Genomic DNA, 144,179 nt, shown 5'->3' on the forward strand with positions numbered 1-144,179 from the left:
GAACTCTAACTAGTACACATAATTTCTGAAGATAAGTGTGATGTAATTCTTACCCTTGTTCCTCTGTAGATAAGGTTGATTCATTCCTCTGGCTTCGTTCAAGGTTTTCTTTTTCTTGTTAATTTTCTGGAGTCTGAATATTATATGTGTGGGTGTAGATTTGTTTTTGCTATTTATTCTGCTTGGTTTTATTTGAGCTTCCTGGGTCTGCGGTTTGGTGTCTGTCATTAATTTTGGCAAATTCACAGCAATTATTTTAACTATTTCTTCTGTTCCTTTCTCTCTTTCTTCTCCTGTTTTGCCCATTATGTATATGTTACATTTTTTTGGTAATTGTCCCACAATTCTTGGATATTCTATTCATTTCTTTTTTTTTCCTCTTTGCTTTTCAGTTTGTGAAGTTTCTATTGACATATCTTCAAGCTCACTGATTCTTTCCTCAGCTGTCTCCAGCTTATTGATGATCATTTATCATTTCTGTTACAGTGTTATTAATTTCTAAAATTTCCTTTTTTTTAATGCTTATTTTTGAGAGAAAGAGAAAGAGAGGGCACAAGGGAGTGAGGGGCAGAGAGAGGGGGACAGAGTATCCAAAGCAGGTTCTGTGCTGACAGGATTGAGCCTGATCTGGATCCTGAACTCATGAACCATGAAATCATGACCTTAGCCAAAGTTGGACGCTCAACCCATTGAGCCACCCAGGCACCCTGCATTTCCTTGTTTGTAAATTAGAATATTTATATACCTTTTAACCTTCATATTTTCAAAATAGACACTTCCAATAGTTTTCTTACCTCCAAACACAATGTCACGGTTGTTTGCATTCCAAATCTAAACAAGAGATAAAACACAATCCTAGTATAAAATGTACAGTGTTTACATGGATTCTACTGAGCTTTGGAAGTGCCAAGCCTGATAACAGACTGCTGTCATTCTGGCTCATATCCTTAAGTACCTGATTTTTCTTCAAATGTCAGGGTGAATTGTCATAATTGACTTCATGAAATCGAGGGTTACATCTATCATTGGAAATAATTAGCAGGGGCGCCTGGGTGGCTCAGTCGGTTAAGCGGTCGACTTCGGCTCAGATCATGATCTCGTGGTCCGTGAGTTCGAGCCCCGCATCGGGCTCTGTGCTGACAGCTCAGAGCCTGGAGCCTGTTTCAGATTCTGTGTCTCTCTCTCTCTCTGATCCTCCCCGTTCATGCTCTCTCTCTGTCTCAAAAATAAATAAACGTTAAAAAAAAAAGGAAATAATTAGCAGAAGATAAAGTACTGAGTCATGTTATATACTTACAAAAGTCATTACAGATCTAAATCCCATTTACAAAGATGGCTTGAAAAAAAAACTTGTCTATCAGGAGAAGAGGAATGGAAGAGGTTTTTGCATCTCGAGTTCTTCTTTTTTGGTTTCTGTTAAAGATAGGCTTTGCCTGTGCTGCTTTTATCCCCCATCACATCTTCAAATTCATGGAAGATTCTAATTCCAGTTGATCATGTTACAGCAATTGAAATAGCTACTCTGTGGGAAGCAAGTTTTCCTGGGAGAATTGGAGAAAATTTTGCTTTGTTGCTTGAGTTTTTACTTTAAGGGAAAAAAAAAAACATATACAATTGACTTGGGTTTCATCTCTAGTGTTTCAATTAGATTCTTTATTAGATTTTCTTTCTTTAAAATTTTTTTTAATGTTTATTTATTTTTGAGACAATGAGAGAGACAGAGTGCAAGCAGCAGAGGGGCAGACAGAGGGAGACACAGAATCTGAAGCGAGCTCCAGATTCTGAGCCGTCAGCCCAGAGCAGGACACGGGGCTCAAATTCACGAACCGTGAGATCATGACCTGAGCCGAAGTTGGACGCTTAACCAGCTGAGCCATTCAGGCGCCCCTCTTTCTTAGATTTTCTATGTCTCTGCTTACATTGCCATCTCTTCTTGTTGGTCTTCCAATTTTTTCATTAGAGTCCTTAATAATTTGAAGTACTGTAATTCCAATATCTCTGTCATGTTTGAATTTGATTCTGATGCTTGCTCTAGGTCTTCAGTCTGTGTCTTTATTTCTTTTAATGTACCTTGTAAATTTATTTTTGGAAGCTGGACATGTTGTACTAGGTAAAAGAAAATGAATTAAATAGGCCTTTTGTGTGAAAATTTAATATTCTGGATAGTGGCTATGTTGTTTTTACTGTTTGATTTACATAGAAGCTATTTTTACACCTAGCTGTAGGTGTCAGAGGTTAAAATTTCCTCTAATGTGCTTGTTTTTGTCTCTTATGTTGTCTTTCGGTTTCCCTTGATATTCCTCCTTAAATAAGGTATGAGTCATGCAGTTCTTTCAGTTGTGATCTACTGTTCTAGAGAAGCCTTACTGATGTGGTAGTATGTTGTGGGGAGAAGGAAAGTATTCTATAATCCTGTGATTGCATCTCAGTCCTTAGTGATCTTGTGCTCCTGGACTGTGACATACACCTGTGTTTCTCTGCTTTTTCCTGACTTTTTTTTCCTAGCCTTATTGAGATATAGTTGATATACAACATTGTGTAAGTTTAAGGTGCATAATGTGATGAGTTGATATATGTATATATTGCAAAATATTTACTATAATAAGGTTAGTGAACACATCCTTCATCTTACATAATTACCATTTTATAGTTGTTATTATTGTTTTGGTGAGAACGTTAAAGCTGTACTCTGATGGTAACTTTCAAATATATAATATAGTATTCTTGACTATAGCCATCATGCTATACTTTAGATTCCTGGAACTTACTTACCTCGTAACTGAGTTTATGTCCTTTGACCAATATTTCCCCTTTCCCTCACCCCTCAGCCCTGGCAACCACTCTTCTACTCTGTTTCTATTAGTTTGATGTCTTTATATTCTACATATAAGAGAGATTCTTCAGTATTTGTCTTTCCCTGTCTGACTTATTTCTCTTATTATAATGCCCTCAAGTTTTGTCCATGTTTTTGCATGTAGTGGAATTTCCTGTTTTTGTGACACACACACACACACACACACACACACACACACACACACACAGATGGACACTTAGGTTGTTTCCATGTCTTGGCTATTGTCACTAATACTGAAGTGAACGTGGGAGTGAAGATATCTTTTTTTAAATTTTAAATTTTTTAAAAAAGATGTTTATTTATTTTTGAGAGGCAGAGAGACAGAGAATGAGCAGGGGAGAGAGGGAGACACAGAATCCAAAGCAGGCTCCAGGCTCTGAACTGTCAGCACAGAGCCTGATATAGGGACTATAAGCTGTGAGATCATGACCTAAGCCAAAGTCAGACACTTAACCAACTGAGCCACCCAGATGCCCCAAGATATCTTTTTAAATGTTTATTCATTTGTGTGTGTGTGAGAGAGAGACAGAGCATGGACAGGGAGAGGCAGAGAGAGGGAGAGACAGAGAAACAGAAGCAGGCTCCAGGCTCCACGCTGTCAGCACAGAACATGATGTGGGGCTTGAACTCAAGCACTACAAGATTGTGACCTGTGCTGAAATTGGACGCTTAATTGACTGAGCCATGCGGGCATCTCAAAGATATCTTTGTTAAATACTGATGTAATCTCCTTCAGAAATATACCCAGGAATGCTTGCTGGATTATATTGTAGGTTTCTTTTTAATTTTTTTTGAGCAAACTCCATACTGTTTAAATATTGGCTGAATTAATTTACATTCTTACCCTGAGTTCCCATTTCTTCACATCTGTGCTGGCATTTGTTGTTTCTTGTGTTTATGTGTTGTCTTTGTTTGTTTTTTGGATACTAGCTATTCTAACAGGTATAAGATGATACCTCGTTGTGGATTTGATTTGCATTTCCCTGATTATTAGCAATGTCAAGCACGTTTTCATGTATGTATTCACTATTTGCATGTCTTCTTTGGGAAAATACCTGTTCAAGTCATCTTCCCATTTTAAACTGTTTTCGTAATTATTATTGTTATTTTTTTATTTCACGTTTTTATTCAAATTCTAGTTAGTTACCATATATGGTAAAATTGGTTTCAGGGGTAGAATTTAGTGATTTATCACTTACATCTAACACCCAGTGCTCATCATAAGTGCCTTTCTTAATACCCATCATCCATTTAGCCCATTGCCTGCCCACCTTTCTCCATCAACCTTCAGTTTGTTCTCTATAGTTAAGAGTCTCTGGGATACCTGGTTGGCTCAGTTGGTTAGGCATCCAATTCTTGATTTTGACTCAGGTCATGATCTCATGGTTTGTGGAATTGAGCCCGCATCAGGCTCCATGCTTCAGTACGGAGCCTGCTTGGCATTCTCTCTCTCTCTCTTTCTGCCCCTCCCCTGCTCTCTTGCTCTATCTCTCATAACAAATAAACAAACTTTAAAAAAGAGTCTCTTCTGGTTTGTTAGTTTTGGAATTATTGAGTTGTATGAGTTACTTATATATTTTGGATATTAACTCCTTATAAGATATGAGGTTTATGGGGCACCTGGATGACTCAGTTGGTTGAGCGTCTCACTTCGACTCAGGTCATGATCTCCTGGTTAGGTGTGTAAGTTCGAACGCTGCATTGGGCTCTGTACTGACAGCTCAGGGCCTGGAGCCCACTTCAGATTCTGTGTCTCCCTCTCTCTCTGCCCCTCTCCCATTCATGCTCTGTCTCTCCAAAATGAATAAATGTTTAAAAAAATTTTTTAATAAAAAAGATATAAGGTTTACAAATATTTTCTCCCATTCTGTAGATTGCCTTTCTGTTTTTCTTTTTGATTGTTTCTTTTGTTGTGCAGAAAGATTTTCTTTTGTTATAACTCCTCTTACTGATTTTTGCTCTTGTTGCTTGTGATTTTGTTCTCATATCCAAAAAATCATTACCAAAACCAATGTCAGGGAGCTTTCCTCCATGTTTTCCTGTAGGAGTTTTATGATTTCATATCTGACATTTCAATCCTTAATCAACTTTGAGTTAATATTTTGTGAGTAGTAGAAGATAGGGGTCAAATTTTACTTTTTTACATTTTGATGTCCACTTTTTCCGGTACTATTTATTGAATAGATTATCCTTTCCCCATTGGTCATTCTTGTAAAAAACTTAAATCCAGAATAGTTGACATACATTGTTTTATTAGTTTCTGGTATACAATTTAATTATTTGACAATTCTGTATATTACTCACTGCTCATTGTGATAAGTGTACTTTTAATCCCCTTCACCTATTTCACCAGTCCCCCACCTCCCCTCTGGTAAACATCAGTTTACTCTATAGTTAAGAGTCTTTTTTTTTTTTTTTTTTGGTCTCTTTTCCCTTGTTCATTTATTTTGTTTCTTAAATTCCAATATGAGTGAAATTATATGGTATTTGTTTTTCTCTGACTGACTTATTTCACTTATTGTTATGCTCTCTAGATTCATCCATGTTGTTGCTAATAACATTTCTTTTTTTTTTTTCATTTAATTCTTTTTATGGCTGAGTAATATTCCATTGTATATACATACTACATCTCCTTTATCCATTTTTTTATCAGTGGACATTTGGGCTGCTTCCATACTATTGTAAATAATGCTGCTATAAACATAGGGATACACATATATTTTTGAATTAGTGTTTTTATTTTCTTTAGGTAAATTTGCAGTAGTGTAATTACTGGATCATAGGATAGTTCTAGTTTTAATTTTTTTGAGGAACCTCCATACTGTTTTCCCTAATAGCTTCACCAGTTTGCATTCCCACCAACAGTGCATGAGGGTTCCTTTTTCTCCATATCCTTGCCAATAGTTGCTGTTTTTTGTGTTTTTGATTTTAGCCATTCTAACAGGCATGAGGTGATATCTCATTGTGGTTTTGATCTCCATGTCTCTGCCAATGTGTGATGTTGACTATCTTCTCATGTGTCTGTTAGCCATCTGGATGTCTTCTTTGGAGAAATGTCTGTCCATATCTTCTGCCCGTTTTTATTTTATTTTATTTTATTTTTTTCTTCTGCCCGTTTTTAAATTGGATTGTTCACTTTTGGGTATGGGTGTTGAGTTTGATAAGTTCTTTATGTATTTTGCACGCTAACCCTTTATCAAATATGTCATTTGCAAGTATCTTCTCCCATTCCATAGGTTGTTTTCTAGTTGTGTTGATTGTTTCTTTCGCTGTGCAGACGCTTTTTATTTATTTATTTTTAATTAAAACAATGTTTTAATGTTTATTTGGGGGGGGGGTCAGAGAGACAGAGACAGAGAGAGAGAGAGAGAGAGGGAGAGAGGGAGAGAGAGAGAGAGAAGCAGGTTCCAGGCTCCAAGCTGTCAGCCCAGAGTCTGACATGGGGCTTGAACTCATGGACTGCAGGATCATGACCTGAGCTGAAGTTAGACGTCCAACCAACTAAGTCACCCAGGTGCCCGCAGAAGCTTTGTATTTTGATGCAGTCCCAAGAGTTTAGTTTTGCTTTTATTTCCCTTGCCTCAGGAGACATATCTAGAAAGAAGTTGCTATGGCCCATGTCAAAGAAGATAACTGCTGGTGGTTTCCTCTAAGATTTTGATGGTTCCAAGTCTCACATTTAGGTCTCTAATCCATTTTGAAATAGTTTTGTGTTTGGTGTAAGAAAGCGGTATGGTTTCATACTTTTGCATGTTGCTGTCCAGTTTTCCCAACACCGTTTGTTGAAGAGACTGTCTTTTTTCCATTGGATATTCTTTCCTGCTTTGTGGAAGAATAGTTGTCTGTATAGGTGTGGATCCATATCTGGGTTTTCTAGTCTGCTCTAATTATCTATGTGTCTATTTTTGTGCCAGTACCATGCTGTTGTGATCACTATAGCCTTGTATATAGCTTGAAGTCCAGAGTTGTGATGCCTCCAGCTTTGCTTTTCTTTTCATCATTGCTTTGGCTATTTGGAGTCTTTTATGGTTCCATATAAATTTTAGGATCGTTTGTTCTAGCTCTGTGAAAAATGCTGTTGGTATTTTGATAGGGATTGCATTAAATGTGTAGATTTCTTTGGGTAACACAGACATTTTAGCAGTATTTTTCTTCCAACCCATGAGCAAGGAATGTCTTTCCATTTTTTGGTGTCATCTTCAATTTCTTTTATCAGTGTTTTATACTTTTCAGAGTACAGGTCTTTCACCTCTTCGGTTCAACAACACAAACAACAGGTGTTGGTGAGGATATGGAGAAAGGGGATCCCTCTTGCACTGTTGGTGGGAATGAAAACTGGTGCAGCCTCTCTGGAAAGCAGTACAGAGGTTCCTCAAAAAGTTAAAAATAGGACTATCCTGTTATCCACCAATTGCACTACTAAGTATTTACCCAGAGAATACAAAAATAATTCAAAGGGATACATGCACACTTAGCTTTATAGCAGCATTATCTACAATAGCCAAAGTGTGGAAACAGCCCAAGTGCCCACTGATTGATGAATGGATAAAGATGTGGCATATATACACAATTGGAATATTACTCAGCCATAAAAAAAGAATGAAATCTTGACATTTGCAATGATATGGATAGAGCTAGATAATATTATAGTAAGTGAAATAATCAAGTTAGAGAAAGACAAATGCCATGTGATTTCACTCATGTGGAATTTAAGAATCAAAACAAATGAGCAAAGGGGGATAAAATAGAGAGTGGCAAACTAAGAAATAGATTCTTTTTTTATTAGTTTTTTTTTAATGTTTTATTTATTTTTGAGGCAGAAAGAGACAGAGCATGAGCAGGGGAGGGGCAGAGAGAGAGGGAGACATAGAATCTGAAGCAGGCTCCAGGCTCTGAGCTGTCAGCACAGAGCCTGACGCGGGGCTCAAACTCACAAACTGCAAGATCATGACCTGAGACGAAGTCGGAGACTTAACCGATTGAGCCACTCAGGCGCCCCAGAAATAGATTCTTAACTATAGAGAACAAACTGATGGTTATCGAGGAGAAGTGGGTGGGGGAATTTGTTAAATGGGTGATGGAGATTAAGGAGTGTACTTGTGGTGAGCAGTGAGTGTTATATGGAAATGTTGAATTACTACATTGTACACCTGAAACTAATATTACACTGTATGTTAACTAAATAAGACTTAAATAAAAACTTAAAAATACAGTGATACCTTAAGGATAAGAAAAAAGTTAAAAAAAGTTCTTCAATGTACTATATGACATACTTTACTATTTATACTTAGGAATTAGACAAGAATGACTAAACTGATTTTCTCTGTGACTTCTACTGTGGACTCAAAACAATTTAATCCATTTTAAAGTTATTTAGTCCATTTTTAAGTCATTTGAAAACAGTGTAATCATCTGTGGGGCTTAGGCCTGGAATCAACCATGGCCTTTCCTGGCTGATAGACAACAAAAAGAAAAAAAGTATCTCATTCTCTTGAAACAGAAAGGAAAAAATGTGTGTGTGTGTGTGTGTGTGTGTGTGTGTAAATGTATACACTATATATATACATGTGTATACATATATATACATATATGTATGTGTGTGTGTGTGTGTGTGTGTGTGTGTGTACACACTATTCTAAGACAAAATTATTTTGTTTTTAGACAATCCCATATCATGTAATTGAATAAAACTCTTGAAATACCCTTTGGGTAAGACTATTGCAATGAATTACTTTAAAATACATATGGCAGGGGCGCCTGGGTGGCGCAGTCGGTTAAGCGTCTGACTTCAGCCAGGTCACGATCTCGCGGTCCGTGAGTTCGAGCCCCGCGTCAGGCTCTGGGGCTGACGGCTCGGAGCCTGGAGCCTGCTTCGGATTCTGTGTCTCCCTCTCTCTCTGCCCCTCCCCCGTTCATGCTCTGTCTCTCTCTGTCCCAAAAATAAATAAAAAACGTTGAAAAAAAAAATTAAAAAAAAAATACATATGGCAACAAAAGTCTAAAGATTAAAGTAGAGATATTTGACTATGTCTAGTCAACAGATAAACAACATTATGTTATGGAATAGTGCTTCTTTTTTTTAGCTGGCATTATAATTGTCAAAATTAACTGAAATTTTCAAGCATCAATATTTTAAAATAAATTTTCCTGTCACCCTTAATTTGTGACCAGAAGATCACCTTGCATCATTATCAAAATATGAATATTTAAATAGAGGATATTCACATATTAGCCCACTACATTTTTATCCCTGTAAAACACAAGAACTGGGATAGGCAGAGTAATGCCTCTTCCCAAACATGTTCACATTCTACACCTGGAACTATCACTATGTTTTCTTACATGGCAAAAAGTTTTTGCAGATGTGATGTTAAGATGAGGACATTGTTCTGGATTATCTGAGTGTGCCCAGTGTAATCACAGGGTTCGTAAGGAAACAGGAGGGTCAGAGATAGAGTCAGGGATTCTATTATGGAAGCAGATCAGAGCAATGCAGGACCAGAGGCTAAGATCTGGGTGGCCTGTAGAAGCTGGAAAAGGCAAGGGAATTGATTTTTCCCTGAGAGCCTCCAGAATAAAAACAACCCTGCTAACATCTTGACTTTAGTGAAACCTATTTCAGACTTATTATCTCTACAACTGTAAGATAATAAATTTGTGTTGTGTTGCTAAGGCCTGTGTGATAACTGTTCCACCCTGTGATCAGTATTGGACCTGGATAGTGGTCTACTATATAGTTCAGCTTTTAAACCCTGTGGTTTGCTGTTTAGAGCGACATCTAAACAGCTTAGAGGTGAGCCCATGAGTTTATACACAAATTTATGGAGTCACTCTTCTGATCCCCCTTGTTCTCCATGACTCTCTGGGGCCTCTATTTCTGGTCCTTCCTTCTGAAAGCTGAGGTTTCAGTTTCTCTTTCCATGATGTTGTCTGTCTGTAGGACCAAGAAAACAGTTGACAGGTTTTTAGAAAGTAACAGAGATTTATTTCCAGTTTCAAGATATACTATAAAGCTGTAATAATCAAAGCAATATGATAATTGTGCAAAAATTTGACACAGATCAGTGGGACAGAATAGACAGCACAGAAATAAACCTACATTTATATAGTTAATCTACAGCAAAGGAGGAAAGAATATGCAATGGACAAAAGACAGTCTCTTCAATAAACAGTCTGGGCAGTAACACGCAAAAGAATAAAACTAGGCTGCTTTCTTATACCATATACAAAAATAAACTTAAAATTGATTAGAGTATGGGATGCCTGGGTGGCTCAGTTGGTTAACCATCTGACTTTGGCTCAGGTCATGATCTCATGGTTTGTGAGTTTGAGCCCCACCTCAGGCTCTGCACTGCTAGATAGACAACAGCCAATTTTCTGACAGTTTGACTGTCTGACAGTGCAGAGTCTGCTTGGGATTCTCTCTTTCTCTCTCTCTGCCCCTCCCCCATCAAAATAAATAAATAAACTTTAAAAAATGGATTGAACACCTAAATGTGGGACTTGAAATCATAAAACTCCTAGAAGAAAACATAGGCAGTAATTACATATTTTCTTTTGATTTTCCATTTTAGTCAGTTGTCTGTATCACTACTGTCAATCCTCTCTTTTTGTTGTTGCTTTCCTTTGTTTTCCAGATAATGGTTGCTTTTTTTTTAGACATTGCAACTATAATCTCCTTAACTGTTGTCTGCTAGCTTTGCCATAGTTTCTTCATTGAATAATATCCTTCATTATTATGTGTTGTAGGACTCATTCCTTAGGTCCTATTTTCTACTTTTTCTGAACTAATCCCTTTGTCAATATCATTTAGTCTCATAATTTTAAATGTTGTTTACATGGCAACAATTTTCAAGTTTATAACTCCACTCTACATATTTCAAAGTACAGACTCCTACATCCAACTATATAGTAAACATCTCCACTGGAAGTGACAGATATACATCTCTAACTTCATAGATTACACAGTTGATTTTTCTCTCACAAATCTGCTCTTCTCACAGTCTTCCATATTTGAACTGAAGGCAATTCTGTTACCTTCGTTGCTGAGGCAATAAACTGTTGAGTCATTTCTGGCATTTCTGTTGAGTCATTTCTTTCAAATCTCAGGCCAAAACGAATATATACATTTCATGATAATAATATTTTATCTATCTACTATCTATCTATCTATCTATCTATCTATATTGAGAGAGAGAGAGAACATCTTTTATATGCTAGTCATCTCTCTAGGCAATAGGTATACATCACTGAACAAAATAGACAAAAAAGCCAAACTCTTGAGGGACAAGAAGGAGAGGCAAACAATAAATAAGAAAATGGTGAGTTATGTTTAATAAAGTGATAATAATTTATGTTTTGGCATAACAAAGTAGAACAGATTAAGATGATCAAGAATGTATGGGGTATAGAAGTACATGTCACAATACTAAATAGCTAAATAGGATAAATAATTGCAGATCTTATTACAAAGTTAATTTTAAGCAAAAATTTGAAGTAGCTGAAAGAGTTGGCCAAGTGTTCTTTTTTTTTTTTTTTTTTTGCGGGGGTGGGGGGGGTTGGTGGGAAACATTACAGGCAGAGGGGAAAAGGGGGAAATCTAGAGGGAAAGCCATAAGGAAGATATGTTCTTGGTGTGTTCAAGGAACAGCAAGAACACTGGTGTCATTAGAGCAGAAAAGTGAATGGTCATTAGTGCAGTAGTAAATGAGAACAGGATGTTAATGGGAGAACCAGACAATTTGAGCTTGGTTATAGTAAGGCTTTGTTTTGTACTCTGAGTGAAATGGGATCTAGGATTTTCTTTTCAGGACGGGAGTGATATAGCTAATGTCAGTCTGGCTGCCGTGTTAAAAATATAATGCTGAGAAGAAAGAGTAAAAGCAGAAAGATATGATAAGAGACTATATCAGTAATTCCAATGAGAAATTATGATGACTTTGACCATGTTGGTAGCACTTGGGAAAATAAAATAGTGAGATTCTTAGTATTTTTTTCAAATCTATGGAACTTGCAAGAATCAGACAATGAACATTCATTTATCCTTCATTTAAGTTTGTTAATTGTTAACACTTGCCACATTCTCTCTCTCGCTTGTTCTCTCTTGATTAAATATATATGTATTTATTATTTAAATATAAAATAACTATGGGGCGCCTGGATGGCGCAGTCGGTTAAGCGTCCGACTTCAGCCAGGTCACGATCTCGCAGTCCGTGAGTTCGAGCCCCGCGTCAGGCTCTGGGCTGATGGCTCGGAGCCTGGAGCCTGTTTCCGATTCTGTGTCTCCCTCTCTCTCTGCCCCTCCCCCGTTCATGCTCTGTCTCTCTCTGTCCCAAAAATAAATAAAAAACGTTGAAAAAAAAATTTAAATATAAAATAACTAAATATATATTTATTATTTAATATATTTAATATAAATAATTAAATATATCTTTATTATTTAAATATATAATATTTATAAATATATAAATATATGTAAATATATTCAAATGTTAATCTCCTTCAGAAACCCCCTCACAGATATACCTAGAATAATGTTTAACCAAATATGTGAGCACTCCATGGCCCAGTCAAATTGACACACAATGAGACTGTTAATTTTATAACAGAATTCATAATAGAAACCCTGAATAAGTAATGTCATAAATCTAACCTTTTCAAAATTGAGAAAATTTTCTCCAAAATGGTATAATCATAAAGAATGTGGAATGACCTTCAGTAATGAATATCAATTTACTCAACATAAGAAAACTCATACTGGTGGAAAATACATTGAAAGTAAGGAATAGGAGAAGATGTTTAAATTTAATTCAGTCCTTACCAATATAGAGAATAAAGATAGTAGAAAATTTATAAATGTAAAGAATGTGAGAATGTCGTTATTTCTGTGGATAATTTAGTCATTACCAGAAAGTTCATACTGGTGAGAAATCCTGTGAGTATAAAGAATGTAGGAAGGTCGTTAGAGCTGAGTTCTTTTTGCAAACCAGCAAATTCAAACTGCTGATAAGGGTTATGAATAATAGCCATGTGGGAAAGCCTTTACTGTGAGTGGAAAAGTTACTTAACATCCAGAATTTACACTAATGTGAAACCTGATGAATGTAAGATATGTGGAATGATGTTTCTACTTAATTCAGTCCTTACTAAATGTTAGAGAATTCATACTGGTGAGATTTTTTTTTATGAATAGGAGAAACAAAATAAAGCTGTCACTGTATATGGACAATTTATTCAATGAAAGAATTCTTATAGGTGATAAATCATAGGAATATAAAGAATGTGGGAAGATCTTTAGACCTGACTGAGTTCTTTTTTCAATCCAGAGAACTCATACTGGTGATACATTTTATGAATGTAAGGACTGAGGAAAGACTTTACTGTGTGTGGATAAGTTACTCAACATCAGATAATGTAAACAGATGAGAAATCACAGGAATATGAAGAATGTGGGAAGGTCTTTAGACCTAATTCAGTTTTTTCTTCCTGTCAGAGAATTCATACTGATTATAATCTTTATGAATGTAAGAAATGTGGGATAGCTTTTATTGTGTATGGAGAAGTTACTCAATTCAGAGAATTCATACTGGTAAGATAACTGGTTAGTGTAAGAAATGTGGAAAGATATTTAGACTTTATTTAGTTTTTATTATAATATAGAGGATTCATACTGCTGAAAACCTTTATGAATGTAAGAAATTTAATAAAGTTTTTACTGTGTAGACAACTAACTCAACATCAGATTATTAATATTGGTGAAAAAAACAACAACCCTATGAATGTAATAAAAGTGGGAAAACCAGGGGCACCTGGGTGGCTCAGTCGGTTGAGCGTCCGACTTCAGCTCAGGTCACGATCTCGCGGTCCATGAGTTCGAGCCCCGCGTCGGGCTCTGGGCTGAGGCTCAGAGCCTGGAGCCTGCTTCCGATTCTGTGTTTCCCTCTCTCTCTGCCCCTCCCCCGTTCATGCTCTGTCTCTGTCTGTCTCAAAAATAAATAAATGTTAAAAAAAAGTGGGAAAACCATTATTATGCAAAAACGGGTTACCTAAGAATAGAGTATTAATATTGGTAAAAGGTTCTTTGAATTCAAGGAATGTGGGAAAGCTTTTAGCTATAATCCAAAACTTAATATGTGTTGGTTAATTTATACTGGGATGAATTATGAATGTAGGGAATGTAAGAAAGCCTATGGTCAAGGAAGGCACCCTAACCTGCAAAGGAGAATTCATACTGTGAAAACCACATAAATATAAAATATTGTGGAGAGGCCTTAAGTCATGGCTATAAAATTATTCAACTTCAGAGGATTCATATTGAGAAAATTTCTGAATGCAAGATACGTGATAAGAGCTATCCAATGCCATGCTTTCTTTAATTGGTATGAGGAGTCTTCCACCTTGAAATTGAGCTTTAAATTTGCCTCACTAAGTAATTCCTTAGCTAAAACAAATTAAAAGTACGAGAAACTTAGAACTGCCTCATTTGTAGATCCACAAAAACCTGTTCTACTCCTTTACTGATCTCCTCTTCTTCCCCTACCCCTCTCCACCTCCAGGACCATGTTTAACTTTCATCGATCTTTTTAAATGTTTTTATTTATTTTTGAGAGAGAGAGACAGAGCAAGTGGGGGAGAGGCAGAGAGAGAGAGAGAGAGAGAGAGAGAGAGAGAGAGAGAGTGAGAGAGAGAGAGAGAGAGACAGAGAGAGAAAAGGAGACACAGAATCCAAAGCAAGCTCCAGGCAAGCAGGGCTTGAACTCACGAGCTGTGAGATCATGACCTGAGCAAAAGCTGGACACTTACCCGACTGAGCCACCCAGGTGCCCCTAGCTTTCATTGATTTCTTAAATTTACTCCTCCTCCTCCTTTTTCTTAACTTCAAAGACCACCTTAATGCATCTTAAATTGATACTTCCTTTTGGGGAATACCTCAGCATGTAGTTATGTTTATATCTCTGTGCTATTGTTTGGACCTTCCATATCCCAAAATGAAAAGAGAAAAGTGTCTTTCAAGATGATAATTAAAAAAAATATTATAAAGTTTTTTTTTCCTTTTGAAAGAGAGAGAGTGAGCATGAGCAGGGGAATGAGGCAGATGGAGAGGGAGAATCCCAAGCAGGTTCCATACTCAGTGTGGAGTCTGAGGTGGGGCTCCATCTCATGACTTCAGCTGAAATCAAGACTTGGTTGCTCAACTGACTGAGCCACCCAGACATCCAAAGCTTTTGTCTTTTATTCAGGTAGAACATTACATTAATTGATTTTCAGATGACAAAACAACTTTGCATTACCAGGATAAATCACCATTAGTCATGATGCATGATCCTTTTTAAACATTCCTGGATTTACTGTACTAGTATTTTGTTGAGTATTTTTGTGTCTGTAGTCATAAGAGACAGTTGTTGGTAGGGCTTTTTCCTCATGGTGTCTTTGTCTTATTTTGGTATCAATGGCCTCATAGAATGAGTGAAGATGTGTTCCATCCTTTATGTTTTAGACCAGGTTTGTGAATAATTCGTATTCTTTTTTTTTTTTTTTACTTTTTTGTTGTTTTTATTATGTACTACATTGATAGACTGCATAACCTAGAAAGGGTAGATGAGCATATAACCACGTTATTTTTCATCAATCAGGAAAAGGCTTCCTTAATTGATACCCTCCAAACCCTTTGAAAAATGGCAACCATTTTTTCTTTGCCCCCATTAGTGAACCTGTGGATGTGCACAATGGCTATGTGGGGGATGACCAAGCACATGGCCATGATGCAGATCCCGGGCAGAATCTTGAACCAAATTGCGCCATGGTTTCCAGGGCCAAACACTTCCTTCCTGGATCCCTAAAGGTGACTCAGCCTTGTCCCCTTCCCTGTAGGCTTTATTAATTCTTCTTTAGATGACTATCTGGTTCTGGGCTTTTCTTGTGGGTGGTTTTTAAATTATTATTACTAATCTAATATCTTCATTTAAAATTTTTTTTTTCAACGTTTTTTTTTTTTTTTTTTTTTTTTTTTTTTTTTTTATTTTTGGGACAGAGAGAGACAGAGCATGAACGGGGGAGGGGCAGAGAGAGAGGGAGACACAGAATCAGAAACAGGCTCCAGGCTCCGAGCCATCAGCCCAGAGCCTGACGCGGGGCTCGAACTCACGGACTGCGAGATCGTGACCTGGCTGAAGTCGGACGCTTAACCGACTGCGCCACCCAGGCGCCCCTCATTTAAAATTTTTTAATGTTTATTTTTGAAAGAGAGAGACCATGTGTGAGTGGGGGAGGGGCAGAGAGAGAGGGAGACACTGAATCTGCAGTAGGCTCCAGGCTCTGGCTGTCAGCCCAGAACCTAATGTGGGGCTTGAACTCAAGAACCGCGAGATCATGGTCTGAGCTGAAGTCAGATGCTCAACTGACTGAGCCATTCAGGTGCCCCAATATCTTCATTTGTTGTAAGTTAATTCAGATTTTTATATTTATTCTTGACTTTTGATAGGTTGTGTCTTTCTAGGAATTTTCCCATTTCATCTCCATTACCTATTTTGTTGGCCTACCATTGTTCATAGTATAACCTATCATTCTTTTTCCTTTTTTTATTTCTACATTTCATTTCTGATTTCAGTAATTTGATTAGTCTCTCTTCTTTTTCTTGGTCATTCAAGCTAAAGGTTTGTCAATGTTATTGATCTTTTCAAAGAGCTAGCATTTGGTTTCATTGATATTTATTATTTTTTTATTCTCTTGTTCAACAATATCTACTCTAATCTTTTATTATTTCTTTCCTTCTGATTGCTTCTGTTTGCACTTCTTTTTTTCTTTCATTGTCTTAAGGTGGAATTTTCATTTATTGATTTAAGATCTTGCCTCTTTTTGAGTCAAAGAATTTATGGTTATAATTACCAATAAGTACTTGTCTTCCCTAAGTTATGGTATATTATGCTATATTTTTATTTACTTCAGACTACTTTCTTATTTTTCTTGAGATTTCTTCTGTTACCCATTGATTATTTAGTAGTGTATTGTTTACTTTTTACACATCTTTTGCATTTCCCAAATTTCTTTCTGTTATTAATTTTACATTTCCATGAAAGAGGAACATCCTTTTATGAGTTCATTCCTTTTAAATAGATTGAGGCTTAATTTATAGACCAGCATATGGTCTCACCGAGAGAATGTTCTACGTGTACTTGAAAAGAGCTTATTCTGATGTTGTTGGGTGGAGTTGTTTGTAGAATTCTGTTAGATCGAGTTTGTATAGACTGCTCTTCGAGTCTTCTATTTCCCTGTTGATCTTCTGCATAGTTGTTTTATACCATATTGATAGTGGAGTATTGAAGTCTTTGTCCATTGCTGAATTGTTTATTTCTCCCCTCAATTATGTCAGCCTTTGCTTCATATATGCATGGCCTCTGTTGTTAGGTGGATATATGCTTATAATTCATAACATAATTTTTATAATAGAAAACATAATTCTTTAGTTTTAGTAACATTTTTGCTTTAAAGTCTATTTTATCTGATATAAGTATAGCCACTGTAATTTCTTCTTGGTTACTGTTTGCTTGATTTATCTTTCCCCTACTCTTTCAATCTATTTGTATCTTTGAGTCTAAAGTATATCTCCTGTAGGCAGCATACGATTTGGATCATGTTTTTAAAAATCAATTCTGCTAATTGCTGAATGGAGAATTTGAATGGAGAATTTAACCCATTTACTTTTAGAATAATGGTATGCTGACAAGGAAACATTTATCTCTACCACTTTGCTATTTATTTTGTATATATCATATAGTTTTTTAAATTTTGGTTTCTCATTTACTCCATTACCACTTTCGTTTGTGTTTAGTTGATTCTTGTAGTCGTATGTATTAATTGCCTTCTCATTTCCTTTTTTGTTTTTCTATAGGTATTATCTCTGAGAGTATGAGATTATCTATAATATTCTGAAGTGGTGACAATCTCATTTTGATTGATATCAAGTTAACCTCAATTACTTACAAGAGCTCTTCTTCTGTGTGCCTCTATCTCCCCTGCTTTATATTTTGATATACACATTTCATTTTTATATATTGTGTGCTTAATAAGATATATTAAAATTATTTTTATGCATTTGTCTTTTAAATTATGTAGAAAACAAAAGGTGGACTTACTAACCAAAATAACAATAATATTGACTTTTATATATGGTCATTATTTCCATTAGCTGGATCTTCATTCAAATTCAACGTTTACTGCCTACCATCCTTTGATTTCAATCTGAAATACTGTATTTGGCATTTCTTGTAGTCCATGTTTAGTGGTAATGAACTCCCCTGGTTTTATCTTGGAATGTCTTCCATTCCCCCTCAATTTTGAAGGACAGTTTTGCCAGATACAGAATTCTTGGGAGACAGAGTTTTCTTTCAAAATTGTAAATATATTATCCCACTATTTTCTGGTTTCCAGGATTTCTGGTAAGAAGTCAGGTGATAATTTTATTGAGCATCACATGCTGAGTAGCTTCTTTTTGCTCCATTCAAGATTCTTTCTTTGTCTTTGAACAGTTTGACTATACTGTACCTTAGTGTGTGTTTCTTTTGGTTTCCATTTGGAGTTCGTTGAGTTTCTTGGATTTGTAGATACATGTCTTCCATCAAATCTGAGATATTTTTGCCTATTATTTTTTCTTTTAAAATTTATTTTGAATTTTAATTTCAGTATAGTTAACCTATAGTGTTATATTAATTTCAGGTGTATAATACAGTGATTCAACAATTGGACATATTACTAAGTGCTCATCAGTATAAATGTACTCTTAATCCCCTTCACCTATTTCACCCATCTCCCCACCCACCTCCCCTCTGGTAACCACCTGTTGTTGTCTATAGTCAAGATTCTGTTTTATGGTTTGTCTGTTTTTTTCCCCTTTGTTTCTCTTTTTAAAGTTTATTTATTTATTTTGAGAGAGGCATAGACAGCATGAGTAGGGAAAGGGGCAGAAAGAGAAGGAGAGATAGAGAGAACCCCAAGCAGGCTCCACACTGCCATCACAGAGCCCACATGGGGCTTGAACCCATGAAACTGTGAGATTATGTATGACCTGAACCTAAACCAAGAGTCAGATGCTTAACTGACCAAACCACCCAGGTGCCCCTGTTTTGTTTCATAAATTCCACATACAAATGAAATCATATGGTATTTGTCTTTCTCTGACTTATTTCACTTACCATTATACTCTTTAGCTCCATTAATGTTGTTGCAAATGATAAGATTTCCTTTTTTATGGCTAAAAAATATTCCTATATTATAAATATAATATAAATATTCCTATATTATAAATATAATATTCCTATATATTGTAAATATAATATTTGTGTATATGAATATATACGTATATATTTGAATATATTTGTATATATTCATATATAATATTCATATATGTTCATATAATATTCATGTATTCAAATATAATGTTCATATATATTCATAAATATATTCATATAATATTCATATATAAATATACTATTCATATACTATTCATATAAATATTGAATTCCTTGATTAATTTTTTATAGAAATATTTATTTTTACTGCTTTTGTGTTTCCTACCTTTCTACTGTCACTTTTGGTCTCTCCATCAGGATGTTTGTTTTCTTCTCCAGATTAGGGAAATTTTCAGCTATTATTTCTTCAAATAAATTTTTTCCCTTCTCTCTCTCTTCTTCTGGTACTCCTATAATGCAAGTATTGTTACATTTGATGGAGTCACTGAGTTCCCTAAGTCCATTCTCATTTTGCATAATTGTTCTTTCTCTCTTTGTTCAGCTTCATTACTTTGTCTTCTAGATCATTATTTCTTTCCTCTACTTCTTCCATCCTGCTTTTCTTTGTATCAAGTGTGTTTCTAATCTCATTTATTGTACTCTTCATCTCTGATTCTTTTTTTTTTTAACTTTTTGAAAATCTCTGTGGTAATGTTCTCACTAATGTCTTCCATTTTCCCTCAAGTCCAGTGAGTATCATTATGATTGTTGCTTTAAATTCTCCATTGGGCATGTTACTTTTATCTTCCTCACTTAGATCTCTGACTGTGGCCTTGTCTTGTTCTTTCATTTGGGATAAATCCCTGTCTTCTCATTTCATCTAAGTCTCTGTCTGCTTCTCTGTTTAAATGTTTTATTTATTTATTTATTTTATGAGACAGAGCATGAGCAGGGAAGAAGCATTGAGAAAGGGGACAGAATCCCAAGCAGGTGCCACACTTCCAGTACAGAGCCCGATGTGGGGCTCAAACTCATCAATCGTGAGGCCATGACCTAAACCAAAATCAAGGGTCAGCCAGTTAATCAACCGAGCCACCCAGGGCGCCCCTGCTGCTTTGTTTAGAAAAGCCAGTTACATCTCTTCCTGAAAGTAATGGCCTTATGAAGAAATCATGTATTGCCCAGGCCTGATGCTTTAGGGAGTGTCAACAGTGTGTACAGCATGCACTCTGCTTTTCTGTTCTGGCTGCTCTATCCTTCAGGCCAGTTGTTTGCAGAGCCTCACTTTGCCTGCTGTGGGCAGTGTTTGGTCTCTGTACTAAATGTGATGAATTTTAACTAGGTGTGCTCTGGTCTGCTTGTGAATGAGATCTGTCACTACTTCCACCAGAACTGAGGCCCTGCAAAACTCTCTGGTCAGGAGGCATGGTGTGGGCAGGGGTTTGTGCTAATCTTCTGGAGGAGAGGCCTGCCATGCTTGGACTGAGGTAAGTGTGACTGATAAGGGCAATTCCACCAAAGTACAGGGGGTACGTCTTAATGTAGGCAAGTCAGGCAGCCAGTTTCTGAACTGTGCTCCTTCCCACAGGTGGCTCTCTGTTTATTCTGAGGGGAAGGGGAGGGAAATGGCCCCAGCCATCTCCTTTGTTCTCAGAGCCATGTCCCTGTGAATGCTGTCTTTCAGGGATATGCTCCATAAGAGCAAATAATCTGCCCAATGTGTGTCTCAGGCACTCTTCAGATCACTGTTTTCATGATGTATACTCCCAGGTTGTTTTTCTGCCTTTTCTCCAAGAGCCTCCAGGCTCTGCAGCCAAACCCACTGACCTTTAAAACACCAGGCTTTAAGCTCCACTAGTTGTAAGAACTCATGAAATGCGGCCCCTCAGATTTTCAAAGCCATTGGCTATGGGAAACATTCTCTTTTCTCTGTTCCCCTCTCTCTTACCCTTCTCCACAACCATGGCTCCCTCCCTTCTACAGCAGCCAGAATCTGTATCTCCCTTAAACCATGCCTCCACATTTCCTACTCTCTTCAACATGGCCATTTCTCTCTCTCTCTAGTTGTGGAGTTTGTTCTGTAAGTCTTCATGTCAATTTCTAGGGCATTTAAGATGACTTGATAGTTACCTAGTTGTATTCATGGGATGAGGAGAGCCTAGGGTCCTTCTACCCCACCACCATCTTCCTGTTAGTCTTTCCCTTTACCTTCAATCTGTATGTGTCTTTAGATCTGAAACGAGTCCCTGGGAGGCAGCATATAGATGGATCTTGCTTTCTTAAAGTTTATTTATTTATTTTGAGAGAGAGAAAGAAAGAGAGAGAGAAATCATGGGGGTGGGGAGCAGAGACAGAGGGGGAGAGGGAGAATTCTAAGCAGGTTCGGCACTGTCAACGCAGAGCCCTACATGGGGCTGGAACTCATGGATGTGAAATCATGACCTAAGCTGAAATCAAGAGTCAGATACTTAAACAACTGAGCTACCCTGGTGTCCCTTGTTTTTTTAAAAAATGGTTGTTTATTTTTGAGAAGGGGGGGAGGGGTCAGAGAGAGAGAGAGAGAGACAGAAGATCTGAAGCAGGCTCTGTGCTGAGAGCAGAGAGCCCGATACAGGGCTTGAACCCACAAACCTATGAGATCATGACCTGAGCTGAAGTTGGACTCTTAACTGACTGAACCACCCAGGCACCACTGTTTTTGTTTTTTTTTTCTGTCACCATGTGTCTTTTGATTGGAGCATTTATCCATACATTCCAAGTAATTATTGATAGGTATGTACCTAGTGCCATTTTGTTACTTGTTGTATGGTTATTTTTGTAGTTCTTCTCTGTTACTTTCTTCTCTTGTTCTCTTCTCTCATGATTAGTTGGCTTTGTTTAGTGATATACTTGGATTCTTTTATTTTTGTATGTCTATTACTGTTTTTTTTTTAATTTGTGGTTACCATTAGGGATGTAGATTACATCTGCATATAGCAGTCCATATTAAGTTGATGCTTGCTTAAGTTTGAACCCATTCTTTACTCCTCTCCCCCACCAAGTTTTAGGTATATGGTGTCATACTTTATAACCTTTTAATTTGTGAGTCTTTTGACTGAGTTTTACAGACATACTTAGTTTTTACTGCTTTTTGTTTCCTTTTTTTCTTACTCTTACTTATGATCTTTCCTTTCCACTCTAAGAGTCCCCTTTAACATTTCTTATAGGGTTGGTTTAGTGGTCCCGAATTCCTTTAAATTTTGTTTGTTTGGGAAACTCTTTATTCCTTCTTCTATTCTGAAAGATAGCCTTGGTGTATAGAGTATCCTTGCCTGCACACATTTTCTTTTCAGCATCTTGAATATATCATGCCACTGCCTTCTGACCTGAAAAGTTTCTGCTGAAGAAATGAGCTTAATTGCATAATAGGGTTTCCCTTAAATGTAACTGCTTTCTTTTCCCTTGCTGCTTCCCTTTATCACTACTTTTTTTGCCATTTTAATTACTGTGTGTCTTGTTGTGGACCTCATTAGGTTGATTTTATGGGGAGATCTTTGTGCCTCCTGAATCTGGATGTCTATTTATTTCCCCAGATTTGAAAAGTTTTTCTCTCTTTTTCTTCTGCAAATGTTATTATGCTTGATCGTGTTACTGAGTTCCCTAAGTCTGTTCTCATTTTGCATAATTTTCTTCCTCTCGTCTGCTCAGCTTTATTATTTTCCATTACTTTGTCCCTCAGGTTGCTGATTGATTTTTCTGCTTCCTCTAGCCTACTATTTATTTCTCCTAGTGTATTTTGAATCTCATTTATTTTGTTCTTTTTCTCTGATTGGTTCTTTTTTATCTCTTTTTTAAGGGTCTCACTGATGTCTTCCATTCTTTTCTCAAGTTCAGTGAGTACTTTTATAATTATTATTTTAAATTCTTGATCAGGCGTATTACCTATCTCTGTTTCACTTAGGTCTCTTGCTGTGATCTTGTCCTCTTCTTTCATTTGGGACATGTTCCTCTGTCTTTTCATTTTGTCTAACTCCCTGTGTTAGTTTCTCTGTTAGGACAGTCAGCTACATCTCTTGCTTGAAAGTAATGGCCTTATGAATAAGAGATCCTGTAGTGCCTTGCATTGTAGTGTTCCCTGTTCACTGGAAACTGGCATTTCAGGCATGTCTCCTATGTGTGTTGTGTATGCCCTGCTTTTGCAGCTGAGCCATTTTTTCTTTCAGTCCATTTGTCTGCAGTGGCTCTCTTTGCCTGTTGTGGGCAGTGTTTTTGTCCCTGTGGTGTTACTGGGCCAGTCTAGGGCCACTTGGACTTGAGTTGAGTCAAACCAGGTGATTGCCAGAGATGCAGTAACACAAAACTGCAAGGTGTTTTCCCTGTTTTGTCCCCTGAGAAATTTTCATTGGTGGGCAGGCCCTTCAATCAGACCGTCTCTCTGTCCCCATCCCACTTCTGGGGCCACAGTTGGCCTGGTGTACGGGTGTATGTGGTTATCTTTCTCTCTCTCTAGTACAGGAGTTACCCTGGAGTGGTGCTGTCCTCTGTCGGGGCTGCTTGCACGCTGTCAGGCCTGCAGTACTACCCTGAGTGAGCTGTGGCCAGGAGCATACTGGGGGGGCCACATCTACAACATACTCAGAGAATGGGGGTGGTAGCAGTGTTAGCAAGTTAGGTAGCAAATGTTAGCCCTACACTGGCTCCTGCTGACATTTTTTCAAGTGATCTTCTTGTCCATTTATATTTGTCTTCAATTTCTGGGTCTCCAGTAATGTAGTATTTGTATTCTTTATGGTATCTCATATGTCCCTTAGGTTCCACTTACTTTTCTAAAATTTTTTTTAAATGGCTATTAATTTTTGAGAGAGAGAGAGAGAGAGAGAGCGCAAGCGCAATCTGGAGGAAGGGAAGACAGAAGGTGACAGAGGATCTGAAGCAGGCTCTGCACTGTCAATGCAGAGCCCAACGCAGGGCCAGAACTCACTGACCATAAGATCATGACCCGAGGTGAAGTTGGACAACTAACCAAATGAGCCACCAAGGCACCCCCTACTTTTCTTTTTTCAATAATTTTTCTTTCTGTTCCTCATATGATAAATTACATTGTCCTGTCTTCAGGTATCTGCTAATTCTTTCTTCTGCCTAATCAAATCTGATGTTCCGCCCCTGTGGTGAATTTTTTTCATTTTAGTTATTGGATTTTTCAGCTCTAGAATTTGTTTGGCTCCTTTTTGTAATTTCTGTCCTTGTGTTAGCATTCTCATTTTGTTCATATATCATTTTCCTGATTTCTTTTACTTCTTTGTCCACATTTTCTCTCAACTCTTTTGGCATATTTAAGACAGTTATTTTAAAGTCTTTGTACATTAAGTGTAATGTCTGAGCTTTCTGAGTCAATTTCTGCCAATTAATTTTGTTCTTTTGAATGTTTTACTGTTTTTTTGTATGCCTTGCCATTTTTTTTTTTGAACATTGGGCATTTAGCTATTATGTGTTAAGTCTAGAAATCAGGTTATACCCCTTTCCCTGTACTTTGATAGTTTTTTAATTCCTAAAGGCTATAGTAGACTTTTTGCTTTGAGACTTTCCCAAACTGTTTTTCAAAAACTATTCCTTGTCGAGTGTGATCACTGAAGTCTCTGTTTTTATAGCTCATGTTTTGTTAATGTTTTGAAAGAGATTCCTTGAATGCTGGGAGCTGAAATGAACAAAGAAAGAAACAAAAAAAATTCATAAGAGGAAAAAAGAGAACAGCCACCTCTCCCAGGATTACCAGATTGGCTCTATGTTGAGGTGCTTCTTCATCACTTAGCTGGTCTTGGCTTGTTCTGTGCCTAGGGATCAACCCAAGATGATAGTTTATGGTCTTCTCAGGACATTTCTGAGCATGCATCTTTCCTGGGTATGCACCTGGCTTTCTAAATTCTCTCATATGAGGAACATTTTTTTGATGTTTTTCAAAAAAAAAGTCGGGTGGGGGGAGCTTGAGAGGCTCAGTTGGTTAAGTAGCCAACTCTTGGTTTCAGCTCAAGTCATGATCTCACGGTTTGTGGGTTTGAGCCCTGTGTAGGGGTCTGTGCTAACAGCATGGATCCTGCTTCGGATTATCTCTCTCTCTCCCTCTCTCTCCCCTCCCCCACTTGCACATGTGCACTCTCCCTCTCAAAATAAATAATAAAAAGATTTTTTTACTCCAGCTTCTCTTTCAGGTCTCAGATGGTCTTTTGTTATGACTCCATGCATAATCTTTTGCCCCAGATGTCTGGGGGTTTCAAGTTTACTTTGTAGTTTTGTGAACCAGTGCCTACCACTTTTCCAACCTGCACTCTGATTTACCTGAAAGAGAAAAGTGCCTTCAGTCCTTTCAGCATCACCTAGGCAGGTTAGAACAGCAAACCCAATAACTTGCAAATAAGTCCTGCTGTGCTCTATCTGGTTCAAGGGAGGCAACTAGAAAGTGGGCTGCCATCTGTTCATGAGTAAGTTTAATGATCCATCAGGGAAGAGGTGAGGCAAAGATGAGTAAAACACAAAGATTTTCTACCATTTTGAAGACGGCTTTTTACTGATGGGGTATTTGCTTGATTGCTCTAAACATTTGAATGTTTTCCAGAGTTCCTATAAGGTTGGCCCAGACAGCTTCTTGTTGTTTACTTATGATGTTTCTGTGGTGGAATGAGAACTTGGAGCTTTCTAGGCTACGTTTTTGCTGATAATACTCCTGATTTTTAAATTAACGTTCACATTTGAAATAATTGTACATTCATATGTACAGTTGTAAGAAATAATAATCCACTCTACCCTTTACCCTCTTCCCCCAATAGTAAGGTCTTGCAAAACTATAGTTCAATAACACATCCATGACATTGACATTGATATAGCCAAGATACAGAACATTTTCATCATCATAAGTATCCCTTTGATTGCCCTTTTATACTCACACCCACTTCTTTGTTAACCCTTGTAATCACTAATCTGTAATCTATTTCTAAAATATTATCATTTCAAGAATGATACATAAATGGAATCAGGCGTTATGTAACCTTTTAGGATTAGTTTTTTTTTCCTTCACTTGGCATAGTTCTCTGGAAAATCATCCATGTTTTGTATGTATCAATGGTTAGCTCCTGTTTATTACTAAATACAATCCCATGATATGGATGTACCATAGTTTGTTTTATTACTCTCACACTGAAGTATATCTGCATTGTTTTCACTTTTCTGGATACTGTGAATAATTCTGCTAACAACATTTTTGTAAAGGTTTTTGTGTGAACATGTTTTCATTTCTCTAGAATAAAAGCCCAGGAGTACAATTATATGTATATGTTTCTTTATTATTTTTTAAACGTTTTCTTTTTTTAAATCTTTAAAAATGTTTATTTCTGAGAGAGAGACTGAGCATGAGTGGGGGAGGGGCAGAGAGGGAGATGCAGAATCTGAGGCAGACTCCAGGCTCTGAGCTGTCAGCATAGAGCCTGTCAGCATAGAAACTTGAATCCACAAACTATGAGATCATGACCTTAGCTGAAGTAGGACGCTTAATCAACTGAGCCACCCAGAGAAACACCCTGTATGTTTCTTTAAAGGAAATCTGCCTAACTGTTCTCTAGACTGGCTGTGGTATTTTTCATTCTCACTAGGTATGTATGAGTGAGCTACTTTCTCTACATTCTTGCTTACATTGATGTCACAATTTTCATTTCAGCCATTCTGATATTTTTTAAAATTTTAAATCCAAGTTAGTTAACATATAATGTAATAATGATTTCAGGAATAGAATTTAGTGATTCATCACTTACATGTAACACCAAGTGCTCATCCCAACAAGTGCCCTCCTCAATGCCCATCACACATTTTGCCCAGCCCCCACAACACCCCTCCAGCAAACCTCAGTTTGTTCTCTGGATTTAAGAGTCTCTAATGGTTTGTCTCACTCTCTGTTTTTATCTTATTTTTGCTTACCTTCCTCTACATTCATCTGTTTTGTTTCTTAAACTCCACATATGAGTGAAATCATATGAAATTTGTCTTTCTCCAATTGACTTATTTCGCTTAGCATAATACACTTTAGTTCCATCCACGTTGTTTCAAATAGCAAAATTTCATTATTTTTTTTAATTTTATTTTTAACGTTTATTTATTTTTGAGACAGAGAGAGACAGAGCATGAACAGGGGAGGGGCAGAGAGAGAGGGAGACACAGAATTGGAAGCAGGCTCCAGGCTCTGAGCCGTCAGCCCAGAGCCTGACGTGGGGCTCGAACTCACGGACTGCGAGATCGTGACCTGAGTTGAAGTCGGACGCTTAACCGACTGAGCCACCCAGGTGCCCCAAAATTTCATTATTTTTGATTGCTGAGTAATATTCCATTGTATATATATACCATATCTTCTTTATTCATTCATTAGTCGATGGACATTTGGGCTCTTTCCATACTTTGGCTCTTGTCGATTGTGCTGCTATCAACATTGGGATGCATGTGTCCCTTCGAATCAGCATTTTTGTGTCCTTAGGATAAATACCTAGTAGTGCAATTGCTGGGTCATAGGGTAGTTCTATTTTTAATTTTTTGAGGAACCTCCATACTATTTTCCAGAGTGGCTGCACCAGTTTTCATTCCCAACAGCAGTGCAAAAGGGTTCCTCTTCTCTGCATCCTTGCCAACATCTGTTGTTCCCTGAGTTGTGAATTTTAGCCATTCTGACAGACGTGAGGTGGTATCTCATCATGGTTTTGATTTGTATTTCCCTGATGATGGGTGATGTTGAATATTTTTTCATGTGTCTGTTAGCCATCTGGATGTCTTCCTTGGAAAAGTATCTATTTATGTCTTTTGCCCATTTCTTCACTAGATTATTTGGTTTTTGGGTGTTGAGTTTGATAAGTTTTTTTAAAATAGATTTTGGATACTAACCTTTTTTTCTGATAGGTCATTTGCAAATATCTTCTCCCATTCTGACAGTTGCCTTTTAGTTTTGCTGATTGTTTCCTGTACTGTGCAGAAGCTATTTATCTTGATGAGGTCCCAATAGTTCATTTTTGCTTTTGTTTCCCTTACCTCTGGAGACATGTCAAGTAAGAAGTTGCTTTAGCCAAGGTCAAAGAGGTTGTTGCCTGTTTTCTCCTTTAGGATTTTGATGGCTTCCTGTCTTATGTTTCATCCCTTTTGAGTTTATTTTTGTGCATGGTATAAGAAAGTGGCCCAGTTCTTCTGCATGTCGCTGTCTAGTTTTCCCAACAGCATTTGCTGAAGAGAATGTCTTTTTTCCATTGGATATTATTTCCTGCTTTGTCAAAGATTAGTTGGCCATACATTTTTGGGTCCATTTCTGGGTTCTCTATCCTGGTCCATTGATCTATGTATATGTCTGTTTTTGTGCCAGTACCATACTGTCTTGATAATTACAACTTTGTAATACAGCTTAAAGTCTCAAATTGTGATGACTCCATCTTTGGTTTTCTTTATGTAGACATAGATATAGATATAGATATAGATATAGATATAGATATAGATATAGATATAGATGTATATATATGGTTTATTTATCTTTGAGAGAGACAGAGACAGCATGAGTGGGGTAGGGACAGAAAGAGAGAGAGGGAGGGAGAGAGAATCCCAGGCAGATTCCATGCTATTAGCACAGAGCCCGATGTGAGGCTCAATCTCGCCAAACTGAGAGATCATGACCTGAGCTGAAACCAAGAGTTGGACGCCTAACCGACTGAGCCAGCCAGGTGCCCTGGTTTTCTTTTTTCAACATTACTTTGGCTATTTGGGGTCTTTTGTGGTTCCATACAAATTTTAGAATTTGTTCTAGCTCTGTGAAGAATGCTGGTGTTATTTTGATAAGGATTGCATTGAATGTGTAGATTTATTTGGGTAGTATCAACATTTTAACAATATTTGTTCTTCCAAGCCATGAGCATGGAATGTTTTTCATTTCTTTGTGTCTTCAATTTCTTTCATAAGCTTTCTATAGTTTTCGGTGTATAGGTCTTTCATGTCTTTGGTTAGGTTTATGGCTTGGTATTTTATGGGTTTTCGTGCATTTGTAAATGGGATCGATTCCTTGATTTCTCTTTCCGCTGCTTCACTATTGGTGTATAGAAATGGAACCAATTTCTGTACATTGATTTTATATCCTGCAACTTTGCTGAATTCATGGATCAGCTTTAGCAGTTTTTTGGTGAGGTCTTTTGGGTTTTCCACATAGAGTATCATGTTGTCTGTGAAGAGTGAAAGTTTGACTTCTCCTGGCCGATTTGGGTGCCTTTTATTTCTTTTTGTTGTCTGATTGCTGAGGCTAGGACTTCCAACACTGTGTTGAATAAAACAGTAGTGAAAGTGGACATCCCTGTCATGTTCCTGACCTTAGGGGTAAAGCTCTCAGTGTTTCCCCATTGAGGATTATATTAGCTGTGGGTCTTTTGTGTATGGTTTTTATGATCTTGAGGTATATTCCTTCTATTCCTCTTTTCTTGAGGGTTTTACCAAGAAAGGATACTTTGTTTTGTCAAATGTTTTTTTTCTTAAAATAAATTTTTAAATATTTACTTGGATTTGAGAGAGAGAGAGAGAGGGAGAGGGAGAGGGAGAGGGAGAGGGAGAGGGAGAGGGAGAGATGGAGATAGATAGAACGGGGAGGGGCAGAGGCATGGAGACAGAATCTGAAGCAGGCTCCAGGCTCTGAGCTGTCAGGACAGAGCCTGACACAGGGCTCGAACTCACAAGTCGCAAGATCATGCCCTGAGCCAAAATCACATGCTTAACCAACTGAGCCACCCAGGCACCCTTCAAATGCTTTTTCTGCATCTGTTGAGAGGATCATGTGGTTCTTATCTATTCTTTTATTAATGTGATGTATCACACTGATTGATTTACAGGTATTGAACCAGCCCTGCATCCCAGGAATAAATCCCACTTGATCGTGGTGAATAATTCTTTTAATGTATTGTTGGATACAGTTTGCTAGTACATTTTGATAGTTTTAATTTGCATTTTCCTAATAGCTACTGGTGTTGGAAATATTTTCACATATTTATTTGCCATCTGTGTACCTTTGGTAAAATATCTTTGCCCAGGTTCTAATTAGGCTGTTTGATTTTCTAGTATTTAGTTTTGTGTGTCCATTATATATTGTAGATACAAGTTCTTTGTCAGATATGTACTTGCAACAATTTCTCCAAAATTTGTAGATTTTCTTTTCCTGCTCTAAATGTGGCATTTCATAGAATAAAAGTTTTTAAATTTTGATAAAGTTCAATTTATCAATTTTTCCTCTTAAAGACTGTGCTTTTGGTGTCAGATCTAAGAATTCTTTGCCTTCCATTAGATGCTACAGATTTTCTTCTCTCTATATATGTATTTTTAAGTTTTAGTGTTTTATATTTTACCTTTATGTTCGCGATCCATTTAGGGTTTTTTGTTTGTTTGTTTTTGTAGTTTTTGATCCACCACATTTTTGTTATTTTATTTGTTTATGTTGAAGTACAGTTGACACACAGTTTTACATTAGTGTCAGGTGTACAGTACAGTGATTTGACAATTATATGTTATCCTATGCTCAGCACAGGTGTAGGTATCATCTGTCACTGTAGAATGCTGTTACAATACAAATTACTGTGTTCCTTATGCTGTACCTTTCATCTCCGCAAGTTGTTCATTCCATAGCTGGAGTCTTGTACCTCCTATTTCCCTCCTGATCCATTTTGAGTTATTTTAGTATAAGATGTGAGACTTAGATCAAGGCAACAGTGGTGGTTTCTTCCTCTTCTTCTTTTCCTCATCTTTCTCCTCCTCCTCCTCCTTTTTCCTCTGCTACTTCTGCTTCTTCTTATTGCCTAACAAAGTCCAATTGCTCCAACACTGTTTATTAAAAAGCTTTCTTTTCTGCATTTAATTGTTTTTCATCGTTGTCAAAATTTAGTTAGTTGGGCACATTTTCATGGATCTATTTTTGGATTCCTTATTTTGGTCTGTTGACCTACAGGTCTATTCATCTGTCAATAACATAGTCTTGGTTTCTCTCTTTACATAATAAGTCTTAAAATAGGATACACTCATTCCTTCTCCTTTTTCCTTGTTTTTGAAAGTTGCCTTAGGTATTCTAGTTCCATTGCCATTCTATATAATCTAATTGATAGCTACAGAAAATGTTTGCTGGGATTTTGGTAAGAATCATGTTGTCTTTATATTAATTCATGGAAAATTTACATCTCCTTATGATATGTTGAGTCATCCAATTCATGAACACAGTCTGTCTCTCCATTTATTTATTCTTCAGTTTTTAAAATCAGTAGTGTTTAGTTTACTGAATACAAGTCGTATACATATTTTGTTACATTTATACCTAAATATATTTTTTGAGTGAATGTGAATGTAAATTATATTTTAAATTTAATTTTGGTGTGTATATTTTCACTGTTAGTATGTGTAGGTACAATTCATTTTGTATGTTTATCTTATTTTTTTGTGATGTTGCCAAGTTCACTTACTCTGGGAGTTTTCATTTATTTATTTATTTTTGATTCCTTGAGATTTTAATGTACACATTTATGTCATCTGTAAATAAGGACAATTTTATTACTTTCTTTCTCATCTGTGTGCCTCTTATTTCCCCCCCCCCCTTTTTTTTTTCTTTATTGCACAGGCTAAATCTTCCAGCAGTAGGCTAAACAAGAGTAGTGAGTTCAGGTCTTTGCTTTGTTCCCAGTCTTAGGGTAAAAACTGGGATTCAATCCTTCACAATTAAGTATAATGTTAGCTATAGGTTTGTTATGGATACTGTTTATCATGCTAAAGAAGTTTCATGGTTTCTGAGAAGTCAGATGTAATTCTTATCTTTTTTTCCTCAAGGGGTAAGGTGTTATTTCCCTCTGGCTTCTTTCAGGACACAGATTTCAGAAAATATGTGACTTTCTGTAGTTTGAAATGGATATGCCTTTATGTAGATTTTTTAAAAGCATTTATAGTCCTAAATTATCTGAGCTGCATAGATATGTGATTTGGTGTCTGCCATTAATTTGAGGGAAATTCTCAGTCATTATTATTTCAAATATTTCTTCTGTTCCTATCTCTTTGTTCTCCTGGTATTCCAATTATGTATATGTTATACCATTTGTAGTTGTTTCACAATCGTTGGATATTCTTTTCTGTTTTTTCATTGTTTTTTTCTCTTACCTTTTTGGTCTTTGATGATTCTATTTATATATCTTCTAACTGAGAGATTCGTACCTTACCCATGTCCAGTCAACTAATGATTCTATCAGAGACATTTGAGATGTAATCAATAATAATAAAATTATTATTTCTGTTACAGTGTTTTTATCTCTAGCATTTCTTTTTCGTTCTTTCTTATTATTTCCATTTCCCTCTTTACATTGCCCACCTGTCCTTAATGCTGTCATCTACTTTATTCATTAGAGCCTTGAGCATATTAATCATAGTTGTAAATTCTTGGTTTGATAATTAAAACACGCCCTTGTCATATATGGTTCTGATATTCATTCTGTCTCTTCGAATTGTGGAGTTGTATTTTGTTTTTGTTTTTGACTTTTGGTATGTCTTGTAATTTTTTCTTGATAGCTGGACAGATGTGCTGGGTAGAAGAGACTGCTATCATGTTCCTGTAATAGTATGGTAGTGAGGAGTGCAGAGAGGGGAGACATTCTACATTTCTGTGATGAGGTTTCAATCTTTTTAACTTTTTGTTTTAATTTACTTTGAGGGGGAATGGGCAGAGAGAGGAGAGAGACTCCCAATCAGGCTCCATGCTACCAGTGTGGAGCCATATGTGGGGCTTGATCTCACAACTGCAAGACCATGACCTGAGCCAAAATCAAGAGTCGGACGCTTGACTGATTGAGTCACCCAAGCGCCCCAGGTTTCAATCTTTTATTGAGCATATGCTTCTGGACTGTGAACTTCCCAAGTTTTCTCACTTCTCCCCACCCCCAGGTGAAACAGGATAGTTACAGTGTACTGGAATTGGGTATTTTCCCTTTCCCTCATGGAAAGCTAGAGCCTTCTGGAGCTGGATATTTTCCTTCCCTCAGAACAGTTAAGCTCTGATAATAACTCAATAGGTTAGCCTCTCATTAATTAGTTTCCCCTCAGGGAGACTCTTTTTAAGAAGAGCAGAATGCTCTGGATATTTCAAAATGGTTCCTTTTTCGCTCCCACTGCCAGAAGCATGAGAGGATTTTTCTCTTTCAGACTCTGTGGGAGTCTGTCCATGTTCCTGGAGGTAAATCTCAAAATATCACGATTCCATGACTGCTTCCCCCTGGAGTTTTCAATTCTCAGACTTCTACATACTAAGTCTCCAGTGATTCATCAATTATAGTTCAGATTTCCCTACTCCAGCACTGATTACCACAGTGTTTTCTCCTCTTGAGTCTCTGTACCAGTAAGTTGTGACTCCCTATATCTCCCTGTGACTCTCTTATCTTTGGGTCATTGATTTTCCCAGTGTTCTCTCATCCACCAAACTTTTACACATCCAACAAGAGTTGTTGGTTTTCCAGTCTGTTCAGCTTTTAACTTGTCAAAATGGAGTGGTGATTTCCAAGCTCCTTACATTCAGAACTAGAAACTGTAAGTCCTTGAAAATATTTTTTATTTTTATAAAGTCTAATTTGCCTATCTTTTGTTTTGTTGCTTATGCCTTTGATATCATATTCAAGAAATCACTGCCAAAACCAGTGTCATGCAGTTTTTGCCCTATATTTTCTTCTAAGAATTTCATAATTTTAGTCTTATATTTAGGTCATGGATCCATTTTGAGTTCATTTTTGTATGTAGTGTTGGGTAAGGTTATAACTTCATTCTTTTGCATCCTGTTTTCCCATCAACATTTGTTGAAAAGACTCTTTTTTCTCCCATTGAACAGACTTGACACCTTTGTTGAAAATAATTTGACCTTATTTATATATGAGGATTTATTTCTGGAATCTCTATTCTATCGGTCTATGTTTGTCTTTAGGCCAGTGTCTTTAGGCCACACCATTTTGATTACAGGAGCTTTGTAATAAGTTTTAAAAGCAGGATGTATGAGTCCTCCAGCTTTGTTCTTGTTCAGGATTGTTTTGGCTGTTTGAAGTCCCTTGAGATTCCATATGAAAATTTTTTTTATTTTTTATTTTTATTTTTTAACATTTATTTATTTTTGAGACAGAGAGAGAGCATGAACAGGGGAGGGTCAGAGAAAGAGGAAGACACAGAATCTGAAACAGGCTCCAGGCTCTGAGCTGTCAGCACAGAGCCCGACGCAGGGCTCGAACCCACAGACCGCGAGATCATGACCTGAGCCGAAGTCAGATGCTTAACTGAGCCACCCAGGCACCCCTCCATATGAATTTTTAAATGAGATTTCCTATTTCAGCAAAAAACATCATAGGGATTTTGATAGAGATTACATTAAACCTATAGATCACTTTGAGTTGTATTGACATCTTAATAAGTCTTTCAATCAATGAACATGAGATCTCTTTGCATTTGCTTATATATTCTTTAATTTCTTTCAGAAATGTTTTTGTTGGGGCACCTGGGTGGCTCATTTGGTTAAGTGTCCAACTTTTGATTTTTGGCTCAGGTCATGATCTCACAGTTTGTGGGTTTGAGCCCCATGCAGTCAGCATGGAGCCTGCTTGGGATTCTCTCTCACCCTCTCTCTTTCTGCCTCTCCCATTTGAGCATGCGTGTGTTCATGTGCTCTCAAAATAAATAATCTTTTTTAAAAAAGTGCTTTTGTTGTTTTCATCATACAAGTCTTTCACCTTGGTTAATTCCTAAGTATTTTATGATATTATGAATGAAATTGTTTTCTTAATTTCCTGTTCAATTGTTCACTTTTAGTGTATAGTGTTGCAGCTGATTTTCATGTGTTGACTTTGTATCTGCCACTTTGTTGAATCATTTATTAATTTCAAGTTTTCTGTGCAATCTTTAGGGTGTTCTATATATGAGATAGCATCTGTGAACAGAGATAATTATACATCTTCTTTCCCATTTTGGATGCCTCATTTTTGGGGAGAGGGCGGTTATTTGCTCTGGCTAGAACTTTCAATACTTTGTTGAATAGAAAAGGTGAAAGCAGGTCTCCTTGCTTTGTTCCTAATCTTAGAGGAACAGCTTTCAGCCTTTCACCACTGAGTATGTTTGCTGTGGGTTTTTCATGTATGGCATTTTATTATGTTGAGGTGGTTTCCTTCTATTCCTAGGATTCTGAGTGTTTTTATCATGAAAGAATGTTGAATTTTGTCACATGCCTTTTCTGCATCTATTGAGATTATCATGCGTTTTTTTCCTTCATTCTCTCAATGTGGCTTATTACATTGATTATGTATACTGAATCATCCTTACACTCCACAAATAAATCCCACATGCTCATGGTGTATAATCCTTTTAATATGCTGCTGAATTCAGTTTTCTAATATTTTTTTGAGGATTTTTTTTTTTGGAGGAATCAGTGCTCATGAGGGAAGTTGATCTGTAGTTTTCCTTTCTTGTAGTGTCTTTGTCTGCCTTTGGTATCAGGGTAATGATGGCCTAATAGAGTAAGAAAGTGTTCCTTCCTCTTTATCTATTTGGAAAAGCTTGAAAAAGATCAGTATTATTTCTTGAGTGTTTGGTAAAATTCACCAATGAAGCCATTGGGCAAGGGCCTTTCTTTGTCAGGAGATTTTTAAAAATTACTGATTCATCTTTTTACTAGTTATAGGTCTATTTGGATGATGTAGCTATTTTCTCTGTGCTTACTGTGGACATTGCATTTAATATCTTACATTATAGTACTCTGAATTTGTACCAGCTTAAACTCAATAATATACAAAAACACTCTGCTATTTTAACAGCTCTCTCTGATAACAAAATTTCCAGTCATTTATGTCCGCATTTATTTTTTCCTTGAATATAATATCATGTAGCCTTTTATTTTCATAGTAACTACCATGATAATGCAGTCCATGGTTAACTATTTTTTAAGTTTCAATTAAGTGTCATCTGATCATTGTAAATGACATTTTTCTTATACTGAGAATATCTTCAAATCCAACAATTTTCATCAAAATAAAGAGGATGAAACATTACCATATGGCTTATGGTTGAGATTATATTTAAAGATCACTGTAATTCCCAACATTAAAACATGATAATTTATAGTTTTCAGTTAAATAGAGATACGTTTTAAAAGTCAAAATAAGCTTTTAACTGTAGAAAACAAAGTATATTTAATTCAACAGTTTTATGTTTGGAATATCTGAATGACAGCAAATTGCAGTTAGCATTATTCTATGTATTCTTCATAGTAATAAAATGCATAAAAGGAAATTTATACCACATTAAACTACCTTGTACATTAAAATATTGACAGTATTGTCTAAATCTATTAGCATTTAAAAAAGTATCAAGTTCTGAATTTGCTTCATTTCAAGAATAAGAGGGTACTGATGTATCTTATATTCCTGTACCTTTGTAATGAGGCAATTACTACATTGGAATTGCTATTAAAATTATAATCTGTTTTTTTTAAAAATAACATCATGTTTCATCTACATTTTAATTATCAAGTAAACAGTGACTTAGGCTTTCTGATTAGGAACTTATATAAATCCTTATTTATATTAATATCCTTAAATATCCATGGTACTTGAAGTAAAAATGTTAAGGCCATCCTTTTTAAAGTAACTTGTGATAGTTTATTCAGATCACATTTATTAGTCAAATTTTGATGTAATTATGGGGTTCTGATTATAAATTGCACTAAAGTTGAAAGAGAAGTTTAATAGGTTTTTCTCAAATAGTTTTTTTCTGAAAACCTAATCTTCACTTTAGATTTACATTTAAAAATTTGACTACAGATTATTATAATATTCTCAGATATGTGTACTTGATATTGATTCAATGTTAATTTTATTCTTATTGACATATGACAATGACTTAATAAGAAAAAAAGGTGCAGCTGAAAATTTGATATAGGAATAAAGATCCAAGGGACAGTAGCTTAATTTGGAATAATGACTTTTAGAGGCGAAAGTTATTAGTTCAGCACTTAGATGTTATATAACAAGAACAAAGGAAAATGTCCCAAATTTCATTATTCTAAGATTTCAAGTATCAAAAAGTGATGTCGCTGTTCATAAACACTGAAAGAATTTTAAATGTATTTCAGAAAAATTTCTAAAAATATCATAAGTAAGTTCCTGGTAATATTATTTTAAAAATTAACACGCACAATATCCTAGAATAAGGTGAACTTTAGTGGCCAAAGTGTTTTATTTTAAAGCTCCAGTATTCATTTACAAATATTTAATAATAAAAACATGAGCTGATAAATTGTTTTAAATGAAAAGATGTAAGGTTATTGGTGCATATTTCTATTTTCCCAAAATCTAATTGTAATATATTTGTGACCACTGCTAAAGGACAGTATTGAATTACATACTCTTAAGTGAGAGTGTACAGTCTTTAAAAGACATAATTGAAAGTGATTGCATTGAATAAATTGCAAATGAATATATAGCCTATTTTGGAAATCAATGAAGAATCTACAATCTACAGCATTAGCCACATGATGTCGCTGTATACCACAAAGTCTTGTCAATGTTAAGGTATAGATCACCAAAAACTAAGGGAGGAAGCTCCATTTTGTTACAGCCTGAGAGAAGACAAAAACAGGAGACATATTATTCAAGATATAAAGTAAAGAAAGCATGATTTTGAAGTGAGAGCGGTACCAAAGGTGTAGTGGTTTTGCGATGCTGTTTCCTAGGCAAGGAGGCAAGGGAGCCCAGCGCCTGCTGCTCTTCGTTTTGCTCCTCGCAGCCTGGAAGACTGGGAATGGTCAGGTCCACTACTCGGTCCCGGAGGAGGCCAAACACGGCACCTTCGTAGGACGCATCGCGCAAGACCTGGGGCTGGAGCTGGCAGAGCTGGTGCCACGCCTGTTCCGGGTGGTGTCCAAAGGCCGTGGGGACCTTCTGGAAGTAAATCTGCAGAATGGCATTTTGTTTGTGAATTCTCGCATCGACCGCGAGGAGCTTTGCGGGCTGAATCTGGAGTGCAGCATCCACCTGGAGGTAATTGTGGACAGACCGCTGCAGGTTTTCCATGTGGAGGTGGAGGTGAAGGACATTAACGATAACCCACCGGTTTTCAGAGGGAGAGAACAAAGGTTATTTATTCCTGAGTCTAGACTGGTGGATTCACGTTTCCCGATAGAGGGTGCTACTGATGCGGACATTGGGACCAATGCTCTAATAACTTACACCCTCAGCCCCAGTGATTATTTCTCTTTGGATGTACAGGCAAGTGATGAACTGAGTAAGTCACTTTCACTTGAATTGAGGAAATCTTTGGATAGAGAAGAAACACCAGAACTTCGTTTATTATTGACGGCCACTGATGGGGGCAAACCAGAGCTGGAAGGTACAGTTCAGCTGCTGATCACAGTGCTGGACGTTAATGATAATGCCCCATTGTTTGCCCAGGCTGTGTATAGAATCCATTTATTAGAGACTACAGCAAATGGAACATTAGTGACTACATTAAACGCCTCTGATGCCGATGAAGGTGTAAATGGCGAAATTGTCTTTTCCTTCGGCAGTGATGTTCCCCTAAACATTCAAAAAAACTTCAAAATTGATTCCAGCTCAGGAGAAATTAGGCTAATTGGTAGACTGGATTATGAAGAAACAAAATCTTATGAAATTCATGTAAAAGCAGTTGATAAAGGAAGTCCTCCAATGTCAAATCACTGCAAGGTTTTAGTGAAAGTGCTAGATGTAAATGATAATGCTCCACAACTGGCAGTCACATCTCTGTCTTTGCCAGTCAGAGAGGACACTCCACTCAGCACCGTCATTGCTTTTGTTTCCGTGTCCGACCGCGACTCCGGTGTCAACGGGCAGGTGACCTGCTCTCTGATGCCTCACATCCCCTTCAAGCTGGTGTCCACCTTCAAGAATTACTATTCGCTGGTGCTGGACAGCGCCCTGGACCGCGAGAGCGTGGCGAACTATGAGCTGCTGGTGACCGCACGGGACGGGGGCTCGCCTTCGCTGTCGGCCACGGCCAGCGTGTCCGTGGAAGTGGCCGACGTGAACGACAACGCGCCGACATTCGCGCAGGCCGAGTACACGGTGTTCGTGAAGGAGAACAACCCTCCCGGCTGCCACATCTTCACGGTGTCCGCGCGGGACGCGGACGCGCAGGAGAACGCGCTGGTGTCCTACTCGCTGGTGGAGCGGCGGGTGGGCGAGCGTGCGCTGTCGAGCTACGTGTCAGTGCACGCGGAGAGCGGCAAGGTGTACGCGCTGCAGCCGCTGGACCACGAGGAGCTGGAGCTGCTGCAGTTCCAAGTGAGCGCGCGCGACGCGGGCGTGCCTCCGCTGGGCAGCAACGTGACGCTGCAGGTGTTCGTGCTGGACGAGAACGACAACGCGCCCGCGCTGCTGCCGCTGCCTGGGGCGGGCGGCGCGGGCGGCGCCGTGAGCGAGCTGGTGTGGCGGTCGGTGGGCGCGGGCCACGTGGTGGCGAAGGTGCGCGCGGTGGACGCCGACTCGGGCTACAACGCGTGGCTGTCGTACGAGCTGCAGCCGGCGGCGGGTGGCGCGCGCAGCCCGTTCCGCGTGGCGCTGTACACGGGCGAGATCAGCACGACGCGCAGCCTGGACGAGGCGGACTCGCCGCGCCAGCGCCTGCTGGTGCTGGTGAGGGACCACGGCGAGCCGGCGCTGACGGCCACGGCCACCGTGCTGCTGTCGCTGGTGGAGAGCGGCCAGGCGCCCAAGGCCTCGTCGCGGGTGTTGGCGGGCGCCGCCGGCGCGGAGACGGCGCTGGTGGATGTCAACGTGTACCTGATCATCGCCATCTGCGCGGTGTCCAGCCTGCTGGTGCTCACGCTGCTGCTGTACGTGGCGCTGCGGTGCTCGGCGCCGCCCAGCGAGGGCGCGTGCGGGCCGGGGAAGCCCACGCTGGTGTGTTCCAGCGCGGTGGGGAGCTGGTCGTACTCGCAGCAGAGGCGGCAGAGGGTGTGCTCTGGGGAGGGTCCGCCCAAGACCGACCTCATGGCTTTCAGCCCCAGCCTACCTCAAGTTCCAGGCTCCGCAGATGAAAGACAACAACCCTCAGAGTCAGAACACTTAGGAAAGGTGAGTCTTTTCCATCGATTCTAGAATTGTTCTATTTCCTTTGTTAATGATTCTATTTTGATTCATATTTGCTTATTTTTTAATCACTATCCTACTGTGCATTATATGGTATGAAATAGAGATGCATCTTGCACTGAGAACAATTTAATTTAAATGATTTCCTTATTTTCACATTTTGTTTTTTTCATAATTAAATCTGTTCATGAATAATAGGACCTTGAAGGATTGAAAAACACTTAAGCTAAATTTGAAAACTTATTACCTGTAAGTAATTTTTTCTCAAAATTAAAAAAGTTAATAATTGGAAAAAATTTAAAGAGTATGAATATATAATGCATATTTCCTATTTACATCATCTATCCATTCTGTCAGAATATATTGGAATAGGACTATATGTATATCTGGATGTTTTCTAAATTATTCTTTCAATCAAGAATTCATTTGTCTTTATCTGTTTATGCAATAGGTAATAAATAAGGTTTTCATTTCCTTGTACTTGAAAGCAGCCTGAATGGATCTTTTATTGCCAGGACCTGCAAAAATACCTATCAGGGGTGCCTGGGTGGCTTGTCAGTTAAGGGTCTGACTTCGGCTCAGATCATGATCTTGTGGTTGGTGGGTTTGAGCCCCACATTGGGCTCTATGCTAATGGAGCCTGGAACCTGCCTCCCTCTCTCTCAGCCCTTCCCCTGCTCATGATCTCTCTGTCTCTCTCAGAAATAAATAAACATTAAAAAAAGTTTTCAAAAATACCTATCAAAGATCATTACAACACATGACATCACTTGGGAATAATTGCTCATGATACATATTTCTTTCAGGGGTCACATAGCTTGTGATTTGGAATAAAGATTTCACACTTGCAAAATCCTTAGAGTTTTAAGGTACAATAGAAAGTTCACTGAGGAAAGAACCCCCTTTCAATTTTGTTAAAATATCTTAACACTATAAAAATATCTTAACATTTACGAAATCACATTGTGGGTGGCCAGGTAGTGGGAGTTTTTTTTACGTAAAAGTGGAGAGTACCCTAACTCAGGTGTTATGTTACTGGGTTGCTCAGTCATCCTTCCCAGTATCACTATCACCAGGCTAATGTGTACAGGCCTCCCACTGTGCAGAGACTGACCACCCGCCTCTGGCACCAAACTGTGCCCATGATAACATTTTCCACAACTGTGAGCTCACTCACTTTCTCCTGGCAGCATCCCTATAACTAATGAAATTGGAGTTTTCCCAAAAAGTAAAGACTGATATTGAATGACTACATTTTAATTGGAAATTCCTGTGTTGGGTAGTTAAAACATAAACTTGAAAAGTAAATGTTACACTTGGAAAAGAATTTAAACACTTTAAAAGAAGATGTGTTGGGGTGAAATAACTGTCTAAAACTGTCTTCTATTTGTTTTTTAGCTATATGCTGTTTTTTTTCCCCATATGTATGTGGATATTGGTGAATTGTAGAAATAACTTCCACTAAGTGATCTGGGTCTTATCCATTTAACAGGCCAGATATTCATTTTCATCTGAGATCTGCTTTTAAAGGAATTGAAAAGTTAGGTGGGGAAATCTTTTAAGGATAGTCTGTTTCTACAGTAAACTTAGTTGCTAAGAGTTGATACGCCTCAAAATTTAGGGAGTGTATATTTCCTGAGAATCAGAAATGTTTATCTGAGGCTTTACGGAGAAAAAGAAATGGTTTGAGCAAATAAGGAGGAACTCCTTTTTTGGGAGGAGTCATCTTACCTAGAGTCTCATATCTACTCACTACTTTCTTGGGACTTGTGTGCAGAGTATGACTGGTCAGGTGGAATCTGTCCTACTAGAAGTCTGGCCCCTACCTTTGTACTACAGACAAATGGTAAGCTTTGAAAACTATATCCAGGTATACCCAGAACTCAGTTTATCACTAAGAGGGAATCACAGTCTATCACTGTACAAATTTTTATTGGTTATTTTTTAATTTTAATTTTTTTCTTACTGATTTTTTATTCCTTATTTACATTTTTAAATTAAATTGCCTAAGGAGATGTCTAAGTGAGAGTAGATATTATTCACTGATACTTTATCCACACATCAGCTCAATATTCTAGAGTCATAGTTCCTTTAGTATTAACTTCATTGCCTATAATCATTATACTCTGTCATTAATTCCCTGTGGCATTCTACTTTGCAATTAGTATACTCTTAAATGTCATGAAATATACAGTATTATAAGTTGTCAGAGGTATTCCATTAATATGTTTTAAAATTTTAATTCTGTATCTTTTTAAAACTACTGCCTTTCAAGATTCTTCAAAACACTTGACATATAGATGCCTATAATTATTTCCTAGATCCATGCTTTTCCAAAATAATTCTTAAATGTTTCATGAACTAGTTCTTGAACATGTGAAATGTTCTTCGTGAACTAGTACAGTAGAATCAATTAGAAATTATGTAAGTTTGATATTAACACATATCATTAATGTAACTTACTTGTTTAGTTACTCGAGATAGTTTAAAATAATCTTTTATCCATTAAAATATTAATTGAACCTACCCTATGACCCAGCAATAGCACTGCTAGGAATTTACCCAAGGGATACAGGAGTACTGATGCATAGGGGCACTTGTACCCCAATGTTCATAGAGCACTCTCAACAATAGCCAAATTATGGAAAGAGCCTAAATGTCCATCAACTGATGAATGGATAAAGAAATTGTGGTTTATATACACAATGGAGTACTACGTGGCAATGAGAAAGAATGAAATAAGGCCCTTTGTAGCAACGTGGATGGAACTGGAGAGTGTGATGCTAAGTGAAATAAGCCATACAGAGAAAGACAGATACCATATGGTTTCACTCTTATGTGGATCCTGAGAAACTTAACAGAAACCCATGGGGGAGGGGAAGGAAAAAAAAAAAAGAGGTTAGAGTGGAAGAGAGCCAAAGCATAAGAGACTCTTAAAAACAGAACAAACTGAGGGTTGATGGGGGGTGGGAGGGAGGAGAGGGTGGGTGATGGGTATTGAGGAGGGCACCTTTTGGGATGAGCACGGGTGTTGTATGGAAACCAATTTGACAATAAACTTCATATATTGGAAAAAAACCAAACATTAATTGATAATTTGTTCTATTCTGAATGTGAATGATAAAATACGAGTTAAGTTGCAATCCTGGCTTGCGTTCATTGAGTACATGGGAAAAAAAAGCTGGTATGAAAACTTTTCCCCTAATACTTAAATCATGTGTTTGATTTTATTTCAAGAGGCTCTGACTATAAGCAAAGCTTTTGACATGCTTTTACCTCTCTAAAGTCAACCTCTGCCCATGAATTTTCTCTGCTCAACCTGCAAATACCCAAAGAATTCATGCCTCTTGCTGAATTCTCAGAAACTTTTAGAATATTATATTGTCTCATCTTACATACGTTGAATGGTGAATTATGTTCCAAAGTTACTTTTCTCTCTCTATTGATTAGTTAAGTCACCAAAACTTTCAAGTCACAACTTTTTAAAAAACTGGAATCCAGAAATTCATCTAGAGCAGAGATCATTAAAAACACAATGATCTCATATTGCAATCATTTTCGGATATACAGGTAAATTGAAATGTATAAGTGGTGTGGAAATTTAAAAAACACATACACTCTTACTTGGTATGACATGAATGTAGCAAATATCTAAATCACACAGTATTTTCATTTGTAAAAAAACAAATTTACAAAAGAACTGCACTGTAAAAAACTGACTTCTGGTATATTTTATAAATAACAGTTAAGACAGACAACAAGGGTATAATTATTGGATAAAGCACACAAGAGTGCATTATAAGCTTTCCATAAATAAATAAATAAATAATGTAAATTAACAATTGCCATCATAATATAGAAGTAAATATGTATGGATAGATGGTTATGCATATACACATACTTTCAATGCCTCGATGTTTTGGTGGTCATGAATATCAAAGGCCTGGTTTTGCTATAAAATGTAGACTTCAAGGCCAAGTGATAAAAGTTACGAGTTTAGACTCACATTGAGATCCCACCCAAACATCACCAATTAATATCACTTTTAAGTTACTTAAGTGATATCTGTTTTCACTTCCTTGTTGGTAAAAAGTGAATTGTATTGATACCTAGCTTGGAAGGTTGTTGTGAGAATACAATGGGATAACCCTATTATAACCCTATGCTTGTCACATGGGGAATATTTCCAATAGATGTCCACTACTGTTATAGCATTAATCACTATTCTATTCTTTTTAACTTTATGTCATGGATTGGAATATTTGGAAGTGATGAATTAGTATAAAAGCTATAAGGATATATATTTTTTTAATATAAAGAATTTGAAAAGTGCTCGGAGGATATTACAATGAAAATAGAAATTTGGGGAAAGTTCAGACCCAAGTAGTAAATTTATTTAATACTTACACGTTTAGCCACATGATGTCGCTGTCCACCACAAGGTGTTTCACCACAAAAGAAATACATCATGCATTACACACTCAGTTGCTGCTTTTCCCCATCCTCTGTGAAATACAGGCATGGTAAGATCATTTAAGAAAAACCGAGGAACCCAAATTATTTTTTAAAGTTTGGATCGATGCAAGAGTGACCCAATATTTGGAAAAGGCTTGCAGTGATGTTTTCATGGAGAGAAAAAGGTTCAGGAGCCCGGCAACTACTGCTTTCGCTTCTGCTCCTCACAGTCTGGGAGGCTGGGAGCGGCCAGGTTCACTACTCAGTCCTGGAGGAGGCCAAACACGGCACCTTCGTGGGGCGGATCGCCCAGGACTTGGGGCTGGAGCTGGTGGAGCTGGTGCCACGTCTGTTCCGGGTGGCGTCCAAAAGCCATGGGGACCTTCTGGAGGTAAATCTGCAGAATGGCATTTTGTTTGTGAATTCTCGCATCGACCGCGAGGAGCTTTGCGGGCGGAACCTGGATTGCAGCATCCATCTGGAGGTGATCGTGGACAGGCCGCTGCAGGTTTTCCATGTGGAAGTGGAGGTGAAGGACATTAACGACAACCAGCCGGTTTTTCCAATGGCAGTAAAAAAATTGTTTATTTCTGAATCCCGGCCGCCTGGTTCTCGGATTCCACTAGAGGGAGCATCAGATGCAGATATTGGAGCGAATTCTTTGTTGACCTACAGTCTTAACTCTAATGATTATTTTACCTTGGATATTAAAAGAAATGATGAGGATATTAAAACTCTTGGACTCGTGTTGAAAAAACTTTTAAATCGAGAGGACATTCCTGAACATCACCTAGTAATAACGGCAGTTGATGGTGGGAAACCAGAGCTCACTGGCACTACTCAACTGAAGATCACCATTCTAGATGTAAACGACAACGCCCCAGAGTTTGAGAGAACTGTCTACAAAGTGAGTTTATTCGAAAATGCTCCAAACGGTACCCTAGCAGTGACTGTTAACGCCTCTGATTTGGATGAAGGAGTAAATAAGGACATTGTATATTCTTTCAATACAGACATGTCATCAGATGCTTTGTCGAAATTCCACTTAGACCCAGTTAATGGATACATCACTGTAAAGGGTAACATAGATTTCGAGGAAACTAAGTTATACGAAATCCAGGTAGAAGCGACAGATAAAGGAAATCCCCCAATGGCAGGTCACTGCACGGTTCTGGTGGAAATTTTGGACACCAATGATAATGTACCTGAGTTGGTTATCAAATCACTGTCATTATCTGTATTAGAAGACGCTCCCCTCGGCACGGTCATCGCCTTGATCAGCGTGTCCGACCGTGACTCCGGAGTCAACGGGCAGGTGACCTGCTCTCTGATGCCTCACATCCCTTTCAAGCTGGTGTCCACCTTCAAGAATTACTATTCGCTGGTGCTGGACAGCGCCCTGGACCGCGAGAGCGTGGCGAACTATGAGCTGCTGGTGACCGCACGGGACGGGGGCTCGCCTTCGCTGTCGGCCACGGCCAGCGTGTCCGTGGAAGTGGCCGACGTGAACGACAACGCGCCGACATTCGCGCAGGCCGAGTACACGGTGTTCGTGAAGGAGAACAACCCTCCCGGCCGCCACATCTTCACGGTGTCCGCGCGGGACGCGGACGCGCAGGAGAACGCGCTGGTGTCCTACTCGCTGGTGGAGCGGCGGGTGGGCGAGCGTGCGCTGTCGAGCTACGTGTCGGTGCACGCGGAGAGCGGCAAGGTGTACGCGCTGCAGCCGCTGGACCACGAGGAGCTGGAGCTGCTGCAGTTCCAAGTGAGCGCGCGCGACGCGGGCGTGCCTCCGCTGGGCAGCAACGTGACGCTGCAGGTGTTCGTGCTGGACGAGAACGACAACGCGCCCGCGCTGCTGCCGCTGCCTGGGGCGGGCGGCGCGGGCGGCGCCGTGAGCGAGCTGGTGTGGCGGTCGGTGGGCGCGGGCCACGTGGTGGCGAAGGTGCGCGCGGTGGACGCCGACTCGGGCTACAACGCGTGGCTGTCGTACGAGCTGCAGCCGGCGGCGGGTGGCGCGCGCAGCCCGTTCCGCGTGGCGCTGTACACGGGCGAGATCAGCACGACGCGCAGCCTGGACGAGGCGGACTCGCCGCGCCAGCGCCTGCTGGTGCTGGTGAGTGACCACGGCGAGCCGGCGCTGACGGCCACGGCCACCGTGCTGCTGTCGCTCGTGGAGAGCGGCCAGGCGCCCAAGGCCTCGTCGCGGGTGTTGGCGGGCGCCGCCGGCGCGGAGGCGGCGCTGGTGGATGTCAACGTGTACCTGATCATCGCCATCTGCGCGGTGTCCAGCCTGCTGGTGCTCACGCTGCTGCTGTACGTGGCGCTGCGGTGCTCGGCGCCGCCCAGCGAGGGCGCGTGCGGGCCGGGGAAGCCCACGCTGGTGTGTTCCAGCGCGGTGGGGAGCTGGTCGTACTCGCAGCAGAGGCGGCAGAGGGTGTGCTCTGGGGAGGGTCCGCCCAAGACCGACCTCATGGCCTTCAGCCCCAGCCTTCCACCCGGTCCCATTGGGGGGAATAGAGAAGAACAGCTGGATGTGGATGTTGATCTTTCTGCCAAAGTGAGTACAGATTTTTAAATCCTTTCAAAAATCGTTTTTTATTCTTCAATGTTTCTGTTCTTTTGGAAACTTATGTTTTTGGTGTTAGAGTTTTCCAGGGTTTTGTGGTTAAAATATTTGAACTCCTTGTGACAAATGTTTTGAACTGAATTAGCAATAAGTACTGAGAACCAAACTTGTAGTGTTGTTGTTGTTGTTGTTAATAGGTGCAGTAGTAGGATTATTTTATTGCTAAAGATAGAAACCAAATATATTTTCTTGGGTGAATTGTATTGTTTAGAATATTTGACTCCAATTGTGTTTTACTAATCCTTGCACAATGCTTCAATAGCTTTTGCCACTTTTTTTTTTGGAATTCCTACTAGATGTTAGTCCAAATGTCACTGGTTCATTTTATGAGTTCACCATAAATGCTCACCACTTCTTTTGGTTAATATATCCTTAGTTTCAAATATTAGTTTACTAAGCCTGTTGTCTGTATGAAGCCTCTTTTACTTATTTATTCATTTGTCTGAAGTCTTAGTTCCTTGTTTTTACTTGAACATGATTCATTTTAGTCCTTGTGCTCACATTTGGTAATACATTGTATTGTGGCTAGTTTCTCAGTTGGGTAAAGAAAACCACACACACACACACACACACACACACACACACACACACACCAGAATAATAATTTTATTGGTTTAGAATTGTATCTTTAGGAGCACCTGGGTGGCTCAGTCGGTTAGTGTCCGACTTCAGCTCAGGTCCTTATCTCACGGTTTGTGAGTTCAAGACCCACATGGGGTCTGTGCTGACAGCTCAGAGCCTGGAGCCTGCTTTGGATTCTGTGTTTCTTTCTCTCTCTGCCCCTCCCCCGCTTGTGCTCTGTCTCTCTCTGTCTCTAAAAAATAAATAAATGTAAACAAAATTAGAATTGTATCTTTGTTCATCTTCAGTTTCTCACTACTTTAATTAGTAAGCATTGAAAAAATCAATAGTAAGTGAACTTTTATACTTCCTTCAGTGTATCTTCGTTTAGAAAACATTGGTTTTGAAAGTATATTATTAATTTTGTTAAGAATTGTTTTCCATCAGATGAGGCTCCTGGGTGGCTCAGTTGGTTGGGCATCTGACTTTGGCTCAGGTCATGATCTCATGGTTTGTGGGTTCAAGCCCTGCTTCGGGCTTTGTACTGACAGCTCAGAGCCTAGAGCCTATTTTGGATTCTGTGTCTCCTTGTCTCTCGCTGCTCCTCCCCTGCTTGTGTGCTCTGTCTCTCTCTAAAATAAATAAACACTTGGGGCGCCTGGGTGGCTCAGTCGGTTGAGCGTCCGACTTCGGCTCAGGTCACGATCTCATGGTCATGGTCCGTGAGTTCGAGCCCCGCGTCGGGCTCTGGGCTGATGGCTCAGAGCCTGGAGCCTGCTTCCGATTCTGTGTCTCCCTCTCTCTCTGACCCTCCCCCGTTCATGCTCTATCTCTGTCTCAAAAATAAATAAACGTTAAAAAAATAAAAAAAAATAAACACAAAAAATTTTTTTAATTGTTTTCTGTCAGAAAACTTTGTTGAGAATGCTACTTTCTATCTAATTTAAAAACTACTCTACTAGCAAAACTTATTAATCATTAACCTATTTTGCAAACACTTAGTAGTAAGGATGCTAATGTCCAAAAACTCCAGTAAGTCAATGTTATTACTTGTGACCTTCCTCTGAATACTAACCTGTCTATTAAGGTGTGTTATATAGTATGTAAACCCTCCAAATAACTGCAACCAAATTAAACAAAATGAAATTATTTTGTAGTCATTTCTCTATTTAGCATTTGATCATTTCTCCAAATAGATGGACTTCCACTCAAGTTTCCTTGCCACTGGAAACTGAACCTTAGCCATATTAGAGATTAGAAAACAAGCAATTATTTCTAAACCATGAAAGACAAAATGAAAATACTAATCTTGCTTGTGGAAGGTGAATGGGTTCCAGTGTATATAATTATATAGAATATATCCACCTGAGTTATAACTACAACTTACTACTTCCTGTATGAGCATCCTTATCAAAACCTAGTTAATACTCAGTGACATTGTGGGCTGAAGCTAACATATACAACAGAAAGATAATCTTTTTTTCCCATTTTCCTTTCAATTTCTCTCACTATCCTTTGTTGACTTCTGTCCATCAAATGTTCACCACAGCATGTCCAACCTGAATTCACATGTTATTTCATTAGGCCTTATTTTCATCCTATTGTAATTATAGGGTCATGCAAAGTTTTTGTCTCCCAGGATGTGGAACATCAGTCTTCAAATCGAGCTGTCCTCTTCAAATTCTTGACTAACAAGATTCTCAGTTAATAAGACATTTTAAAGACTTTTGAGTTTTTCTCTTTAGAAATATATTGCTGCTCTACCAGATTAATACTAATCTTTCTCACATAAATATCCTTTATATTCTTTTGTACTCCTCATCTATGCATTTAATTATTTTCAAAATAAAGTAAATGGACAGGGAGTCTTTTCCATTGTCTTCCAGTGTGTTTCACATGTGTGATCATTTTTTGCAAAACTACAGTTTGGGTCCTCAGACAGAGCAACAATGCTAATTGATGTTTTAATTCAGAAAAGGATAGTTTTGTGTGAGTGTGGCTCTTCATAGAATGGAAGCCTAAAGCCAAAAGCCATTTTCAGTAGATTGATATTTTGTCCTAGACAACCATGAGGGAAAGAGGTTTGTGAATATAATAGGCAAAGAAAGCTTGAAAATAATTATCATTAAAAAAGAAAAGAATTATGTCCTTTTATGTTAAGTTTCCTTATGTTAGGAAAATATATTGTGCTCTAGTTATTGAGAATTCTTCATTGGCTATTAAAACTCAGATGTCTCTAAGATCATGACTGCCAAAAAGCCAAATGAAACTAAGCTAAAATCCAGGTTTTCACTATGCAAATTGAAATATATCTTAATTAGGGCATCATATAAGGAAAATATTTTTGTATCTCTGGAAAATAATAGAGGCTGCTGCTGAGACATCATATTTGCCTAACTAGCTTTGTGACCACCTTAACTTAATGCATTTTATTAGGCAATTGAAGAGAACCAAATCATTCTATTAGGTAAATATTCAGGAAATACCTGGTATGTATTCTGAGCTCTTAAGCTAAGAAGATATAACTATTCTCTTTAAAAGTTTGTATTCTATAAAAGAAGGCTCCAGCTATTTGGATCTTTGTACTTATTACATGACACTCCTGTCATTAGACATACATACCCAAATGCCTAAAAAGGATAAATTAATGTAATAAATGGCCCAAGTGATTCAGTCTGTATGCTATAGTATATAAAAGAGAGTAAAAGTACCTGCTAAATTGGTTTAATCATGAAAGTCTTCATTTCATTGGTCAAGAAAATTTTTAATGGTATAAAATGGGGGAAATTGCTGTATGAGGCATTTGGAAAAGATGGATCGTACTTATGAGGACGAATGATTATGTTTATTTGGTGAAAAGTATTGTTGGAAGCAGGAAATTGTCCACTAGGACTAAAATACATGAGCACAGTACAAGAAAATAGAAATGTATGTACACTAGACACTGGAGAACAGGCAAGTATTTATAAATCATAAGAGACAAATTGAGAATACCAATCTTGATTGTTGGAGGTGAGTGTATTTGTTAATAAAATTATTTGGAATACTTTCCCACACTAATTATATATTACAACATCGTAGTTCCTTCTTAAAGCTCTTTGCACCTTCAGCCCTGAGGTGAATTAATGAAGACTTTCAGTTAAGTGCTGGTAATTTCTGCTTCCTTTTTCAGACATTTTAAAAAGTCCCTTTCAAAGACTTATTCTTGGCATTGGAGGTTTCCTAGTTCAGAGGGTTCTCTGAAGTCTTCAACACCAGAAATATCAAATACAAAGATCAAAAGTGTGTCATCATTAATAACTATTTCCCCCCATTTTCAGGAACACATATAATCCGTCAAGAATTTTCCTAATCAACATTTAACAATTCTGTTTGCAAAATGTGTATTAACTCCAGTTGGGTCTCTATAAATAGTTAAAACCTGTATGAAAAAAGGATTTCCACTGAAGTAAAAGTTGCCCCTGTGGTGAAACTAAGGGTCACATTCAATCAGAGGTACAAAACGTGTAACTTAGTAGCACAAAATGTGTTGCTATTCTCCAACAGCATTAAAGTACGCGGAATGGCAAAAGAGTAAGACTGAGCAGTATCAGAATTTATTACTTACGGTTTGGAGCCACATGATGTCGCTCTGTACCATAAAATTGATCTGCTAGAGAAAAAGAATATCCCTTCTGTTATAAAGAAGCTGCATCCACCATTCAGATAGAAATGGAGGATACATCGGCATAGACTGAACGGTTAGAAGATATTTCTTGATTTTGAAACGAGATCCCTTAATGAAAACAAAGCACTGCGGGCTCGAGATGGAGTTTTCCTGGGCAAGCGGCCAGGAATCCAAGCGTCTGCTGCTCTCACTTCTATTCCTCGCAGCCTGGAGGGCGGGGAGTGGCCAGGTCCACTACTCGGTCCCGGAGGAGGCCAAACACGGCACCTTCGTGGGACGCATCGCTCAGGACTTGGGGTTGGAGCTGGCGGAGCTGGTGCCACGCCTGTTCCGGGTGGCGTCCAAAGGCCAGGGGGACCTTCTGGAGGTAAATCTGCAGAATGGAATTTTGTTTGTGAATTCTCGCATCGACCGCGAGGAGCTTTGCGGGCGGAACCTGGAGTGCAGCATCCATCTGGAGGTGATCGTGGACAGGCCGCTGCAGGTTTTCCATGTGGAGGTGGAGGTGAAGGACATTAATGACAATCCTCCTGTGTTCCCCGGAACACAAAAGAATCTATTTATGGCGGAATCCAGGCCTATTGACACTCGGTTTCCACTAGAGGGCGCATCGGATGCAGATATCCGGGCCAACGCTATGCTGACCTACACACTGAGCCCCAATGAATATTTCTCGCTGGAAAAGCCGTCCGATGACGAGCGGGTAAAACGTCTTGGACTACTACTAAGGAAATCTTTAGACAGGGAAGAAGCTCCAGAAATTATTTTAGTGCTCACAGCCACTGATGGCGGCAAACCTGAGCTGACTGGAACCGTTCAGTTACTCATCAAAGTGCTAGACGCCAACGACAACGCCCCAGCTTTTGACAGAACACTCTATGAGGTGAAAGTACAAGAAAATGTTTCTAATGGAACGTTGGTAATGAAACTAAACGCCTCAGATTTAGATGAAGGCTCTAATGCAGACATTATTTATTCATTCTCAACTGATATTTTACCAAATGTAGAATCCAAGTTTCACATAGATCCAATTACTGGAGAAATTATGGTAAAGGGATATATCGATTTTGAAGAAAGCAAATCCTATGAAATTCTTGTAGAGGGTATTGATAAAGGACAGCCCCCACTCTCTGGCCATTGTACAGTTATGGTGGAAGTCGAGGACACCAACGATAATGTTCCAGTAATGGAATTCAAGTCCCTGTCACTCCCAATCAGAGAAGACGCTCCACTAGGCACGGTCATCGCCTTGATCAGCGTGTCCGACCGTGACTCCGGAATCAACGGGCAGGTGACCTGCTCTCTGATGCCTCACATCCCTTTCAAGCTGGTGTCCACCTTCAAGAATTACTATTCGCTGGTGCTGGACAGCGCCCTGGACCGCGAGAGCGTGGCGAACTATGAGCTGCTGGTGACCGCACGGGACGGGGGCTCGCCTTCGCTGTCGGCCACGGCCAGCGTGTCCGTGGAAGTGGCCGACGTGAACGACAACGCGCCGACATTCGCGCAGGCCGAGTACACGGTGTTCGTGAAGGAGAACAACCCTCCCGGCTGCCACATCTTCACGGTGTCCGCGCGGGACGCGGACGCGCAGGAGAACGCGCTGGTGTCCTACTCGCTGGTGGAGCGGCGGGTGGGCGAGCGTGCGCTGTCGAGCTACGTGTCGGTGCACGCGGAGAGCGGCAAGGTGTACGCGCTGCAGCCGCTGGACCACGAGGAGCTGGAGCTGCTGCAGTTCCAAGTGAGCGCGCGCGACGCGGGCGTGCCTCCGCTGAGCAGCAACGTGACGCTGCAGGTGTTCGTGCTGGACGAGAACGACAACGCGCCCGCGCTGCTGCCGCTGCCTGGGGCGAGCGGCGCGGGCGGCGCCGTGAGCGAGCTGGTGTGGCGGTCGGTGGGCGCGGGCCACGTGGTGGCGAAGGTGCGCGCGGTGGACGCCGACTCGGGCTACAACGCGTGGCTGTCGTACGAGCTGCAGCCGGCGGCGGGTGGCGCGCGCAGCCCGTTCCGCGTGGCGCTGTACACGGGCGAGATCAGCACGACGCGCAGCCTGGACGAGGCGGACTCGCCGCGCCAGCGCCTGCTGGTGCTGGTGAGGGACCACGGCGAGCCGGCGCTGACGGCCACGGCCACCGTGCTGCTGTCGCTGGTGGAGAGCGGCCAGGCGCCCAAGGCCTCGTCGCGGGTGTTGGCGGGCGCCGCCGGCGCGGAGGCGGCGCTGGTGGATGTCAACGTGTACCTGATCATCGCCATCTGCGCGGTGTCCAGCCTGCTGGTGCTCACGCTGCTGCTGTACGTGGCGCTGCGGTGCTCGGCGCCGCCCAGCGAGGGCGCGTGCGGGCCGGGGAAGCCCACGCTGGTGTGTTCCAGCGCGGTGGGGAGCTGGTCGTACTCGCAGCAGAGGCGGCAGAGGGTGTGCTCTGGGGAGGGTCCGCCCAAGACCGACCTCATGGCCTTTAGTCCCAGTGTACCTGACTCTAGGGACAGAGAGGATCTGCAGCCAGCAACTGGAGATTCCCTTTCAAAGGTTAGTTTTAAATATCTTTTAGTTAACCTGAATTATTTAAAGTTTTACTTTCCTTTATTCTATCAATTTCTTCCTAATTAAAAAATGTTTACAGTGAAATTTCTCTGAAATGCTTCTTCACTTGTTTTGTACCCAGTCTAGCTAATATCTTTTAGAATTATAGGACCCCAAGGCAATATATGTTGTCTTCATCATTCAATGCATATTTATATAATTAATGTTATAAATTTTGTGCTTACCGTCTTCACTATTTATTTTCAGTTGTAATCAACACTTGAGAGAACCTTTTCCTTTCATTTGCCTATAATACATTGAAAAGTGCCCAGATATAATAATATAACTCAATCAATTATTTGAAAGCGAAACTTTTATTTCTTCTGTGCTCTGGCACAGAGAACAAACCCAAGCCTCTTGTTAGTTCTCTGGCAACGCTTGTGATGTGTGTGGCTCACAGGCCTTCCCGGGGATTGTGACTCAGGCTTCTGACCAGATGCTGCTTCTGTCTGGCCCCCTGCGCTTAAGGTTACTCTCCGTCCGGGGTCGGTCTGTTGGTATTTTTTTTTAATGTTTCTTTTTAAGCTTTATTTATTTTTGAGAGAGAGAAACAGAGTGTGAGGGGGGAGGAACAGGGAGAGAGGGAGACACAGCCTCCTGTTCTACTTAAGAAGCTACTTAAATTTGGGGCACCATCTGACTTCTGCTTAGGTCCTGATCTCATGGTTCCTCTCTCTCTCTCTCTCTCTCTCTCTCCTCCTCGTGGGATTCTCTCTCTCTGCCCCTCACTCACTTGCATCCTCTTTCTCTCTCAAAAAACAAAGCTACTTAAATGAACCTCCAAAATAACTTTTCCTTATTTCTCCCCAGATGTAGCCAGTTTTAACTCTATAACTGTTACTAGTTTTTACCTGTTTCCTGTGCTTTATCTATTGAGAATTTTTGCATCCATATTCATCAGGGATATTGGCCTGTAGTTCTCTTTTTTTACTGGGTCTCTGTCTGGTTTAGGAATCAAAGTAATACTGGGTTCATAGAATGAGTCTGGAAGTTTTCCTTCCCTTTCTATTTCTTGGAATAGCTTGAGAAGGATAGGTATTATCTCTGCTTTAAACGTCTGGTAGAACTCCCCTGGGAAGCCATCTGGTCCTGGACTCTTATTTGTTGGGAGATTTTTGATAACCAATTCAATTTCTTCGCTGGTTATGGGTCTGTTCAAGCTTTCTATTTCCTCCTGATTGAGTTTTGGAAGAGTGTGGGTGTTTAGGAATTTGTCCATTTCTTCCAGGTTGTCCAATTTGTTGGCATGTAATTTTTCATAGTATTCCCTGATAATTGTTTGTATCTCTGAGGAATTGGTTGTAATAATTCCATTTTCATTCATGATTTTATCTATTTGGGTCATCTCCCTTTTCTTTTTGAGAAGCCTGGCTAGAGGTTTGTCAATTTTGTTTATTTTTTTCAAAAAACCAACTCTTGGTTTCGTTGATCCTGTGCTTTATCTAAATATAATTGCACAAAATGTGTTATGTGTGTGCCTGTGTTTGTGTGTTCTTCATATTTATCATTCATCATTCTCTGGAATCATCCATATTGCTGTGTGTAGTTGGAGTTCATTTAATTTGTTTTCTCTCCAGTAGTTTATGACTATATTATGAGTAATTTTCCCATTGTTGAGCATGTTTCTCCTTTATGTCTGCTTCAAATAATGCTATCATAAATATATTCCAAAATTTTGGGGTGCCTGGGTGGCTCACTCAGTTGAGCGACTGACTCTGGATCTTGGCTCAGGTCATGATTTTACAGTTCATGGGTTTGAGCCCCGCATCCTCACGGAGCCTGCTTGGAATTCTGTCCTCTCTGCCCCTCACCTGCTTGTGCTCGCTCTCTCTCAAAATAAATAAATAAACTTAAAAAATATTTTCAGTGCCCATGTACACAGAATTGAAATTAGAACATAAAATATTTGCATATATTCATCTTTAATATACAAAACAGATTTCCCAAATGTTTTTTATCCATTTACACTGTGCTAACAGTGTATTGCTCTATATCATCTCCCTAATTGGGCATTGTCAGATTGTCTATGTAGTTGCTATTTTGCTGGGTGTGTTTAGTATTTCCATGTTATGTTTCCTGATTTATAAATGAGGTTGAGCACCTGTTTGTATTATTATTGGCCATTTTATATCTTATGTATACAATTGCTGTTTGAGTCTCTGCCTGTTTTTCTATTGTGTTGCATTTTCGCTTGCTTTTTGAAAATTTCGTATATTCTGGATATAACAACTTTCTTGCTTTTTCATTCTTCTCCTCTTCATTATTTTATCTTTTGGTGAATAGAAATTTTAAATTTCAGTTAAGTTCAATTTATCAATCTTTTCATTTTTATTCTATGTCATGTAGATAATTTCTTTGGTATGTTTTGTTTCATTGTTCACATAAGATATACATCCTTTTTTGAATTTTTTTTGTCTTTTGTGACATAGGGGTCAAGATTAATTTTCCCCAATGACATTCAACTGAAACAGCACCATTTCTTAAAAATGAATTCCACGTTTTGATAAAATATCCATTATATGGGTATGATCTTTTTTGTTCTATTTTTTTAATTTTTTTTATGTTTATTTCTTTTTTTTTTTTTTTCAACTTTTTTTTTTTATTTATTTTTGGGACAGAGAGAGACAGAGCATGAACAGGGGAGGGGCAGAGAGAGAGGGAGACACGGAATCGGAAACAGGCTCCAGGCTCCGAGCCATCAGCCCAGAGCCTGACGCGGGGCTCGAACCCACGGACCGCGAGATCGTGACCCGGCTGAAGTCGGACGCTTAACCAACTGCGCCACCCAGGCGCCCCTTTATGTTTATTTCTGAGGCAGAGAGAGACAGAGCATGAACGGGGGAGGGTCAGAGAGAGGGAGACACAGAATCCGAAACAGGTTCCAGGCTCTGAGCTGGCAGCACAGAGCCCGACGCGGGGCTTGAACTCACAAACCGTGAGATCATGACCTGAGCTGAAGTCGGTCGCTCAACCAACTGAGCCACCCAGGTGCCCCTGTTCTAATTTTTTTGACTTAAAAACATTTTCTTACATCAATGCCATGTTACCTCTTCCATTTCCACCTAAATTTGTATATAAATTTCATAAGAACAATTTGGTGAGGTTTTTATTTAGATTGCCTTAAGTCTATTTAGAAATCTGAAGCACGTTGATATCTTTACAAAAATGAGTCAATTCATGAGCATGGTCTATTTATCTAAATAATCTGTATGTTTCTTAATATTTCACAGTTTTCTGTGTAGAGGTCCTTTACATATTTCACTAGATTTATTTTTAGCTATTGACATTGGTAATCATGATAGATATCAGCTCTAAGTTAAATTTTATTCTGTTTAATAATGGCACATGTGGATGTATGGTGTGGTTTGTTTTTGTTTTTGTTTTTTTTAATGCTTATTTTGAGAGAGAGAGAAAGAGTGAGAGTGAGTGTGGGGGAGGGATTGAGAGGGAGGAAAAGAGAGAATCCCAAGAAAACTCCACACTGTCAAGGCAGAGGCCAACATGGAACTTGATGTCTTGAACCCATGAGATCATGACCTGAGCCAAAGTCAGACTCTTAACTGACTGAACCACTCAGGTGCCCCTAGAATAATTTTTAGTAATTAAATTTTTTGTCAAATTTGGTGCAGCAGCATAAATTATTTATAAATCTGTAAAAGACTGCTTCAACTTCATGCGTTATTTTTGGGCAGTGTGGTAGACTTTTGTAAACTTTTACAAATAGCAGAGAAATATAGCTTAATAAAATTTTATTCTGGAGGATTTTTTTAGTGTTTATTTTTGAAGGAGACAGGGACAGAGCATGAGTGGGGGAGGGGCAGAGAGAGAGGAAGACACAGAATACTAAGTGGGCTCCCTGGCTCTGAGCTGTCAGCACAGAGCCTGATGCAGGGCTTGAACTCACCAGCCTTGAGATCATGACCTGAGCCTAAGTCGGACCCTTAACTGACTGAGCCACCCAGGTGCCTCTATTCTGGAGTTTTGTAGGTAATGAATGACATCTAGACTCCAATGCAAAATTAAATTTTCTAGTGTAACATCTTCCTGAATGCTTCCCATTATATTAAGTAGAGATACCTCAAAACTCTATCTGGTTTTCTTAACCTAAATCCATTGTCAAGGAAGGAGTTTTCTTTCTGTATCAAGGTTTAAATATAACTAAAATTTTTAGAGAAACTAGCAAATGAAAGGATCAGTTAATAAGGTAACCTATAATATTTGATTGAAATAATGGTTTGGAAAAAGATCTAAAGAATTTTCTTTACCTGTGGTGTTGTCTATGGAATTAAGAGCAGAGAGTCTATAACTATTGAGAACTTAACCACCCAAAAGAGATGAGTATTGAAAGACAAATGCAAGGCGATAATCCAAAAACTTAGTATTTTTGAACAGATGTGAAGATGGGTGTCAAGAGTCTTGTTTTCCCCTGAAATTTCTATATGAAAAAAATCACAAACTAAAAGAAGCATATGATACTGTTGATGCCATTTTTTCCTTTGTGTATACTTTCAAAATATTTAAATATATACTGAAAATACTCTATAAATTACCATGCATACATAGTTAACATCACACTGTCAGTTTGGCTGTTAAATACTTGACATTTACTTTTTTCAAAAGTAAATCTATTTATAATATATTTTTGGAGTTTCATATCAGTCATGGTTCTATAATAGAAGGTAAATCAACCTTAACATGATATTTTCAACATACTTGTTATCATTGTTTTTGGTTTTTTACTTTTGTATATTAAACTGTTTTCAAATTATCATTATCAGGAACAGATAAGTAATCTTGAAAATCGAAATTTCTTTAGTGTTTGGGTGATCTGAGAACTGAGAGAAAAGCCATGTTAGTAGAGAGAATAAGAACTTTTGAAAAACTAAAAGGAATGGTAAATGTACTGTTAAATATTATATAAGAACTGTATCCAGTAACATTATCCTATATCTTTACTACTTTGAACACTGGGAAGCAAGTGTATTTCAAATGACTTTGTATTTTCTACTAAATTCTTATTTATCTTCTATTTTTTGTATTACACTTTTCCACATTTGTTTTATACTTTGACCCAAAAATAATACTTCAAGTCTCATATATCACTTAAACCAAACCTAAGGAACAAATTTGGGGTTTATGCTTTATATATACAAGGATCAAATAATAGAATTATTGATCCCCTGGACCCTATGTCTTCATAGGTAAGGCGTATTTTTTAATATTTATGGAATTCTAGGGAGTATATATACAAGCAGAAGTTTAAATACTTTTTCAGTGGAAAAAATTGGTGACATTTTCTTTTGGGACATTTCCTTCTGACCATATTTATAAGTAAGTCCAAGTGGTATCATGCAGCAGATGAACTGGATGATTAAAAAGAGATAAAATTAACATAGAGTTAGTCCAGTTAATAATGTGATTTCTATCTTTTAATTTTTACTGGAACCCACACATTTTATGGAGTAGTGTATCCACAAACAATATTAGTAGTTTGATTTGCTGCATAAAAGCAAAGATATGTGCTTTCACAATTTGTATCAACTGTGACTTATCAGGAATGCAAGCTGAAGAAATGCTGCCTAGATGCATCTAATTCAAAAAATGGTGTCAAGATGTTGACCAAGTCATGCTATGATTTTGGCCTCTAGAAAATGCAAATCTCCAAATTATGATTTTTTTTTAGTCAGCAGTTAAAAGTAGGTGATATATAGACAAATTAAAGAAATGGATTTTTAGCAATTTGAATATCAAACTTCCAAAAGGGAACTCAGACAAGAATGCTATTCAAATAGCTTGTTACTTTGAATATAACAACAAGTCAATATTAAATACTGCAAATAGGAATATAAATGTTTCATGAGTAATGTAGAAGTAGTTACAAACATCCCATCAAAATTATAGAAAACACTCAAGAAATTTCACAAGATATATTTAAATATGCAAATAAATGAAAAACTAAAGCTTTTAAAGTTAGTTAGGAATTCTATAAAGAATAGACCAATACAAATTACTCTAGTAAACATTGGTGTGGCATGATTAAAGTAGAATGGATTTTGCAATATTTTAATGAAAACTGATACACTTTATTGTAACATTAATGATACATTTTGATTAGAGAGAAGGAAAATAAAGAATTCCTAAGAGTCATTGAAATTTGGAAATATTTAACGAATGGAAACAAAGCATAACAAAGTAAAAGCTCACCCTTCTGTCCACATGATGGCGCTGGAAACCGCAAGTTTGGTGGTGGTGTTTTTTTTTTTTTTTTCCCCCCGAAAAAGGAATACAGTGAGTTTATTTTCCTTAGGCAGAAAGGAAAAAGGCCACTCCATTTTTTGCTCTGATGCTGAAGCTGAAAAGGTGAGCAAATAAAAAATTATAGCAAATTGGAAATTATGTTTCCAAAAGCTATCGTGTGGTAGTGCAATAGACATTTGAAAATTGCAACGAATTTGCGATGGTATATTCTCAGAGGAGTCCAGGTTCCCGGCGCCTGCTGCTCTTGCTTCTGCTTCTTACAGCCTTGGAGTCAGGGAGTGGCCACGTCCACTACTCAATCCCGGAGGAGGTCAAACACGGCACCTTCGTGGGCCGCATCGCCCAGGACCTGGGGCTCGAGCTAGTGGAGCTAGTGCCACGCCTTTTCCGAGTGTCGTCCAAAGGTTATAGAGACCTTCTGGAAGTAAATCTGCAGAATGGCATTTTGTTTGTGAATTCTCGGATCGACCGGGAGGAGCTGTGTGGGCGGAACGCGGAGTGCAGCATCCACCTGGAGGTGATCGTGGACAGACCACTGCAGGTTTTCCATGTGGAAGTGGAGGTTAAGGACATTAACGACAACCCGCCCAGGTTCTTGCGTCGGGAACAAAGATTATTTATTTTAGAGTCAAGAATAGTAGATTCCCGGTTTCCGCTAGAGGGCGCATCTGATATGGATGTCGGAGCAAACGCAGAATTGAAATACAAATTAAATCCTAATGAATATTTTGACTTGGATGTTAAAACAAACGAAGAAGAAACAAACATTTTAGAGCTAGTATTGAAGAAAGCATTAGATAGAGAAGAAACCCAAGAACATCTTTTATTACTGACTGCAGTTGATGGAGGAAAACCTGAACTAACAGGTACAGTTCAATTATTGATCAGTGTATTGGATGCGAATGATAATGCCCCAAAATTTGATAAATCAGTTTATAATATAAGATTATTAGAAAATGCACCGAATGGGACATTAGTTATTAAACTGAATGCCTCAGATGCAGATGACGGCATTAATAAGGAAATAGTGTACCTTTTTAGTAATCTTGTTCTTGATAACGTCAGATCTAAATTTATAATCGATTCAAATAGTGGGGAAATAACAGTTAAGGGAGAACTGGATTATGAAGACTGTAATTTATATGAAATTAATATTGATGCTGTAGATAGAAGTTCATTCCCATTAACTGGACACTGCAAAGTTATAGTAAAACTTCTGGACGAGAATGATAATACCCCAGAGATAGTCATAACTTCCATATCTCTGCCTGTTCAAGAAGACGCTTCACTGGGGACCGTCATTGCCCTGATCAGTCTGTCCGATCGCGACTCAGGTCCCAACGGCCAGGTGACCTGCTTTCTGACACCCCATGTCCCCTTCAAGCTGGTGTCCACTTTCAAGAATTACTATTCGCTGGTGCTGGACAGCGCCCTGGACCGCGAGAGCGTGGCGAACTATGAGCTGCTGGTGACCGCACGGGACGGGGGCTCGCCTTCGCTGTCGGCCACGGCCAGCGTGTCCGTGGAAGTGGCCGACGTGAACGACAACGCGCCGACATTCGCGCAGGCCGAGTACACGGTGTTCGTGAAGGAGAACAACCCTCCCGGCTGCCACATCTTCACGGTGTCCGCGCGGGACGCGGACGCGCAGGAGAACGCGCTGGTGTCCTACTCGCTGGTGGAGCGGCGGGTGGGCGAGCGTGCGCTGTCGAGCTACGTGTCGGTGCACGCGGAGAGCGGCAAGGTGTACGCGCTGCAGCCGCTGGACCACGAGGAGCTGGAGCTGCTGCAGTTCCAAGTGAGCGCGCGCGACGCGGGCGTGCCTCCGCTGGGCAGCAACGTGACGCTGCAGGTGTTCGTGCTGGACGAGAACGACAACGCGCCCGCGCTGCTGCCGCTGCCTGGGGCGGGCGGCGCGGGCGGCGCCGTGAGCGAGCTGGTGTGGCGGTCGGTGGGCGCGGGCCACGTGGTGGCGAAGGTGCGCGCGGTGGACGCCGACTCGGGCTACAACGCGTGGCTGTCGTACGAGCTGCAGCCGGCGGCGGGTGGCGCGCGCAGCCCGTTCCGCGTGGCGCTGTACACGGGCGAGATCAGCACGACGCGCAGCCTGGACGAGGCGGACTCGCCGCGCCAGCGCCTGCTGGTGCTGGTGAGGGACCACGGCGAGCCGGCGCTGACGGCCACGGCCACCGTGCTGCTGTCGCTGGTGGAGAGCGGCCAGGCGCCCAAGGCCTCGTCGCGGGTGTTGGCGGGCGCCGCCGGCGCGGAGGCGGCGCTGGTGGATGTCAACGTGTACCTGATCATCGCCATCTGCGCGGTGTCCAGCCTGCTGGTGCTCACGCTGCTGCTGTACGTGGCGCTGCGGTGCTCGGCGCCGCCCAGCGAGGGCGCGTGCGGGCCGGGGAAGCCCACGCTGGTGTGTTCCAGCGCGGTGGGGAGCTGGTCGTACTCGCAGCAGAGGCGGCAGAGGGTGTGCTCTGGGGAGGGTCCGCCCAAGACCGACCTCATGGCCTTCAGCCCCAGCCTACCTCAAGGTCCCGGCTCTGCAGACATCGTGAGTCTCAAAAATATTATTCACAAAAATTTTCGTTAAGTCTTTAATATTTAATATTTCCTTCCATCTTTTTATTTTAAATTATGGTTTTATATTTGATTATTGTCTCATCATTTAGATGTAAATTCTGAATTGGTATTAATTCATTTACTTAAAATTGGTTATGGTTAGAATTCATTTTAGTTTGTTGCATATAATCGCTTTGCACTAATAGATTTATTTCAGTAACATACCTCCCCTTTTTTAGGTTTTAAAAGTTGGAGTTAATGGACTAGTGTTCGTTGCACAATAGAAAGTGTTTCCAAAATTAAATTTTTAATAAATATTTTAATTTTCAATCTTTAGGAAATGTAGGAAGATACTTGTATGACATATTTGGTGGAGTTATTTATTTTCAAAGTCTCCTATTATGACAGTTAATTTTTTTTACAGTGAAGTGTTTCTTTTAAAATTATTTATTTTTTAATATTTATTTTATTTTTTGAGAGAGATAGAGCATGAGTGGAGGGGTAGGCAGAGAGAGAGGGAGACACAGAATCCCAAGCAGCCTCCAGGCTCTGAACTGTCTGAACAGAGCCTGGCATGGGGCTCAAACTGGTGACTGTGAGATGGAGACCTGAGCCGAAGTTGGATGCTTAACTGACTGAGCCAGGCACCCCTTAACTTCCTTTTTAAGTAATATTTGTATACTGAATGATTCTTTTCAGGTTTCTCTAAATGGTTGGCTTTCACATACTTATGATGAATTTGATATTTATGATTAATTTTTTAACTTTAGAGGCTTCATTTATTTTTGAATATGAAATATACTTATATGGTTTACAGTGGTTTAAAATGTTTCCCTTCCAACTTCTGTATCAAGTCACTCGGTATACCTCCTTGAATATTTCTAAATTAAAAAAGTTTTAATTCTTTTATTTTAGAGAGAGAGCACAAAAGCGGGGGAGAGGGAGAGAGTGAGAATCTTTAGCAGGCTCCACGCTCAGCACAGAGCCTGACATGGGGCTCAATCCCAGGACCCTGGGATGGCGACCTGAACTGACATCAAGAGTGGGACACTTAGTTGACTGAGCCAACCAGGCACCCCTTAACTTTAATTAGCTAATTCAATTTTTTAATGTTTATTTTTGAGAGAGAGACAGAGCATGAGCAGGGGAGGAGCAGAGAGAGAGGGAGACACAGAATCCAAAGCAGGTCAAGGCTCTGAGTTTGTCAGCACAGAGCCTGATGTGGGGTCTGAACCCACGAACTCTGAGATCATGACCTGAGCCTAAGCCAGACACTTAACCAACTGATCTACCCAGGCGCCCCTAATTAGCTAGTTTTAAAGTTGATATTCAGAGAGACTCTTGACTTACAGCAAAATTTATGAAAAATCTTAACTGCTCTAGAAAACCTTCAATAATAAGACTGAAAGCTAATATATCTTTTCTCAAGGCTAATTTCCTGCAAGCAAAGGAAATTTTCATTTGGATGTTATTATTCATTAGCATATGAACTCTTTGTGTACCCACACTAAAAGCAATAGAAATTCAGCGATAGGGAATATTAGATAGATCTAGGTTAATTAGTTTAAGATGAAGCTTCTCATCTTGGTATTACAGTAGTCTGTGAGGATTTTGCAAGTATATGAGAATTTTGGAGCATGGGTGGTGGTATGTGTCCATTTGACAAATCCTTTTGTGACTCTCATTTTCTCATTTTGAGGAAGAGTTTAATCATCTCCAGCTGATAACATTACAGATGAATTCATGGTAAAATTTACATTTGGGCTTGACTTTGATATCAGGATAACATTTTTATAGGTAAAGAGAGAGGTAATTTTAGAAACACTTTGAACAAAGGTTGCACTGACGAAGAAGACAAGGAGGTGATCTATTTCATCTGCAAAATAGAATTCACATTGGAGAGTAGTCAAAAATAAAACTGGGAATGTTGGTTTTGATCCCATCTCAGGTCGTGTAGAAGTTATTCTAATGTCACGGAATTTCTACCTTTAACTGTACTCATGAAAATAAATATGGTAGTATGTGAAAGAAAAGACAGATGGACTGTTGACAGACTTTGAATAGGGCAAGTAAGGGATGAGGACTGATAAAAAATTCATACAGGCGACATGTACAATGTTCACTGCATTAAATCAAAATGAGAATTTCAAGGGTTTGAATTTGGGGGTTGTTAATGATGTCTCTTCATAATCTTCAAAGTGTAATCAAATTATTTTCTGAGAGTCATCACCATGCATAGGTAAAAATGTCAATGAGAACCATAGAAAGAGGGAAGGAAGGTGTGGGTTTGGGAATAACTTCAATAAAAGTCTTATTTGAAACATTGGAAATGGATGAGGACACTTAAAGGAAAGCATATACAAAGTTAAGATTGAGAGAAAAGGATGAACTCATTTAGGAGTGGCTGAAGGATCAGAGCAGCAAAGAACTATGGGTAGATATTCCACTAGAATTTGCAAGAATCAAGTATGTTAAGGAAAATTTTTTGAAGGGGAGGCCTAATAAAAGCTGCAGGGAAATTTAGAAATGGAAAGAATATGCACTAAAATTTTCATCTTCCATCATTAAATTTTTTTTAATGTTTATTTATTTTTGAGAGAGAGAGAGAGAGAGAGCGCATGAGCAGGGGAGGAGCAGAGAGAGAGGGAGACAGAATCAGAAGCAGGCTCCAGGCTCTGAGCTGTCAGTACAGAGCCCAATGCGGGGCTCAAACTCACGAACTGCAAGATCATGACCTGAGCTGAAGTCTGACACTTAACCCATTGAGCCACCCAGGCGCCCCCATCTTCCATTATTAAGTAAAAGAAACAGTCTTAGGAGTATTTGATATTTACTGAAAAAAGAAATAATGGACTGCAATCTATAAGATTTTTAAAATGTGGATAAAATTTGTTAATTTAAAATTACATTCTTTACCCATAGCAAAATATAATACCATATCCTGTAACAGAAGAATATGCACAAGTTTCTTCTCTACATAAAGAGATTAGGATAGTTTGCACTTCTAATTCCCAGGCTTACTTAAGATCACAAATTTTCTAACCTGGTTGATAACAGTAATTAAATTATTGGGAGAAAGTTGTTTATGAATTATCTGATCCCTTACCCTAGTCTAAATTCATAAAAGAAGTCAGACGAGATGAAAATGGCTCTGAAAATTACAAACATAAGGAGATTTACTATTAAATTAAGGCAAAATAAGATTTTTTTTTAATTTAAAGGACTATAGCGTAGCGAAGTTATGTGAATTCATTTCTTACCCTTTGTAGTCGCATGATGTCGCTGTCTACCATGAAGTTAATCTAGTTGTTACAGTATTCAAAATTCATTCCTCCTGTTACTGCTTGGTTCCACAAGCGCTGAGTGATGGCAGCGCAGAATTGGATTAACAGAGTCGGATCATACAATATTTCATCTTAATGACGAGGCAAGATCTTCTGATGGAAATAAAACAAGTATTTGACATGGTTATTACCCTGGAAGGCCCCCTGGGATCTCGGTGTCTGCTGCTCTCGCTTCTGCTGCTCGTAGCCTGGGAGGAGGGCAGCTGCCAGGTTCAGTACTCGGTCCCGGAGGAGGCTAAACATGGCACCTTCGTAGGCCGCATCGCCCAGGACCTGGGGCTGGAGCTGGCGGAGCTGGTGCCGCGCCTTTTCCGAGTCGAGTCCAAAGGCCGCGGGGATCTTCTCGAGGTAAATCTGCAGAATGGTATTTTGTTTGTGAATTCTCGGATCGACCGCGAGGAGCTGTGTGGGCGAAACGCAGAGTGCAGCATCCACCTGGAGGTGATCGTGGACAGGCCGCTGCAGGTTTTCCATGTGGAAGTGGTGGTGAAGGACATTAATGACAACCCGCCTGTGTTTCGTTTAAAGGAGCAAAGAGTGCTGATTTACGAATCAAGGCTGCCAGATTCTCTGTTTCCACTAGAGGGCGCGTCAGATGCGGATGTTGGCTCAAATTCTCTTTTAACCTATAGACTCAGTTCCAGCGAATACTTCTCCCTAGATGTGAAAACAAACAGTGATGACAATACACAAATTGGGCTCGTATTAAAGAAATCCTTGGACAGAGAGGAAGCTCCCGAACATAACTTATTTCTGACAGCCACCGACGGAGGCAAACCTGAACTCACAGGCACTGTTCAGCTGCTGGTCACTGTGCTGGACGTGAATGACAATGCTCCCGGTTTCGAACAGACTGAATATGAAGTAAGAATATTCGAAAACTCGGCTAACGGAACAATAGTAATCAGACTTAATGCTTCTGATCGGGATGAAGGAGTGAATGGGGAGATTTCATACTCTTTTAATAGTCTCGTTCCAACCATGGTTAGCGACCAGTTTAAAATAGATCCAAATACTGGAGAAATAGTAATTAGAGGGAATTTAGATTTTGAAAAAGTAAATTTATACAAAATTCGTATTGACGCGACGGACAAAGGCCACCCACCCATGGCTGGTCATTGCACCGTTTTATTGAAGGTTTTGGATGAAAATGATAATGTCCCTCAGATTGCATTGACTTCTTTATCCTTACCTGTCCGAGAGGACGCTCAATTAGGTACTGTGATTGCCCTCATTAGCGTGTCAGATCTCGACTCCGGTGCCAACGGCCAGGTGACCTGCTTTCTGACACCCCATGTCCCCTTCAAGCTGGTGTCCACTTTCAAGAATTACTATTCGCTGGTGCTGGACAGCGCCCTGGACCGCGAGAGCGTGGCGAACTATGAGCTGCTGGTGACCGCACGGGACGGGGGCTCGCCTTCGCTGTCGGCCACGGCCAGCGTGTCCGTGGAAGTGGCCGACGTGAACGACAACGCGCCGACATTCGCGCAGGCCGAGTACACGGTGTTCGTGAAGGAGAACAACCCTCCCGGCTGCCACATCTTCACGGTGTCCGCGCGGGACGCGGACGCGCAGGAGAACGCGCTGGTGTCCTACTCGCTGGTGGAGCGGCGGGTGGGCGAGCGTGCGCTGTCGAGCTACGTGTCGGTGCACGCGGAGAGCGGCAAGGTGTACGCGCTGCAGCCGCTGGACCACGAGGAGCTGGAGCTGCTGCAGTTCCAAGTGAGCGCGCGCGACGCGGGCGTGCCTCCGCTGGGCAGCAACGTGACGCTGCAGGTGTTCGTGCTGGACGAGAACGACAACGCGCCCGCGCTGCTGCCGCTGCCTGGGGCGGGCGGCGCGGGCGGCGCCGTGAGCGAGCTGGTGTGGCGGTCGGTGGGCGCGGGCCACGTGGTGGCGAAGGTGCGCGCGGTGGACGCCGACTCGGGCTACAACGCGTGGCTGTCGTACGAGCTGCAGCCGGCGGCGGGTGGCGCGCGCAGCCCGTTCCGCGTGGCGCTGTACACGGGCGAGATCAGCACGACGCGCAGCCTGGACGAGGCGGACTCGCCGCGCCAGCGCCTGCTGGTGCTGGTGAGGGACCACGGCGAGCCGGCGCTGACGGCCACGGCCACCGTGCTGCTGTCGCTGGTGGAGAGCGGCCAGGCGCCCAAGGCCTCGTCGCGGGTGTTGGCGGGCGCCGCCGGCGCGGAGGCGGCGCTGGTGGATGTCAACGTGTACCTGATCATCGCCATCTGCGCGGTGTCCAGCCTGCTGGTGCTCACGCTGCTGCTGTACGTGGCGCTGCGGTGCTCGGCGCCGCCCAGCGAGGGCGCGTGCGGGCCGGGGAAGCCCACGCTGGTGTGTTCCAGCGCGGTGGGGAGCTGGTCGTACTCGCAGCAGAGGCGGCAGAGGGTGTGCTCTGGGGAGGGTCCGCCCAAGACCGACCTCATGGCTTTCAGCCCTGGCCATCCACCCTGTCCATTAGTGGGTGATACGAGCCAACATCAGGATTTAAATGATGATCATTGTGCCAAGGTAAGTCTGAATTTTCATAATTAACATTTAATATATACTTGAAATGTTAAATTGTTTCCCAAGAATTTTTTATGTTTTCCAATTTTTAAAAATTGGAATACATTTACTTAAAATACATCTGTTCATTTTTTGGTTAACTATTGTAATCTATGTGGTTTGTTACTGGTCTTAATTTAAACTGGAACCAGACTTTCTATTTGTGGTGTTTCTTTTAATTGTGATAAACATTTTTTTCTAATTAATTCTGTAGAATTTTCATTTCTTTGTGTTTGATCCAAATAGTGTAGAAAGAGAAATTCAAGGGAATTTGCACTTTGAGCAAGTAAATTCATATAAAATATGCATTCCTCAGGCACTGCAAATCTCTTGAAAAAGTAAATTTTGAAAAATCTCTTAATTTGAATTTTATTTGGTGAGTTGCTTTTCAAGGAGAGCTATTTCTTTAAAAAATTTTTTTAATTTAAATTCCAGTTAGTTAACATACAGAGTTACATTAGTTTCAGGTGTACAACTTAGTGATTCAATATTTTCATACAATACCGGATGCTCATCACAAGTGCACTCCTTAATCCCTATCATCTATTTAACCCTATGGTAAACATCAGTTTGCTCTGTATAGTTAAGGGTCTGTTTCTTGATTTGCTTCTTTCTTTTTTCCCCTTTTCTCTTTGTTTTGTTTCTTAAATTGCACTTATGAATGAAATCATATCGTATTGGTCTTTCTCTGACTTATTTTTCTTAGCATAATACTCTCGCTCCATCCACCTTGTTGCAAATGGCAAGATTTCATTCTTTTTATGGCTGAGTAATATTCCATCGTGAATCTATGTACCACATTTTCTTTATCCATTCATCAGTTGAAGGACACTTGGGCTGTTTCCATACTTTGGCTATTGTAGATAATGCTGCTGTAAACATCAGTGTGCATGTATCCCTTTGAATTATTATTTTTGTATTCTTTGGTAAATACCTAGTAGTGCAATTGCTGGATTATAGGGTAGTTCTATTTTGAACTTTTGGAGGAATCTCCATACTGTTTTGCAGAGTGGCTGCACCAGTTTGCATTCTCACCAGCAGTGTAGGAGGGTTCCCCTTTCTTCACATCCTTGTCAACACCCATGGTTTCTTGTGTTTTTGATTGTAGCTATGTATGCCATGATATCTCATTATAGTTTTATTTGTATTTCCCTGACTGTGAGTGATATTGAGCATCTTTTCTTTTGTCTTTGGTCCATATGGATGTCTATTTTGGAAAAATGTCTATTCATGTCTTCTGCCCATTTTAAATCAGATTATTCATCTTGGGGTGTTGAGTTTTATAAGTACTTCCTATATTTGGATATCAACCCTTTATTAGATATGTCATTTGCAAATATCTTCCCCATTCTGCAGGTTGCCTTTTACTTTGTTGACTGATTCCTTCACTTAGCAGAAGTTTTTATTTTGATGAAGTTCCAATGGTTTATTTTTGCTTTTGTTTCCCTTGCCTCAGTTGACATACCTAGAAAGAAGTTGCTATTGGTCATGTCAAAAAGGTTACTACTTGTGTTCTCCTCTAGGATTTTCATGGTTTCAGGTCTATCATTTAGGTCTTTAATCTACTTTGAATTTATTTTTGTGTATTATTTTGTGTAAGAAAGTGGTCCAATTTGTTCTTTTGCATGTTATCATCCGGTTTTCCCAACACCATTTGTTGAAGAGACTGTCTTTTTTCCCTTGGATATTATTTTCTTCTTTGTCAAAGATTAATTGACCATTTAGTTGTGGGTTCTTTTCTGGGTTTTCTATTCTGTTCTGTTGATCTCTGTGTCTATTTTTGTACCAGTACCATACTGTCTTGATCACTACAGCTTTGGAATATAACTTGAAGTCCAGAGATGTGATGCCTCCAGCTTTGGTTTTATTTTTCAAGGTTGCTTTGGCTCTTCAGGGTCTTTTGTGACCTAAAATGTAAATTTTTGGATTATTTGTTCCTGCTCTATGAAAAATGCTGCTGATATTTTGATAGGGATTGCATTGTATGTGTAGATTGCACTGGGTAGTTTTGACATTTTAACAATATTTGTTCTTTGAATCCATGAGCAGGGAATGTCTTTCCATTTCTTTGTGTCATCGTCAATTTCTTTCACAAGTGTTTTATAGTTTTCACAGTACAGGTATTTTCCCCCTTTGGTTAGGTTTATTCCTAGGCATCTTATTGGTTTTGGTGTAAGTGTGAATGAGATTGATTCCTTAATTTCTCTTTCTGCTATTTCATTATTGGTGTATAGAAATGCAACAGATTTCTGCACGTTAATTTTGTGTCTTGTGACCTTACTGAATTTGTGTATCAGTTCTAACAGTTTTTTGGTGGAGTCTTTCAGGTTTCCTACATAGAGTATCATGTCATCTGCAAATAGTCAAAGTTTGACTTCTTCCTTGCTGATTTGGATGCCTTTTATTTCTTTTTGTTGTCTGGTTGCTGTGGCTGGGACTTCCAGTACTATGTTAAATAACAGTAGCGAGAGTGAACATCCTTATCTTTTTCATGACTGTAGAGGAAAATCTGTCAGTTTTTCCTCACTGAGAATATTAGCTGTGGGTTTTTAACATATGGCCTTTATTATGTTGAGGTATGTTCCCTCTAAACCTACTTTGTTGAGAGTTTTTATCATGAATGGATTTTGTGCTTTGTCAAATGCTTTTTCTGCATCTACTGAAAGGATCATATGGTTCTTATTTATTTTTGGGGTGTATTACATTGATTGATTTATAAATAAATTAAAGTAATATTCTTTATTAATGGGGTATATTACATTGATTGATTTGTAAATATTGAACCACCTTGCAACCTAGGAATAAATCCCACTTGATCATGGTGAATGATTTTTTTTTAATGTATTGTTGGATTCAGCCTCATAGAATAAGTTTGGAAGTTTTCTTTCCCTTTCCGTTTTTTCAAATAGTTTGAGAAGAATAGGTATTAAGAATAGGTATTAACTCTTCTTTTTTTTTAAACTTTTGCATTCCCATCTTTTTTTAAAAATATTTACTTATTTTTGAAAGAGAGAGAGAGACACACACACACAGTGTGAGTAGGGGAGGGGCAGAGAGAGAGGGAGACAGAATCTGAAGAAGGCTCCAGGCTGCAAGCTGTCAGCACAGAGCCCAGTGTGGAACTTGAACTCATGAACTGTGAGATCATGACCTGAGCTGAAGTTGGACACTTAACTGACTGAGCCACCCACTCACCCCTATTAACTCTTCTTTAAATGTTTGGTAGAATTTGCCTTGAAGTCATCTGGCCCTGGACTTTTGTTTCTTGGGAGTTTTTTGATTACTGATTCCATTTCTTTGCCATTTCACAAATAGGTCTGTTCAAGTTTTCTGTTTCTTCCTATTTCAGTTTTGGTAATTATATGTTTCTAGAAGTTTATCCATCTCTTTCAGCTTGTCCAATTTATTGTCATATAGTTTTTCATAATATTCTCTTATAATTGTTTGTATTTATGTGGTGTTGGTTGTTATTTCTCCTCTCTCTTTGTGATTTTTAAAAATTTGGGTCCTTTCTCTTTTCTTTCTGATAAGTCTGCCTAGAAGTTTATGAATTTTATTAATGTTTTCAAAGAACCAGCTTCTGGTTTCATGGATCTGTTCTATTGTTTTTCTCTTTTTTTAAGTTTGTATATCATTTATTTCTGCTCTAATCTCTCCTATTTCCCTCCATCAGTTGGCTTTAGGCTTCATTTATTGTTCTTCCTCTAGCTCCTTTAGGTGTAAGTTCAGGCTGTTTATTTGAGATTTTTTCTTGTTTCTTAAGGTAACCCTGTATTGCTATATACCTTTTTTCTTAGGACAGCTTTTGCTGCATCGCCAAGGTTTTGGACCATCGTTTGTTTCTATGTATTTTTAAAAATCTCTTCTTTGATTTCCTGGTTGACCCATTCAATGTGTATCATCATGATGTTTAACCTCCCTGTATTTGTGGTCTTTCCAAATTTTTCTTGTGGTTGACTTCTAGTTTCATAGTGTTCTGGTTAGAAAAGGTGCATGGTGTGATTTCAGTCTTTTTATATTTGTTGAGGCCTGATTTGTGACCTAATAAGTGATCTATTCTGGAGAATGTTCCATGTGCACTCCAGAAGAATGTGAATTCTACTGCTTTAGGATGGAATGTTCTGAATATAACTGTTAAGTCCATCTGGTCCAATGTGTCATTTGAAGCCATTGTTTCCTTGTTTATTTTCTGTTTAAATGATCTGTCCATTGATGTAAGTGGGGTGGTAAAGTCTACTGTTATTGCATTATTATCAATTAGTTCCCTTATATTTGTTATTAATTGTTTTACATATTTGGGTGCTTTCACGTTGGGTGCATAAATATTTACAATTGTTAGATCTTCTTGGATTGTCTCCTTCATTATGATATAGTACCCTCCTTTAAGGTAAGTGTACTCTTAATCCCCTTTACCTATTTCACCCTTCTTCCCACCCACTTCCCCTCTGGTAACCATCTTCTCTTAGTTAAGAGTCTGTTTTTTTGTTTGTTTGTTTGTCTCATTTTTCCCCTTTATTCATTTGTTTTGTTTCTTAAATTCCACATATGAATGAAATCATATGGTATTTGTATTTCTCTGACTGATTTATTTTACTTAGCATTATACTCTCTAGATCTATCCATATATTTGCAAATGGCAGGATTTCATTCTTTTTATGGCTAAATAATATTCCATTGTATATATATATATACCATCTCTTCTTTAGCCACTCATCTATCAATGGAAATGGGCTGCTTCCATAATTTGGCTGTTGTAAATAATGCTGCAGTAAACAGGGGTGCATATATCCCTTCAACTTAGTGTTTTCATATTCTTTGGGTAGATACTCAGTAGAGTAATAAATGGACCATATGATAATTCTATTTTTAAATTTTTTATGAACTTCCATATTGTGTTCGATAGTGTCCACACCAGTTTGCATCCCTACCAAAAGTGCATGAGGGTTCCATTTTCTCCATATCGTCACCAATACTTGTTGCCTTTTTTTTTTTTTAATTTTAGCCATTCTGATAGGTATGAGGTGATACCTCATTATGGTTTTGACTAGCGTTTCCCTGCTGATGAGTGAATGTTGGACATCTTTTCATGTGTCTTTTGGCCATCTGTATGTTTTCTTTGGAGAAATGTCTATTCATATTTTCTGCCCATTTTTAATTGGATTATTTGGTTTTTGAGTGTTGAGTTGTATAAGTTCTTTATACATTTCGGATACTAACCCTTTATCAGATATGTCATTTGGAAATATCTTCTCCCATTCAGTTGGTTGTCTTTTAGTTTTGTTGCCTGTTTCCTTTGCTGTGCAAAAGCTTTTTATTTTAATGAGGTCCCAATAGTTTATTTTTGCTTTTATTTACCTTGCCTCAGGTGACACATCTAGAAAGATGTTGTTATGGCCAATGTCAGAGAAATTACTGCAAGTGCTCATTTCTATGATTTTTATGATTTCAGCTCTCACATTTAGGTCCTTAATCCATTTTGAGTTTATTTTTGTATATGGTGTAAGAAAGTGGTCCATTTTCATTCTTTTGCATGAGCTGTCTGCTTTTTCCAACATCATTTGTTGAAGAGACTGTATTTTTTTCCATTGCATATTCTTGCTTCCAAGTGTTGTGAGTTTCAGAATTTTAGTGAACATTTATATTTCTTGCTTATTTAAAAGAAAGGTATGTGTAAGTCAAAGAAAGGAGGGTCACAAGGATGATTTGAGCTTTAGAAGCTGTATTATCTGAGTAACTGATTATGTTACCCATGACTGTAACTTTTTTGTAATGTAGTTTGATTTTTTTAACTCTAAATTAGACTGTGATTTGTATGGTCACATAAATTCACCCCTCTAGCCCACACCTAGTTGGACTAATATGTAATGTCCACAGCAGACTTTCAAGAACCATTTATAGTACTTAACTTTAAAGAAATGAGGACGCTTTAAAAATGTGAATGAGTAGGCTTAGCTAAATTATATTCATAGTTGCTGTTTATAGAATTGTTATTAGTATACCTTTTGAGTTTATAGTCAACGTATCATCCTGAAATATTCTTTAACTTATAACTAGCTCCCCTATTCTCCATTTTAAAAGGAAATCTAAGTTAAGACTACGATTTCCAACCAACCAGTCTTAAACATTTTTTATAAACCTATGCCACTATAAATTATATGACTAAATGCTATTAAAGACAATTAATTATGAGAAATGTGGTTTTAAAATTTGTACCTGCTCTTATTTAGTGTTACTACATAAATGGTATGCCTCTGTGGTTTTATTGTCCATTTTTGTGCTAATTAAAAACATGCAGATTGGAAAAATCTCAGGCAGATCAAAATTGGAAAGCAATACAGGTGTAATAATTATTCTACTTGCAATTGGGAACATGGGAATAAAATACTCATGAGAATTTGCTCTATTAAGTAAAACTGAAAATGATAAAACACCCCAAGCTTGATCGAAGGATTGCTCTAAGTATGACAGATGAATACTAACATTATGTGATGAAATAAATTTATGTTATGAAATAATCTCAGTTAAATTGGAGACTGTAAAAACAGGTGGACATTCATAAAATCTGGGACTTAGAAAGAATGGAAAGAATAAAGAGATAAGAACCATGAACTTTTGGAATGGAGTATATAAATTCTGATGAAAAGAGAAATTCAAGATACTTTCTCCATGCAAAATTCACTTAATACAAATGATTTCTCTTCAAAGACCCCACTAACCCTCTATTATTGTGTTTTCTCCAGAAAAGTATATGAATTAGTTGCTTATATTCCTTGCTTCCTACAAACAAATACCTCTTCTAAGTTTTTCTTCCACTCGTAAATACTTGAGATCTTGGGTCCCTAGAGATACCAAGAATTTTCTTAACAGAAATCTAAGAAATGAAGTTGCCTGAACTTTATATAAACAAAATATTTTAAAATTTACTGCTCCTGACATGATTCATTTTATTTTTATTTTAAAACTGGGAAAACGTATTTTCAAGGCATAAGGAGACCACAGTTATGGTCACACTAAATATTCAGAAGTTAAGTCTCTTAATGCTTTCAGCAAACATGAGAAGTGTTGTTCTACGCTTTAACAAAACTGAAGGAAAAAAATCAGGTTAAAATAAAATTTAACATTTATTAATAAAATTGATAATTATAGTTCGTACTTACTATTTGACCACATGATGTCGCTCTTTACCGCGAAATTCTCTCATTCAAGACAAAACGAAGTCCTCCGTTTTCATATTAGAAAGATTCTCCACTGTGTTTTTCTATGCGGATGTTGAACAATGGAGAGCACATCAGGATAGTAACGAAGGGGTAAGATTCCTCCAAATATTGAGATAAGTTACGCCGATTTGAATAATTTTAAAATCCCAATTAATTTGAAATGGTGTACTCGAATCGAGGCGACCGGGGGCACCAGCATCTACTGCTGTTTTTTATAATCCTCACAGCCTGGGAAAGCGGGAGCGGCCAGGTCCACTACTCAGTCCCGGAGGAGGCCAAACACGGCACCTTCGTGGGCCGCATCGCGCAGGACTTGGGGCTGGAGCTGGCGGAGCTGGTGCCGCGCCTTTTCCGAGTGGCTTCCAAAGGCCACGGGGACCTTCTGGAGGTAAACCTGCAGAATGGTATTTTGTTTGTGAATTCTCGGATCGACCGCGAGGAGCTGTGTGGGCGGAGCGCGGAATGCAGTATCCACCTGGAGGTGATCGTGGACAGGCCGCTGCAGGTTTTCCATGTGGAAGTGGAGGTGAAGGACATTAACGACAACCCGCCCGTATTCCCGGAGACAAAAAAGAATCTGTTTATAGCCGAATCCAGGATGCTTGACTCTAGGTTTCCACTAGAGGACGCTTCCGATGCAGATATCGAGGAGAACGCTTTGTTGACTTACAAACTGAGCCCCAACGAGTTTTTCTCTCTGGACGTACCAACCAATGGCGAACAGGAAAAACCTCTTGGTCTTGTATTACGGAAATCTTTAGACAGGGAAGAATCTCCGGAACTTCATTTATTGCTCACAGCCACTGATAGAGGCAAACCTGAGCTGACTGGCACTGTTCAGTTACTCATCAAAGTGCTGGATGCCAATGACAACGCACCAGTTTTCGACAGAACACTCTATGCGGTGAAATTACCAGAAAATGTTCCCAATGGAACATTGGTAATTAAACTTAATGCCTCAGATTTGGATGACGGCATGAATGGGGATATTATTTACTCATTCTCTAGTGACGTTTCCCCAGATATAAAATCTAAATTCTACATGGATGCCATAAATGGAGAAATTATAGCAATAGGACATATAGATTTTGAAGAATGTAAAACCTACAAAATTCGAGTAGAAGCGATCGATAAAGGCTATCTACCACTAGCTGGTCACTGTACAGTTCTTGTGCAAGTTTTGGACGCTAATGATAATGCTCCAGAGTTGGCTGTTACTTCCCTGTCTCTCCCTATCTCAGAGAATGCTCAGCGGGGCACAGTCATCACCTTGATCAGTGTGTCTGACCGAGATTCTGGAGCTAATGGCCAGGTGACCTGCACACTGTCGCCCCATGTCCCCTTCAAGCTGGTGTCCACCTTCAAGAATTACTATTCGCTGGTGCTGGACAGCGCCCTGGACCGTGAGAGCGTGGCGGACTATGCTCTAGTAGTGACAGCACGGGACGGGGGCTCGCCTTCGCTGTCGGCCACGGCCAGCGTGTCCGTGGAAGTGGCCGACGTGAACGACAACGCGCCGACATTCGCGCAGGCCGAGTACACGGTGTTCGTGAAGGAGAACAACCCTCCCGGCTGCCACATCTTCACGGTGTCCGCGCGGGACGCGGACGCGCAGGAGAACGCGCTGGTGTCCTACTCGCTGGTGGAGCGGCGGGTGGGCGAGCGTGCGCTGTCGAGCTACGTGTCGGTGCACGCGGAGAGCGGCAAGGTGTACGCGCTGCAGCCGCTGGACCACGAGGAGCTGGAGCTGCTGCAGTTCCAAGTGAGCGCGCGCGACGCGGGCGTGCCTCCGCTGGGCAGCAACGTGACGCTGCAGGTGTTCGTGCTGGACGAGAACGACAACGCGCCCGCGCTGCTGCCGCTGCCTGGGGCGGGCGGCGCGGGCGGCGCCGTGAGCGAGCTGGTGTGGCGGTCGGTGGGCGCGGGCCACGTGGTGGCGAAGGTGCGCGCGGTGGACGCCGACTCGGGCTACAACGCGTGGCTGTCGTACGAGCTGCAGCCGGCGGCGGGTGGCGCGCGCAGCCCGTTCCGCGTGGCGCTGTACACGGGCGAGATCAGCACGACGCGCAGCCTGGACGAGGCGGACTCGCCGCGCCAGCGCCTGCTGGTGCTGGTGAGGGACCACGGCGAGCCGGCGCTGACGGCCACGGCCACCGTGCTGCTGTCGCTGGTGGAGAGCGGCCAGGCGCCCAAGGCCTCGTCGCGGGTGTTGGCGGGCGCCGCCGGCGCGGAGGCGGCGCTGGTGGATGTCAACGTGTACCTGATCATCGCCATCTGCGCGGTGTCCAGCCTGCTGGTGCTCACGCTGCTGCTGTACGTGGCGCTGCGGTGCTCGGCGCCGCCCAGCGAGGGCGCGTGCGGGCCGGGGAAGCCCACGCTGGTGTGTTCCAGCGCGGTGGGGAGCTGGTCGTACTCGCAGCAGAGGCGGCAGAGGGTGTGCTCTGGGGAGGGTCCGCCCAAGACCGACCTCATGGCTTTTAGTCCCAGCCTTACCCCGTGTCCAGTACCAGATGTGCAAAGGGAAGAACAGTCTAGTGGAGAGGACTACTCAAGGAAGGTGAGTTATTACTTTTTATTTCCATATGTTGCCTTATGAATAATATTTTATTAACCGCTTTCCCCCGTCTTATGTATGTCTCGGATATCTTCATCCTTTATAACATAGCATATTTCTATAATCAAATATTTTAGTAATACCTAATATAATATTTATTTTAAAGTTCATGTTGTATTTTGTCTATTGTACCTTATGCATTTTTTCTTGATACTTCAATTTTTTAAATTATTCAACCTATTTTTAAATATTTATATTTCCAATACAAGTATTTGATGTAGTTTGTAGGTTTTTTTCCCTTAAACCACTGTCTTTTTTTTATGTTACAAGTATTTATGAGATTAGTACTTTATTTAATTTGTACTCATTAGTACTTTAATTTTACTTAACTTTCAAATCTAAATTTTGAAATGACCCTATTATCTTAACAAAGACTGCTCTGGTAAATTCTCTTGATGGTGAAACAATATAACTTATAATGCATACTATATCCTCAGTAGGCAGTGTTTACATTTTGTTTTTAATGGTAAGATATGTAGACTTAAAGTTTGTTCATAAATGTCATAATTGGGGCACCTGGATGGCTCATTCGGTTGAGCATCCTACTTTGACTCAGGTCATGGTCTTAATGTGTTCAAACGCAACATTGGGCTCCCTCCTATGAGCAGGAAGTCTGCTTAGGATCCTCTGTCCTCTTCTCTCTCTGCCCCCCACCCCCTGCCCACTCGCAGGCTCTCTCTGGCAAAAATAAACATTAAACATAAAAATAGTTATTATGTAATAGTTATTGACATAATTTTACGCAGTAGCTTTTTATCATCTACTCCTCTATCAGCATGAAATCTTGCTTATGATATTCAAGTATTAGCTTTTTCATTCTGAGGAAAGAGTCATGATTATGTTTAATAATGGAGAATATTTGAAAATCACTTTAAGGAGCTCAAAAAAGTTACTTTAGTCAAAATTAATATGAAAAATTTGAAGAGAAAATTGAATTGTTTTCTTAGAATGTTTCCTACTGATTTCATATCATATAAGTGCAATTTAGGTTATAACTACTTTAGTCATCTTAAACAGGGTTGTGTTGGAAGAGGTGGACTGAGAAATGCCAGATAATTAACTCGCAGGATGCCAACACTATCCTATTCATTATTACATTCTAAAACATGTTATCTGATCCCTATGATTTAATTTTTGTTTAAGTTCAGTGTTACCAAAATAGTGCAACTAGTTTACGATCTTGACTCTGGTTCTTAGCAATACTTTTTCCTTTCTGTATGCAGACTGAATTTTTACTCTGAATGTGCCTCACAAAAAGCTTCCCATAAATCTTGAAATCTCAGGGCACCTGGGTCACTCAGTTGGTTAAGTATCCCTCTATTGATTTTGGCTTAGGACATGATCTTGTAGTTCATGAGTTCGAGCCCACATTGGCTCCTCACCAACAGTGCGACAGTGAGGAGCCTACTTGGGATTCTCTCTCTCTTTGTCTCTGTCTCTCCCCGCACCTCCCCCCCCCCAAAAAAAAATTAAAAAAAAAAAACCAAAAAACCCTTGAAATCTCTATTCAAGTTTAGGAACACCAGAAGAGACAATTGTGGCAGGAGTTTAAGCATGGCATTGCCTTCAGTGTTAATACTTCCCATGGCCAGTCTCTAACTCTCAGAGATTACAAATGATAAGTTAATGCAAAGTATTTAAACTTGTGTACAGAATTCCTTTCTTTTATATCTGCCTTCTCTTTCAGCCCTTTATAATGTCATTTTATCCCCCTTGCAGAAAGGTCTTATACTAAGGTATCTGTTTATCTGAGCAATTAATGAAACACAGAATTGTGTGTTTACCAATTTAGTCTTATTTATTTTACTTTGCTTTTGGGGGGCATGTTTAAAACACAACTATGCACCAAAAATTTAACATAACTAATTAGCATTTTACCCAGCCACATAATAATTTTAAAGTCTTTGCAAGAGGTAGTGCAAATAGGAGAGGAAACAAGGTGGGATTTTAGGATAAGTTGGGAGATAGTAAAGACACATTATGTTTTTAGTTTGACAATGTCTTCCTCTGTCTCTGTTTTAAGATAACTATTTCAAAAAACTTTATGGATGGTTTCTTTTCATTCTATTTAGAATTATTGAAATTTTGGAATGAAACCAAAAAATTTTCGAAGTCACGAATTGCTTTTAACATACTTGTCAAAAAAGGAATATGTCAATTTCTTTTAAAGTTATAACATCTTAATTTTATAATCATGTTTAATATATTCTTTATTGGATGGCATTAAACTCAGGCTAATCATGAGTACTCTACAGCTCTTCAAGGCATAGTATTTGTTATAGTCTGTGTCAAGATCAGTAACCAACCCATAGCTTTACTGGTATACCATAGTTATTTAGCTATATGATAGCCTTGGAATTTGGGGACTTGAAAACGATCTTTAATGTGTACTTTATGTGTACTTAATTAACCAATTCCTTAAACCAAAAATGGAATGGACCTTCAGTATGGCATCATTCTCAAAGGGACTGGATTATTTAAATTAGCAAACGCAAGGGGATTTATTTCTTAGTCATGTTTTTTTTTCTGAATTTAGTCACTCTCACCCCCCCCATGTGCTAAAATTTTTTGCTCTTCTTTAGGCAAGTATGTTGGTCTTGAGTTTATGGCTTCCACAATTAAAAAATAATTAAAAGTAGTTATAACTATAAATCTTTTGCATAGATCTATAATAATCAAATCGCTATTTTATTTATTTTTTCATTTTTTATCTTTTTTACATTCATTTATTTTTGAGAGACAGAGAGAGACAGAGCACAAGTGGGGGATGGGCAGAGAGAGGAGACACAGAATCCGAAGCAGGCTCCAGGCTCTAAGCTGTCAGCACAGAGCCCGACATGGGGCTTGAACTCACAAACCACGAGATCATGACCTGAGCTGAAGTTGGACGCTCAACCGACTGAGCCACCCAGGCGCCCCTCAAATCACTGTTTTAAAAAGTGTTCCAAAATGAAGACTACAGCTCACTTTCACATAAAACCTAAGATTCCTTTGTGTAGCCATTTACAATATTTTTTTAGTAAGAAAGTTTGGGATTTTCCAAGTGGCTGCTATCTTATCAAAAGGATTTCAAATACTGGATATAGTTGGTTTCTTAACAGCCTTGAGAATGATTAAACTATTTTTCTCTTTTCATACAAGACTGATAAGCTTATTGCAGTAGATAACAGTTCCTATGCAAATTTCAATTTGGTTTTTGTATCTGAGATAAGAATAGGAAAATAAAATTGAGTGAATGAATTAGATTTGGAATGCTTTATATACTCTAGTCTCCTTAAACCATTTTTGGAATAAAATGTGTGTAAACAATCAGACAAATATAGCTTGAATTCCTGATTCAGTGGGTTGGGGGGTAGAAATAAATTATTTTTCAAATAGTAGTGGATATAATGCAAATTTAAGTTGTTCTTCAGGATGGAAACTACAACATTCACCCTTAGCAGATACTATAATTGAAAAAAAAAGCTTTAAAATGAGGCAAAGATAAATATACTTTTTATTTCTAAGGGTCAGTACTTGTTAAATTCATTAACATCAAATAAAATAAATCTTTGGGTAAACTGATAAATAGCTTGCATATCAGCATTGATTTGAAACACCATTATATTGAGGTGGTAACTTAGAGAACTTGCATCTTGAATTATTCTGTGTACAACTGAACTAAATGTTTAGAATAATTTAACATAGTACAAGGATTAAGCAATAGAAATTAGTGTTAGCAACGGAGTAAACTTAATAAAAGTCCATTCTAAAGTAATCAATTTCTAAAAGTCTAAAAAACACGACACTAATAACCAAGAAATGTGGACTTTTCATGCTTATATACATGATAATTATACATGATAATGTATAGTTAGTGCAGTAGTAGTACGTCCTCTTAGATGTCTATATCCAAGATAAAACTCTTCTTAGGATTCTAACTTGTAAGACAAAAACTACCTTTGTAGAGCTAGTGGTCATACACAAGGAATGTATAAATAAAGAATTAAAAGCCTACAAAGTAAAACATGGACCAATATATGAAGGAATTTTGAGAGAAGCAGTATAGTTGAAAGAAATAGTATAAACACAAAGGCACTTCCATTTTGAACCACAGGATGTCGTTGTTCTCCAAGAAGAAGATTATTTTAACAGAAGAAAATTACCATTATTCACGGACCAGAAAGAATCTCCACTGTTCCGGTGTTTTAAAGACTATACACACCCATGTTGTTAAGATCCAGTAGAGATCTCAGGAACAGACTCAAAAGAAAGATCTAAAAGGACTACACATTTCCTCTCATGAAACGTTGATTTACTAACCTGAAACAGAGCAGGATGTTAGCTTCAGGATCAGGTGGCCAGGAAGTCAAGCGCTTGCTGCTCTCGGTTATGCTCCTTGCAGCATCGGAGGCCGAGAGCGGCCAAGTCCATTACTCTGTCCCGGAGGAAGCCAAACACGGCACCTTTGTGGGCCGCATCGCGCAGGACCTGGGGCTGGAGCTGGAAGAGCTGGTGCCGCGCTTTTTCCGAGTGGCGTCCAAAGGTGGCGGGGATCTTCTGGAGGTAAACCTGCAGAATGGTATTTTGTTTGTGAATTCTCGGATCGACCGCGAGGAGCTGTGTGGGCGGAGCGCGGAGTGCAGCATCCACCTGGAGGTGATCGTGGACAGGCCGCTGCAGGTTTTCCATGTGGAGGTGGAGGTGAAGGACATTAACGACAACCCGCCAATGTTCCCAGCGACACAAAAAAATTTGTTTATTTCCGAAACTAGGGCTCTTGACTCTCATTTTTCACTAGAGGGCGCATATGATGCAGATATCGGGGCCAACGCTCTGCTGACTTACAAACTGAGCCCCAACGAATATTTCTCTCTGGAAGTACCCACCAACGAGGAACAGGTAAAACCGCTCGAACTAGTACTAAAAAAATCTTTAGACAGGGAAGTCGCTTCAAAGCTTCTCTTGGTGCTCAAAGCAACCGATGGGGGCAAACCTGAGCTGACAGGTACCACAGAGTTACACATCACAGTGCTGGATGCAAATGACAATGCCCCAGTATTTGACAAAGCAGTCCATCGTGTAAAATTACTGGAGAATTCGAGAAACGGTACCCTGGTTATTAGACTTAATGCCTCGGATTTGGATGAAGGTTCCAACAGTCACATTCTTTATTCATTTGCAACTGATGTCTCCTCTAATACAGAAGCCTCTTTTCACATAGATTCAGATAGTGGAGAAATAAAAGTAAACGGAAAAATAGATTTTGAAGAAACTAAATTATGGAAACTTCAAATAGAAGCAGTTGACAAAGGAAATCCTCCGATGTTTGGTCACTGCACAGTCTTGATAGAAGTCTTGGATATTAACGATAATGCTCCAGAGTTGCTAGTGACTTCACTATCGCTGTCTGTTCCAGAGGATGCTCCACTGGGGACCGTCATCGCCCTAATCAGTGTAACTGACCGTGACGCTGGTGGCAACGGGCAAGTTACGTGCTCACTAACACCCCATGTCCCCTTCAAGCTGGTGTCCACCTTCAAGAATTACTATTCGCTGGTGCTGGACAGCGCCCTGGACCGCGAGAGCGTGGCGGACTATGCTCTAGTAGTGACAGCACGGGACGGGGGCTCGCCTTCGCTGTCGGCCACGGCCAGCGTGTCCGTGGAAGTGGCCGACGTGAACGACAACGCGCCGGCATTCGCGCAGGCCGAGTACACGGTGTTCGTGAAGGAGAACAACCCTCCCGGCTGCCACATCTTCACGGTGTCCGCGCGGGACGCGGACGCGCAGGAGAACGCGCTGGTGTCCTACTCGCTGGTGGAGCGGCGGGTGGGCGAGCGTGCGCTGTCGAGCTACGTGTCGGTGCACGCGGAGAGCGGCAAGGTGTACGCGCTGCAGCCGCTGGACCACGAGGAGCTGGAGCTGCTGCAGTTCCAAGTGAGCGCGCGCGACGCGGGCGTGCCTCCGCTGGGCAGCAACGTGACGCTGCAGGTGTTCGTGCTGGACGAGAACGACAACGCGCCCGCGCTGCTGCCGCTGCCTGGGGCGGGCGGCGCGGGCGGCGCCGTGAGCGAGCTGGTGTGGCGGTCGGTGGGCGCGGGCCACGTGGTGGCGAAGGTGCGCGCGGTGGACGCCGACTCGGGCTACAACGCGTGGCTGTCGTACGAGCTGCAGCCGGCGGCGGGTGGCGCGCGCAGCCCGTTCCGCGTGGCGCTGTACACGGGCGAGATCAGCACGACGCGCAGCCTGGACGAGGCGGACTCGCCGCGCCAGCGCCTGCTGGTGCTGGTGAGGGACCACGGCGAGCCGGCGCTGACGGCCACGGCCACCGTGCTGCTGTCGCTGGTGGAGAGCGGCCAGGCGCCCAAGGCCTCGTCGCGGGTGTTGGCGGGCGCCGCCGGCGCGGAGGCGGCGCTGGTGGATGTCAACGTGTACCTGATCATCGCCATCTGCGCGGTGTCCAGCCTGCTGGTGCTCACGCTGCTGCTGTACGTGGCGCTGCGGTGCTCGGCGCCGCCCAGCGAGGGCGCGTGCGGGCCGGGGAAGCCCACGCTGGTGTGTTCCAGCGCGGTGGGGAGCTGGTCGTACTCGCAGCAGAGGCGGCAGAGGGTGTGCTCTGGGGAGGGTCCGCCCAAGACCGACCTCATGGCCTTCAGCCCTTGTGTTCCTCCCGGTTCAAGTTCTGGAGATAGTGGAGAACAACAGGATATTTTCGGGAATGATGTAAGTACAGTAATTCTGGAACATATTTTATGCCTTTTGATATCAATTGCATAGTATGTTCAGCAATATTATTGTAAATTTATTACTTCATTTATTTGTTTCTGGTTTTTTCCCTTGGGGTGGTTTATTTTAAAGCACATTGGAAGTCCATCCGTTTTCATTACTTTTCACTAAAGTCTTCATGAACATGCCTGGAACATTATTTATTTGCTGGAAATAATGAGAGTGGTAGTAATTGCAATAATGAAACAGATGGCTAACACTTTCTATAAATGAAGGTTAAATCCTCCTGTAAAGAAAGCAAGGATCACTCATGGGAAATGGAGGATATGGGCAAAGCTTACATCTTCTAGTTTTCAACTTTGCAGCAAGTTCATTCTTCCTATTTATTTTCTTATTCTAATTGATGTCCTCCACTAATTATATTAAATGTATTCAAAATTACCACAATAACGCATAACTTCATAATTTAGTTATTTTGAGTTTGAAATCTATTTAAATCCTTACTTTTCTATAAACTATACGCTGATTACTAATGGGCATGGGCTGTTGAGGTGGCTTCCTTTTATAAATAATTTCGTTTCTTTATCATCAATGGCATGCTTCTTTGAGATACTGGGTGAAGTTTCAGCCTTACCTTTGAAGAGGACTTTACTTTTTTGTCTTTAAGTCTCTCACAATTTCAAGCTTATTTTCTTCATAGTCTTCAGCTGCTTCAGATAAACTACATTTTTTATGTAATTCTTTTTTTTTATGTTTGTTTTTGAGAGAGCACAAGCAGGGCAGGGGCAAACAGAAGGGGACAGAGGATCCCAAGAGGGCTCTGTGTTGACATCAGTGAGCCTGATGTGGGGCTTGAGCTTAACGAACTGAACACCAAATGGCAAGACCATAACTTGAACCAAAGTCAGTTGCTCAACCAACTGAGCCACCCAGGTGCCCTTTTCTTTACTTCTCAATATAATTTCAGTTTTGCTAATTGCCTGTTGAATCTATTGCTGCTGTCCTCCATATTAATTCATTGATTTCCATTTATTTGGAAGATTTATTTTATATTTGATCATATTTATGCTTCTTACATTCATGGGACTCATTATGAGGCTGTATGGAAATTTTTTAGGGTAGGGTAGAAAAAATCACACTCCTTTGTGTTTTGAGTTTAAGAGAGTGTTCCCATAATGGGGAAAGGTGATACTGATTCATGTGTTCCCCAAGCCACTTGGTCACTGAAATGACTTTGGTTTAAACAGCTTATGCATAACAACCATGGAATATACACAAAGGCACTTCTATTTGACAATGATGTTGATCACATTTCACAATTTAACATTGTATACTGTAGATACCTTTGATGCAAACTTTTTTTTTGTCCAAAAGGTATATTTATGTGAATTGCTTAAAGAATCACAGAGGGGGTGCCTGGGTAGCTCCGTTGGATAAGCCTCTGACTCCATCTCACCTCAGGTCATGATCTGTCACTTCCTGAGTTTGAGCCCTGCATCAGGCTCTGCTCTGGCATCGTGGAGCCTGCTTCAGATTCTGTCCCTCCCTCTCTCTCTCTCTATCTCTGATGTAAAAGTTTATTATTATTATTTTTTTGCTCCAGTGTACAAGTTAGAGATCTTTTAACTATATTGTGTGAAAAATAAGTTATATATATTTATATATGGAGTAGAATGATGTTATGAATAGGGTGAAGTTAATAGAAATGGTGAGACGTCATTAGTGACCATTTTATACCCAGGAAAAAAAGATGATTTCTATGAAGATGAACATTAGGAAATCTTCAGAAAAGGAAAAACCAGGGCCTAGTATATCACACTGAAATTCTCTTCCTCCAAAGCTACAAAATAGAACAAGAACAAAGTCACTAGCTATAAATAAACCACTACTATTTGAACTATTTCAGTTTATTAGACAATATGCAAAGACTTAAAATATATAATTTTATTTCATCTTTATAACAACTTGTACACGTGACTACCTGAATTTTAAAGATGAACTAAGCAATGGGAAGATATTTGTGTAGCTTGTCTACTGCCATTCCGCTAGCACATGATAAAGTTAAAACTCAAATGCATATCTTTTGATTCCAGAGCCATTCTTTTATTCACCATAGAGCTTACTACAGTAAATCTTTTCTTTGATCAGGCATAGTTTTGGCTCGGAAGGTCAAGCACAAACTGTTTACAAGTGAATCCTTCTTTCTGTTTTGCTTAAGAAAAAGCCTTCATGATTATTGTCATATTTAATTTTGTAGAATGTCATAATTGAGATCAGAATTGAGTTTTTTAATGTTAAGTGATTTTTTTCTCAGAAGAGTTTGTGATCACATTATCATGTCTTCATGCCACATTGGGATAGGTATTTATATTATTCAATCAGTAGATAATGAAGAATTGCCATTGTAAAGACTATATATATATTTTTGGAAGTAATATAAATAGGAATTATTTAATATGTGAGAAAATCCATAAGATTCTGATCTGCAATGTTCTAGCAAAACACTAAAGCCAAATGACAAATATGAAAATGACCCTGCCCTTTTCATGCTATGAATAAGGATGTTTTGGACAAATATAAGTGATAATATGATTATTTCCAGGATCCTGAACATCCACAAAGGATTCAATAAGTGTTTCCAAAATGTCATACTTCAGTAACAGCTTTAAGGTGTATATTGCCCTGAAAATCTTTGAATGTGTGTAGGTTTTTCAGAATTCAGTCTTGTTATCTGTAAGATTTGTGCTCACTGAACAAATGATCTGTGATCAAATAACTGTGTATACTTTAATGAGCAATGATAGCAAACAGTGAACATCAATGAGTATATCCTATAATTTTGATAATACAATGTTGACTACTACTTCTAATCCATTGATTTTTAAGAACCTCCTGGGTTTCTAAGTATGTTTCAAGATTAGTTTCTCTGTTTTATGTTTTCAATAATAATGTTACCAGACTTGTTATGCTATATTAGTGGATTATGAAGACTAGAAGAACATTAAATCATGCACTCTAATATATGGCTAGCAGGACCTACAGTTGAAACTTAATACTAATCAGATTGGTTTAGTAAAGGTCAGGCACAAAGTTCCTTTCAATCAATTTTACTGAATCAATGTTAAGAACAATATTGGTATGAACTTCTTGACATTAGCTTATTGCCAGATCTTGAGCCCATCCCCAAAGATGAATTCAAAGATAGTATGATCTCTTTTATATGAGCTAGTTGAGATGGTGATACCTGAACGATCACAGCCAAAATGCAAAAGATGGGTCATTGGTTTATACAACACATCAACTCTTTTTAAAAAGTGTTTATTTTTAGAGAAAGAGAGCGAGTGGGGGGGGGGGGCAGAGAGAGAGGGAGAGAGAGAATCCCAAGTAGGCTCCGCACTGTCAGTGCAGAGCCTGACATGGGACACGATTTTACAACCATGAGATCATGACCTGAGTTGAAATTAAGACTTGGATGCTTAACTGATTGAGATACCCAGGCAGCCCTATATCAAACTCTTTTGTGACTTGGTGTTCATCTTACATCCTTTCAGAAACTCAAAAAAAAAAACAAAACCCACTACCATATTACTGGAGAGTAATTGGTAAAATGACATCTGGTTTTAATTCAAACATGTAATATTATCTAGCTTGGGTAACCTTTCTGATGTTTATCTCTTTATCTACCTTTCAGGACTCCATATTGCATGTAACGTTGCAATCCCCAATTTCTGTAATGAAATGATTGGAGATCTCTTGCTTCCTTTTTCTCCAAAATAAATCTAACATGTTTCGGATAGCATGTTAAATCTACTGTTAATGTAGTCTAATGTTATATTTTGATTAGAGGCCCTTATAACTGATTGCTTCACACATGCATAAGAAAATTCAGTGTTATAAAAAGTGAAGAGTCTGCTTTACTAATTTTTGATTTTTTGTCATTTTTTAAATATGAAATTTATTGTCAAATTGGTTTCCATACAAAACCTGCTTTATTAGTTTCTTAAGAAGGAATTTTGCATTTACTAAGAGTTCTAACAGGATGATAATATCAGCCATAGTGTATATATATGTGTGTGTGTGTGTTCAAGATAAAGAAAAATACTAACATACATATACATGTACTAATAATTTTTGTATGCCATTTAAATATTTTTATTTTTTATTTATTATTATTTTTTAGATATGGGCCTGTTATATTGTAACATTTCAAAAGGTATTATTTATTTATTTATTTATTTATTTATTTATTTATTTATTTAAATATGAAATTTATTGTTAAATTGGTTTCCATACAACACCCAGTGCTCATACCAACAGGTGCCCTCCTCAATACCCATCTCCCACCCCCCATAAACCCTCAGTTTGTTTTCAGTTTTTAAGAATCTCTTGTGTTTTGGCTCCTTCCTTCTCTAACCTCTTTTTAAATATTTTTAAATCAGAGATGAATCAGCAAAATCATACAACAAGCGGTGCCCGGGTTGCTCAGTCAGTTAAGCATCCAACTTTGGCTCAGGTCATGATCTCACAGTTTGTGGGTTCACGCCTCATGTCAGGCTGTGTGCTAACAGCTCAGAGCCTGGAGCTTGGTTCAGATTCTGTGTCATCCTCTCTCTCAAAAATAAACATTAAAAAAAAATTAAATCCTACAACAAAATACTCAAGCTATAATGATCTTTATTCTAAATAACTTTCTACTTTAAAACTTCCATTATATTCTCTTTTGACTCCTTTAATTCCAAGTCTATATGAAAAGACAGAAGACACATAACCAAATTACATCTTCATGCAATGAAAACTTGTATCAACAATTCCCATTTTCTACTTGGTGTTTTATGAAATTGAATTTACACAAACAGTAAAGTCATTTGTCATTTGGTTGAATTGTTTGGTTATTTTCTCCATATATATTTAGCACAGTATTAGGTACTTACAGGAGTTAATTAGAAATTATTTCCCTTGTTATGGATGAACTTATGATCCCAAACCCAGAATTGTTTCAACAAGGAGCAGGTCAGCTATTTTCATGTATTTATCTTGACAGATATACATAAACCAATGTTGGTGACTTGGAAATACCAACATGGCACACACATTTTCATGGTGTTTTTTATTTATTTCATTGAATTATAATAAAATTTATTTTATAATTGAAAGACACCTTCTATATCATTAACATAAAGGTTTTGATACCTCACATTTTGATTCCTCACATAATTTTTGATACCTCACATAATACTGTTAATGCAACTTACCTGATAAACCATGTGTGTCAAATATAATTTAATCTACATCCATAGACTTTTCCATTATGAATTGTGTTTTAAACATTAAATTTGAAAAAAATATTTTTGTTTTTCAAAGGATATAGGATTGTAACAAAAACAAATGTATATAACAAAAATAATTGGAATTAAATAGATATGAATAGAAGGCAAGTGCACATAGATAAGAACACAACATGCAGAACTTAAAGACTAAAGAGTTGTTATTAAAATCTCAAATTGGTCTTTGAGTTTCCTAGCAGCCAAAGTAACAAGAGAGACTAGAAGTAAAGCAATTCAAATTGGATAACATTTTGATATGAGAAGTAGTATCTTTAGGAAATGTTTAACCCTACATTTTCATAAGGCTACCTGGAGAATTAAACTCTGTGTGTATTTATGTAGATAAGTAAAATAACAATTTTATAACTCTAAATCAAACATAAGAACAAAAATTTCAATTTCATATTAAGAATAAAATGCCATTTTCCACATACCATCGGTTTCAATATAACTTATAATACGAGTGTTCCCTAAATAAGCACTTTGGAAATATTATTTTGGGAGTAAAATAATATGAAACGTGTGAAGTTTATTATATTTTTCTCTTTAAGTAAAATTCTATAATGTATGGTGTAGTGTACAGTACTCACTATTCAGGCGCAAGGTGTCGCTCTTTACTTGGTGGAAGTAGTTCTTTCAAGGGTTGGTCTGACCGGCCAGGAACGCCCCGTACAAAAACGACTCCATCATGCCTAACGCTACTGTTAAAGGATTCTTTGAAACTTCTCAAAAATTCAGCTAGATTTTTAACCCTTAACTGGAGTCTCTGGTACTGTAAGTGTGAGAACCTTAATTTGGAAGTCAATGTCGTATGCGATGTTTGACTCTCAAAGAAGGGGATTGCGCACTCGGCGTCTGCTGCTGTCACTTCTGCTGCTCACAGTCTGGGAAGCTGGGAGCGGCCAGGTCCACTACTCGGTTCAGGAAGAGGCCAAACACGGCACTTTCGTGGGCCGAATTGCCCAGGACCTAGGGCTGGAGCTGGCGGAGCTGGTGCCGCGCCTTTTCCGGGTGGCGTCCAAAGGCCGCGGGGACCTTCTCGAGGTAAATCTGCAGAATGGCATTTTGTTTGTGAATTCTCGGATCGACCGGGAGGAGCTGTGCGGACAGAGCGCAGTGTGCAGCATCTACCTGGAGGTGATCGTGGACAGGCCGCTGCAGGTTTTCCATGTGGAAGTGGAAATAAGGGATATTAACGACAATCCACCGGTGTTCTTTCTCAGAGAACAAAAGCTGCTGATTCCTGAATCTAAGCAACCCGACTCTCATTTTCCTCTAGAGGGAGCTTCTGATGCAGATATAGGAGAGAATGCTCTATTGACCTACAGACTAAGTCAAAATGAGTATTTTTCTTTACAACTACCAACACATAGTAAGCAGACTAAAAGACTGTCGCTTACATTAAAGAAATATCTGGATCGAGAGAAAACTCCAGAACTTAATTTGCTACTGACAGCTGCAGACGGGGGAAAACCAGAGCTCACTGGCACCGTTCAGCTTTTCATCCACGTCTTGGATGTTAACGACAATGATCCAGAATTTGAGCAATCAGAATACAAGGTGAGATTGATGGAAAACGCAGCTAAAGAAACTTTTGTGATAAAGCTAAACGCCACAGATAGAGATGAAGGAGTGAATGGAGAGGTAACATACTCCTTGATGTCAGTTAAACCCAATGGAAAACTCTTATTTACACTAGATGAAAATAGCGGAGAAGTGAGGGTCAATGGAACTTTAGATTATGAAGAAAACAAGTTTTATGAAATTGAAGTACAGGCTACAGATAAAGGGAATCCCCCAATGGCAAGTCACTGTACAGTCTGGGTAGAGATCTTAGACGCCAATGATAATGCCCCTGAAGTCACCTTGACTTCCCTGTCTCTCCCTGTACGAGAGGACACTCAGCCCAGCACGGTCATTGCGCTGATCAGTGTATCCGACCGTGACTCCGGTGCCAACGGACAAGTGATCTGTTCTCTAACGCCCAACGTACCTTTCAAGATCGTGTCCACGTTCAAGAACTATTATTCACTAGTGCTGGACAGCGCCCTGGACCGCGAGAGCGTGGCGGACTATGCTCTAGTAGTGACCGCACGGGACGGGGGCTCGCCTTCGCTGTCGGCCACGGCCAGCGTGTCCGTGGAAGTGGCCGACGTGAACGACAACGCGCCGACATTCGCGCAGGCCGAGTACACGGTGTTCGTGAAGGAGAACAACCCTCCCGGCTGCCACATCTTCACGGTGTCCGCGCGGGACGCGGACGCGCAGGAGAACGCGCTGGTGTCCTACTCGCTGGTGGAGCGGCGGGTGGGCGAGCGTGCGCTGTCGAGCTACGTGTCGGTGCACGCGGAGAGCGGCAAGGTGTACGCGCTGCAGCCGCTGGACCACGAGGAGCTGGAGCTGCTGCAGTTCCAAGTGAGCGCGCGCGACGCGGGCGTGCCTCCGCTGGGCAGCAACGTGACGCTGCAGGTGTTCGTGCTGGACGAGAACGACAACGCGCCCGCGCTGCTGCCGCTGCCTGGGGCGGGCGGCGCGGGCGGCGCCGTGAGCGAGCTGGTGTGGCGGTCGGTGGGCGCGGGCCACGTGGTGGCGAAGGTGCGCGCGGTGGACGCCGACTCGGGCTACAACGCGTGGCTGTCGTACGAGCTGCAGCCGGCGGCGGGTGGCGCGCGCAGCCCGTTCCGCGTGGCGCTGTACACGGGCGAGATCAGCACGACGCGCAGCCTGGACGAGGCGGACTCGCCGCGCCAGCGCCTGCTGGTGCTGGTGAGGGACCACGGCGAGCCGGCGCTGACGGCCACGGCCACCGTGCTGCTGTCGCTGGTGGAGAGCGGCCAGGCGCCCAAGGCCTCGTCGCGGGTGTTGGCGGGCGCCGCCGGCGCGGAGGCGGCGCTGGTGGATGTCAACGTGTACCTGATCATCGCCATCTGCGCGGTGTCCAGCCTGCTGGTGCTCACGCTGCTGCTGTACGTGGCGCTGCGGTGCTCGGCGCCGCCCAGCGAGGGCGCGTGCGGGCCGGGGAAGCCCACGCTGGTGTGTTCCAGCGCGGTGGGGAGCTGGTCGTACTCGCAGCAGAGGCGGCAGAGGGTGTGCTCTGGGGAGGGTCCGCCCAAGACCGACCTCATGGCTTTTAGCCCCAGCCTTCCTCCAGGCCTGGATAGAGAAGTCGAAGGGCAAAGGCAAGAGGCAGGATCAAATCATCCTGGGCAGGTGAGTTCTATAGATTCCTCTTCTTTTGAAGTCTATGTTAAATTTGAAAAATCCAGTTTATTTCATAGAAAAATTTAATGAATACTCTGTTTTGAGTATTAATGTTTTAAATGAGTATGAAGTTTTTAAAGAACAATTTCCTTTAGTGAAATGTCAAATGGGATAAAAATCCAATTTTAATCATGAGAAGAATCAGGTTTTTAGCCAATAAATGTCCCATTTCTCCTAATGTTTTGGTATAAAATAGTGAAAGAAGATGTTTCTCCTCTCATCACTTTATGAGCAACAATTTCTAATTTTCTTTTTTTAATTAATTTTTTAAATTTACATACAAGTTAGTTAGCTTATAGTGCAACAGTGATTTCAGGAATAGATTCCTTAATGACCCTTACCCATTCAGCCCACCCCCCTTCCCACAACCCCTCCAGTAACCCTCTGTTTGTTCTCCATATTTAAGAGTCTCTTATGTTTTGTTCCTCTCTCTGCTTTATATTACTTTTGCTTCCCTTCCCTTACGTTCATGTTTTGTATCTTAAAATTCTCATATGAGTAAAGCCATATGATATTTGTCTTTCTCTAATTTCGCTTAGCATAATACCCTCTAGTTACATCCATGTAGTTGTAAATGGCAAGATTTCATTCTTTTTGACTTCCGAGTAATACTCCATTGTATATATATATATACCACATCTTCTTTATCTATTCATCTGTCTATGGACATTTGGGCTCTTTCCATATTTTGGCTATTGGCAATTGTGCTGCTATCAACATTGGGGTGCATGTGCCCCTTTGAAACAGCATACATGTATCCCTTGGATAAATACCTAGTAGTGCAATTGCTGGGTCATGGGGTAGTTCTATTTTTAATTTTTTGAGGAACCTCCATACTGTTTCCCACATTGGCTGTGCCATTTTGCATTCCCACCAGCAGTGTGAAAGAGATCCTCTTTTTCTGCATCTTTGCCAACATCTGTTGTTGCCTGAGTTGTTAATGTGTTAACCATTCTGACAGGTGTGAGGTGGTATCTCATTGTGGTTTTGATTTGTATTTCCCTGATGATGAGTGATGTTGAGCATTTTTTCATGTGTCAGTTGGCCATCTGGATGTCTTCTTTGGAGAAGTGTCTGTTCATGTCTTTTGCCCATTTCTTCACTGGATTATTTGTTTTTTGGATGTTGAGTTTGATAAATTCTTTATAGATTTTGGTTACTAACCCTTTATCTGATATGTTGTTTGCAAATATTTTCTCCCATTCTATCGATTGCCTTTTAGTTTTGCTGATTGTTTCCTTCACTGTGCAGAAGCTTTTTATTTTGATGAGGTCCTAATGGTTCATTTTTGTTTTTGTTTCCGTTGCCTCTGGAGACATGCTGAGTAAGAAGTTGCTGTGGCCAAGGTCAAAGAGGTTTTTGCCTGCTTTTTCCTCGAAGATTTTGATGGCTTTCTGTCTTACATTTAAGTCTTTCATCCATTTTGAGTTTATTTTTTGTGTATGGTGTAAGAAAGTGGTCCAGATTTATTTTTCTCTGTGTCACTCTTCAGTTTTCCCAGCACCACTTGCTGAAGAGACTGTCTTCGTTCCATTCGCTATTCTTTCCTGCTTTGTCAGAGATTAGTTGGCCATACTTTTGTGGGTCTATTTCTGGGTTCTCTATTCTGTTCCATTGATCTGAGTGTCTGTTTTTGTGCCAACAATTTCTAATTTTCAATGACCTACCTAGACCACTTCATTTCATCTCTAATCCTCACTAATGTAGATAATCACTGTGGATCATTTCAATTTACTCATCCTCTTTGTCTTTTAACACAGCCTTTTACTTTTATATTTTCACATTATTAGGTTGCTTGAGTTTTCTCAGTTCAGCCTTGTGTCAAAGATTGAACATTAAGTCTGAAAAGATTTACCTTTCTTTTTCTGTGGCATTAAACATAGATCATACATTTATTGTCCATTAAATAATCTTTAGTTTTGCCTCAACTGATAAGTTAAAACCTGTTCTCATATTATTTGCAGTTAAAAATTAGTCTTGCATTTTTGTATGCTGTTTTCATTGAAATAATGTAATTAAAGGTTCTGTTGATTTATTTTTTAAGTTTTTAATGTTTATTTATTATTATTATTATTATTATTATTATTATTATTATTATTTTGAGAGACAGAGTGTGAGGGGGTAGAGGCAGAGAGACACGGAGACACAGAATCCGGAGCAGGCTCCAGGCTCTGAGCTGTCAGCACAAGAGCCCCACACAGGGCTCGAGGAATGCAAGATCATGACCTGAGCTGAAGTCTTCTGCTTAACCCACTGAGCCACAAAGGCACCCCTGTTGATTTTTTTTTAAACCTGTAATGGGCACAGATTTATCTACAACACACTCAAACAGAACTCCCATATTTATGCTTGCAAAGTTTACTAGGCAAATAAAGTTATTCATATTACTCAACTAAGTCTTCAAACTTGCTGGAGACATACACATAGGGCTATAATATCTGCAATATATGCTAGTTGGCAGTCTTTTCTAAGCTTTGTGAATTCATATAGAAAGGAAAATGTTAAGTCTATTAAAGTGAAATGAAAATTACCATTTTGACTCCTCTCACATTTTAAATGTCCTGTCTTTAAATGCTTTCTCTAGTGCTTGTAAAATTTTCTTTCTATGTGGTATAATCACATCTGATGATTCTATCAAAGGTTGTTTACCTCTAGGTCATTCCTCTAATTCAGTGATCCTTAGCTATATGCAGGGTGGCACAATTACTGATCTCTTTGAGAATTTAATGAAATTAATATGTGGCTGTTCTCCCTTTAAAATTATAGGTTAAAATTTCTTTATTTTATAGTAGGTAATTAAAATAAAATATAAAATGTCTCAGACTTAAAAGATTAAGCCATTGTATCATTTATGCAACTTTGTAAATATAATAAATGTGAATGTAGGGCACACATTATTATCCATCTCCAAATGAAGTTCTTAGAATGACTCAAGGTCATTTAAATTTAAGAAACAAAGATATTAGAATGATTTAAGTATATGTTAAATTTTTGTAAATTATTACTTTTATAGTACAAAAATAGTTGATGCACATTTTTAGATAATTCCAAATTACATGGACTATGTTCTACAAGTTTTGTGTCTTTTATACTTATTCTTAATTTCAAGATTACATTCAGTGGTGTAAAATTATAATTTCAACCATTTTCTAGTTTAGTTGTTTAAGTATTAAGCTAATTTTATATGTTCCTATCTTTTTAGTAATTTAATTATGTCTAATGGTGTGTAAGGACTACATAACACACTACTTTTTCAGTAAAGTTTCTTAGCAATCATTGTACATTGACTATTTTTGAAAATGAGAGATAGAAAATGAAGAAGCATGGTAGTGATATTAGACAATTTAAATAGTCCAATAGCATCAAAAAAATTTTTTTTGGTTAATTAAGAGCCAGTTTTATAGTTGATTTAAGTTATCTTATACTTGTAGAACCATTATTGATTATTTTTTTCCTGGTTCAATAAATATTTCTTATCTCAGTTCCTTTTGTTATTATATGTAAAAGGAATGGTGACTGATCATTGACTTTAAAGATTTTGACTTGAATTTTAATGAACTTATACACTCTGTATTTAATTGCTCACAACTAGCTGTAGGATCTTATCTGTGTTGTGTTTTCCCTTAAAGGTGCTCTTGATTTAATTAATCAGATTATGAAAAGTCCTTTCTTTCTCCCTTACAATCGTAGTCACCATTCTGACTTTCTGAAGAGAAGCATATTTTGAGTGACTACTAACTGGCCTGATGGGAAAATTTTTAAAGGGAAACCAGAAGTTCATTGTAAAGTTGATATTCTTTTGATTTTAGTTACTGAGACTGGGCTCCAAAACATCTCACCAGTTCTTTTCATATTAGGGCTCCACTTCTACTTTAGACAATTGTGAAATTTGGAGGCTTTGATTCAACATTTTACAGGAAAATGCTTTCCTCCTGCTAGAATAAAACTTCACTGGATCTGTACCCAAGCCTCATTTTAACATGTTATGGGAATGAGAGCAGTTGTATGAAAAGTCATCACATTTGAGTATCAAGGAGCCAAAACAATGACATGCTTCATATTTATGTTGAATTCTCATATCTACCAGAAGTATGAATAAAATAATTTATATGAATGAAATATTCAGTTAATAGACATATCTTAGTTTCTTTTTCTTTACTAAATGAGGGATCCTTGAGTTTTCCCTAAAGTCCTACAATTAAGTGCTTGTGAAGGATAAAAGGCACTACAAGTGGGAATTGTAAGCAAAGTAAAGTCGAGGGTGATGTATATTATTCTTTGTTTTGTTCTCCGTGATAGGCAAAGAGTAGCTTTTTATGGCTATTTTATGATAGACTTTGAAGCAGAATATTTAAGAATCTGAAGAATAATGGAAATGATTGTGCTTTGTTACTTCTATCATATACATTAAATAAATAGTCATTTACAAACGATCCATGAAAATATCCAAAAGTCAAAAAACTTAGTGTCCCGGGAAGTGGCTAAACCAAAAAGAACCTCAGGATCTTTCTTGTACTTACATAATCAGTCACATGATGTCGCTGTACACTCAGAAGGTGGAAAAGGAAAACTTTGTCTCGCGTTCAGCTTCCAACCACTGGCAGAATAGGATCGACTCCATATTGACCGGAACGCTGGGTAAATTTTATCAAACCTATACCTACGGAAAGGAAGACTGCTCACAAAGGTTCCCAGGCGAGCAATCCCTTAAAACTAACAGTCCCATCTCAGAGATCTCGTTAACTACAATGGTGTTTTCCTGGAGAGGAGGCCCAGGAGCCCGGCGATTGCTCCTGGCGCTTCTGCTCCTTGCAGCTGGGAAATCTGGGAGCGGCCAGGTCCACTACTCGGTCCAGGAGGAGGCCAAACACGGCACTTTCGTGGGCCGCATCGCGCAAGACCTGGGGCTGGAACTAGCGGAGCTCGTACCGCGCTTTTTCCGTGTGGCGTCCAAAGGCCGCCGAGACCTTCTGGAGGTAAATCTGCAGAATGGCATTTTGTTTGTGAATTCTCGGATCGACCGAGAGGAGCTCTGTGGGAGGAGTACCGAGTGTAGCATCCACCTGGAGGTGATCGTGGACAGGCCGCTGCAGGTTTTCCATGTGGAGGTGGAGGTGAAAGACATTAATGATAACCCGCCGGTGTTCAGAGAAGTAGAACAAAAGGTACTTATCTCTGAATCTGCACCTCTGGATTCTCATTTTCCTCTAGAGGGCGCTTCCGATGCGGACATCGGCGTAAACTCTCTTCTGACCTATAGGTTAGGTACAAATGAGTATTTTACTCTTAAATTAATAACGAAAAACGATAAAAGTATATTGCCTGAACTAGTTCTACGGAAGTCATTGGATAGAGAGGAGACGCCAGAACTTAATATATTGCTGACCTCCCAGGATGGCGGTAAACCCGAGCTAACAGGATCTGTTCAGATTAAAATAAGCATCCTGGATGTGAATGACAACGCTCCGGAGTTTGATAAGCCTGGCTATAGAGTAGTGCTGTTTGAAAATGTCCCAAACGGCACGAGAGTGATTCAATTAAATGCTTCTGATCTAGACGAAGGGGTCAATAGAGAAATTTCCTATGCAATCAGACTGATTTTGCCAGTGAGTGAGAAATGCATGTTTTCAATAAATGCAGAAACAGGTGAAATCAGAATTTATGGGATATTGGATTTTGAAGAGAATAATGAGTATGAAATTCAGGTTAACGCCATTGATAAAGGGATTCCTTCCATGGCAGGTCACTGCACAGTCCTAGTGGAAGTTCTGGACCTGAATGACAATACCCCTGAGGTAATGATTACTTCGTTGTCTCCCCCGGTGAGAGAGGATGTTCAGGTGGGCACTGTCATCGCCTTGATCAGCGTGTCCGACCGTGACTCTGGCGCCAACGGGCAGGTGACCTGCTCACTAACACCCCATGTCCCCTTCAAGCTGGTGTCCACCTTCAAGAATTACTATTCGCTGGTGCTGGACAGCGCCCTGGACCGCGAGAGCGTGGCGGACTATGCTCTAGTAGTGACAGCACGGGACGGGGGCTCGCCTTCGCTGTCGGCCACGGCCAGCGTGTCCGTGGAAGTGGCCGACGTGAACGACAACGCGCCGACATTCGCGCAGGCCGAGTACACGGTGTTCGTGAAGGAGAACAACCCTCCCGGCTGCCACATCTTCACGGTGTCCGCGCGGGACGCGGACGCGCAGGAGAACGCGCTGGTGTCCTACTCGCTGGTGGAGCGGCGGGTGGGCGAGCGTGCGCTGTCGAGCTACGTGTCGGTGCACGCGGAGAGCGGCAAGGTGTACGCGCTGCAGCCGCTGGACCACGAGGAGCTGGAGCTGCTGCAGTTCCAAGTGAGCGCGCGCGACGCGGGCGTGCCTCCGCTGGGCAGCAACGTGACGCTGCAGGTGTTCGTGCTGGACGAGAACGACAACGCGCCCGCGCTGCTGCCGCTGCCTGGGGCGGGCGGCGCGGGCGGCGCCGTGAGCGAGCTGGTGTGGCGGTCGGTGGGCGCGGGCCACGTGGTGGCGAAGGTGCGCGCGGTGGACGCCGACTCGGGCTACAACGCGTGGCTGTCGTACGAGCTGCAGCCGGCGGCGGGTGGCGCGCGCAGCCCGTTCCGCGTGGCGCTGTACACGGGCGAGATCAGCACGACGCGCAGCCTGGACGAGGCGGACTCGCCGCGCCAGCGCCTGCTGGTGCTGGTGAGGGACCACGGCGAGCCGGCGCTGACGGCCACGGCCACCGTGCTGCTGTCGCTGGTGGAGAGCGGCCAGGCGCCCAAGGCCTCGTCGCGGGTGTTGGCGGGCGCCGCCGGCGCGGAGGCGGCGCTGGTGGATGTCAACGTGTACCTGATCATCGCCATCTGCGCGGTGTCCAGCCTGCTGGTGCTCACGCTGCTGCTGTACGTGGCGCTGCGGTGCTCGGCGCCGCCCAGCGAGGGCGCGTGCGGGCCGGGGAAGCCCACGCTGGTGTGTTCCAGCGCGGTGGGGAGCTGGTCGTACTCGCAGCAGAGGCGGCAGAGGGTGTGCTCTGGGGAGGGTCCGCCCAAGACCGACCTCATGGCCTTCAGCCCCAGCCTTCCACAGTCGGGAGAAGATTGTTTAAATTCTTCCAGTGAAGTAAGTCATTGATATTATTTAAGCATATTTGTTTTCTTTAATAACTTTTTGTTAGCGTATAAATAATCTTTTCTTTTTTCTTTGTGTTATCTTTTCTTTTTAAATTCATTTATTTTGAGAGAGAGAGAGAGAGAGAGACCGACCAAGCAGGGAAGGGGCAGAGAGAAGGAGAGACAGAATCTTAAGCAGGCTCCACGCTGTCAGCACAGAACCCGAAGCAGGGCTGTATCTCACAAACCCTGGGGTCATTACCTGAGTGGAAATCAAGAGTCGGTTTAGCCTACCGAGCCGTCCCGGGGCACCCCTCAATTGAATCTTTTAAAGTGTAGGGGCGCCTGGGTGGCTCAGTCGGTTAAACGTCCGACTTCGGCTCAGGTCACGATCTCGCGCTCCGTTGAGTTCGAGCGAGCCCCGCGTCGGGCTCTGGGCTGATGGCTCAGAGCCTGGAACCTGCTTCCGATTCTGTGCCTCCCTCTCTCTCTGCCCCTCCCCCGTTCATGCTCTGTCTCTCTCTGTCTCAAAAATAAATAAAACGTTTAAAAAAATTAAAAAAAAATAAATAAAAAATAAAGTGTATTTTACATCTTGTAATTTTTTTTTACCGCAAAAATATCCAGAGGCTTCTCTGACTAGAGAATAAAAACTTAAGTCATTCAGCCTGGTAGTGAAGGCCTTAAACTTTCCTGCCTTTGCCTACTACTATCTCACATATCTTTAGTTAGAACATGAAATATAGCATCATTCCATCAATAATTTTAATCATATATGGTATTGAAGTACACCACCTAGGTGGTTTCCTCCATTGTAGAAGTATAGGTATACTCTTTATTATAGAGTTCCTTGAAAGATAACTTTTCTTTAAAAAATTTTTTTTAAGTTTTCATTTATTTTTGAGAGAGACAGAGCATGAATGGGGGAGGGGCAGAGAGAGAGAGACACACAGAATCCGAAGCAGGCTCCAGGCTCTGAGCTGTCAGCACAGAGCCGGATGCAGGGCTCAAACCCACAAGCCGTGAGATCATGACCTGAGCTGAAGTTGGATGCTTAACTGACTGAGCCACCCAGGCACCCCAAGATAGATAACTTTTCAACTGGAAAGTGTTCCCTTTGGAGAGATAAGTATGAATAAATGAGCAGAGTTTGCTGTAGTGAATGTGTACTTGAAGGATAGAGCAGGGGAGATTCTGAAGGTAGGAAAACTAGTAAAGAATTTTTTTATTGTACTCTAGATATCAGGTAATGGAGACAAATCATGACAGTCAAAATGGATTGAAAGAAAAATGTACAAGAGTTATTGGCAAAGTAGAGGCAACCTAATAATGACCGATTCATTACAAATCATAAAAGAAAGACAAAAGTAGAGGACGACACTAATGTTTTTAGTTTGGTCACTTAGGAGGATGAGATTGCCAGTAACTGAGATGCAGGGTACAGTAGGAGAAACAGTTTGTGTATGGTTGTCCAGCTACCAAATGGAGAGAAACATTTAAGAAAATATTACTTTTGTGGTTCTTGGAGCATGCCATTATGATTGGAAATGTCATTTTGATCTGGAACTCAGGGGAGATTATAAAAGTAGATTTGGGAGTAATTCCCTTAGAGAACAACCTATGAAAGAATTAAATCAGAAGATATACATAACAAAATGAAATCAATGTGTCCAAGTAAAGAATTTAGGTGAATAGGTATGTTAGTTCCTGGGGTTGCTGTAGCAAATTACCAAAAACTGGCTGGCTTAAGACAACAAAAAATTACTCTCTCTCCACTCTGGGAACCAGAAGTCCAAAATTAAAGTTTTGGCAGGGCTGTACCCTCTGGAGCTTGAAAGGAAAATGTGTTATCTCTGATATCTCCTGATGGCTATCGGCATTCCTTGGCTTTTGGCCACACCACTCTGTCTCCCTGGTCACATTGCCTACTTTTCTTCTTCTTTTTTATTATTATTATAATAATTTATAGTTTTATATATTCAAAATCTGAGTGTATCCATTGTTTATAAATGTAGATTCATAATTACAAGTCAAATCGGGTAGTATTTATAAGTCTGATCTATATCAAAAAGGTAAAAGTATTATTTATTATACTTATTATATAGCAATTTAATTTCTTTTGGACACAATAGAAACATATTTCTAGTTACACTCTTGGTTAAATTTATATTCCTTAGTGATGTGTTTATCCTCTGGAGTTATTACCGAGCATCAGAAATTCAGAGGAGAGGTTGAGGCTACACCTAAGACTTTAGTCAGAGATTCCAGTCTGTAATTATTGGGATGTCCATTACTCTTTTCAAAGCTACTATTTTTTTCCTGAATTTTGAGCCTTTAATATGGGCACAAGATTCTCCAAAATTTGAAGATTAAATTTTTTGCTTATGTTTATCTTTTTGATCCTTAAAACATTTAAAATGATTTTTTTGAGGTGTGAAACTTCTTTGTAAAGAAATACACAATGTTAAGAACTGTGTAGAATAAAAAGCGTAAGCTTCAAATGCTGGTAAACATTAACATTTGGAGCCTATATTTTCAGATCTTTTGTCTGTGAATTAATAGGTCAAATTATAGGTATTTTATATAAATACTTTTGTCACTTTTGTTCAATAATTCTGTCTCTATTTTTCTTCAAATGGTTTTTCAATTTGAACCCATTGCTAGAATAATTGTATAACATTCAAAAAAATTTAAAGTAAAATATCCTGTTCATTGCCACTATCACATAATTTTTTGACAAAAAAGTTTTATTTTTATTGGACTTTGTGCATATAATCTTTCCAATAAAACAAAAAGTGAAAAATAAAAAATAATATATTATCAACATGCATATATAATGATTGTTTAATTCCATTAAGTAATACCATTATTTTTTATCGTCCCTGTATTTATTTTATTTTAATTTAAATTTTAGGTAGTTAACATACAGTGCAATATTGGTTTCAGGAATAGAATTCATTGTTTCATCACTTACATACAGCACCCAGTGCTCATCACAACAAGTGTTCTCCTTAGTACCCATCATCCTGCCTAGCCCATCTCCCATCCTCCTCCCTCCATCAACCCACAGTTTGTTCTTTATCATTAAGATTCTCTTGTAGTTTGTTTCCCTCTCTTCTCTTCCCCCTCCTTCCCATATGTTCATCTGGTTTGTTTCTTAAATTCCACGTATGAGTGAAAGAAATCATATGGTATTTGTCTTTCTCTGATTGACTTATTTTGCTCAGCATAATATATTCTAGCTCTATCCACATCATTGCAAATGGCAAGATTTCATTCTTTTTGATGGCTGAATTACATATTTGTACATATATACTATATCTTCTTGTCCACTCATCAGTCTGGACATTTGGGCTCTCTCCATAGTTTGGCTATTGTTGATAATGCTGCTATAAACATTGTGTTGCGTGTACCCCTTCGAATCTGTATTTTTGTATCCTTTGGGTTAATACCTAATAGTGCAATTGCTGGATTGTAGGGTAGTTCTATTTTTAGTTTCTTGAGGAACCTCTATACTGTTCTCCAGAGTGGCTGCACTAGTTTGCATTCCCACCAACAGTGCAAGAGGATTCCTTTTGCTCTGCACCCTCAACAACACCTGTTGTTTCTTGTGTTGTTAATTTTAGCCATTCTGACATCTGTGAGGTGGTATCTCATTGTGGTTTTGATGTTTATTTCCCTGGTGATGAGTGATGTGGAGCATCTTTTCATGTATTAGTTAGCCATCTGTATGCCTTCTTTGGAAAAGTGTCTATTTATGTCTTCTACCCATTTTTTAACTGGGCTATTTATTTTTTTGGGTGTTGAGTTTGATAAATTCTTTACAGATTTTGGATACTAACTCTTTATCAAATATGTCATTACAAATATCTTCTCTTATTCTGTAGGTTGCCTTTTAGTTTTGTTGATTGTTTCCTTTGCTGTGCAGAAGCTTTTTATTTTGATGAGGTCCCAATAGTTCATCTTTGCTTTTGTTTACTTTGCCTTCAGCGACTTGCCTGGTAAGAAGTTGCTCTGATTGAAGTCAAAGAGGTTTCTGCCTGTGTTCTCCTCTAGTATTTTGATGGTTTCCTATCTCATATTTAGGTCTTTCACCCATTTTGAATTATTTTTGTGTATGGTGTAAAAAAGCGGTCCAGTTTCATTCTTCTGCATGTTGCCATCTAGTTTTCCCAACACCGTTTATTGAAGAGACTGTCTTTTTTCCACTGGATACTCTTTCCTACTTTGAAGATTAGTTGACTATATATTCGTGGGTTCATTTCTGGGTTTTCTATTCCATTCAATTGGTGTATGTGTCTGTTTTTGTGACAGTACCTTATCTTTGTAATACAGCTTGAAATCCAGAATCGTGATGCCTCTAGATTTTTTTTAAGGTTTGCTTTGGCTATTTGGGGTCTTTTGTGATTCCATACAAATTTTAGGATTGTTTGTTCTAGCTCTTCGAAAAATGCTGGTGGTATTTTGACAAGGATTGCATTAAGTGTGTAGATTGCTTTGGGTAGTATAGACATTTTAACAATGTTTCTTCTCCAATCCACGAGCGTGGAATGCTTTTCCATTTCTTTGTGTCCTCTTCAATTTCTTTCATAAGTGTTCTATAGTTTTCAGAGTACAGATTTTTTGTCTCTTTAGTTAGGTTTTTTCCTAGGTATCTTACTATTTTTGGTGAAGTTGGAAATGGGATCAATTCCTTGATTTCTTTTTCTGCTGCTTTGTTATTGGTGTATAGAAATGAAACAGATTTCTGGATGTTGCTTTTATATCCTGCGACTTTGCTGAGTTCATATATTAGCTCTAGAAATTTTTTGGTGGAGTTGTTCGGGTTTTCTACATAAGAGTATCATGTCGTCTGCAAGTAGTGAAAATTTGACTTCTTCCTTGCCAGTTCGGATGCCTTTTATTTCTTTTTGTTGTCTGATTGCTAAAGCTAAGATTTCCAGTACTATGTTAAATAGTAATGTTGAGAGTGGACATCCTTGTCTTGTTCCTGACCATAGGGGAAAGGCTGTTGGTTTTTCCCCATTGAGGATGATATCAGCTGTGGGTCTTTCATATATGGCCTTTATAAATTTGAGGTATTTTCCATCTATCCCTACATTATTGAGGTTTTTTTTTTTTTAGTCAAGAGTGGTTGCTGTATTTTGTAAAAACATTGCCTCCTCTTCTGAATATCATCTTCTTCATATGTTTGTTTGCCTTATAAGGATACATGTGATTGCACTTTAGGGCCTACCTAGGTAATCCAGGCTAAGCTCCTTCTCTCAGGACCCTAAGCTTAATCACATAATTTTCCATAGAAAGTAATATTTGCAGGTTCCAGGGATTAAGATGTGGGCATATCTTTTAGGGGAGTTGCCATTCAACCCACTATAGTAAGCTAAAAATCACAAGGTAATACAACAGACAGCTGAAATAAAACTCAAAGTACAATACATCAAGTAAATGTTAGAAGTTTGAGGGGAAGAGGAGGAGATAAACAGAACAAACTCCCCCCCCAAGAAGTAGAAAGTTTAAATGTGTGTGTGTATAATATGTGTACATGTGTGTGTATACATATTTAAAGACACTTGAGTATTTTTGTAGTGTGAGGAAAAGAAGCAAGTAAAGAAGGAGATACTGAAGATGAGGCAGATTAAGAATGTAGATAAAGATGAAAAGTATGAAGGATAATGTTTTAAGAGGATAAGATTGGCTTTAAAAGTGGGGACCACTTTTCCTTAGTAGGCAATGAAAAAATAGAGAATATAAAAAAAAAATGTTGATATAAGAAGAGAGCCATTAAATTTATGTTTGATTACTTATCTCTCTGGGTAAATTATCTGAGAATGAAATGGTGGGAATGAGGCTGGGAATTTGAGAAGAGAAAGAAGAAAATCTAGAAGAATCTCTGTATGTAGGAGGAAAGAGTTATGAATTCATTTGAGAGCCCAATCAAGGTAAAGGTGAGAGTAAGCTTGTAGGGAATACAGAGATGATGGTGAAGTGGCATCCCTAAATGGAGAAGCTCAATAAGAGAGAAAATGAGTAGTTAGGCTGTGTATTGGAAGCTAAGGGAAATGTTAGAGGAATAATGTAAGTAGTTAGGTGCTTTTGGGGTGTCTGACGTATTATAAATAGTTGATCATATAATCAAGGTTAGGTAGAAAGGAAAGGGAAACAGGATGGAGCTTGATAAACAAGAACAACTAGAAAGAATCGAGGGACTGTTCCCACTATAAGAGTAAAGCTATGGTAATAAAAGTAATGGAACATTAGAGGAGGATGAGTTTAAGAGAATATCAAATACACTACCCATATTTTCACAGATGAGCAAAAATACAAAAATGAACTCAACTATTGTTTCCTGCAGATTTGTGCATAGAACAGGCAAGATAATTGTTGGAGCTGTACTGCATCCTTTTTTTTAAATTTTAAAATGTTTATTTTTAAGAGAAAGTGAGAAAGAGTCACAGCGCAAGTGGGGGAAGAGCAGAGAGAGGGGGAGACGGGATTGGAAGCAGGCTTCAGGCTCCAAGCTGTCAGCACAGAGCCAGACATAGGGCTTGAAGTGGTGAACCGTGAGATCATGATGTGATCTGAAGTTTGATTTTTAACCGACTGAGCCACTCAGGAGCCCCTGTACTGCATCTTTCATAGCCCTATTTCACCTGGAACTTTTTGGCTTGGTAAAGATAGTTGTAGCAGTAGGTAAATGTAAAATTTTCTTCCTTTCTTCCTTGCTAAAGATGTGTTAGCATCTACCTGTTGATTTTTGGAATATCAATTTAAATGATAGTAAGTTTTTTTCCAGTGATGGTGTGCAAGAGAAGAGGGAAGTTTAGCTTATTTGTAGTAATCTAAATTCCATCAAATAGATAGGATGCTACTTCTTGGCATGTTTTATACAAAGAGAAATTTAAAGCATTGTTATATTTTAATAGTCTAAATTGTTGTGTTTATGCACAAGTGTGCTCCCATACAAACTCATACACACATTGACAGGACACTTCCTTTAAATACAAATATTGTGTCCACATTTCACCGTCATATTTGGGGGAAGTTACAAATACAGTATATTTATTTAAAATCTGGTATATCACTTATTAATATTTTTCACAATCATTTGTTTTCTTCTTATAATTGATTGTGTTTCCATTTTGAGTCAATGGCTGTTGTGTGAGCAGTTATAAATAAATATTATAGGAAAAAGATATTCCCAAACAAAACCCCCAAAACTAGGCAGAACTGGAAACTGACTTCCAAAAGTAAATGCCGAAAATTCCTCTTTCAAAATTCTGCATGAAAGTTTCTGCAAAAATTTATTTGTGGAAAAATGGAATTCATCGACAAATTTTCAACTAGCATCCAATAAAAAGAAGAATGTACTGATTTACTGTCTCTGGAAAGAAAGACATTTAATCTTCAGTTGGGTATTTGCAGTGAAAAACCTCACGAAATGCAAAAAAAAAACCCCAACCCTACATCAACGGAAAATAGGAATACTGAATCATGTTTACAGTTACAAATTCATGCGCTTGGTGTCGCTCTTCACTGAGAACGTTTGCCTGAAGAACGTGCCTCCGCTTCTTCCGTCCTGCAGAAGATTTGGCAGATAGTGGAAAACCTCTAGTGAATCCTTCCCCAATAGAAGGCCGTGAGAATCAGTTTGCGGTAAGGTATTACATATACATTAAGCTATCTTTGAATCCTTTTGAGTGTACCATGCTGTTTTCCTGGCGAGGAGGCCCCGGAGCCCTGAGTTTTCTCCAGTCGCTTCTGCTGCTCACAGCCTGGGAGGCTGGGAGCGGCCAGATCCACTACTCGGTCCTGGAAGAGGCCAAACACGGCACTTTTGTGGGCCGAATCGCACAGGACCTGGGGCTGGAGCTGGCAGAGCTGGTGCGACGCCAATTCCGGGTGGTGTCCAAAGGCCGCGGGGACCTACTGGAGGTAAATCTGCAGAATGGAATTTTGTTTGTGAATTCTCGGATCGACCGGGAGGCGTTGTGCGGGCGGAACGCGGAGTGCAGCATCCACCTGGAGGTGATCGTGGACAGGCCGCTGCAGGTTTTCCATGTGGAGGTGGAGGTTAAAGATATTAACGACAACCCGCCTGTGTTCCCTGAAAGTAAGAAAAGAATAATCATTGCAGAATCTAGACCCCCAGAAACTCGGTTTCCACTAGATGGCGCATCCGATGCAGATATTGGAGTAAACTCAGCCTTGACCTACCGAATCGATCCCAACGACTATTTCGCTTTGGACACACAAAACAATCGTGAACAAACGTCTTCGTTGTCACTTGTGTTGAGAAAATCATTGGACAGAGAGCAAATTCAGGAGCATAGTTTATTATTGACAGCCAATGATGGGGGTAAACCGGAGATGACCGGCACAGTTCAGTTGCTGATCGAAATTCTGGATGTGAATGACAATGCCCCAGAATTTGACCAATTCATTTATAAAGTGACGGTATTAGAGAACGCATTTAATGGTACATTAGTGATCAAGCTAAATGCCACAGATCTTGATGATGGTACGAATGGAGACATAAGCTACTCATTTAGAAGGCCTGTATCTCCTGCAGTGCTGAATGCATTTATCATAAATCCTAACAGTGGAGAAATTAGAACAAAGGGTAAACTAGATTTCGAAGAAAAGAAATTGTACGAAATACCGGTGGAGGCAATAGACAAGGGGAATATTCCAATGGCAGGTCATTGTACCATTTTGGTGGAAGTACTAGATATAAACGATAATATCCCACATATTACCATCACTTCTCTGTCACTCCCGGTACGAGAGGATGTTCAGGTGGGCACTGTCATCGCCTTGATCAGCGTGTCCGACCGTGACTCTGGCGCCAACGGGCAGGTGACCTGCTCACTAACACCCCATGTCCCCTTCAAGCTGGTGTCCACTTTCAAGAATTACTATTCGCTGGTGCTGGACAGCGTCCTGGACCGCGAGAGCGTGTCGGACTATGCTGTAGTGGTGACCGCACGGGACGGGGGCTCGCCTTCGCTGTCGGCCACGGCCAGCGTGTCCGTGGAAGTGGCCGACGTGAACGACAACGCGCCGGCATTCGCGCAGGCCGAGTACACGGTGTTCGTGAAGGAGAACAACCCTCCCGGCTGCCACATCTTCACGGTGTCCGCGCGGGACGCGGACGCGCAGGAGAACGCGCTGGTGTCCTACTCGCTGGTGGAGCGGCGGGTGGGCGAGCGTGCGCTGTCGAGCTACGTGTCGGTGCACGCGGAGAGCGGCAAGGTGTACGCGCTGCAGCCGCTGGACCACGAGGAGCTGGAGCTGCTGCAGTTCCAAGTGAGCGCGCGCGACGCGGGCGTGCCTCCGCTGGGCAGCAACGTGACGCTGCAGGTGTTCGTGCTGGACGAGAACGACAACGCGCCCGCGCTGCTGCCGCTGCCTGGGGCGGGCGGCGCGGGCGGCGCCGTGAGCGAGCTGGTGTGGCGGTCGGTGGGCGCGGGCCACGTGGTGGCGAAGGTGCGCGCGGTGGACGCCGACTCGGGCTACAACGCGTGGCTGTCGTACGAGCTGCAGCCGGCGGCGGGTGGCGCGCGCAGCCCGTTCCGCGTGGCGCTGTACACGGGCGAGATCAGCACGACGCGCAGCCTGGACGAGGCGGACTCGCCGCGCCAGCGCCTGCTGGTGCTGGTGAGGGACCACGGCGAGCCGGCGCTGACGGCCACGGCCACCGTGCTGCTGTCGCTGGTGGAGAGCGGCCAGGCGCCCAAGGCCTCGTCGCGGGTGTTGGCGGGCGCCGCCGGCGCGGAGGCGGCGCTGGTGGATGTCAACGTGTACCTGATCATCGCCATCTGCGCGGTGTCCAGCCTGCTGGTGCTCACGCTGCTGCTGTACGTGGCGCTGCGGTGCTCGGCGCCGCCCAGCGAGGGCGCGTGCGGGCCGGGGAAGCCCACGCTGGTGTGTTCCAGCGCGGTGGGGAGCTGGTCGTACTCGCAGCAGAGGCGGCAGAGGGTGTGCTCTGGGGAGGGTCCGCCCAAGACCGACCTCATGGCCTTTAGCCCCAGCCTTCCTCCGTGTCTGAGTTCTACAGAGGGAACAGGTGAAGGAGAAGCTGATTCAGAACGTTTGAAAGAGGTGAGTTCGTATTTAAAACTGTCTTACTATTTTAGCCTTATTCACACTTTTATCGTTTAAGATTCATTCTCAATTGTAAGATTATTCTTTAATTTGCTCGTCGTTATGGAATTTAATGAGTATTATTGACATAGTGGGTCGAATTATTTTTCAGGTAAGTTTTAGTAAAAAGTCATAATAAACTGCCCATAACGGTAATCATTTGTGGCGGTTTTTTGTATTACACAGGGTTTCTAATTATTTGTTTCCTTTTTTAATGTTTATTTATTTTTGAGAGAGAGAGCGTGAGCGAGGGAGAGGCAGAAAGAGAGGGAGGGGCGGAGAGAGAGGGAGACAGAGGATCGGAAGTGGTGCTGAGATCCCAGAGCCTGATTCGGGGCTCAAACTCACGACCTGAGCTGAAGTAGACCACTTACCTGACTGAGCCATCCAGGCACCCGTATTATCATTTATTTTCTGTGTGAGCATTTATAAGAAACCACACGTTGTGAATACTTAAGCATTTAGAAGAGGTTTGTTTTAAAGAGGCTAACCAGAATTTTAAAACTTTAAATGTTTTTATAAAATTTATACATATGCCATTTTACGTGTTTTATTTTAAAGAGGACATAATCTTTTACATAAATGCCCTTTAAAGGTGCATTTTTGTTTCTTTAAAAAAATTTTTTTTCCGGGGGCTCCTGGGTGGCTCAGTGGGTTAAGTGTCCGACTTTGGCTTTGGTCACGATCTCACAGTTCGTGGGTTGGAGGCCCGTGTTGGGCTCTATGCTGACAGCTTAGACCCTGGAGCCTGCTTCGGATTCTGTGACTCCCCCTCTCTCTGTCCCTCCCCTGATCGCATTCTGTCTGTCTGTCTCTCAAAAATAAATAAACATTAAAAAAAATTTTTAAAGGGGCGCCTGGGTGGCTTAGTTGGTTGGGCGTGCAACTTTGGCTCAGGTCATGATCTCAAAGTTTGTGAGTTTGAGCCCCCCCCCCCCCAGGGGGCTCTGTGCTTACAGCTCAGAGCCTGGAGCCTGCTTTGGATTCTATGTCTCCCTCTCTCTCGGTCCCTAACCCACTCGCATTCTGTCTCTGTCTCAAAAATAAATAAACAACAAAAAAAAATTTTTTAAGTTTTTTTGGCTTGGTCCCTCCTCATTTTCTTCTAGTCACATCACCATTCCTGTCAGGTATCCAGTACAAACAGGCTTGTAATTTTCCTTTCACATATTTATTTGCAGTCATTGGATTGCTACACACGTGCATACGTCTGGTGGCTTTTTGTTAGTGTTTATTTTAGTTTATTAGGATAGATAATGCATTTTACATTTCCTCAATTACCAATACCTTTGGAAATCCCCACATATCTAATACTTTTGTATGTTGTCAGACAAGTATCCAATTTCTTTTTCGTTTTTGTTTTTCTTATTTTTTAAAGTAAGCTCCACAGGGGTGCCTAGGTGGCTCAGTCGGTTAAGCGTCTGACTTTGGCTCAGGTCATAATCTCACGGTTTGTGAGTTTGAGCCCTGCTCAGAGCCTGGAGCCTGCTTTGGATTCTGTGTCTCCTTCTCTCTCTGCCCCTCCCCCACTTGTGCTCTGTCTCTCTCTATTAAAAATAAATAAATGTAAAAATAAATTTAAAGTAGGCTCCACACCTAATGTGGAGCACAACATGCTGCGTGAACTCACAATTGGATGCTTTAAACAACTGAGCCACCCAGTTGCCCCATGATATTTTTAATAGCCGTGTAGTACCCCATAATACAGGGTGAATCATTGATATATTCAGTTATTCACCTGTTGATGAGTATTTTGTTTCAAGTATTCATTAGCCCTCCTAAACCATGGTGTACTATTACTTACATGTTTCTTATTTATTTATTAAAAATTTTTTACATTTATTGATTTTTATTTTTAATTTTTTTAAACATTTATTTAGGTTTGAGAGACAGAGCATAAGCAGGGGTGGGACAGAGAGAGAGGGAGACACAGAATCGGAAGTAGGCTCCAGGCTCTGAGCTGTCATCACAGAGCCCAACACGGGGCTCGAACTTATAAGCCATGAGATCATGACCTGAGCCAAAGTTGATGCTTAACCGACTGAGCCACCCAGGCGCCCCTACATTTATTTGTTTATTTTGAGAGAGAGAGAGAGAGAGAGAGAGAGAGAGAGAGCGCACGAGCCAGGGAGGGGCAGAGAGAGAGGGAGGGAGAGAATTCCAAGCAGGCTCTGTGCTGTCTGGATCCAGATCCTGGGCTCAATCTCACCAACCTTGAGATCATGACTGGAGCCTAAATCAAGAGCCTGACGCTTAACCTACTGAGTCACCCAAGCACCCCTCATTTATATATTTCTAAAATATTGGTGGTTTCATTTCTGTGAAATTCATTTTCAGATGTGGAATTGACACATCAAAGGGTATTAATAATTTTAATTTTCAAATGTTTTGCTAGAGTACTTTTCAAGAATTTTGTAGTACTTTTAATTTCCACCAAGTTATGAGCAACCTCTTTTATCTCTAAAAGCAAAAGCAGTCTTACATTCTGCCAGTGTGATATCTCATTGTTGCTTTAATTCCTACATACTACCAGTGAACTTCAGCATACTGTCATTTATGTTTGGTTTTCTTTGATTTATCAATTAAATTCTTTTCCCATTTTTATTTGAAAAAAAATGTTTTCAGTTTGAGAAAGTTCTTTTTAAAATATAGATATTAACTTTTATCTTCTACCTATATCACAAATATTTTTTCTCCTATACAACTTATATTGATGTAGTTATGTATATTTTGCCATATAAAGGTGTTTTTTACATTTCTGAACTAAAATACATCTATTTTTCTTTTATGGATTTTACAGTCTCCATGTTTATTTAGGAAGATCTTAATTTTTATATGGAACATCCATTAATTAAATTAATTTAATAAACATTTATTTCTAATTTAAGTTAATTTGAAAAATTGAAGTATAATTGACATATAACATTATATTCGTTTCAGATATACATATAATGGTTTGACATTTGTATATATTGGAAAATGATCACCACAATAAGTCTAGTTAACACCTATCACCATACATAGTTGCAACTTTTTTTTCTTGTAATTAGAACTTTTCCTATATACTCTTTTAGCAACTTTGTTTTTAATATTTATTTATTTTGAGAGAGAGTGAGAGCAGGGGAGGAGAGAGAGAGAGAGAGAAAGAGAGAATGGGAGAGAGAATTCCAAGCCAGCTTCATGCTGTCAGTGCAGAGCCTGACTTGGGGCTCAAACTCACAAACTCAGATCATGACCTGAGATAAAATCAAGAGTTGTAGGCTTAACTGACTGAGCCACCCAGACATCCCTAGCAACTTTCAAATATACAATTTAGTATTATTAAGTATAGTCACTGTACTGTACATTATGTCCCCAGAACTTATTTATTTTATAACCAGAAGTTTGTACCTCTTGCTCACCTTCAGTCATTTTGCCCACTCCCACCCCCTGCAAATGGCAAACACCAATCCATTCTCTGTATAGTTTGGGGTTTTTTAAGGTTCCACACCAGTGAGATCATTTTTCTTTTTTTCTTTTTTATTTATTTTTTAAAATTTACATCCAAATTAGTTAGCATATAGTGCAACAATGATTTCAGGAGTAGATTCCTTAGCGCCTCTTACCCATTTAGCCCATCCGCCTCCCACTACCCCTCCATAACCCTCAGTTTGTTCTCCAAATTTATGAGTCTCTTCGGTTTTGTCCCCCTCCCTGTTTTTATATTATTTTTTTCCCTTATGTTCATCTGTTTTGTCTCTTAAAGTTCTCATATGAGTGAAGTCAAAGGATTTTTGTCTTTCTCTGACTGACTGATTTCACTTAGCATAATACTCTCCACTTCTATCCACATAGTTGCAAATGGCAAGATTTCATTCTTTTTGATTGCCGAGTAATACTCCATTGTGTGTGTGTGTGTGTGTGTGTGTGTGTGTGTGTGTGTGTGTATCACATTTTCTTTATCCATTCATACATTGATGGACATTTGGGCTCTTTCCATACTTCGGCTATTGCTGATACTGCTGCTATAAACATGGGGGTGCATGTGTCCCTTCGAAACAGCACGCCTGTATCCCATGGATAAATGCCTGGTAGTGCAATTGCTGGGTTGTAGGGTAGATCTATTTTTAGTTTTTTGAGGAACCTCTATACTGTTTTCCGGAGTGGCTGCACCAGCTTGCATTCCCATAGTGAGATCATTTTTCTTTTTTTTTTATGTTTATTTTTTTTTTTAAGAGAGAGAGAGACGCAGAGCATGAGTAGGGGAGGGGCAGAGAGAGAGAGAGGGAGACGTAGAATCCGAAGCAGGCTTCAGGGTCCAAGCTGTCAGCGCAGAGCCCGATGCGGGGTTCGAACTCACAAACTGTGAGATCATGACCTGAGCTGCAGTCGGACGCCCAACCAACTGAGCCACTCAGACGCCCCTTGAGATCATTTTTCTTAAAGTAGTTATTTCTTGCTGTAAACTTACCTCTTAGCACTGCTTTTGCTGCATCCCCTAAGTTTTACTATGTTGTGTTTCCATTTTCACTTCTTTCAAAATATCTTCTATTTCCCTTTTGTTTCATCTTTGACCCACTGTTTTTAAGGAGTGTGTTGTTAAATTTCCAAGTATTTGTGAATTTTCCCATTTTCCTCTGGTTATCGACTTCTAGTTTCATATGATTATGGTCAGAAAAGATACTCTGTATGATTTTAGTCTTTTAAAATTTGCTGAGACTTACTTTGTGACCTAATACATGATCTATCCTGGAGAATGTTCCATGTGCTCTTGAGAGGACTTTGTATTCTGTTGAAGTTGGTGGGTATGTTCTGTACATGTCTATTAAGTCCATTTGTTCTAGTTCAGTGTTTTCATACTGATTTTCTGTCTGGATTATCTCTCCATTGATGAAAGTGGGTGTACTGAAGTTCTCTGCTATTACTGTAATGTCATCTATTACTTCCTTCAGATAAGTTGGTATTTGATTTATATATTTATGTGCTGTGATGTTGGGTAGATATATAACAATTGTTATATTCTTTTGTTGACTTTTATCACAATATAATGACCTTTGTCTCCTGTTATGGTTTTTTACTTAAAGTCGGTTTTATCTAAGTATAGCTACTCCTCTTCTCTCTTTTGGTTTCCATTTGCACAGAATATATTTTTCCTTCTCTTCATTTGTTTGTTTGTTTGTTTGTTTGTTTATTTATTTATTTATTTATTTATTTATTTTAGAGAGAGTGAGCACAGGGTGGGGGACAGAGCAGGGGGGAGAATCTCAAGCAGGCTCCATGCTTAGAGTGGAGCTCAATGTGGGGCTTGATCTCAAGACCATGAGATCGTGACCTGAGCCTAAATTAAGAGTCAGATGCTTAACTGACTGAGTCATTCAGGTGCCCCACAATTTACATCTTTTCAAAGGGTGTATCCATTAACAAATAATTATAACTATCACTAGTTTTAATATATCTGTTCTTTGACTCTTAAAGTAGTTATGGCACCACTGTATTACAATATTAGAGTATTCTGAATCTGACTCTATACTTACTTTACCAGACTGTGGTATATTTTCATATGTTTTCATGTTACTAGTCATCACCCTTTCATTTCAGCTGGAAGAACTCCTTTCAGCGTTTCTCATAAGGCAGGTCTAATGGTGATGAACTCCCTGAGCCTTTTTTTTTTTTAATTGGGGAAAGTCTTTATCTTGTCTCATTTCGAAGGATAATTTTACTGCATAACATATCCTTGGTTGGTGGCTTATTTTTATTTCAGCACATTGAATATATCAACCATTCTCTCCTGGCCTGCGGTGTTTCTGCTGAGAAATCTGTTAATAGCCTAATGGGGGTTTGCTTGTATGAGAGAAATTTTTTTTCTCTTGTGTTTTTAAAATTCTTTCTTTGTTTTATACAGTTTTATTATAATTCATCTTAGGGAAGAGTGTTTCAGATTGAAATTTTGGGGTGACCTACTAGCTTCATGAACTTGGATGTCCAAATCTTTCCTAATATTTGAGAAGTTCTCTGTCATTATTTCTTTAAATAAGCTTTCTACCCTTTTCCCTCTTCTCCTTCTGTGACTCCAATGATTGTTTCTTTTTAAAGGTGTCCCATAAATTCCATATGTCCCAAAGGTTTTCTTCATACCTTTCTCTATTTTTTGTTGTTGTTGCTCCTTTTGACTGGGTTATTTAAATTATCTTTGTTGCTCCCTCTAGTGTCTGTCGGCAGCATTTCAGTTTTCTGGTTCTACAGCAGTAAGCTCTTCTGTTCTCAGTGGCCAGTAGGCATCCAAGTGTGCTGGTTTCCTGTCAGCACCCCTAGTCAGGTAGACAGATACCAATTCCTTAGATAGCTTTCCGAAAACCCAAAAGGCTAGACACACCCTCACTTCTCTCCCTCCTTCCTGAAGGAGCAAGCTGACCCCTTGCTATTTTTGTTCTCTATAGCCCCCAGGCATCCAAACAATGCCAGTTCCATCAGTTCTCTGTTTGAGGCAATACAGAAACTAGTCCTTTAGACAGCCCTGAGACACGTTATACTCTTCTCTTTCCCCTTGAAGGTGAAGTAGTGACAGTATTCTTTCCGGGTGCTGAGGTGTACCAGTATGGGTGAGGGGCTGATGTGAGCAAAGTTAAAATGATCTTTCCTACTGATTTCAGTGCAGCTCTTTCAGCCTTGTGTTCACCTGGGGTACTCCAGCTTCTTAACTGGATTCTGGAATCCTCAAAAATGAATTTTGGCTTATATATCATTGTTAATGGTTATTTTTGTGTGGGAATAAGGGCTGGGAATTCCTATTCTGACATTTTGCTGGCATCATTTTGATACATTTTGAGTTAATTTTTGTAGCAGGTGTGAGGTAGTGATCCAACTTTATTCTTTTGCAAGTGGATATCCAGTTATCCTGGCATCATTTATTGAAAAGAACTATCCTTTTCCTGTTGAAATGTTTGGGAACCATTGTTGAAAATCAATTGATCAATAAATGTGGGAGTTCATTCCTGGATTTTGATTCTATTCCTTTGATTTATATGTCTATCCTTATCCCAGTACCACATTGCTTTCATTATTGTAATTTTGTGGCAAGTTTTAAAATCAGGAACTATTAGTGCTCCAACTTTGTTCTTTTTTTCAAGATTGTGTTGGCTGTTCTGTGTGATTTGCATTTCCATGTGACTTTTAGGATCAGTTTATCAATTTCTGCAAGGAAGCCAGCTTACTTTTGATAGGGATCAATTTGTAGATCAATTTGGGCAGTATTGCCATCACCATCTTAACTATAAAAAGTCTTCTGATCCATGAACGTGGGATTTTCCCCCCATTTACTTAGTTCTTTAGTCCCTTTCAACAATGTTTTGTAGTTTTCAGAGTATGCATTTTATATTTATTTTGTTACATTTATTCCTTAGTATTTTGAGTTTTTGATGCTATTATAAATGGAATTGTTTTCTTATTTCATTTTTTGTTGGTTCATTTTTAGAATGGTTAGTGTGTAAACTCTAATTGATGGATTTTTAAAATGTATATTCAAGTTAGTTAACATACAGTGTAGTCTTTGCTTCAGGAGTAGAACCCAATTATTCATCTGTTACGTATGACACCCAGTGCTCATCTTGAAAAGTGCCCTTCTTAATGCCCATCACCCATTAAACGCACCCTCCCACCCACCCACACCCTTCTAGAAACCCTCAGTTTGTTCTCTGTATTTAAGAGTTTTTTATGGTTTGTGTCTCTCTCTGTTTTTTTCTTATTTTTTCTTCCCTTCCTCTATGTTCATCTGTTGAGTTTCTCAAATTCCACGTATGAGTGAAATCCTATGGTATCTTTCTCTGACTGACTTATTTTGCTCAGCATAATGCCCTCCAGTTTCATTCACGTTGTTGAAAATGGCAATATTTCATTCTTTTTCATTGCCGAGTAGTATTTCATTGTGTATATGTACCACATCTGCTTTATCCATTCATTAGTTGATGGACATTTGGGTTCTTTCCATAGTTTGGCTATTGTTGATAGCACTGCTATAAACATTGGGGGTGTATGTGCCCCTTTGAATCAGCATTTTTGTATCCTTTGGATAAATTCCTTGCAATGCAATTGCTAGGTTGTAGGGTAGTTCTATTTTTAATTTTTTTGAGGAACCTCTATACTGTTTTCCAAAGTGGCTGCACCAGTTTGCATTCCCACCAACAGTGCAAGAGGATTCCTCTTTCTCTGCATCCTCGACAACACCTCTTGTTTCTTGTGTTGTTAATTTTAGCCATTCTGATAGCTGTGAGGTGATATCTCATTGTGGTTTTGATTTGTAATTTCCCTGATAATAAGTGATGTTGAGAATCTTTTCATGTGTCTGTTATTCATCTGGATGTCTTCTTTGGAAAAGTGTCTGTTCATATCTTGTGCCCATTTCTTCACTGGATTGTTTGTTTTGTGTTGAGTTTGGCAAGTTCTTTTTTTTTTTAATTTTAAATCCTTTATTTTTTAATTTTTTATGTTTTAGCTTAAAATAACAGAAATTTATTCTCTCAAAGTTCCAGAGTTAAGAAATCCAAACTCAAGACATCTGCAGGGTCATAGTCCCTCCTAACCTTCTAGAGAAGTGTTATTCCTTGCTCTTCCAGTTTCTGGAGGCTGGTAGCTATTTTTGGTATTTCTTGGCTTTTAGGTATCATTCTAACCGCCATGTCCATTTTCACATTGATTTCTTTGTTTTAAATGAAAAAAAATATTTTTTCAGGAATAGAACTTAGTGATTCTTCATTTACATATAACACCCAGTGCTCATCCCAACCAGTGTCCTCCTTAATGCCCCTCACCCCCTTAGCTCTTACCCCACCCAACACCCTGCCAGCAACCCTCAGTTTGTTCTCCATATTTAAGAGTCTTTTATGGTTTGCCTCCCTCTCTGTTTTTATATTATTTTTGCTTCCCTTCCTTTATGTTTATCTTTTTTGGGTCTTATTTATTTTTTATATTTATTTATTTTGGGGAGAATACAAGTGGGGGAGAGGTGGAGAGGGGGGCAGAGGATCTGAAGTGGGCTCTGCACTGACAGGCTGACAGCAGCAAGCCTGATGTGGGGCTTGAACTCATGTACCGTGAGATCATGTCCTGAACCGAAGTCAGACGCTCAAGTGACTGAGCCACCCAGGCGCCCTTGTTTTCTATCTTAAATTCCACATATGAGTGAAATCATATGATAATTGTCTTTCTCTGACTGACTTATTTCGCTTAGCATAACACACTCTAGTTCCATCCAAGTTGTTGCAAATGGCTTGATTTCATTCTTTTGGTAGCCAAGTAATATTCCATTGAATATATATACCACATCTTCTTTATCCATTCATCAGTCCATGGACATTTGAACTCTTTCCATACTTTGGCTATTGTCTATGGTGCTGCTGTAAACATTGGGGTGCATGTTCCCTGTAAATCAGCATTTTTGTATCCTTTGGATAAATACATAGTAGTGTAATTGCTGGGCCATAGAGTAGTTCAATTTTTAATTTTTTGAGGAACCTCCATTCATTTTTCTAGAGTGGCTATACCAGTTTGCACTCCCACCAGCAGTGCATAAGCATTCCCCTTTCTCCGCATCCTTGCCAACATCTCTTGTTGCCTGAGTTGTTAATTTTAGCCATTCTGACAGGTGAGGTAGTATCTCATCATCATGGTTTTGATTTGTATTTCCCTGATGATGAGTGATGATGAGTGATGTTGAGCATTTTTTTCATGTCTGTTATGTTCATATATTTTGCCCATTCATGTATTTTGTATTTTGCCCATTGCTATTCATGTATTTTGCCCATTGCTTCACTAAATTATTTGTTTTTTGGGTGTTAAGTTTGATAAGTTCTTTGTAGATTTTGGATACTAACCCTTTGTCTGGTATGTCATTTGCAAATATCGTCTCCCATTCTGTCAGTTGCCTTTTAGTTTTGTTGATTGTTTCCTTCACTGTGCAGAAGCTTTCTATTTTGATGAGGTCTCAATAGTTCATTTTTGCTTTTATTTCCCTTGCCTCCAGAGACATGTCAAGTAAGAAGGTGCTGTGGTCAGCGTCAAAGTGGTTGCTGCCTGTCTTCTCCTGCAGGATATTGATGGTTTCCTGTCTCACATTTAGGTCTTTCATCCCTTTAAATTTATTTTTGTGTATGGTGTAAGAAAGCGGTCCATTTTCATTCTTCTGCATATCACTGTACAGTTCTCCTAGCACCACTTGCTAAAGAGACTGTCTTTTTTCCATTGGACATTCTTCCCTGCTTTATTGAAGATTAGTTGGCCATATATTTGTGGGTCCATTTCTGGGTTCTATTCTGTTCAACAGATCTGTGTTTGTTTTTGTCCCAATACCATACTGTCTTGATGATGACAGCTTTGTAATACAGGTTAAGGTCCAGAATTGTGATGCTTCCTTCCTTGGTTTTCTTTTTCAACATTCCTTTGGCTATTTGGCTATTCTTTTGTGGTTCCATACAAATTTTAGGATTGTTTGTTCTAGCTCTGCGAAGAATGCTGATGTTATTTTGATAAGGATTGCATTGAATGCATAGATTGCTTTGGGTAACATCAACATTTATTTTTTTTAATTTATTTTTTTAAATATGAAATTTAATGTCAAATTGGTTTCCATACAACATCCAGTGCTCATCCCAACAGGTTTCCTCCTCAATGCCCATCACCCACCCTCCTCTCCCTCCCACCCCCCATCAACCCTCAGTTTGTTCTCAGTTTTTAAGAGGCTCTTATGTTTTGGCTCCTTCCCTCTCTAACCTCTTTTTTTTTCCTTGCCTTACCCCATGGTCTTCTGTTAAGTTTCCCAGGAACCACATAAGAGTGAAAACATATGGTATCCATCTTTCTCTGTATGACTTATTTCACTTAGCATAACACTCTCCAGTTCCATCCACATTGCTACAAAAGGCCATATTTCATTCTTTCTCATTGCCATGTAGTATTCCACTGTGTATATAAACCACAATTTCTTTATCCATTCATCAGTTGATGGACATTTAGGCTCTTTCCATAATTTGGCTATTGTTGAAAGTGCTGCTATAAACATTGCGGGTACAAGTGCCCCTATGCATCAGCACTCCTGTATCCCTTGGGTAAATTCCTAGCAGTGCTATTGCTGGGTCATAGGGTAGATGTATTTTTAATTTTTTGTGGAACCTCCACACTGTTTTCCAGAGTGGCTGCACCAATTTGCATTCCCACCAACAGTGCAAGAGGGTTCCCGTTTCTCCAAATCCTTGCCAGCATCTATAGTCTCCTGATTTGTTCATTTTCGCCATTCTGACTGGTGTGAGGTGGTATCTCAGTGTGGTTTTGATTTGTATTTCCCTGATGAGAAGCGACGTCGAGCATCTTTTCATGTGCTTGTTGGCCATCTGGATGTCTTCTTTAGAGAAGTGTCTATTCATGTTTTTTGCCCATTTCTTCACTGGATTATTTGTTTTTGGGGTGTGGAGTTTGGTGAGTTCTTTATAGATTTTGGATACTAGCCCTTTGTCTGATATGTCATTGGCAAATATCTTTTCCCATTCCGTTGGTTGCCTTTTAGTTTTGTTGATTGTTTCCTTTGCTGTGCAGAAGCTTTTTATCTTCATGAGGTCCCAATAGTTCATTTTTGCTTTTAATTCCCTCGCCTTTGGGGATGTGTCAAGTAAGAAATTGCTGCACCTGAGGTCAGAGAGGTTTTTTTCCTGCTTTCTCTTCTAGGGTTTTGATGGTTTCCTGTCTCACATTCAGGTCCTTTATCAATTTTGAGTTTATTTTTGTGAATGGTGTAAGAAAGTGGTCTAGTTTCATCCTTCTGCATGTTGCTGTCCAGTTCTCCCAGCACCATTGTTAAAGAGACTGTCTTTTTTCCATTGGATATTCTTTCCTGCTTTGTCAAAGATTAGTTGGCGATACTTTTGTGGGTCTAATTCTGGGGTGTCTATTCTATTCCATTGGTCTATGTGTCTGTTTTTGTGCCAATACCATGTTGTCTTGATGATTACAGCCTTGTAGTAGAGGCTAAAGTCTGGGATTGTGATGCCTCCCTCTTTGGTCTTCTTCTTCAAAATTACTTTGGTTATTTGGGGCCTTTTGTGGTTCCATACAAATTTTAGGATTGCTTGTTCTAGCTTCGAGAAGAATGCTGGCGCGATTTTGATTGGGATTGCATTGAATGTGTAGATAGCTTTGGGTAGTATTGACATTTTAACAATATTTATTCTTCCAATCCATGAGCATGGAATGTTTTTCCATTTTTTTATATCTTCTTCAATTTCCTTCATAAGCTTTCTATAGTTTTCAGAATACAGATCTTTTACATCTTTGGTTAGGTTTATTCCTAGGTATTTTATGCTTCTTGGTGCAGTTGTGAATGGGATCAGTTTCTTTATTTGTCTTTCTGTTGCTTCATTATTAGTGCATAAGGATGCAATTGATTTCTCTACATTGATTTTGTATCCTGCAACTTTGCTGAAGTCATGTATCAGTTCTAGCAGACTTTTGGTGGAGTCTACCCGGTTTTCTATGTATAATATGTCATCTGTAAAAAGTGAAAGCTTGACTTCATCTTTGCCAATTTTGATGCCTTTGATTTCCTTTTGTTGTCTGATTGCTGATGCTAGCACTTCCAACACTATGTTAAACAACAGCGATGGGAGTGGACATCCCTGTCGTGTTCCTGATCTCAGGGGGAAAGCTCTCAGTTTTTCCCCATTGAGGATGATATTAACTGAGGATGATATTAGCTTTTGTGATGTTTAAGTTTGTTCCTTCTATCCCTACTTTCTCGAGGGTTTTTATTAAGAAAGGATGCTGAATTTTGTCAAATGCTTTTTCTGCATCGATTGACAGGATGATATGGTTCTTATCTTTTCTTTTATTAATGTGATGTATCACATTGTTGCGAATGTTGAACCAGCCCTGCAGCCCAGGAATGAATCCCACTTGATCATGCTGAATAATTCTTTTTATATGCTGTTGAATTTGATTTGCTAGTATCTTATTGAGAAGTTTTGCATCCCTATTCATCAGGGATGTTGGCCTGTAGTTCTCTTTTTTTGCTGGGTCTCCGTCTGGTTTAGGAATCAAAGTAATGCTAGCTTCATAGAATGAGTCTGGAAGTTTTCCTTCCCCTTCTATTTTTTGGAACAGCTTGAGAAGGATAGGTATTATCTCTGCTTTAAATGTCTAGTAGAATTCCCCTGGGAAGCCATCTGGTCCTGGACTCTTATTCGTTGGGAGATTTTTGATAACTGATTCAATTTCTTTGCTGGCTATGGGTCTGCTCAAGTTTTCTATTTCTTCCTGTTTGAGTTTTGGAAGTGTGTGGGTGCTTAGCAATTTGTCCATTTCTTCCAGGTTGTCCAGTTTATTGGCATATAGTTTTCATAGTATTCCCTGATAATTGCTTGTATTTCTGAAGGATTGGTTGTAATAATTCCATTTTCATTTATGATTTTATCTATTTGGGTCATCTCCCTTTTCTTTTTGAGAAACCTGGCTAGAGGTTTATAAAGTTTGTTTATTAAAAAAAAAACAACTCTTGGTTTCATTGATCTGCTCTACAGTTTTTTTTAGATTCTATGTTGTTTACTTCTGCTCTGATCTTTATTATTTCTCCTCTTCTGCTGGGTTTGGGCTGTCTTTGCTGTTCTGCTTCTATTTCTTTTAGGTGTGCTGTTAGATTTTGTATTTGGGATTTTTCTTGTTTCTTGAGATAGGCCTGGATTGCAATGTATTTTCTTCTCAGGACTGCCTTCGCTGCTTCCCAAAGCATTTGGATTGTTGTATTTTCATTTTCATTTGTTTCCATATATTTTTAAATTTCTTCTCTGATTGCCTGGTTGACCCATTCATTCTTTAGTGGGGTGTTCTTTAACCTCCATGCTTTTGGAGGTTTTCCAGACTTTTTCCTGTGGTTGATTTCAAGTTTCATAGCATTGTGATCTGAAAGTGTGCATGGTATGATCTCAATTCTTTTATACTTATGAAAGGCTGTTTTGTGACCCAGTATGTGATCTATCTTGAAGAATGTTCCATGTGCACTCGAGAAGAAAGTATATTCTGTTGCTTTTGGATGCAGAGTTCTAAATATATCTGTCCTGTCCATCTGATCCAATGTATCATTCAGGGCCCTTGTTTCTTTATTGATCCTGTGTCTAGATGATCTGTCCATTGCTGCAAGTGGGGTATTAAAGTCCCCTGCAATCACCACATTCTTATCGATAAGCTTGCTTATGTTTGTGATTAATTATTTATATATTTGGGGGCTCCTGTATTCAGCGGATGGACATTTATAATTGTTAGCTCTTCCTGATGGATAGACCCTGTAATTATTATATAATGCCCCTCTTCATCTCTTGTTACAGCCTTTAAAGTCTAGTTTGTCTGATATAAGCATGGCTACTCCAGCTTTCTTTTGACTTCCAGTAGCATGATAGATAGTTCTCCATCCCCTCACTTTCAATCTGAAGGTGTCCTCAGGTCTAAAATGAGTCTCTTATAGACAGAAAATAGATGGGTCTTGTTTTTTTATCCATTTTGATACCCTCTGTCTTTTGGTTGGAGCATTTAGTCCATTTACATTCAGTGTTATTATAGAAAGATATGGGTTTAGAGTCATTGTGATGTCTGTAGGTTTCATGCTTGTAGTGATGTCTCTGGTACTTTGTGGTCCTTGCAACATTTCACTCACAGAATCCCCCTTAGGATCTCTTGTAGGGCTGGTTTAGTGGTGATGAATTCCTTCAGTTTTTGTTTATTTGGGAAAACCTTTATCTCTCCTTCTATTCTGGTTGACAGACTTGCTGGATAAAGGATTGTCAGCTGCATATTTTTTCTGTTCATCACATTGAAGATTTCCTGTCATTCCTTTCTGGCCTGCCAAGTTTCAGTAGATAGGTCTGCCACTACTCTTATAGGTCTACCTTTGTAAGTTAGAGCCTGTTTATCCCTCACTGCTTTCAGAATTTTCTCTTTATTCTTGTATTTTGCCAGTTTCACTATGATATGTCATGCAGAAGATTGATTTAAGTTACATCTGAAGGGAATTCTCTGTGCCTCTTGGATTTCAATGCCTTTTTCCTTCCCCAGATCAGGGAACTTCTCAGCTATGATTTGTTCAAGTATACCTTCAGCCCCTTTCTCTCTCTTCTTCTTCTGGAATTCCTATTATACGGATATTGTTCCATTTGATTGCATCACTTAGTTCTCTAATTCTCCCCTTATACTCCTGGATTTTTTTATCTCTCTTTTTCTCAGCTTCCTCTTTTTCCATAAGTTTATCTTCTAATTCACCTATTCTCTCCTCTGCTTCTTCAATCTGTGCTATGGCCGCCTCCATTTTATTTTGCACCACATTTATAGCATTTTTTAGCTCCTCGTGACTATTTCTTAGTCCCTTGATCTCTGTAGCAATAGATTCTCTGGTGTCCTCTATACTTTTCTCAAGCCCAGCAATTAATTTTATGACTATTATTCTAAATTCTTGCTCTGTTATATTGCTTAAATCATTTTTGATCAATTCATTAGCGGTAGCTATTTCCTGGAGTTTCTTTTCAGAATTCTTCCGTTTGGTCGTTTTGGATAGTTTCTGGGGTGGTGCAGAACTGCAGGGCACTTCCCCCATGCTGTCCGGAGTAACTTGTGTTGGTGGGCTGGGCCGCAGTCAGACCTGATGTCTGCCCCCAGCCCACCACTGGGGTCACAGTCAGACTGGTGTGTACCTTATCTTCCCCTCTCCCAGGGGCAGGACTCACTGTGGAGTGGTGTGACCCCTGTCTGGGCTACTTGCACACTGCCAGGTTTGTGGTGCTGCTTTGATGGGATCTGGCGTATTAGCCGGGGTGGATCTGCAAGGTGCACAGGGGCGGGAGGAGCAGGCTTAGCTAGTTTTGCTGGCAGTGGTCCCCTGGGGGAGGGGCCCTGCAGCACCCGGAGGGAGGCCAACCCCTCGGAGGGATGGATCCAAAGAAGCACAGTGTTAGGCATTTGTGTGGTGCAAGCAAGTTCAGTGATGGGAACTGGTTCCCTTTGGAATTTCGGCTGTGGGATGGGAGAAGGAAATGGCACCTGCCAGCACCTTTGTTCCCCCCACTGAGCTGAGCTCTGTCTTCCGGGGTTCAACAACTCTCCTCCCGGTGTCCTCTCACCCTCCCCGCTCTCCAAGAGCAGAGCCGTTGACTTTTAACATTCCAGATGTTAAGTCCCACCGGCTGTCAGAACTCACGGAGTTTGGTCCTCAGCTTTTGCAAACCAGACTTCGGGGGCTCTGCCTTGCTGGGCGGGCTGCCCACCTACCGCCACGGCTCCCTCTCCCTGGTCCTTGTAGCACGCATCACCTCTCTGCCCTTCCTACCCTCTTCCGTGGGCCTCTTGTCTGTGCTTGCCTCTAGTCCATTCTGCTAGTCTTCTGGTGGTTTTCTGGATTATTTAGGCAGATGTGGGTGGAATCTAAGCGATCAGCAGGATGAGGTAAGCCCAGCATCCTCCTACTCTGACATCTTCCTCCTAGCTTTTCTTAATAAATAGACCCCTTAATTATGATATAATGCCCTTCTTCATCTCTTTTTACAGTCGTTGTTTTAAAATCCAGTTTGTCTGATATAAGTATGGCTACTCCAGCTTTCTTTTGATGTCCATTAGCATAATAGATGGTTCTCCATCCCCTAACTTTCAATCTGCTGGTGTCCTCAGATCTAAAATGAGTCTCTTGTAGGCAGCATATAGATGGTCTTTTTTTTTTTATATATCCGTTCTGATACCCTATATCTTTTGATTGGGGCGTTTAGCCCATTTACATTCAGATTGATTATTGAAAGATATGGATTTAGTGCCATTGTGTTATCTGTAGATTCCATGTTTGTGGTGATGTCCTCTGGTACTTTGTAGTCTTTGATGCTTTCCACTCACAGAGTCCCCCTTAGGACCTCTTGCAGGGCTGGTTTAGTGATCATGAACTCCTTTAGTTTTTGTTTGTCCTGGAAAGTCTTTATCTCTCCTTCTATTCCAAATGATAGTCTTGCTTGATAAAGGATTCTTGGCTGCATATTTTTCATATTCAGAACATTGACTATTTCCTGCCACTCCCTTCTGGCCTGCCAAGTTTCAGTGGATAGGTCTGCTACTAACCTTATGTGTCTACCCTTGTAGCTTAAGGACATTTTACCCTAGCTTCTTTCAGAATTCTCTCTTTATCTTTGTATTTTGCCAGTTTCACCATGATATGTTACAGTGATTAACTGGTTTTTGTTGATTTTGAATGGAGTTTTCTCTGCCTCTTGGACTTGGATGTCAGTTCCCTTCCTCAGATTAGGGAAGTTCTCATCTATAACTTGTTAAAATAAACCTTCTGCCCTTTTCTCTTGCTCTTCTTCTTCTGACACTCCTATGATATGGATATGGTTTCATTTCATGGAATCACTTAGTTCTCTAATTGTCCCCTCATGACCTAGTAATTTCTTTTCCATCTTTGTTTCAGCTTCATTATTTTCCATAATTTTATCTTCTATTTCAGCTATTCTGCTGTCTGCTTCTTCCATCCTTGCTGTCACTGTATCTAGTTTATTTTGCATCTCAGTTGTAGCATTTTGAAATTCATCCTGACTAGTTCTTAGGTCTTTGATCTCTGCAGCAAGAGTTTCTCTGGTGTCTTCTATACTTTTTTCAGCCCAGGTATTAGTCTTATGACTGTTTTTCTAAATTCTTGTTCAGATATATTATTTATATCTGTTTTGAGCAATTCTCAGGCTGTGATTTCTTTTTTTAATTTTGTTTATATTAAAAAATTTTTTCTTAAATGTTTATTTATTTTTGAGACAGGGAGAGGCAGAGCATGAATGGGGGAGGGTCAGAGAGAGAGGGAGACACAGAATCTGAAGCAGGCTCCAGGCTCTGAGCTGTCAGCACAGAGCCCAACATGGGGCTCGAACTCACAGACCGTGAGCTCGTGACCTGAGCCAAAGTTAGACGCTTAACTGACTGAGCCACCCAGGCACCCCACTGGCTGTGATTTCTTTTTGACCTTTCTTTTGAGGGGAATTCCTCCATCTTGTCATTTTGACTAGGTTTTTGTCTTTTGTGTGTTTTAAAAGCTTGTTATGTGTTTTGCACCTGAGAGTACTACTATATTAAAAAGGGAGTCATACCCTCTCCAGGGCCTGGCACTCCAGGGAGTGTTTCTGCTGTATGTTGCGTGCACTCTGTTGTTGCATTTTAGCTGCTCTGTTCCACTGGTCAGTCCTCTGCAGAGCTCTTCCTTGATTGTAGTGGTGGAGTGTTTGGACCTTTAGGTAGGTGTGCTTTGATTTGTTGAAGTAACCCTAGAAAAATAAGGGAGGGTGAAAGCCTTATGCCGTAAAAAGAGAAAAATGAAAGGGGAGAAAAGTAAACCAGAGAATCAAAAAACTCGATCCTGCCAAACTATCTCCTTCCAACTGTGGAGATCCTTCTGCTGCTCTGCAGATCAATTTCCTGGGTGTTCCAAGTGATCTCAACCTCAAAACAGCTGTGTTTGAGGGATGAGGACAATCCTGGTCCCCCTACTGCTCTTCCATCTTAATTCCCCCTGAACTCTTTTTTTTTTATTTCTTTAAGGTCAATAGTAATGTCTCCTCTTTCATTTCTGGTTTTAATAATTTTCATTTTCTTGTCTTTTCTCTTGGTCAGTCTAGGTAAAGGTTTGTCAATTATGTTGATCTTTTCAAAGAACCAGCTTGTGGCTTCAGCTTCATTGTCTTTCTCTACTATTTTTCCATTATTTATTTCATTTATTTCTGCCATAATCCTATTTATTCTCTTTCTTTTGTTTGCTTTGGGTTTGGTTTGCTCTTATTTTTCCAGAAACTCAAAGTAGGAGGTTAGGTTATTGATATGAGGCATTTCTTCATTTTCTGTGTCAACATTACAGCTATACATTTTCCTCTGAGCACTGCTTTAGTTGCATCCCATAAGTTTCTCATATATTGTATCTTCATTTTCATTTGTCTCAGAGTGTTTTCTAATTTTCCTTGCTCTTCTTTGACCCATTGGATACTTTAGCATATGTGATTTAATTTCCACATATTTGTGAATTTCTCAAATTTCATTTTGTTATTGATTTCTAATTTCTTTCCATTGTGGTCAGAGAACACACTTTGTATGGTATCAATACTTTTAACTTTATTGAAGCTTATTTTATGCTTAGTGTTGGGAAGGGCAGTCTAATTTGTAGTCTTTCAACCTTTACTTATTCACATAAGAATGGGCCTTGGACTTGGAACACTTCCTTACCAAGAGATAAGGAGTTCACACAGCCTGTCCTAGGCTTATCATCTTGTGTGGAAATATCATTCCCTATTTTAGGCTCAGTGAAGCACTTTTGTTTCTGCTTAGAGTGTATGAATCATATGGCATCTGACCAGTCCCACTGTTAGTCTTCTGTGGAAAGGGGTAAAGGTTTTTCCACTGCGGTACAAGAGTGCACACAGTCATATTGCCCTGCTATAGCCTCTAGGAGAAACCCACTGGCCTTGGGGTACTGATGCTCAAAACTGAAATTGATTACCACACTTTCCAAAGCTCCAGTGGCCAGAATTCACTCTTAGCACTCTCTCACATCTTGGTCCAGTTTTCATGGCACTTAGTAACTTCTTTTCATATGTATTATGCTTGAAGTCCAAATGTTTTATAGAATCTCATCAAAGATGAAAGCTAATAATGTCACTGAACTCTTTTTAGTTCTAATTATTTTTTTCTTTAATTTTCTTGGATTTTATGAGTAGAAAATTATATCAGCTATAAACTTATCTTGTAACCATACATGTTATCCTCTTTCTAACACACACACACACACACACACACACACACACAGAGTCACACTTTCTTATCTTGTGTTGTTTAGAGTATCCAAGTCAGTATTGAATAATACTATGACATGAAATGTCTTGTTATGCTCATGATTTTTCATGGAAATAATTCTGGTGTTTTACTGTTTAAAATGAAGATGGTCATTTGTAACAGCTGTCAAATGTTATCAAATTTCTTTTAAGAATCTATCATAATGATGATCTAGTGATATTTGTTTAGCATGTTTTGAAACCATAATGTGAGATTTGTATGTTGTCTTTTTTTGGATAATGTTGATAGTGTCTTGTTAGATTTTTTTTAAAGTTTATTTATTTTGAGAAGGGGAGAGAACACAGGGGAAGGACAGAGGGAAAATCCCAAGTAGGCTCTGAGCTGTCAGTGCAGAGCCCAGTGCGGGGCTTGATCTCACCACCATGAGATCATGACCTGAACAGAAATAAAGAGTCAAACATTTAATCAACTGGGCCACTGAGGTGCCCTTCTTGGTTTAATTTTTACTTCAGGTTAGGTACTGTCTAATAAACTGATGTCTGGTGGGGTTGCTGGTAAAGGTTTCAGGCCTTCCTTTTCAGCTACACTTGATGAAAACTTTCATCCGCAGCTCAGAGGAAGATGTGGTGTTACTACTTACCAAATACATAGCAATATGAAATTGGAATGTAGGTAAAATATATTATGTGATTGAACTAGATAGGTTAGCTCTTAACACAATGACATTCATCATATTTGAGTAAAAAGAAAAAGTATAAAAGTCTAGGACTTTCTGATCTGTGGCTTAAGAGTATCTCAAAAAAAATAGGTGTGAATTTTAGTTTTCAATCCATGATTAAAAAAGTATGTGATATGGGTGTTAAAGAGCTAGATGCAATTTTAGACTCTTTTCCTTGATTTATAGTATTTTGAATGAAAGTGATGCAGGGGCACCTGGGTGACTCAGTCGGTTAAGTTTCTGACTCTTGGTTTTGGCTGCACTTGGGTCATGATCTTGGGGTTGTGAGAAAGAGCCCGATGCTCCAATTCTCTCTCTCTCTCCCTTTACCATTTGCATTCTCTCTCTCTCTCCCTCTCTCTCAAAAAAAAAAAAAAAAAGTGATGCAGGCTGGCTGGGTTCAAGGAGCCAGAGGGGGTCCCACAGGACCAGCAAAGGGGGTCCTTGGCTTTTCCCAGGATGGAAATCAAACATGAACCAAAAGGAAGTGAGAGCAGAGTTCATTGAAGATACAGAGAGAGAGCAGATTCAGACAGAGAGTCTGAGAAACTCAGAAGGAAGGTAGGGGCCTAGGTCCTAGCAAGAACTGAAGCAGGAAAAGGAGCAAAAAAGGCAGTTTTTAAATTTTTTTTTTAACGTTTTTATTTTTGAGACAGAGAGAGACAAAGCATGAACGGGGGAGGGTCAGAGAGAGGGAGACACAGAATCCGAAACAGGCTCCAGGCTCTGAGCTGTCAGCACAGAGCCCGACGCGGGGCTCGAACTCACGGACCACGAGATCATGACCTGAGCCGAAGTTGGCCGTTTAACCGACTGAGCCACCCAGGCGCCCCAAAAAGGCAGTTTTTTCATGGGGTCCCTTCAGTTTCCCTTTCTAGATCTATTCTTACACATGCCTTAATGTATGTCCTCCTTGTAAAGGTCAAGGAGTTCATGATTTCTTTGGAGTCTTCCAGCACAACCGATTAACATCTAAGGAATGACTAGGTGAGGTTGTCATGAATGTTTTCCAAGACCTCTGACTCAAGGGCCTCAGTGACTTATGGAGGACGTCTAAAAACTCATCGTTTTGACCAATTCTTGGATGCCTGAGGGGACACATATACCAGACCACCATCCTCAACAAAAACCCCAAGCCCCAAGCAAAGACAAGACTCTGTCTCTCCTTTCCTTTCTGAGTCTCCCAGACTCTCTTTCTGACTCTGCTCTCTCTGTCTATCTTCAGTAAACTCTGTTTTCCCTTCCTCTCGGTTTGCGTTTCCATCCAGGAAGATTGATTTCCATTCTGGGAGAAGCCAACGACCCTCTTCACTGGTCCTGTGGGACTCCCTCTGGGTCCTTGGACTGAGCCAGCCTGCATTAAAAGGGCCAGATATCCTCTTTTTGGATAAGATATGACCAACCTGGAGTATGACTTTAGGTTCTGAGGGCTATACTTTGAAGATGAAATAGAAAACAATTTTTAGAAAAAGGTAATTTTTGAAAAATTATTACATAATCATAAAGTAGTAAGTAAACACAACATAGAGTTAGAGTGAGGATTCACAAAAGAAAGGTCCAAGATACTTTATATGGTATTATGTGATGTATTATGTGAAAAACTGGTTCCTTGGCAATAGAAAATTGAGAAAGAAATTCTGTAGTAATGTGTTATTGGTAAGGATGTAAGTAAAAAAAGAAAAAAGGATGACATAGGTTGTTGTATATTGAGAGTGCTTTAGCCACTTAATTTGTGTGCCCAGAACCCAGCTAGATACTTAAGACACAAAATTTGAGTGATACAGATCTTTACTCTCAAAGAAGTCCTACTCTGTTAGACTTGATTTGGACACTTCATTAAGCTTTACAGGATGAAAATGTGCTTGATGTGATGCTGCTGATGTCCTGTCTTTTAGTTTCTTAAGCACATAACATGTTCCCAAGGAATAATCTTAAGCACTAAGAAAATCTGGTTTAGGGGCACCCTGGGTAGCTTACTTGGTTAAGTGTCCAACTTTGGCTCAGGTCATGATCTCACAGTTAGTGTTCGAGCCCTGCATCGGGCTCTGTGCTGACAGCTCAGAGCCTGGAGCCTGCTTCCATTCTCTCTCTCTCTCTCTCTCTCTCTCTCTCTCTCTCTCTCTCTTCTCTCTCCCTCTCCCTCTCCCTCTCCCCCTCCCCCATTTGTGCTTTGTCTTTTTCTCTCAAAGATAAACATTAAAACAATTTAAAAAAAAGAAAATCTGGTTTAAAATCATACATATCCTTTTGTTGTGGGGTTGTCGAGAACAATGGCCAGGAAAATCTTGATATGTTATTATATGGTGCAACATAGTGAGTTTATTTAAGTAGCATAGGACAGGACCCATGTGCAGAAAAAGCTGCACTTTCTGCTGTATGAAGCTTGTAGTTATATGCTTAGTGCTCAAGGTGGAGGGAACATGTAGGAAGTATCATAAATATTTCTTTGAATTTCTATTCATAAAACTGCTTTCACAAGATTTCTCTGGTGTTTATCATTCAGTTTGATATTAACTATGGGTGAGATATACAGGCAGTCATGAGACCCTTTAAGGATGTAGCAACCAGCACATATTTAATCCTTATTAGACCTATGCAAGCATGGCACCTGGGTGACTCAGTTGGTTAAGCTTCCGACTTTCGCTCAGGTCATGATCTTGCAGTTCATGAGTTCGAGCCCTGTGTCAGGCTCTGTGCTGACAGCTCGTGAAGCCTGGAGCCTGCTTGGGATTCTGTGTTTCCCTTCACCCTGCTCCTCCCCTGCTCACACTCTGGTTCTCACTCTCATAAACAAATAAAAATATTTTTAAAAACTATGCAGGCTGTAGGTCAGCCTTCGGGACTAAAGGTGAGCATTTCTGCTTCTATCCTTCATCACTTTTGCTGACATACTCTTTGGTGTGTGTCAAATTTACTTTTTTCCTATTTGGCTGCAAGATCTCTAATAGGATCTTATGCATTATGGCTAGAAATCTTTTGAATTTATTTCAAAATTTATTTATTAAATAAAAATTTGAAGTTATTTAGTTTAAGGCCAAGTTTGGTTGGGAGAGCTTTATAATAATTGTTTTGGCAATAGAATCCAAGCAGAAATCAAGACTGTTTTTGTAATGAGTCCACTTAAAGTTATACTTGCACATAATTAAAACTTGAAAATGCCTGAATTAGGGGAAACTATGGAAAATGGCATAAAATGGCAAAATGAAATATTTGAAAGTTTCTGCTAAGGAGAAATTTTGTTAATTTATGATTTAATGTTCAACAAGTCATCTTATACAAAAGTAAGAACTTGTGACTTCCTCATCTTTGGGGTTTTCGAATATCCCAAATATCTCCTAAATAATGCTTTCGCACAAATCCCAGTTATGCCTAAAGATAGGGAGGCTGATGTTGGGACAAATCCTACTAGGTGAGCGCTATTCATTTATTCTTTACAGAAATTAAATCTTTTGAAAATAATCATTAGTGGCAGTTTGGACAGAGAAATGGGGGAAAGGGGAAGCCAAAAGTGTGAGAGGGGTGTGAAGGGGGAAGAGTTTTTCTCAGCATTTTCCATGTTGATTTTCAGTATGAGTTTTTCCTTTTCCCCACTTGCTAATCTACACCCCCACACACTGTCCTCCTAGACAGAGCTCGGAAATCCTAAATCCATTCTAACTGGGAACTTGATTGTAGGTCTTAAAATCAGGGGCATTCCAAAAGTTGAGTATATCTCTCCAGATGTATTTCATCAGCTGCTATTGGAAAAGTGAAAAGTATAATCTTTCACCCCAAAGCAGTTAGCAGCATTAAATGAAAGCGAGGAAATGCAAATTTTAATCTCTGGCATTTGAAGTAGATAATTAGTTTTGGTTCTGAAATTTGGTGAATAAATTTAATTTTTATGGGTTATTTCACATCTTAATGAAGATCCCCAGTGATGGCTATATTTATGTCTCTACCTAAACATTTCACTGGGCTGACATATTTCCTGCTTTAATTTTATCCAAGACTTGTTGGTGTCAATGATTTTCTTGGTTCCTTATCTCAGAAAGACAAATTAGTCAAGGGCATTTACTATTTAAATTGCCTTATGTTGCGCTTACTCTGCTTTCCTGGAAGAGATAAGGGCTGGGTTTGTATTGTTCTGGGGAGGTGATTGGTTCTTAGTGGCATAATGAATTTACCAATCCCACTTTCAGTCTTAAAACCAGAATGCTGGAACAGCTTACCTCCCCCACCCCCATTTTAATCATCAATTTTAAAAACTATTATAACAGTGTATTCAAACATACAGTAAAGAGAATTGTGTAATTAGCTCCCATGTATCCAGCCTTCAGCTTCAGTGATTATCAACACTTGTAGGCAGTTTTCTGAACAGAAAATACAGTGCCCTGAAAGCTTCAATTCTCGATCAGTATCTAGCTTTTGTCTTTCAAATTTTGGTTCCTGGGGCTTTCGACGTTGCAATTACATTAAAAGAAATTTAAGGAATTTAGTGTTTAATAGTCATTGAAGTCACTCTTTTTCAGTTCGCCTCCCCCTCAGGGAAAGCTGCGGGTTGTTGGGCGCAAGGCCAAATTTGGAGATAACTTCTTGTAGCTCGGAGGTGTTTTTACAAGGACAGACCAATGTCCCAATTTCCCTTCAGAATACCGGCTTAAAAACGAAGTTGGACAACATATGGGCAGTTAGTTCCTACCCTGCCTCAATGCTGTTTTCTAAATATTTACAGAGAATAAGTTTACACAGTAGTTTTCTGGTTACACTCTGGAGAGTATCTCAGTAACTTTCTTCCACTTCCACTTCACACGTCCCATTGGGGAGGAGTGTCAGTTTTTCTGAGTTTTAGGGGCTTGTACTGACTGGTTTCTAACCTGTCTCATCCAGAGCGTCAAGGGCCGCTTGTAAAGCAAGTAGGGGCTCCTGAGGAAAGGGAAATTGCTGACCCACAAAAAAGCGGAACGAACCATAAGCCTTGCGCTCGCCCACCTGGGTGTCCCGAAAAGCTAGAGCCGGGGATGGGGGGTGGGAGGGAAGCTTGGGGAAGACCCTATTACCCAATTTGTTCCTCACTGGTCGCCTCTGTTGAAATCTTGGCTTCCCATATATAAGAAGGTGCACAGAGACTTTAACCCTCAGTGGAGAAGCTAGGAATCTAGAATGTAATGCTTCAGCCCTTAGCTTGGGGCTTCCGGTTTCCTTAAGCTTCGAAGGCGTGGTCATTCAGGGTCGCGATTCCACCTCTCGCAGCCTCCGCCCCGCGATTTCTCTGGGAGTTCCGATCTCTTCGCCGGCACTGGAGGGGTTCCGTGGGTCCGAGCGCCCGGAACTGGACGCTCCCCTGTGAAACAGTGGAGAGAGAAGCCCAAACGAGCTCAGCCTCAATTACGAGCAGTCTTCAGTCAGAGGTTGTGGAAGTTAAGACGGAGGCCTTCTTAGGGCGTTGTCCTTAGAAACAGGGTTCAAAGGAAGATGTGTTAATTTCTCACGGCATCTTCCTCGCTGTTCCCCGCCCCGCGCCGGCTGCCGGGACTTTGTGGAGAGAGCCCAGCTCCATGGGAATGGAGATGGCCCCTCCCTAACCTGAGTAGTTTACCTCGTCTCTGCACCCCTAGGCGGCGCTGCGCTCCTCTGCACCGACCAGCTCCGCTTTCCCAGACGGCTGCCAAGCCTCCAGTCCCGAGAGTTTAGCTTCCAGCCCGTCAGCCCGGGGCAATTCCAGTATATTCAAGAGGCAGAACGTCGGCGGTCTGTGCACCTCGAGTCCGTTTCGGCGGGCGGCCGGCTCTTGCTCTTTACCACAGTTCGTGCTCTCCGGGAGTCCGGAGCATGGTTCTGGGTCACTGCTGGTGGAGCGGGGACGCCAAGAGGGAGGAGGATGGTGGGCTGGAGGGTGGCGGTTCTATGTCTGTGGGTCTCCTGCTGCTCTGCCGCCAGACAGCTGGAATACTCAGTGTTGGAGGAGACCGTGCGGAGCGTAGCTGTAGGTAATGTTTCCGCGGACTTGGGGCTGTCAGCGGCCGCTCTACGCTTGCGGAACTTTCGCTTACTTTCCAGCCTCCGCGAGCCCTACTTCGGGGTGGATCTGGCCAGCGGTAGCTTGGTGGTCCGAGAGCCGGCGGACCGCGAACGGCTGTGCGGGACTAAAGCTGCCTGCGTCTTGACCTATGAGCTGGTGCTCGAGGACCCGCTGGAGCTACACAAGATGCGAGTTCACGTCGTGGACATCAACGACAACTCTCCTGTCTTCCCTGCCGGCGACGTGCAGCTGCACATCCCCGAGTTCCTGTTGCCTGGAGCCCGCTTTACTCTTCCTAATGCCCTAGATGCGGACGAGGGAAGCAACGGTGTCCTGACCTACACCCTGAGCCCCAGCCAGCACTTTCGCTTGATCATGGGGTCGCGAGTCGACGGCAGTGAATACCCGGAGTTGGTATTAGAGAAAGCGCTGGATCGGGAGCAGCGTGCCACCCACCAGCTACTGCTCACCGCTAAGGATGGAGGGCAGCCCGCGCGCTCCGGCGACGCACAAGTTACCATCATAGTGGTGGACACAAACGACAATGCGCCTGTATTTGAGCGCACAGTATACCGTGCCAAGGTACCAGAGACTGCCCCGAACGGGACTTTGTTATTACGAGTTCAGGCCTCGGACCCAGATGAAGGCTCCAATGGGGAAATCCGGTACTCCTTAAGCAATAGCACGCTGGTGGAGCTGCGACACTACTTTCACGTGCACCCTAGAAATGGGGAAGTGCGGGTAGCTGCTTCACTCGGTCTACCTGAAACGTTGTTGGAAGCATACATTGAGGCGAGGGATGAGGGTACCTTCGGTCTAGCTAGTACTGTCAAACTGCTGGTGGAAGTGACTGATGTGAATGATCATGCCCCTGAGGTGAACCTCCTGACTCTATCCAGTTCAGTTTCTGAGGACGCAGCCCCTGGCACAGTGATTGCTCTCTTCAGTCTAAGGGACGAGGACCTCGGTCCCAATGGTAAGGTCTTTTGTAGCATGTCCAGTGGAGGCCCTTTTAAGCTGAAGGCTTCTTTTGACAACTACTACAGCTTGCTGACTGATGGGCCGCTGGACCGGGAGCAGGTCAGCGAATACCATGTCCTGATTACTGCCTCAGATGGTGGCTCACCCCCACTGAGCACCCGCAGGACAGTGACTGTGTCTGTTGCTGATGTGAACGACAATTCACCAAATTTTGCTCAACCACAACAGGAACTTTTTGTGGCTGAAAACAATGATCCTGGGGCCTCTTTAGGCCGTGTTTTTGCCCAGGATCCGGACCTGGGGAAAAATGGCCTTGTCTTCTATGAGCTGTTGGATATTATCTCTGAAAGGCAGACAGCCTCTAGCTTGGTGGCAGTAGAATCATCCAGTGGGGCTATCACTGCCAAAATTTCCTTTGACTTTGAGGAACTCAGGGGGTTTCACTTCCAAGTGGAAGCCCGGGATGGTGGCATTCCTCCCAGAAGTGCAGCAGTGACTGTGAACTTATTTGTGGTAGATAGGAACGACAATGCTCCAGTCATCCTGTTTCCCTTGCCCAGAAATGGCTCTGTTCCAGTGGAAATTGTGCCTCGCTCTGCCAGAACTGGACACTTGGTCACAAAAGTGGTAGCAGAGGATGCAGACAGTGGCTCTAATGCTTGGCTTTCCTACCATATTTTTCAGGCTTCTGACTCTAGCCTCTTCAGAATTTCAGCCAATATGGGAGAACTTCGTACTGCCCGCTTCATTCTTCCCACTGATGCAGTTAAACAGAGGGTGGTGGTAGTGGTTCGAGACCATGGAGACCCCTCACTTTCCTCTTCTGTCACATTAGGTATACTGTTGAGCAACTTTGCCCCTCAGGTCCTTCCAGACTTTGAAGATACCTGGGAAAGAGGAGGCCACCTTTCCACCCAGAACCTGTATTTAGTAATTGCCCTGGCCTCTATTTCCTTTTTATTTCTGGGGTGCTTACTTTTCTTTGTGTGCATCAAGGTGAACCAGAGCCCAGCTTGTTGTTCTCAAAGCTGCTGTCGCTCTTCAGAAGAGCTGAGGCAAGGGAGGAAGATGGCTTCAAATCCTTGTATGACATCAGCCACGATAGATGTCACTACAGTTGAGAGACTTTCTCAGACCTATCTCTATCGGGCCTCTCTAGGACTTGGTTCTGATAATAACAGTTTGCTGTTGCGTGGGGAATACAGTGCTGCTGACCTGAGAAATCTGGCTACTGGGATAGGACTGAATTTGCCAATATCCTGCATTCACATTCGGAATAGGAAAGGGGATCACGTAAATGTCAATGCCATGGTAAGCAAATCTTGAGGGATTTGATTCCCTTGCCCAGGAGATGGCTGTTAGCTATGTTCTGAAATGCTTCTTAGATGAGCCTTTAGCAACATTTAATTCATTGAATTGAACACTCCTGCTTAGCACCCCCATGCTAAGAATTCTGGGAGTATAAAAGTATTAAAAGACTGTCCTTGGCCTCAAGGAGTTTATAGTTTATTTCTGAGAAACAAGGGTAAGAAATTTAAGCCTATTAAAGAACAATAAAAGTAATCTAGTATACAGGACTAAAATTAGAAATAAGGCACCAAAGTTTCTGGTACAGGAAATAAATGACTGGGGATGTCTTTAATTCCTTTTATGAATTTATTCAAGGAATTATTTAAAGCATAAACCCCTTCATTCAAAAAAAAACATTTTGAGCAACAGATGTGTAAGGCATTTTTTAAAAAAGTTTATTTATTTATTTTGAGAGAGAGAGGCAGAGGGAGAGAGAGAATCCCAAGCAAGCTTGGTACTGTCTGCAGAGAGCCTGACGTGAGGCTCAATCTCACAAACCATGAGATCGTGACTTGAGCCAAGATCAAGAGTCAGACCCTTAATGGACTGAGCCACCCAGGTGTCCCAGATATGGGTAAGGCATTCTGATACCAAAAATGGGAATGAAAAATATGCAAGAGTCTTTACATTACATAAGCATAGTATCATGGAAGATGAGGCATTTGCCCAAACCATTACAATACATGATTTGACAATGATAACCTAAAAAATGTAAAAATAAATTGCAATGGATGTTCAAAGGGAGAGAGAGAGACTGTGAGAGAACATCTGGGAAGGGAGGAGGAGGAAATCAGAAGAGGAATTGTGGTAGAGATGGCATTTGAATTAGATCCTGAATGATACACCATTTAATAAAATGGCAACATATTTTCTAGGTCATACTTTTTAAATAAATGCCATTTTTGCATAGTAGTCTTTTTTGAGAATGGCACTCTGAAACATAGCTAATGATAGCTCCACACAGTGTTTCTAAGTATATGGAAATTATAAGCATGTCTCAGAATACCTGTTTGTACTGATAGAAAATAAAACCATTGGGTATAGGACTTGACAACCTTTTATTTTACATTTTATTTTATTTTTTAAAAAAATTTTTTTTAATGTTTATTTACTTTTGAGACAGAGAGAGACAGAGCATGAACGGGGGAGGGTCAGAGAGAGAGGGAGACACAGAATCTGAAGCGGGCTACAGGCTCTGAGCTGTCAGCACAGAGCCCGACGCGGGGCTTGAACTCACTGACCATGAGATCATGACCTGAGCCGAAGTCGGACGCTTAACCGACTGAGCCACCCAGGCGCCCCTATTTTACGTTTTGATATATTTCACAAAGAAGAAAGAGTAGTAATTGTTTTTAAAATTTGAATTCCAGTGTAATTAATATACAGTGTCATATTCATTTCAGATGTACAATATAGTGATTCAACAATTCCATTTATTACTTATTGTTTGAAAGAGGAGTAATTGTTGTGTCAGAAACATTTGTGTGTTCAAGGTGCACTTGCCATTCAAAGTCCATTCAACTTGGATTTAATTTTCTTATTATTTTAGAAGCCAATATACTTTAAAATAAGTAAATGCTATATTTGAAAGTAATGCATCTAATAAAAGTTAAATTATTCAAATACTTAAATTTATCCATAGTGGCCCTTTGCATTTCAAAAACTTATCAAATAGAGTGAGGACAGTCTTCAGCAATTTTACAGTATTACTTTCTGATTTTTCATAGAGATCATTGATAAAAGGGAAGGAGGTATGCAGAAATTAGGGAAGGGAATGGAAGATTCCTTGTTTTATGATTCTAGGTAATAGGGGAAAAGTAAGTTATAAGTTAGTTATTCTCCTTCAAATGATGATGTTAACTGAAAATAAAATAGATTTATATGCATTATAATTTTGCATATTTTATGTTTCACATGGCATAATAGAATCCAGTATATAAGATATGATTAGTAAGTGCTTGCTGAATGAAAGAATAAATACAGTTGTGAATGGATGAATTGGGTGTTAATGTAGATGGAAGAGTTCAACATCGAGAACAAAGATTTAACTTACTTTTCCATTTTATGTGTATATATATTTAGCAGTTTAAAGATCTCTTTCAAATATATTATTTCAATGATTATTTTCTTCCTCATATATAGTAGTGAAACAACATTAACAGTGGGATTTTCTGGTCCTAGAAAAACCTCAATACTGTGTCTGACACTAAATATGATCACAGTTCCTATAGATGACAAAGTGATTAGTAGGGACACACATGTTTATACTGTGAAAGTTGCAGCAAATACAAATTAAAATGTAGTTAATTTTAAGACAGAAAATTGGTGCATTGTAATGTTAATATTTCAGGTATCAAAACAATGTATAAACTCTCTTCCTATCAAGAAAATGCATCATTTATTTTATTTCACTGCTTTCTATAACAAATAGAGATGAGAATACTGAAGTTTGGGAATCTGAAAGTTTGGCAGTCAGGTATTGTTTGAGAAACACATTTTGAGCAGACTTGAAAGAAATGGATCTGGAAGTTGGAAAATTATTTAAAAGGAGAAATATAGCTAGTAACAGAGGAAAATATCCCTTACCACTGAATTTTTAAACTTATGTGAGTGACAGTAACAAAGATAGACTGTTCATACATGCAGGAATACTGTGCCATCCCATTTGTGTACCTGCACAATCTTTTTCCATCAATGTTGATATTTCAAGTTATAGGTTGTCCATTGCCTGCTAATAATTTTTGTGTACTAGATATTTCCTTATATATAAAGAAAGTATGATGTATAAGAACATGAATAAAATAACTTCTAGAAAGCTGGAGTATTTGTAATTCATCCAGGCATTTTATTATTGACTTCTTCCTATCCAATTGCATATTGATCCAATCTTGATTCTTTAGAACAGAATCCTTGTCATAGTGTTCACTGAATGCCGTAATACCAACTACAGAATTCTAGAAATAAAATATTTACTGCTTGATTTTATAAAACAAAAATCCTTTGAAAAGAGTACAATTTCATAATAATTTTAACTGTGTGCCTGAGTCATAAAGAATCTCGTTTAGGGGCGCTTGGGTGTTTCAATCAGTTGCGTCTAACTTCAGCTCAGGTCATGATCTCACGGTTTGTGGGTTGGAGCCCCGCTTCGGGTTCTGTGCTGACAGCTCAGAGCCTGGAGCCTGCTTTGAATTCTGTGTCTCCCTCTCTCTCTGCCCCTCTCGTGTTCACACTCTGTTTCTCAAAAATGAATAAATGTTAAAAAAAAATTTTTATTAAAAAAAGGAATCTTGGGGCGCCTGGGTGGCTCAGTCAGTTAAGTGTCCGACTTCAGCTCAGGTCACGATCTCGCGGTCCATGAGTTCGAGCCCCGCGTCGGGCTCTGGGCTGATGGCTCAGAGCCTGGAGCCTGCTACCGATTCTGTGTCTCCCTCTCTCTCTGCCCCTCCCCCATTCATGCTCTGTCTCTCTCTGTCTCAAAAATAAATAAACGTTAAAAAAAAAAGGAATCTCGATGTATATATATTTATATTTTTTTCAAATACTAAGCCCTTCTTTTTTACTTAAGTTTTTATTTTAATTCCAGTGTAGTTAACACAGTGTTATATTAGTTTCAAGTGTACAATATAATGATTTAACAATTCCATACATCATCCATTACTCATGATGACAAGTGCACTCCTTAATCCCCATCACCTATTTGACCATCCCCCCACGCACCTCCCTCTGGTAATCATCAGTTTGTGCTCTATAGTTGAAAGTCTGTTTCTTGGTTTCTCTCTCCCTCTCTGTCTCTGTGTTTTTCCTTTGCTCATTTGTTTTGTTTCTTAAATTCCACATGTGCGTGAAATTATTTCGTATCTGTCTTTACTGACTTATTTAGCTTAGCATTATACTCTCTAAATACTGAGTCCTTCTGTCTTGTTTTAGTTTACAGTGTGTATTAACATATTTTACAATACTAAAATCTGTCAGTTTAGGAAATTCAGGAAAACATTTTTATCTTTATTTCTCGTATTAATAATACTTTATAGATATAAACAAAATTGATGTACTATGCAACAAGTAGACAACATGTGTCTCATGTTAGTTTTTTGTAAGATTTGTGATGGGCCCTTTAATT

General features: G+C 40.2%; 9 protein-coding genes and 1 long non-coding RNA gene across 14 annotated transcripts in view; 8 read left to right on the top strand and 2 right to left on the bottom strand.

Moving 5' to 3' along the window:
- Nucleotides 1-37,389: 37,389 nt before the first annotated feature.
- On the top strand, nt 37,390-40,397 carry LOC102952612 (protocadherin alpha-1-like). The gene has a single exon (XM_042985412.1). It carries the CDS (start codon nt 37,813-37,815, stop codon nt 40,228-40,230), a length of 2,418 nt encoding a protein of 805 aa, XP_042841346.1. The 5' UTR covers nt 37,390-37,812; the 3' UTR covers nt 40,231-40,397.
- A 4,236-nt stretch (nt 40,398-44,633) lies between these two features.
- On the top strand, nt 44,634-47,254 carry LOC122230530 (protocadherin alpha-3). The gene has a single exon (XM_042956384.1). The coding sequence runs from the start codon at nt 44,840-44,842 to the stop codon at nt 47,252-47,254; it is 2,415 nt and encodes an 804-aa protein (XP_042812318.1). The 5' UTR covers nt 44,634-44,839.
- Nucleotides 47,255-51,657: 4,403 nt separating this feature from the next.
- LOC102953193 (protocadherin alpha-4) lies at nt 51,658-54,930 on the top strand. The gene is made up of 2 exons (XM_042956392.1): nt 51,658-54,060; nt 54,925-54,930. Exons 1-2 carry the CDS (start codon nt 51,673-51,675, stop codon nt 54,928-54,930), a joined length of 2,394 nt encoding a protein of 797 aa, XP_042812326.1. The 5' UTR covers nt 51,658-51,672.
- A 5,570-nt stretch (nt 54,931-60,500) lies between these two features.
- LOC122230537 (protocadherin alpha-5-like) lies at nt 60,501-62,965 on the top strand. Its single transcript, XM_042956398.1, has one exon. It carries the CDS (start codon nt 60,572-60,574, stop codon nt 62,963-62,965), a length of 2,394 nt encoding a protein of 797 aa, XP_042812332.1. The 5' UTR covers nt 60,501-60,571.
- A 2,998-nt stretch (nt 62,966-65,963) lies between these two features.
- LOC102953490 (protocadherin alpha-6) lies at nt 65,964-69,113 on the top strand. The gene is made up of 2 exons (XM_042956408.1): nt 65,964-68,795; nt 69,078-69,113. Exons 1-2 carry the CDS (start codon nt 66,354-66,356, stop codon nt 69,111-69,113), a joined length of 2,478 nt encoding a protein of 825 aa, XP_042812342.1. The 5' UTR covers nt 65,964-66,353.
- A 7,156-nt stretch (nt 69,114-76,269) lies between these two features.
- On the top strand, nt 76,270-80,414 carry LOC122230543 (protocadherin alpha-7-like; the record flags this gene model as incomplete). The annotated part of the gene is given in 3 exon segments (XM_042956418.1): nt 76,270-76,282; nt 76,285-78,605; nt 80,382-80,414. Coding segments are annotated over 3 exon segments (2,367 nt in total), but the record flags the coding sequence as incomplete, so codon positions are not given.
- A 2,307-nt stretch (nt 80,415-82,721) lies between these two features.
- LOC102954636 (protocadherin alpha-10) lies at nt 82,722-85,400 on the top strand. Its single transcript, XM_042985418.1, is given in 2 exon segments — nt 82,722-85,253; nt 85,255-85,400. Coding segments are annotated over 2 exon segments (2,391 nt in total). The 5' UTR covers nt 82,722-82,979; the 3' UTR covers nt 85,372-85,400.
- Nucleotides 85,401-91,741: 6,341 nt separating this feature from the next.
- On the bottom strand, nt 91,742-97,652 carry LOC122230547. The gene is made up of 3 exons (XM_042956430.1): nt 97,638-97,652; nt 92,688-93,847; nt 91,742-91,849 (listed from the first exon to the last, which is right to left on the bottom strand). Exons 1-2 carry the CDS (start codon nt 97,650-97,652, stop codon nt 92,774-92,776), a joined length of 1,089 nt encoding a protein of 362 aa, XP_042812364.1. The 3' UTR covers nt 91,742-91,849; nt 92,688-92,773.
- Nucleotides 97,653-98,688: 1,036 nt separating this feature from the next.
- LOC102955497 (protocadherin alpha-C2) overlaps nt 98,689-144,179 on the top strand; it is a 128,216-nt gene continuing 82,725 nt past the window's right edge. For 2 of the 5 annotated variants that reach the window (XM_042985428.1, XM_042985436.1), the window contains exon 1: nt 137,588-140,020. In XM_042985428.1, coding sequence (XP_042841362.1) covers nt 137,588-140,020 — 2,433 coding nt within the window. Of the gene's footprint in view, nt 101,074-108,631; nt 111,165-137,587; nt 140,021-144,179 lie in introns of those variants that run through there. The other 3 variants (XM_042985456.1, XM_042985451.1, XM_042985444.1) reach the window with 3 other exon arrangements.
- LOC122238514 lies at nt 136,192-138,242 on the bottom strand. The gene is made up of 2 exons (XR_006217444.1): nt 137,306-138,242; nt 136,192-137,157 (listed from the first exon to the last, which is right to left on the bottom strand). It is a non-coding gene; the product is annotated as an uncharacterized LOC122238514 (long non-coding RNA).

This window comes from Panthera tigris, chromosome A1, assembly GCF_018350195.1.
Source record: "Panthera tigris isolate Pti1 chromosome A1, P.tigris_Pti1_mat1.1, whole genome shotgun sequence".
In the NCBI taxonomy this organism is placed as follows: domain Eukaryota; kingdom Metazoa; phylum Chordata; class Mammalia; order Carnivora; family Felidae; genus Panthera; species Panthera tigris.

What these genes read in the sequence shown, in the direction of transcription:
- LOC122230537 (XM_042956398.1), top strand. Translation starts at nt 60,572, where the DNA reads ATGGTATATTCTCAGAGGAGTCCAGGTTCCCGGCGCCTGCTGCTCTTG.
- LOC102953193 (XM_042956392.1), top strand. Translation starts at nt 51,673, where the DNA reads ATGGAGTTTTCCTGGGCAAGCGGCCAGGAATCCAAGCGTCTGCTGCTC.
- LOC122230530 (XM_042956384.1), top strand. Translation starts at nt 44,840, where the DNA reads ATGTTTTCATGGAGAGAAAAAGGTTCAGGAGCCCGGCAACTACTGCTT.
- LOC102953490 (XM_042956408.1), top strand. Translation starts at nt 66,354, where the DNA reads ATGACGAGGCAAGATCTTCTGATGGAAATAAAACAAGTATTTGACATG. An exon ending in ATGATGATCATTGTGCCAAG is followed by an intron (nt 68,796 to 69,077) that starts GTAAGTCTGAAT and finishes TGATCCAAATAG; the next exon opens with TGTAGAAAGAGAAATTCAAG.
- LOC102952612 (XM_042985412.1), top strand. Translation starts at nt 37,813, where the DNA reads ATGCTGTTTCCTAGGCAAGGAGGCAAGGGAGCCCAGCGCCTGCTGCTC.